This window comes from Micrasema longulum, unplaced genomic scaffold, assembly GCF_059751315.1.
Source record: "Micrasema longulum isolate JH-2025_06_02 unplaced genomic scaffold, ASM5975131v1 h1tg001738l, whole genome shotgun sequence".
Lineage (NCBI taxonomy): Eukaryota > Metazoa > Arthropoda > Insecta > Trichoptera > Brachycentridae > Micrasema > Micrasema longulum.
Window position 1 is genome coordinate 104,498 of NW_028278916.1, and position 105,527 is coordinate 210,024.

General features: G+C 31.7%; 3 protein-coding genes across 3 annotated transcripts; 2 read left to right on the forward strand and 1 right to left on the reverse strand.

The window, feature by feature from the left end:
- Positions 1–46,215: 46,215 nt before the first annotated feature.
- LOC148274154 (chitinase-3-like protein 1) lies at positions 46,216–50,685 on the reverse strand. Its single transcript, XM_088237545.1, has 8 exons — positions 50,586–50,685; positions 48,887–49,069; positions 48,673–48,773; positions 48,332–48,591; positions 47,940–48,252; positions 47,736–47,852; positions 47,515–47,658; positions 46,216–46,801 (listed from the first exon to the last, which is right to left on the reverse strand). The coding sequence occupies exons 1-8, from the start codon at positions 50,656–50,658 to the stop codon at positions 46,397–46,399; spliced, it is 1,596 nt and encodes a 531-aa protein (XP_088093671.1). The 5' UTR covers positions 50,659–50,685; the 3' UTR covers positions 46,216–46,396.
- A 5,763-nt stretch (positions 50,686–56,448) lies between these two features.
- On the forward strand, positions 56,449–75,983 carry LOC148274155 (chitinase-3-like protein 1). The gene is made up of 10 exons (XM_088237548.1): positions 56,449–56,729; positions 57,720–57,826; positions 60,690–60,768; positions 63,167–63,349; positions 64,416–64,516; positions 66,070–66,329; positions 68,259–68,385; positions 70,957–71,142; positions 73,135–73,251; positions 74,337–75,983. Exons 1-10 carry the CDS (start codon positions 56,663–56,665, stop codon positions 74,478–74,480), a joined length of 1,371 nt encoding a protein of 456 aa, XP_088093674.1. The 5' UTR covers positions 56,449–56,662; the 3' UTR covers positions 74,481–75,983.
- A 6,939-nt stretch (positions 75,984–82,922) lies between these two features.
- Positions 82,923–105,296, forward strand: LOC148274156 (chitinase-3-like protein 1). Its single transcript, XM_088237547.1, has 10 exons — positions 82,923–83,079; positions 84,911–85,017; positions 86,739–86,817; positions 89,925–90,107; positions 90,755–90,855; positions 94,849–95,108; positions 97,072–97,198; positions 100,758–100,943; positions 101,964–102,080; positions 103,637–105,296. Exons 1-10 carry the CDS (start codon positions 82,995–82,997, stop codon positions 103,781–103,783), a joined length of 1,392 nt encoding a protein of 463 aa, XP_088093673.1. The 5' UTR covers positions 82,923–82,994; the 3' UTR covers positions 103,784–105,296.
- The last annotated feature ends 231 nt before the right edge of the window (positions 105,297–105,527 follow it).

Genomic DNA, 105,527 nt, shown 5'->3' on the forward strand with positions numbered 1-105,527 from the left:
GTTATATTTTATTTAGATATGTTATGTTTCTTTTTTAATTTTTTTTTTTTGTAAAATAAGTTCACATTTTTTTTTAGTTTTAATTATTCTTTTATTTCATACAATGAACTGCTGTGATTATTTCTGTAAATTATTATTTTTTGTAAAAGGTTCTTTGAACCGTTGATGTATAAATAAATAAATTTAAAAAAATATTTTAACAGGGATGGAGAATACCTTAAATAAGGGCATGTGGAAGTCTAGGCATTAATTTCACGTGGTTCACCAGCTGTCTAAAAAAGTGCATTTTATTGACACCTAGTGACTTTTATTAATACTTTTTCGCTGCTGATAAACCACGTGAAAACACGAGACCGGGACACAACGCGTGGTTATTATAATCACGTGTTTACACGTCTCTAGGATACAAAGCACAAAAAAAGGAGTGAGAACCTGTATATGTGCGAACATTGCAATGTGGCTCTCCATAAAAGCCAATGTTGGCAATACTATCATATAAAAGTTACTTATTTAATTATTTCAAACAAATATGGGAAGTTTCAATTGATTAACTTAGTATTGTCATAATTATGACACTTTTAAGAAACCCTTCACAAAGCATGAAATTTCACAAAAATGGGCCGGGCACAGGGTAAATTCTATGTGTGTTCGGCCGGTACTCAAAGTGTTAATAACAACATCTATTTTAATATTGAAAATTGAAGCTAAACAAATTTAATTACATTGAAATTGAATTGAAAACATAATATTTCATTTCGCTTATATTCTTCAAAAATAAGATAAGATCTTGTGCTCTAAAAGGAGCTTACATTAAAACATATTTTAACAAAGTTTGGAGTATATCTAGCAAAAATTACATTAGTTCTAATCGTGTAGAGATTCTATTAAGTTTGACAACGAAGATCTATTTTTTGGATTTGAACCAATCAATGACAGTTTATCAAATAAAATAAAACAAAAAAGCCCTGTATTTACAGAATTTACATTTTTGTAGAATCCAATATTTAGTTTGACTCAAGATTCTCCACCTAAATAAATTTTGTTTAAATTTTGTTATTTTAATTGAATGTTGTTTTTCACAACATTTTGAGTAGGAATATATATATGTAATTCAGACACAAATGATGCCTCACAGTAGCTAAAATTTAATTATCAAATTCATTTACACTTTTCTTTGAGTTTTAAGTTGCGTCTTATAAACTAACAACCATGGATATTGAGCACATTTTTTTACGTTTTCATAGAAAAATTCTCATGTATGACGTGTATAAAATCAACGGATTTATTTCGATTAAAATTGAACTCATTTTGTTTGTCATATATGTTTTCATCAAAATTTATTTTTTGTGTTTATCCTATACAGCCCTTATATTATTTATTAGACACTATATACATATACAATATATATACATATGAGGACGGGCATATTGTCTTATGCAATTTCTTCCTGACTACCCAACCGTTCAGTTTAAGAAAATTATAAATACATGGACATATTGAATCTTACAATTTTATACAAAAATTGAAAACAAAAATTAGTGACAGTGACATTTCAATCTTGACTTAAATGTAAATAAAGAAGAGGCGTCTCTAACATTAGCGGGTAGATTATTCCACAATCGAGTGGCTACTACTGCAAAAGAGGAGGCAAGAAAATTAGAGCTATTACAGGGTATTAAAAGGGTTTTCTCGTTACTAGAACGAAAAGATAGTCCGTGTTGTGAAAGAAGTTAAATATATATATATAAATTATAACCTTATAGTTGTGGTTTAACCAGTCAATTAAAGGTCATGAACGATTAGAATTCCATGTCTCCCTTTTTTAACGTTTTTTATCTATGATGTGATGTAGGTCAATTTTTATTTAATTAAATTAAAGGCTTGTATTTAAAAGATATAAAAGTTTCATGCTGTCATACAAAAAAAATGTACAAAAAATTCTCTTTGAGAAAGACCTCTTTGACACTTCCACCTTTATGTAATGATTTTAGATACACAGATAAATAATTAAAGGATATTGAAAAAAAATTAGGGCAGATTAAATATTTAAACTTTTCGAAAAAAAACATTAATTCCCAGAAATGTTGCAAAAAATATTATTTTATGAAAACATTCTTTTTTATGGTACGATAATTTTATGTATCATTATTTTTAAAAAATACTTATTTTCACATTACATGTGTATATTATTATTTAATATTCAGGATTATCTTAATTGCTACAATATATAATTAGTGTTAACATAACTTGTGTCAGTTATTTTTTTTAATTAATAAAAGAGAACTAAAAGAAAACAAAATGGTACACGTTATTCGATATTCGAAATATTTTGCTCTACAAGAGAGTGTGTTTGTATTTACGTTACATATATTGTATTTTATTGCAAGCCTTCAAAATGGAATTGCAAGTAAAAAAAGAAAGCAAAAACATTTTCTTATTCAGCAGAAAATTTCATTTTGAATGACTTATAACTTTCTCCATTTTGTTTTACTTTTGGTCCCAATTTTCAAATTTTGAAAACAAATTATCTATGTGAACACATTATAAATAATTATTTGCAAAATAAGTAAACGTGATTGTTGTTGCCAAAAAGCATAACCAGCATATGACTCAGACCATTTTACTAATTACTTCAAATGAACGCAGTTATACAGAAAACAGCCAGCCATAAAAAAGTGAAACTGAAATAATAGCACTTTGGTGAAAAGGGTGAATAATCGAATTTACACAACAGTTGGAATGTTTTCGACTTTTGCCAAATGATAAACAATGAATACGTTTGTTTTTTGATGTTACGAACAAGAATTTAATTAAGTATTTGACCTGTCTTTACGATTTTTAAAATACCGTAACATTATTCTAGTGCTGTGGGTGTTTTCTGCAAATTGAGAAATGCCAATCTTGTGATCGCTAGTATTTTCAAAAGGTGATTATAACAGTTTTTTGAACGAAACAATCTGGCAGTTTTTAGCGGAACATAGAATAGACCTTACTGCATCCAATAACACCAAAATCTCATTATTTCAAAATTGTGGACTGCAAATTTAGGTACCCATATATTTTTTTATTATTTTTAATCAAAAAGTCTATAGTTTTTTTGTTATCCTGAAAATAAGAAATTTGTAGATATTTACTTTTGTAATGAAAACGACGATTTATGTTAAGGCTTACTTCTTGCCTAGGTCCTTTGATAATATTAGAAACAACCTTTGGAATTCAAATAATTAATCCCGAGTGGTCTCAGGAAACTAATGTAAAGTTCCTTGTCCACATCACGAAGGTCGCGAATGGAGCTTTAAGGACCGGACCTGTTTCAAAGTCCAGCCATGTCACTTCTAGAATTCCGGGCGAAATTATTGACATACCTACTAACAAAAGCTATGAGGATTCTTCGAGTTATTTTGAAATTATTGTTATTAAGTTAAGTCACACAAGGACACACTTAATGATGAGCAATAATTTTCGTCCTGGGCCGCGATTATAAAGGCTTACTTCATCGATACGTACATGGACGGTATACTTGACGTCTTTCCCTATCTATCTCGGAATGTTCTACCGATTTGTCATCTCGACGTCATATGATCGATTTCAACTAATAAATGACCCCAAAAATTAAGTCCGCATTTCGTACTAAATTAAAATTTAAAATAGTTCTCATTTATATTTTAAATAGGCTTCGATGATAAAAAATGGCTGCTTCAAAGCGTTTATAAACCCCAATAAATCCCATTCCAGTAAAAAATGCTCGCTTGAACATAATTTTAATATGACTTTTTAGAATTACCAAGACGGCATACTTAACTTTCGTCAGTTTATCTACTGAGCAATTTCAAAGTCGGTTCTTTTAACATCTTGATACGTACACTCACAGCAAGATAGTAAAACAGATGAAAAAAACATAAAACTTAATTTGTTTTTTTAAAGTGGCAAAATTTTAATGGCTAGTTGCTTATACATTAAAAGGACAGAATCTAGCCACACTTTCTGTGCATGAGCTAGTCCTTTGTTTTCAAATCTTACAATTATATCAGAATTTAATTCGACTTCAAAATTGACTTATTTCTCCCTCATATTTTAAACAGGGTTTTAAGAAAAAAACTGGCCACCTCAGAACGATTAAAAAATAAGTAATTAAAGTAAAATCTGCTCCGCGGAACAAATTTTTTGATAATTTTAATGAGTAGATGTGCGTATCGGGGGTATACCCGTCGAGACTCGTCGGTACATACCGATGTACTTACCTCAAAACTTGAAGGTAGGGGATCGATAGTGTACTTTCATAATCGTTGGGGAGAATTCAAATTTAACTACGACGTCATAATAAAGGTATATCGTTTTTGTGCGTCGATATGTGTACCGTGGCGTATGCTTCCCGTTATCGATATACCTATCCAAAACTTGAAATTGGGGGTCAATAGTGTATCTTTGTAATCGCTCGGAAGACTTTATCTTTAACTATATATATGGCAACCATCCGTCTTTGAAAGACAAAGATGATGTAAACTTTATTAGAAGACTGGGTAAAGCAGCTTTTCTGCTGACTGTATAGTTTTACATGGGACCAGCACAGTCGGCCACATTTCTCACACTTCCTGGTTGTGGGGGGGCTCCAGCAGGTAACTGCCTTCCTCGCAGTCTTTCAAGCCTCAGACTTTCTAGCCAGAAGTCATCGTGTGCCGTTTTTTTCTCCTTTATGGCTCCTCTCTACACATCTCTATCGCTGGCGAGATCTTCCCAATGATCAGCGTCAATGCAAAAAGTATTCGTGTCACGTTTACTGACATCTTTAAATCGCAATCGCTGACCACCGTGGGATCTTTTAGCATCACAAAGCACTCCATACATAATATCTTTCGGTATTTGGCCATCTTCCATTCGACTCACATGACCAAGCCAATGAGGGCGTCTTTCTTTTAAGATAGTCATCGCCAAAGACATCTGAGTACAGGTCAATATATCTGCATTTGTCACTTTGTTCTGCCACGTCACGCCAAGAATACGCCGCAAACATCGCAAATGAAAAACCTTTATTTTCCTTTCTTGGTGTCTGTAAGTTGGCCAGGTTTCGCCGCTGTATAGGAGCGCGCTGAGTACACAGTCTTGAAAACATTTTACTTTGGTAAATATGGTAAGTTTATCATTTATCCTAACTCTGTCTTGGAGCTTCCCAAATGTGATCTTCAACTATACCGTCATGATAAAGGTATGACATCCTTAGTTTCATTTTGTAATCACGGCTCAGGAAATGTAAAACGGCCATGTAGAAGTGTGAAAATGTATTTTTTCCTACTAGTTGGTGAAATAGTTAGGAGGAATCAAATATCTAGGATATTTACTTGTGGTTGCAGAGCGCTATTATGCCAGTTGGAGGTAACAGAAAAAATGACATTTTGATTTTTTTTTTACACCACAGCAAGCCTGGAGCCCCAAGGAACAGGACAATCCGGCTTGAGAAAAATCAAATAATATTTTTGTGTATCACTGGGAATTGAACCCAAAATCTTCCGTGCGTGAGTCAAGTGCCTTAGCCATTCACCACGAAGGCCACTGTTTTCATGTGTATTTTTTGCATTTTTAATAATGTAATTCAGAATCACTTGTCTTAAAATTAGCCTATGATACTTCTCTTAAAAGTAGCCTATGACACTCTTCTTAAAAATAGCCTATGATCCTTCTCTTAAAAGTAGCCAAAAGTAGCCTATGACACTTCTCTTAAAAGTAGCACATGACGCTTACCTTAAAATAGCCAATGGCACTTCTCTTAAAAGTAGCCTACGACGCTTATCTTTAAAGTAGCCTATGACACTTCTCTTAAAAGTAGTCTATGACACTTCTCTTAAAAGAAGCTAATGATAATTTACTCTTATCGTCCGTTTTTTTTTTGCATCCTCCAGTAGAATACACAAATCATGATGAAGAAGGTGTAAATCTTTAGAACATGTTTATGTATGATTTACGCCTGTCCAAAAGCGCTGCTTATTAAACTTCTACCCGGATATATTATCCTATCACGGGTAGATTATCCAGGGGTTAGTAACTAATGAAAAATAAACATACTGATTCATATATTTTTCAATCTTTGTCTTGGCGGATAAATAATAATCGTACAATTCTGAGTGAAATGTAACAAAAATCCAAGACGAATGTTTTTCGATTTAAAAGCTGCTTTTCAGTTGAAAATCCTTTAAAAATAAATCGAATAGAGAAAAGTCCGCCTCGTAGTATAGTAGTTGGCGCGTTTGCATACCATGTTTGTGGTTCCGGGTTCGATTTCTGACAGGGTCAACATCACATATTTGTTTATAAGGCAGTTGAACACTATTATTTCACTCAGTGATTGTAGGAAATGGATAAATGATAAGACAAACTTTTTTTATTTCTTTAATTTCAATTTCAATTTTATTTATTCATATATAAAAGTAAATATATTACATAATGGAATTTTTTAATTCATACACACATTTATAATTTTGAAAGAAGTAAAATTAGGTATTCATAAAAATAATACATATGTATACATAATATCCAGAGAAAAATCTGTTTAAAAAGTAAGAGGATCATGTAACTAAAAATTCCTACAGAGACGTGAAAAACGACAATGTCTAAAGTTATATTGTTCAACATAGAGATAGCACATCGACGAAATCAAGTTATTTTTTTAAAAAAATCAAAGAGACATAATTTTCAAAGCTTTCCTAATTAGAAATATTATTTACTTTATTTTACTGTCCTAACAGATAAAGAATACAGTTATGCATGTGAAATAGAAATAGAATTTTTAACGAAAGTTTTTGACTTGATTACTACTCTCAAGTAAAAATCATTAAAAAATAAATGAAATGAACATTAGTCTGTCTCATAGTGCAGTGGTTGACGTGTTCGTCAACCATGTTCAAGATCCTGGGATCGATCCCAAGCAGGGTCAACGTGAGATATTTATTTCACTGTCCATAGACCGACATCTGAAGCGTACGACCGATCACGGTAGCTTCGTATAATATGTTTTTAAAATACGCTGTATTTGTTATACTGATGCAGTGTCTTATGCACTACTTAGTACTATGAAAATTTCAACCCCGGTACCATTTTTTTTAATGAACTTTATTAAATCAAACCAATCAAAGCTTAAGGTTCGGGGTTCAAATTTTTTCTACCACAACTTCTGTTTTCCATTTTTCCAGCACAAGTTACATACAACTTTTAGAAAATAGTCAGAAAATTTAAATATTTCAATTAATAATAAGAACCCAAGTATTTTTTTTTTTTAAACAAAATTACAAACATTAATTGAATGTTACATCGATGCCGACTTTATATTCACCACCCCTGCCTCATATTGTATTATTACACCTCAGGGTGTTAAGGGTGGTAACGTTACTGCTGTGTTTCTAGCTGTTGTAAACCTTGAGCAAACAATGGTCTGCAGGATAAGTTACAGTCCAACACAAAACAAGGTATCTGCCATTTTAATATTATTTTTTTGTATTTTTTTCCCAATTCATTTATCAAATAATATTTTGAATTTGGCCAAATTTTTGTTGACTAGGACTGTATTTAACTCCCTAGGGAGCTGTCAATATTTATATATTACAACAGAGATGAAGAACATTTTAGAGAAGGTAATATAGAAGTCTAAGCATCTACAGGGCTTTTGACCTGTCATTGGCTGGTTTAAGTGGTATTTTTTTTTAATGTACATTATGTTATACATATTAAATGATGAGGAATGTGGAATCAGATTATGAGTTTGAAAAAAAAGAGGGAATAAGAAACCAAGGAAAGAAAAAGGGATAAAAATATGTTTTTAAATAATACAGTAAAAATTCAGGAAGTTCGGGATTCTGTGGATATTATAATAATGTTTCAGTCGTTTTTCGAAGGTGGCTAGAGCATTTGTAGTGGCATTTTGAAGATTCTAATTAAATAAAATAATATATGTAACGTAAAAGCAAATACATTTGGCGGCCTCCGTGGTGTAGTGGTCAAGACGCTTGACTCACACACGGAAGGTTCCGGGTTCGATTCCCGGTGAGAACACAAAAATTAAATGTGATTTCTCTCAAGCCTGGGTGTTCTGTGATGTAATTCACCACTGTAATTGGGCTTCCTGGCGTGTTGTGGTGCAAAAAAAAAAAAAAAATATATCACCTTTTTTTGAAAATTTTCTTTTGGATAGTGTATAATCCTAATCATTTTCTTTAACTTTAGGAGCTCATTTTTAAATTTGGAAAAAAACAGACACAACTAATGCTTACACCCAATATTTTTGTTATTTTTGTTTTGACGTTAATTGCTCAAATTGTTTTTACGGGGGTTTGTAAATTGGATATGTAATATTTATCTTCCAGATTTCCTTTATCCTTTTTGGTTTATTAAATTTTCTCCTACAGTGTGGCGGGAATGAATAAGGGATGCTGTAACTCATCCCTACTTTTAATTCAATTCACTCTACGCCATTTTAAATCCGAGGGTAAGTTTGCTGAGACTTTTTCAGATAATTACAGCTTTCGAAGATTTAATAAACATCTGAGTATCTGTGTCGGTTAAATGCAAAAAAGCTTTGTAAATGCCATAGGCATATTACTGTTAGTAAATTTCATAATATTTTCACGTTGACAGATACAAAAAACATATTTAAAAAATAAAATTTATTAATTTTAAAATGAATTAACGTGTCATTCTAAATTAGTTGCAAATAAAAGGGAAAACATATTAAGGTGTGAATATGCATATCTAGACATTGACGGGGCTTATTACTTGTCATTGTCTAGTTTAAATGGCCACTTTACACAATGTGTATCATTCATTATTTTGCCTATGTTTAAACATCCACATTTCCTCAACTCTTCCATCTGTTGACTTTTGTAAAAAAAATGAGCTAAAACCTTTACCATGTGAGTGATATTTGTCCGGCTGAACCAATTCACCTACTAGGCAATGCCTGAAAATAATTTTCCATTTTTAAACTTGTTTTTATACCAGTTAGTTAGAAGAATTGCGGAAATGTGGATGTTTAAACAAAGGCAGAATGATGAATGTTACACACTGTTTGATGTGGCCACTTAAACCAGCTAATGGCTGGTTATAAGCCCTGTAAATGCCTAGACTTCCAAATTCCCCACTCAAAAATGTTTTTCCTCTCTGTTGCAACAAATTTAGATCTTAAAAACTTCCTAGGGAGGAAATCCAGCCAGTCTGCAAACGTTTGGACATACTCAAAATATTATTGAACTTTTCATTCACTCATTCACTAGCTTTTTTTGCTGTATTCGAGTTAAGGCATAGTAAATTAAAAGGGAAAAAATAAGATACTTTTAAGTATCTTATTTAACCATTATTTATTTAATTAAATAGTGACGAACTATTATTTTATTTTTTGGCAACAATGACGAAAAACATATTGAGTAGGGAATATAAAAGTCTAGGCTTTTACCATTTATAGGGCTTATGACCTATCATAGGCTGGCTAACGAATTGAAATCTCAATAGCTCCCTGGGGAGGAAATCCAGCCTGTCTACATTTAGACATTCTCAAAACATCGTTGACCTACTGAAATTTGATATAACAGAAAGAGGAAAACACTTTTGAGCAGGTAATATAGGTATGTAAAAACTTAGGCACTTACATTGCTTACGACAAGTCATTTACTCATACTCAACACATTGTTGATTAAACTAACCGGCATAAGAAGTTTTAAAATTGAAAACTTGTTTTGAGGTATTACCTAGTGGGTGAAATAATTTTGCCAGATGAATCTCACTCATAAACAGCATAGGAAAGCGAGAAAAATGTCTTGATGGGGGAAGAATAATATTTATGAATATATAATATAATTCTGCTTTTATAAAAATAATGTTATAGTTGGACTCACTAAAGTAATGGCATCACTACATAGCCTCTTCTACAAAATTAAAGATTTTATATCAAGAAAGGAAAAAATTATGATGTACGAAGCCTATGTCAAAAGTAAATTGAGTTACATGATCGCCTTCTGGGGAACTGGTAACAAGACAGACATAACAAGAATACAAAGACAACAAAATAAAATTCTTAAACTAACATACAACCTACCCTACCTGACCCCTACGACTGAACTGTACAAAAAAACACACCAGTTTGACATAAACTACTTGACTAAAATTGAGACCTTAAAAATTGTGCACAAAATAACACTGGGAAACATACAAGACGACGACATAATATTAGTCAAAAATGCAGACATACATAAATATAACACCAGACAACAAAAACACTATCATATTGAAAAAGCAAAGACAAACACAGGACAATCAAAAATACTACATAATGGACTTAAACACTACAACGACCTACCTTACTACTTGAAAACTTTTAATGGAGACAAATTTAAAATCAATCTGAAAAAGCACATGATGACTGAACTAACTAGACTAGACGAGACATAAAATGACTACACAATATTAAATTTCTAATGTAACCCTAACGGGTTTTTTTAAAATTGTAAATAAATAAAATAAAAAAATATATAAAATATATATCAATAAAAGTTTCAGCTCTTTAACTTCACATAAGTTAAAAGGTTGAAGAGCTAAGGAAATAGGCAAAATGGTAAATGTTACACAGAGTGTAAAGTGGCCACCAACCAGCCAATGACAGGTTATAAGCCTTGTAAATGATAGATTTTCATATCACCTTCTCAAAAATGTCTTCCCCTTTCTGTTGTAACATCTTTAGATCTTTGTAACTCTCTAGAGAGATAATTTAACCTATCTTCAACATTTTGGCGATACTAAAAACATTGTTGGATAATACATCACATTAACATACCAAATATTTTAAAAATTAATGAAACATAAATAAAATTTATGTTTTTTCAAACATAATCCAATATACAAAACAAGAGAATCATAAAAATTAATATTAAATTAGACAAATAAATCATTATTCTAAAAGTAATAATAATATAACACATTATGTATAAAGCACCATGTAATGTAATTAATAAAGCAACAAAACAACTGTTTAACAAACAACAACAACAAAGTAACAGCTTGTACGGTATAAAATAACACCAAAATATATTTATTCTTTTACAATTTTTGTATTAATTTTTTTTGACTCTCAAAAGGCTGTGCTAAAAAATTCCTTTGGTAACTTTACTGTCACTTCATGTTACATTAAACAAAACACGAAATATTCATATGTAGGCATTTGAAAAAATGACGCATGCAAACATACTGTTAAATAAATCCATTTTCATATTTTCAAAATAAAAATAACCATATAATTTAAGCCTATAATAAGAAAATACATTAAGAATCATAATTTTTAGATCATTTAACTATCGTACGCTCCCACGCACTGCCAATAAATGACCGATTTAAAAAATAAGAAAAACACACACGACCGACGTATTCTTATGAAATCCTTTCTGAAATAATAAAATTTCTCATGACGGTTTCTTTTAATAGATACATTTCTACATACTTGTGTATACCATTTATTAAAAATAAACATAATTTAATCTTCCTTTTTCTGTTAATTCCATAGTGAATACAATATTTGAGATATAATAGTTAAGTTTCTCAACCGTAACTTATGTAGCTTAAACAACTGAAATAGTTTCAGGTGGTTCAGTGGCGTGCACGTGTTTTTAATAAGGCTTAGCAGTGGAAAAATAACCTACCAAAGAAATTAGTAATGTAAAAAAATAATACAAAAATTTCTGAATTCGTGCAGTCAATGTATTTACATCGACTATTTTATTGACGGAGTTATATGAAAAATGACTCTAGCCGCTTTTATCAATGTATTAATTACCACTGTCATTCCAATCTGTTTTTATGCTAGACAGCAAAATACGAAAGAAATAAAATTAAAAAATAAACGGTCTATATATTCACACTTGGTTAGCCAGTTAAAAGTTAAACTCTCCGCATATTTCCTTTGTTTTTCCTCGTTGTTTTAAGTTCAATTTTAACTGACACCTTTTTTACCAGATTACGCCCGTTCTGTGTTTTAAAATCAACCAAAAAACATTTTGTAGACATTGTACAACCTTCAAGATCACAATTTCTCAAATTTTTGGCATAATGTACATAGTACAATATTCTCGATCGTATAAAATAATTGATATGACATGTTACGTTTATAAATGTTTTTTTTATTTTTAATGCATAACATCTATTCTTCTCAACAGAAGCGAACCGTGAAATCTCGCAAGGGTCCAAAACGTAAAAAAATACTGAGTTTTGAGAATAGGTGTCTCAGAAGAATCTTGGGTGTGCGGTGGTTTGACTTTGTGAGGAATGAAGTAATGAGAGAATGCAGCTAACTCCAGTGAGAACTGTCATCAAGTGGAGGCGATACGGCTGGGCCATATACTGCGGATGCCTCCTGGGAGCCTTAACCACGCTTGTCTACTTTACATGGCTCTGCCTGTTTCAGGTTCTGCCTGTTTGTTGTCAGTTTATATCAGAGCAACCGGACACGAACCTGACTTAAGAAACTGGCAGCTGATAGACATGCATAGAGGCTCTTAGTGGACAACTATATTTTCTAAATGAGGAGCGGACATGGAAGGATGATGATTTTATTATTAATGGAAGAAACTAAAATATGACATATTAATGCCAGCCAGCCATTAAAAAACCAGCACGGCTGGTTTTTTTATTTTAATACAAAGCACTGCCTTACGATCACTACTACTGGTGCATTGTCAACTTAAGTAAAATGTTCGTAAACACATATTTGTTTATTTTTGGCTTCACCAGCCCGCTCCTGCGATCTAATTGACGTTGCGAATTGCACTTAATTAATGAATATCTCAGTAATTACTACGAAAACAACCCTTACTTTTTACAATTTTTTTAACACGTAAGATAAAAATTATATCACATATTTAGGTATATGCCAATTTAAAATTAAATGTTTTTTCTTTCACGATTGACAAAAATGACGAAATGCCGAGTACCCGAGACAATACATAAAACATTCATTTGGAAGAAAGAGGTGTGTCTTATTATAAACAAGACACAAGTGTATTTTTGATAAGATGAAATGAGACAATGGTTATCAGGCGATCATTTCCTAACCTCGGGTTACCACACTGTTACTTGAAAGAGTTTTATCACACAGGATGGTTAATATTAACAAAATATTATTTGAGTATGTGAAGAAGGCATCTGGACACCGCTGACAAATGGTGGTGCGGAATAAAAGAATTATGCTTTATTCTTTCATATTCAAGCTAGTATTCTCGTCTCCTCTCACTTCAATCTCACGATCCTTAAAGCAAAAAGATCGTCACTGACGAGATTTGAAACGGTGCGGCGGGAGCTAGCAAATATAAAAAAGGGGTAACTTTGGTTAAGGCTCTCCTGAAGCGTTGCAGCACATGTCCAATCCAGGTCTACCACTGCACCCTCTAAACACTTGTTGACTTCAATGAAATCAAACCACCTTATACCTAATAATCTCCTCAAGCGATCACTCTAAAAACTCAGAAGTTTGGTGTTTTGAGTTTTTGTAAGCTGCCATAATGCTCACATATGTAGAAGTACTGGCATTACACAAGAGTTAAATATTTTATTACTGTGTATTGTAATTTATCAATAATTTATATTGTTCTCCGAGTAAAATGTATTCTGATATTTTTTACATTTTATATCAAAATTATTTTTGTATTCTGAATGCATTTTACATTTTAAAAAATGTTTTTTTTTCATACATGAAATCATTTGTTGCATTATAACTTACTTATTTATTATTTAAATTATGTTTTTGTGATAGATAAGTAGGATAGGCATGGTTCATTTGCCGATTTAGAACGCGCGCCACTGCACTGGTAGCAACTTAACTAAGCTTATCCTGTTTCAGGGCCAAACAAACTTAAATAATACAATACAGTTCTTGTACAGAGAATATCCTTGAACAAGGAATATCTTCTAAAAGGTCCTAAATAACAATGAACCACATGATCACCCACGTTAACTTCTTACGTATAATGAATACTACGTTCCGTGTATGAAAGGGAACCTGAAACGCTGACAAATATATTTGACTTGAAGGTAAAAATCCTAAAACACGAAATGGAGTGGAGATAAGTCCACCTTAAGATGTCGCTAACTCAAAGCAATAGAAAGATACTCTGAAGAACATATTTTGGGATAATCGGACTTTGAGGTGTGCAAAGGGTATGATAGAATTCAATTATTTAAAGTAGATTATGAATACCATACTTTCACATAGGTTAACTATCATCTACTTTCAATTTTAAAACATTCATTTATTCCATTTATTAACACTTTGTATCCCGGAGCCGTGTAAACACGTGATTATATAACCACGCCTTGTGTCCCGGTACCGTATTTTCACGTGGTTTACCAGCGGTCTATTAAAGTGCATTTTATTGACATCTAGTGACTTTTATGAGTACTTTTTTGCTGTTTGTACACCACGTGAAAACACGGGACCGAGACACAACGCGTGGTTATTATAATCACGTGTTTACACGGCTCCGGGATGCAAAGCACATAAAGGAGTGAGACCCTGTATATGTGGGAACATTGCAATATGGCGCTCCATAAAGGCCAATGTTGGCAAACTATCATACAAATGTGACCTATCAGATTGTTTTAAATAAAAGTGAGAAGCTTTAATTTATTCAACCTAGTATTTTCATAATTATGACACTTTAAGAAACCCTTCACAAAGCATGAAATTTCACAAATATGGGCCGGGCACAGGGTAAATTCTATGTGTATTCGGTCGGTACTCCAGGTGTTAATATTTCGAGTTACAGGTGACGTACAATCATAAAATATTTTTTCATTTAATAGAATATATGTCCTTTTGCTTTTATAAAAGCCTGAACACGTTTTGGCATGGAATCAATTGAACGTAGTTATACAGAAAGCAGCCAGCCATAGCAGAAAAGTGAAACTGAGATAATAGCCATTCTGTGAAAAGAGTGAATTAAAAAAATATACACAATAGTTTGAATGTTTTTGACTTTAACAAACGATAAACAATGAATACATTAGTTTTTTTAACATATTACAAACAAGAATCTCATTGTGAATTTGACCAATTTAAAAGATGTTTAAAGTACCAAACGATTTTTCTAGTTTTGTGTGTGCTTTCTGCAAATTGAGAAATGCCGTTTTTGTGATCAACACCTTTTTCCGCAGGTAATTAATACAGTTTTTTATATGAAAGCGGTCTGGCTGTTTTTAGCAGAACATAGAATCGACCTTATTGCACTCAATAACATCAATATCTCATTTTTCTGAAATTGTGAACTGGCTGCTTTCTGCATAACTACGTTCAATTAAACTTCGACAATTTTATTGTTTTCTGTCATCTCGAAACCACACCTGCATAACAGCTTCCATCATCTTTATTTTGATGGTGAAGTCCAATTTTTGTATCTCATTTTGTGGGCGATTTGTAAATCGCCCACAAATTTTCAATAAAGTTAAGGTCAGGTGAATTTCTAGGCCAATTTTAAAGAGTTTTCTTTTTATCGTTGAAACACTTAACCTTCGCATCTATTTAACAATTTAAACTCATTCACTCATAATGAAAAAAATATGTACATTTTATGTGGAAAGAGAAGTACTTACTAATTCAAATCATATTCCAGTGTACGAAGAAGATGTATTTTCCCCGTGCATGTTATGCTTTCCTTAGCATATTATGCTTTAGTTCTAGAAGGTTTGTTCGTATCTCATGCATAAATATTTACCTACATAATTTCATTTTAATGATAGCAAAATTACTATTTTTGAGTGGTGAAAAATTAAAAATTAATGATGCTCTTAAATACAATATGGAATATCACATACTACGAATACCGATAAAAATATATGAGATGGACTTAGAAAACTTAATTGTATTTTCAAAATCAATATGGATATAGTGGAGAAATGCTTTCATAAGTAACTTTAAAATTAAAATGATTCAAAAACGTGTCTGCAAAAACGCGACATGTTTGGCCTTGATAATTGTAACGTCAAGGTTCGTGAAGGTGTTTTATTTCAATTTAAGCGGTCCCAAACAAAGTTCAGGATTTACGCTAATCGTTACGTATTAGGCGCGTAGCCAATCAATAGTCTGTTTTTGTGGGAATCCAAAATTATGTTTTTTTAAATACTTTTTATGCCACTAACTGGTAAAAAAAATATTTTTTTCGACTCGACAGTATTTCATAGACCTCCTTATAAATTTAAAATTCTGAATCAGTGTAACACAATTTTATTATTTTACAAGAACACAACTATAGTTTCGGGAGAGCACTCCTCCCATTGACGAAAAAAAAAAAAACCCCTGCTCTAAGCTTCACTGATTAATTTGTTTATTTTTTGTTTAGATTCTATGATATTGTGAACAATATTCTGTGTTTATTATATTAGTTTTATATCACCCGTCGAGGGGAGGAGTGCTTTCCCGAAACTAAAGTTGTGTTCTTGTAAAACAATAAAATTGTGTAACACTGATAACACCAAGAAGTGTTACGAAGTGAATGTCGATTCAATCAAAAATATTCAAAAATATACCATTAATAATTAGAAAATGAAACATGAACCGGTGTGCATCACACGAATATTTGGAAGGCGATATGCAAAAATTTGTCAAGCCACATTTTCGAAAAAAAATCATTAGTGTTAGAATCATGATCCAAAAGCGATAATTTTGGAAAATAGTTTGATGTGTTTAAACTCACAATGTTCTGAAGTGTTGACTAAAAACCACTCAACTGAACTAAAAATAATTTAGTACTGCTTGATGTTAAACGTATTATTTAGAATGACAACAACATTGCAAAAATGTGTTACCGCAAAATGTGTTACATTTACCATTCTGCCCATATTTTAACATCTATATTCCTTCAATTCTTTCATCTGTTGATGTTTGTGAAGTTAAAGAGCTTAAACCTTTATTTCAAAGAAAGCAGCTTTTGCGGTAACACATTTTTGCAATTTTGTTGTCTAATATTTTTAATTGAATCGGCATTCACTTCGTTACACTTCTTGTTGTTATCAGTGTTACACAATTTTATTATTTTACAAGAACACAACTTTAGTTTCGGGAGAACACTCTTCCCATCTACGGGTGATATAAAACTAATATAATAAACACAGAATATTGTTCACAATATCATAGAATCTAAACAAAAAATAAACAAATTAATCAGTGAAACTTAGAGCAGGGGGGTTTTTTTTTTTTCGTCAATGGGAGGAGTGCTCTCCCGAAACTATAGTTGTGTTCTTGTAAAAGAATAAAATTGTGTTACACTGATAACAAAGTTTTATTTTCATAATAATGTATATTTTTTAATTTACTTATATGCTTTAATTTTTATCATTATCGATATGCTTTCTAATTTATATTTATTTGAATTTTTTAAGAATCATTTTATGAAAAAAAACACATGTAAAAAAGAAGGTCCTGCTAAACAGGAATTTCCTAGCTAGTCAGGACCTGAAACAGAGCATTATATTTTAAAACTATGAAATAAATAAATATATTTCTCAGTCATTCCATCCTTCTTAAACATACTTCCCAGATATACAAATTCCTCTACCTGTCTCAATATAACCCCATTCACTTTGATTTCACATTTAGTCATACTTTCATTTCTTTCAAAAAACTTCGCATTTAAATTCTCCACTTGATTTACCTTTCCCTATTTTTTACCTGACGGTAGTCACGGAATAGACATTCTTCCAGGATTCTGATTCTACGTCCTCCAGGACCCGGAAACTCTATACGAAAAATAAATAAATAATCTAATAAAATAATACAAAACATAATGATATTCAAGTCACGGAAAAACCTGACGCCTTCTTTTAAGGAACTATTTCTGTTGAAGGGTTTTTGAACACCTATGTAAGTTGTATGTTTTGATATATCCTAGCTGATCAGTATTCGGGCCAGGATATCAATATCGTCCTGGAAATGCCGGCTAGTTTTTTTGATCATTTATCAAATATTATTGAATAGACCACGTCAATTTTATTTAACCGAGTTTTAAGATTTCATATAAATGTTTTGGGGGTTTTAACTACGCTGGATTATATTTTTATATTACAATCAAGTCCATGAAATACTTGAAGATCTATCAAGGGTAGGAATAATCGGCTTGCGTGCATGAGAAGATGTATGAATGTAGAGGATGCGAGGTCTATATGCAAGATATGGCGTTCTATCATCTCTGCCTACCCCTGCGGAAAAACATGGCGTTATGGTTTGTTTGTTGTTTTGATAAACTTGTCAGGAATCGAACATGACATCTCTTGCATGGTAGGCAAACGCGCTGATAATCGTCAAAGGTTCCGGTTCTTTTTCACACTTAGACCTGAATACCTCATTTTTTTGGACACAGAAAATTGATAATGTTTTGAATATATTATTTTCTACACTTAAACAATTAAAATAATTTGCGGTTGCTTAAAATGACAACTTAATTTTGTGACTAAATATACTGTGAGAATTAAATTTAATTCAACTGTTCGTAACTTAAAGTAACGAGACTGATTTTGCTTTGTGAATTAAAAGTCATTTATTTTTTTATGTGTCTAAATGCTAATATGTCAAATACAGAACACCCTCCAGAAAGAATGCCAAAATTGATTTTTGTATTATAACAGAGATAGAGAACATATAAAAAAATTACCACGAAAGATTAGTTATTTACATTACTTATGGGCCCGTTAATGGCTAGTTTTTTATCTTTTTCCCAGAATACATTTTGTTTTATTTATTTACCTATGCTTTATTAAGTTATAGTGAATGTTTCACAGTGTGCAAAGTGGCCACTTAAACCAGCCATTGATAGATCATAAGCCCTGTAAATGCCTAGACTTCCATATTCTCTTCTTTAAGGTATTCTCATTCCTTGTTGTAATTTCTTAATCTTAACGACTCCCGAGGGGATGAAATTCACTATTTTGTCTACAAACATTTGGACAAACTGAAATATTGTTAATATTTTAAGTCAAATTAAATTAAATAACTGTCAGTTTTGAAAACGAACGCCTAGATGTACAATTAATGTAGCTTGATTTTGCCCTTTTAGCACATGAGAGCATCTAGGCGCAAAAAATTGGCCACTGTAAAAAAAATATTAGGTTATTTTATTTTTTTCATCTGTTTTACGATATTTTTAAGTGTATGTATCGAGACGTTCAAGAAGACGGCTTTGTTACCACTGAGTAGATAAATATAGACGATCGTTTAGCATAACGTCTTAGTAGTTGTCAAAAGTCACATAAAAATCATGTACAAGCGAGTATTTTTTGCTTGTATTGGGATTTATTGGAGTCTATAACCCCTTTGAAGTTACTTCTTTTTATCACAGAAACCCTTTTAAAATACAAATGAGAACCATTTTAAATTTTGATTTATTTATTCATTGGTGGGATTCGATCATATATGATTTTAAGATGATAAGTTAGTAGAACGTACTGAGGTAGATAAAGATAATACAGAAGTTAAGTATACCGTCTCGGTATAAAGATAGCGCTTATAATCGCGGCCCCTAACATGAAGTACTTATTCTGAAATGTTTTTTTTTTCCTGGACTGTATTTCATACACCCTTTTTATTTTTTTCAAAAAGGTGATATTTTCCTGACGTATAGGTATTGTCAAAAGTGCGTTGAGTCGGCTGGTGGAGATTTGGAAGAAACGCAGTATAACAATTAACACCAAAAAAAGACTGCTGAAAGCCTCGGTTTTCTCAGTGTTCTGAAAATAAAAAAATCGAAGCTTTCGAAATGTGGTGTTGGCGGCGAATGCTGTGGATTTTGTGGACGGCCAGACGTACGAATACATCTATACTCCAGGAACTGGACAAAGGAGAGAGACTAACATTCAGGTATGAGAAAATAATCCTGCAGTTCTTTGGGCATATTTCCAGGGGGAACTCTAATAATTTGGAGAAAACTATTCTCCTGGGAAGTGTCAAAGAAACAAGGTCACGTGGACGTCAACCGACAAGACGGAGCGGCACCGTCACTGAATTATCAGAATTATCACTGACGAATGCCTATAGAAGAGCACAAGACCGTTCCAGATGGAGGGAGACTGTTTACCGACGAGCCATGCCTGGAGTCAGGCATAATCACCATCCTCAGACATGAGGCCCGGATTGAAGAGAGAGATTTCCTTAATAGGGGCTTTTGTCTCATCACTGTGGTATGGTCGTGGAAAACCATATACGGAAATCCAGAAAGTGCCTCTCGTTGACCTCATGTTTTGTATGTCCACACCTGTTCTACAGTAATTCTACACATTCTAAATATATGCATTTTTTCAAATCGTATTAAGTCTTAAGAATTTCTTGCCATCCCAAAATAATTTCAATGAAAATGCTTTACCCGGCGTGTTAGCTAGTATTTAAGAATTTTACATATCGAGTATCATGCCAAATGAATTAGTCGCTTGAACTTTTTGATTTAATATATTCCTTGTAAAATTAAAGCATTGTTTGTTAACAATACTATAAACAAATTTAGTAAATATTACTTTTAAACGAGCGTTTTTAGTAAGTGCTAAATAAAGTATTTTTTTATTGACAATTTAAGTATTTTTGATACCTTAATTAATATCTTTGAAAAATCAGCATTTTAAGTAAGTCCAAAGGTTTGTAGATAAAGCGAAATTTCACTCCCCGATAAGTTATCAAAGTTTAAATTTATTGCGACAGATACGAAAAACATTTGTGAGAACGCAATATGGAATTCCAGACATTTACAATGTAACATTTATCAATCTACCGATGTTTGATCTAGCCAATAGTAGATAAAACCTTCTCAAAAATATTTTCCCTCTCTGTTGCAATAAACTTCGAGCTCATGTATTTATTTTTTCTTTTCAGTTTGTCAAATAATCGAAAAATGATCAATCACGTGGAGTCGGTTTTTCTCAAAATAATTGGAATAAGCTTCAAACCGAATAAAACACATTTCGGTATCACTATCAGACTAATCGTTATTGTCCTGGGAATAACGTTTTCGCTATCTTGCTGTTGTTTGAAACTGGGTGATGAAAAACCTTTAAAACGCGTCGTTTTAAATATAATTGTCAGCAATCAAATGACATTAGTTTTAATAAAAATACTAACAATTGCTTTTTTTTCCAAACGCGTCGTAAAAACAGCTTTGTATATTTCTGAAGACATGAAAAAGCACGTTGAAGGAGATTCTAAAAACACTTTTGTAATAAACCAAGGCATCATAAAATCAAAACGATTGACCAATTTCATTTTCATTGGGTTAATTTTATCACTTTCTGGTCATAGTGTTTTTCCTCTATTTTTCCAAACTGAATTTACATTACCTTTTGAAGAAATTGGAATAATTTTTTCAAGCACACCTGAATTGAATTTTTGGATCAATTATATTTTCCAATTGTTCATCCAACTGACTTCGATATTTTCTCTTACTGGGTTTGACGGCTTGTTTCTGCTGTTTTCCTTACAAATTATATCACATTTGGATGCGCTGGTTAATAATATCAAAAAGTTAAATGAGAATAATGACGCCAATGTTGTTTTTGATATTCGTGTCAAACAGAAGTCTCCTAAAGAGTGTAAAGAATTATATGATGCGCTTATTAAGATTCATCAATATCACGTCATGGTTATAAAGTAAGTACTGATCAATTTATTAAAAGTATTATTTTGGCATTAAGTTTTCTATAATTCACACAAAACAGTTGTTCGCTCTGTTGAACAATATTTAATTTTAAATACCGATTTAAATAAATATACGTTTATTTATTTTATTTTAAATCTTAAAGTAGGGCACATGTGTTCTCTAATAATAAGCCGGATTCCACACTAAAGGTCCGGCTGTTGCAAAAGCCCGATCGTCAAATTTGGAGCTCTGTGGCCCAATAACAAATAACTATCGACGTGATAACAATTTCTCACCATGGTTGTTTACCGTATTCACGATCACAGTGGAACATCCGTGAACACCTAATATAATTTGTCAAAATATTTACGTTTTGCGTTATAATCCTGCTGCGCAATCACGTATTTGAATTTCACTGGTGTAAATATGGAAAATATTCCGAAACTGCTATTTATTGTATTTAACCGGCGGTTGGTAAGCCAAATGTCAAGAAAAGCAATCGGCATAGTAATTGTAATTTAATTTTCACTTTTTTGTCACATCTAATAAGACACTCCATACCATTTTCCAAACGCAATGTATTGTATTATTTTTTATAGTAAACACCAATTTTTTGCCAGTGAACTGTATTTATTTACGAGGAAAACAAAAAACAAACCGACACGTGTGTTGACTGCGTCTGCGACTGCGATAAAGTTATGAATAAGTAAGCATGTTCATTATTAGTTATTATGAAAAGTAAACTTTGTTATCAGTGTTACACAATTCTCTTCTTTTACAAGAACACAACTATAGTTTCGGGAGAGCACTCCTCCCATCGACGGGTGATATAAAACTTCTCTTGTAAAATAATAAAATTGTGTAACACTGATAACAAAGTTTTATTTTCATAATAATTTATAACGAAGTGTTACGAAGTGAATGCAGATTCAATAAAAAATATTATATTCATTATTGTTCATTGTGATCGCTCAAATGCTCAGCATGTTTTTAAGCACGTCGATAGTTATTTGTGATTGAGCTACCGGTTGCGTAAATGAGGTTGTATCAACTTCCTTCCGAATTCAATATCATTGCAACGCTTTTAGAGTATCTTTCTAATTTGTTTTACTGCAATATTCCTCGATTCAATTTTAATATAGATATTTATTTTTTAGATCCTTAAAACAAGCCGAAGAAATATTCTCTTTTCCTCTTTTGATGCAGTACTTTCTCGGAATGATTACAATTTGCACCTCGCTCTTCAGTGCTGTGAGGGTAAAACATACATTTTTGTGAATCTAACTAATATAATAACCACCCAGAGATGGACAAACCGTTGCATTAAAATAAACATATAAATAAAAGTTAACATATTACAACAGAGATGAAGAACATTTAATAGAAGGTAATATAGATGTCTAGGCAACGAAAGGGCTTATTTATTTATTATATATACGGCCTAAGCCAATTACAACAGTTACATGAAGAAACATAAATGCAAGAAACTGAACAAAAATAACATAAAACGATTTAGCAAAGAAACAAGGCCAAAAAAACGATTGTATACAATATATTCAAAAAAACGAAAGACCAAAAACTTTGAGCTAAACCATGCCAATCCAACTTCATCCCACACTGTTTAGTCGCGAAGAGATCTACGAAAAGCCGGAAGATCTATCCCAAAGAATTCCAAGTCGGGTGATAAATTGACTTATCTACACATTCTGGACATTGAGGCATAAAAACCAAAGTTGCTCTTAGAATATTTTATAAATAGCAGATTTTGACTTCTGGTGACACGGTTGGGAACATGAAAATAAATTGATTGCAACAGAGATGAGACATCACTTTATTAAGACATTAAGAAACTATATTTCTACCTTCTCTTAAATGTTATTCATCTCTGTTGTAATATGTTAATATAAACAGCTCCCCAGGGTGTTGAATCCAGTCTTTGTCTACAAAAATTTGGACAAACTCGAAATATTGTTGATGAATTCACATGGTCCATGAAGAAGTATAGAAATTGAAAAAAATACATTTTCAGGCGTTGCTTTGTATGTAGGTGAAAAAATTCAATTAGATGTTTCAGCTCTTTAACTTCACAAACATCAACAAATGAAAGAATTAAAGAAATATAGATGTCCAAATATGAGCAGAATGGTGAATGTTACACAGTGTGTAAAGTGGCCACTTAAACCAGCCATTGACAGGTCATAAGCTCTGTAGATACCTAGACTTCTAAATTACCTTCTCTTAAATGATCTTCATCTCTGTGGTTAAACCAGTCATTTCTATACCTTTCTTACGGGCACGACTCTTCTCCGACAGTTATGCAGAGTAAGACCAAAGAACTCCAGGATAACTTAATGCTTCAAAACTCTGCAGAGAAACGCATCCAGAACCGAAGAATATACCTTCAGCCTTAGAACGAAAAGAGCTGACTCCAACAGCCTACCTAGGCAATGAATTGCCAGTGCCAGGGAGGAAGTCTAGTATTTAAGACAATTCTGTAACAAGAGACTTTTCCACATAGGATAGTATTTATTTCATTTTCGGACAAGAAATTACATCTGGTTTTATGTATTTTTTAGGATTCTGAACTGTTCATGGTATTTCTAGCAATGACCGCTGTTGTGGAAATATTCCTCTTTTGCTGGTGTGGGGAACTCATAAAACAAAAGGTATTTAACTAATAGTATACCGGCCAGATCTCTAAAGATGGGGTTCACTTGCCAAAGGTCATGCTGTTTTGGATTTTGAACTTGTTGTACGACCACTTTTTTTATTTTTTTTATTTGAAATTTTTTATTAACCCTTGCGAATTATTACATTCATTTTACCATGATAATATTTTATTTTTTTTATACTCTGTTGTTGATATTTTTAACGCCTTTGAAAAGTTTGTGTGAGTCTTTTGTTTGGTTTTGTCTGGTAGTTTACTGTATAATTTCGGTCCCTGATTTATAAGTCTCGATTGTCCTTGTCTTGTTTTGGAATTTTGAATGTGGTATTGTTCTGATATTCTTGTATAATGTCCATGTAATTACATTTATTTTCCAGTTTTAGTTCTTATCAGTAAAAAATATCAGTGGCCAACTTATGAATAAATTTTAAAGGTTTTAGTTGAAAAAGTTCATTCACATTTAATTGTTTATTTTTTTTTTTTAAGTTCTTTAGCTGGTGTTTGTGTCCCTCTGAGTTTTTTGTTTTTCATCATTCCCTTTCCGCACCTAATGGTGCATTGATCACTTAATAGTAAACTAATCACAGTTTATCCTGATCATTTTTGTTGCATGAAGGTAAGATGATCAGTCTTACGCTTCAGGTGCCAAACGCCTTTTTAAATAATCAAATATTTCATGTCGGCCATGTCGGGAATAAACCCGAAACCTCTCGCATGGTAGGCAAACGCGCTGACCACAACACCACGAGGCCGACAAATTAGTTTTTTGATTTTTCAATTTGACAAAATTTAATATTTCAGTTCTTTAAAAACTATTCCTAATATTTTTTGTACAAAACACAATTTTATGAAATTTAATCTTTCAGCATGTTTTTTAAGCCCTATGCGCATTTAAATATATAGCTTCAAAGCTCAATGTTTTTTTCCTAATCAAATTGGTCACAAAAACTCAGTTTATCTTAAGAGGAGATGAATAATAATAATACTGATGAAACGTTGAGATACATATTTACCTCGTCCATTGAATCCATTATACCTTACGGAGTGCGTGTCTGGTGTCTCACTTTCCAGTCTTATCTGGATAAAATTTATGATATTCAGGTGAGACTGTTGAGGGAGATTGTACCGGATAGCATGATCCGTGAGGCGAAACATATGGGTGAACTTGTATATTTTAAATTCTGTAATGTCCTGCCGGTAAAACAACTTTGTGACTACTAATTGATTGTAAATCACTTTGTTGATCCGGATTATACAAAAAGGGTTTCCCATACTCACAACACTAGATAAAAAACTAAAGGCTCACGGTTTGTTCCCCGAATTAAAAATTACTTCGGAGAGCGAACATTAAATCGCGTTGTTCCAAGATTGTTCAATGATCTCCCTTAAACCATCATTAACATGGAAAATCTTCAAATGAAAAAAAAATCTGAAGAAATATCTTCTAGATACTTTATAGTGCCTGTTATTATTATTATTATAATTATAGATAACTTATATAGCGCCATTTTCGTAACAAAAACCTCAAGGGCGCTTTACATAGTGATTTTTTTAAATTTGTAATTTAATTAAAATAATTTATTTGGTTGTCACATACTACGGATTTATTCAAATGATTTAGAGAACAAGTGGGTTTTAAGTTTTTTCCGAAACGTCACTTCACTTTCATAGCCTCGCACCTCTGCTGGGAGAGCATTCCATGCTATAGGGCCTGCGACCGAAAATGCGCGTTCACTAAATTTAGTGCGCTGTTTGCGTAGAGGTAAAATAACTTTTCCTCTCGCCGTAGACGTAGCGGATCTAAGCGTTAGACGCCTGTCAGCTAGTTCATCTGGAATGCATAGTTTCCTTAGATATTCCGGAGCAGAGTTGTGCAGTGACTTATACATATGCCAACAAAGTTTGTATTCGACCCTCTGTGGAAAACGTAGCCAGTGTAGTTCCCGAAGTAGTGGAGTGATATGACTGAACTTAGAGATTCCGAAAATAAGTCTCGCTGCGGCATTCAATATAGATTATAAGCGAGTCATTTTGTTCATTGGTAGACCTGCATAGATACCATTACAATAATCGACTCTAGACACTACAAACGCGTTTATTAATTGACGGGCGGCATCAACCGGCAAATTTTTGCGTATGCATTTAATTTGTCTCAGCTGGTAGAAGCTGTTAATAAATAAATTTGTAAAATATAAATAAAATAAATGCAATATAAACCCGTAATAAAAAAATGAAAAATGTGTCCCACCGAAAAGTCTTTAGACTTAGTGGATAACAAATTTATATATGTATTTTTAAATTATTAAATAAACGCTGCTTTGCAACACTGAAACTGAATGACACTGTGTATTTGTTATAGTTTACCCAAACTTAAAAAAAGAGCTTTAAAGCTCTGTAATTTAGTAAGTATAGGGTCTAGAAAAACAAGTCTAATGAGTCGCCCTTGAGGTATTTTATTACTAAAATGGCGCTATATAAGTTATCCATAATAATAATAATAATTAGTTATAGCACGCACGAGTAAAGAATTGTACAGCAAAACTCTAAAAAAGTTACACAAAAGTGATCGTCTTGATGCACACAGGCTTCCCAAATTTAAAAAAAATAGGAGATATGATCTTAAGTTAAATCAAGATATCTTAAATCCAAAACAGCATCATCTTATATTTTTCATCAAAAATTATATTTTTCTTATGTTCTTATGTTCGTAGTTTACTAGAATTTTCTTCACCTGTCTGGTCTCCTTATTATAAAATTCATTCCTGCAAAATTGAAAGAATTCAAAAAATGTTCATAAAAAACTTAAACCGTAGATTACATCTCAATTTTCCAGATTATCGCCAAGCGTGCGTTTTTCATAATATCCAAACTCTCGCTGATAGACGAACCACAGCTGATATAGTGTTACTCACCAACATAATATCTGATAAAATAGATTCCCCCGAATTGGTTAACCGCATTCATCTTAAGGTACCACAGAGACAAACGCGTTATACACAACTTTTCCACATACCTAAATGCAGAACAAATTCGTCAAAAAACGCTACGATTAACCGTATTATGGATACGTATAACAGGAAATTTAACGAAATAGATATATTTACCAAAAATATTAAATTTATCAAAACTGCCATAGGTAATAAATTGTCTTTGTCCGCATCCTCCTCTCCGTTGCTCTCTATCCCTGAACATATATAAGTTTTATAGTGAGAAGATCTTTTAATATAATTATGTATCCCCGTACTGCGGGCCAACTGTTTGTGACACCTGATTTTTATAATCCGAATCATTTCTATTAAACTTATATGTTATTCTTATTTATATATTATGTAGGTGCATATAATATGCATTTGTGTGTTCGTTTTGAATCAACGTTCGCGTATTGTCAATCCTTATTTTATTGTTGTCATTATTTCGTATTTACTGCATTTTGTGATTACCTACTGTATTGTATAGGACTCGTCCCACATTATTCATTCGATGTGTATCAGTTAAATTTAAAAAATAAAATGCTTTTTTTTTCTTCAGAATACGGTTTTGAAATTTAACATACTTAAAAAAAAAAAAAAAACAATTTATATCATTTCGTCATTTGAATTTTAACAAAAAGGTTTCTAACTTTTTACTAAGCTCTTTATTGTACCATTTTTAATACACTTTACAAGTTTTAAGCAAATATATTATTTTCATACTTACGCACCCATACAAACGCACCCTCTCCCTCTTTCATTCCCACACGCACATGTATCCTCTCCCTCATTCATTCACGCATACACACATTCACATACACATGAATACAAACGTCACACAAATACAATTACTAAACTTCTTTTCTTATATATTATGTGTCATTATATTTACAGTGGATTTTTTTAATTGGCTTTAGTATTTTTAAGATTTTTCTAATTATTTTGTTTATGTAATAGCTGTAAAAATCCCAAATAAAATGAAATAAAATAAAATAAAATAAAAATTTTTTGCGTGGTAAAATGTACTTGTCTACTGGACCAAAACGAAAAATGTAATTTTAACGCTTTGTATCCCGGAGCCGTATAAACACGTGATTATATAACCACGCGTTGTGTCCCGGTCCCGTGTTTTCACGTAATTTACCAGCTGTTAACTATGTGGTCAAACATTTAGCTAAATTATAAAACTATACATAATATTAATTTAAAACATAAATGATTTTAATTTAAATTCTTTCATTTACATAATTATATAAAATCATGATTTACAACCCCTGCTTGCACTTGTATATAACATAGAAATGTCTCCCACCAGTCTGACGATGTCGGTCACGACAAAACCCAGACACTGGTAAAAAAATTATAAAATTATTATAAATAAAAGTGGAATAAAACTATAAAATATTTTCATTATTAAAATTTAGCTAAATGTTATTAAATATTTGTATATAACCACTTACCGACTTTTCTATGTCTACCGGTTTCGAGACCTACCCGTCTCTTTGTCCGGACACCAATCGAACCTACTATACACCTTGTTGCACTGTCGTGGTCGCCCTAAACCTATTAAGTTCACCCTCTCCCTCCATCCCCTCAATTTTTTGGAACTATTTCTCAAACAACATAGAATTCTATCATAATTTAACCAGTGCATGTTTGTCCTAATCAGTGCACGTGCTTTATTAATGTCAATTATTTTTTTTATATATTTCATAAATATTTTTAAATATTACTCAAAGATCTTTTTTTTTATTCCAGAGTGATATGCTTTTTTGTTCTCTGTACAATTTTCCCTGGGAACTTTGTACTAAACCTGTTTGCGACACCGTAAAAATGATTCAATGTGGGTCCCAAAAACAAATTTCAGTTTCTGCGGGATTTATTGAACTGAACCACAAAAATTTCTTGGAGGTATGTAAAATCAATTCAATTTTTATTTATTTATTATTTATTTATTAACGGACATTGTCCATGTATACAATTTATAAGGTTTAAATATTACAATAAAAGAGTAGTTTAAAACATTTAAAGAAAAAAGAAAGAAGCATTGACAAACATAAGGGACATCGAGACAAGATCTGGACTATTTATTTAGTGCTCGTTTAAATCGTTGTAAACTTAAACCAAAAAAGTCCAGATCCTGTCTTGAGTTAACAATACGACAAAGGCGGGTCATTGGAGAATTTAGGCCATAGTTTGTTCTATGCTGATCGATGAACAGTACTTCATTGTTTCTCAATCTACGAGTCGGAATATTGAATTTTACTTGTCCCAGTAATGATGGAACATCGATTATACCATTTAGTATGCCGAACATATATATGGAGTCAATATTAGTTCTACGTTTTTGTAGACTAGAAATATTTAACATAGACTCTATTTCAGCATAAGAATAATTATCTCTCTCTAGTCCGAGCATCCACGCTATTTTTCGAAGCAAGCGATGTTGGACTGATTCAATGTGATGTATGCGATTGACATAGAATGGAGACCAGACCACTGAGGCATATTCAAGAAGAGGGCGAACAGTTGAGCAATAAAGAGTTTTGATTGTACGGACATTAGTAAAATCAGAGGATATTCTGTAAATGAAGCCAAGTAATTTCAGTGATTTATTTACTGTATTATCTATATGCTCATTGTATGTCAGTTTATAGTCCAAAACAACTCCTAAATCTCTGATGGACTTGATTACATCAATTTTGGAGTTTTATGTTAATTTATGTCTTTACACTTGCGAACATTTATGCAATTACAATATTTTGAGTTTGCATATAAAAAAAACTGGATTTCTCCCCGAGTGAGTTTTTAAGATTTACAAATTACAACAGATATTGATCTGTTCTTTAGAACATTTAAGGAAAAGAAATATGGAAGTTGAGGCGTTTACATAGCTTATGAATTGTCATTGGCTGAATTAAGTGGTCACTTTACGCACTGTGTAACATTTACAATTTTAATCATTTGTAACTTTTGCTTCACCAAATGGAAGAATGAGAAAGTTTGATGATACGGAAAATTGGACATATAAATTATTTTTTTACACGCAGTGAAAAAGTTAGGGTCATTTTATTGTACCACAAATTTTCTCTAGAATTCATGAAAAAAATTATTTCAATAAAAATGGACTACATTAATTCATGTTATATTTTTTTCTAAATCAACCAATCATTGTGTGTTGTAAAAGATTTCTGTTTACGGGAAGGCCAACTCACCAATCAGAAAAACTCATCGAAAAAAACTAGTGAAATAGAAAAATTACAAAACTTTTAAAATCGTACTGACGATAATATGAAACATAAAAAAAATAATTTTCGGCTTAATTTGAAAGTCTTCTAACAAATAAAAAAAAAAAAAAACCACTGAACTTTCTTTTTGGAGAAATATGGATGTTCAAAGATAGGCAAAATAATGAATGTTACACGGTGTGTTTTAGCATTAAATAGAGAAGAGTTTAAGAATTAAGAGCTGCTCTTTTCATCTTCTCATGATCACGTCGGGGTCACCATTTAAAGAATTGTAAATGTTGCCCACCACAGTGTAAAATGACTACTTAAACTTACCAATTGCTTTCTCTCAAATGTTCTGCATCTTTGTTGTAATTTTTTAATCTGTGCAGTTGCTTTTTTCAATAAATAAAACGTAAAACTGTACAATTTTGATATTTTCTAATTTTGTTTTGTCTATTTCAGATTATTAAAATGGCTTATTCTTTCTATACACTACTACAGAACATTGAAAAAAAATAGTTTCCCTTAAAAAACTGTTACGAATGAATCAGTCTTAAGATATCTCCATAATGCCTTGGATATTTAGGTACTTCGAACTGTTAAATATTTGAAATGAATTCACTCCCTTAAAACATTGTTTACTACTGCCTTAGTTAGGAGTAACTTAATTAAGAATATAACTCAACAATATGAACCTTTTTACTATGCCTTTGTAACGAAGTTATAAAAAGTTCAAATAAATTTCTCTGATTCATTCACTTTAAACCTTAATTTCCCGTTTAACAAATTGACTTTAAAATTTGACTGAACCTTTTAAACTTGCCACCCCTTCCTAAGCAAAGAATTTTAAATAAAACCATCATTTTTTTTCTTTCATCTCTAACTCATATAGTGTCCATGCGGCTCGACAGTGAAATCATCTCCCATCCCCCACCAAAGATTTTATTACAGTATCTCTGTATAAATCACGTCTAAAGAAACATCTCTTTGCTCTTCCTTAACCTATCCGGACCGAAGGGGGGGATTTGAATCCCCCATAGACCGATTTGGTCAATTTCACTTTATGTACATAAGCATTCAGCAAACTAACAAAAATGAATTAAATACACGAATGAGTAAAATATGTGTACGCGATAACATGAATAAATTATTGCACGGTCATAAAAACTTGCAACGTTTTTTTCTCCTAATGCCATATACAAGTAGGCGCTGGGGTCTTTTGGTACCCCCGTTTGGATCATGTGTCGTTTTTAGATGCTTAGTGAGGGAAAGGTTAATCTCTTTTCCTATCCTGTTTCCTATTTTATCCTTTTTTTCATTGAGTAATGGTATTGATTTAAAATAATTTATACACAAATACATTTATTTCAACTTTTATATATCTTAAGCTTTTTTTTAATATTTTTTATTTAATATGTTTTGTAACTTGAATTTTAAAAATATTTTTTTTATTTCTTTAGTTAGTTGGAAGAAATTGCCATTTCGCAACAAGCCCGCCAACGTACAATACAATTAACATTATGTACAAATAGTTAAATAAACAAACAAAAAAAATATCAGAAAAAACTAGCCACCTCAAAACGATTAGAAATTTTAATAAATCATCGTTAAAGCAAAAATTTCTTATTGGACGACACTTTGTCACTTTGAATGCGCACATATATGTACTGTGGGGTATTTGAGCCTTCGGTACATATCGATGTACCTACCCCAAAACTTGAAGATGAAAGATCGGTAGCGTATCTTCGTGGTCGTATACCGTGAAGGTATGACTTCCGTATCTTCCGATTGTGATTGTCCTGGGCCACGATTGCCATGGGAAGTTAAGGAAATCATTTGGAACTAATCTCTATCTTGGGCCATTCTGATAAGATTTGCTGCATCAGGTATTCCAAACCACTAACCAAGATTTCTGACCCATGATGTTATTTAGGTCCGATACCCCGTCTATTATATATCTTCCCTTTTTCTGCGTTGTTCTTGTCAGCGATTTGTCATGAGTAATTTGGTTGTTTTGGCTGTATGTTTTTTGCATACAGGAAATGTAAAATTTAATATCTGCAATGTTCTTAAGATAATAAGGAGGTCATATGAGAGAGGGCATTTATTTCCGTATGACTTCTACATCTATCGACGAAAATTCAATTATATATATTTGATATTTATTTATTTATTTATACATCAACGGTTCAAAGAACCTTTTACCAAAAAATAATAAATTACAGAAATATTTACAGCAGTACACAATAATCATGTAGTACATAGTATGAAATAATAGAATAATTAAAACTAAACAATTTAGTAAACATATAATATAAAAAGTTAAAAAGAAACATAACGTTTCTAAATAAAAATAGCAATAACAGTAAAGTTGCGAATAACTAGATAATAATAATAAAAAAATTAATACAACATTAGTACTTAAAAAATAAAAATTTTTTGAGCGATAAAACAAAAGTAAAAAAAGTTAAATTACCAAATAATAATACCTCTATTTAGTAAAATCATCATCTTAACATATTACAACAGAGATGAAGAACATTTAAGAGAAGGTAATATAGAAGTCTAGGCATCTACAGGGCTTATGACCTGTCAATGGCTGGTTTAAGTGGCCACTTTACACACTGTGTAACATTCACTATTCTGCCTATATTTGAACATCTATATTCCTTCAATTATTTCATCTATTGATGTTTGTGAAGTTAAAGAGCTGAAACCTTTTTTTATGCGGGTGAGATTCATCTAATTGAGTTATTTCACCTACATACTAGGCAACGCCTGAAAATATTATTTTTTCAATTTCTATACTTCTTCATGGACCAGGTAATTTATCAACAATATTTTGAGTTTGTCCAAATTTTTGTAGATAAGATGAAAGAATCGAAGGAATATAGATGTTCAAATATAGGCAAAATAGTGAATGTTACACAGTGTGTAAAGTGGCCACTTAAACCAGCCATTGACAGGTCATAAGCCCTGTAGATGCCTAGACTTCTATATTACCTTCTCTTAAATGTTCTTCATCTCTGTTGTAATATGTTAACATAAACATCTCCCCAGGGAGTTGAATCCAGTCCTTGTCTACAAAAATTTGGACAAACTCAAAATATTGTTGAAAATCATCATCATCAGTTGGTTGGAAGAAGTTACCATTTGGCAATAAATCCACCAATGTAGAATTTAAAATTATGTCTATACGTTAAATAAAGAAATAAAAAATCACGTAGGTATTCCAGGAAACAAAGTTAAATTTAATAATATATTTAAAAATAAATCCATTATTTTTCTAAAAAATAACGATTGGGAATTCGCTTTAATTCATGAACAGAATTTGTATTTAACATATCGAATATTTGTTCTAATTCATTTCCACACCTATGTATCCTGGGTATAGGATATTTAATATTTCAAAGTTGGTCCGCGAATTTTTGCAAAAAAATAATTCCTTACTTCTCGAGCACCTATTAGGTATTCGAGTTTGAATTAGTTCAAGCAGTATAAATACATGTATAAAATTACATATATACATGTATAAAACTTCTATAGGAAAATGAACATAAATTAATGCAATAATTGTCCATTTAAACATGATGGGAAATGGCGACCGGCAGCAATTATTTCTACCCTAGGATTACTGGGAGGTCTTCGATAATTAAATCCAATTATTTATCAGCAATTACTAGGCTAGGGTGCACATAAAACTCCTTTAAAATAGTACACGACGTAACATAATTAACAGCGCCATAACAGGGTAGTTAAATTATTATAATAATTATAGGTATGCGAAATACAACCGTTAATTTAAATAACTGTTGTAGGGTAATTATTAATTTCTACTTTTTTTAATTTATTGTTAACGTTATTGATAGGATATCCTTATTTTTTATCAATTTACTATCGCATTTTACAATTTTACATTATTTAAGGAGATCTGTCAACTTATAAAATACAAAACTTATAATATAAGAAATTCCACACTGATTTGAGTATACTGAACCATTTATCTTATTTTTACAAGTATAAAAACCAAAATTTCGTGACAATTGATTCGCCTTATCGTGTCTTTTTTAAACGAATGTGAAGATTAAATGTCCTTATATAGTTAAATAATTTAGGGTATTTAAGTAAAAAATAAAACATAATCATATGAACTATAGCATGTACATTTATCATAATTGAGGGAAAAACCAATAGTTAAGGGCAAGGCTAAGTGTTTCGTCGGTAATTGGGAATTTATGTATTTAAATTTGAATATCGAAAAAAAATTAAAACAAAATAAGTATTTATTGACAAACATGTACGTTTTGCGAAATAATTAATGAAGCTTTATAGTTCCATATCTTTAGATAATTGTTGGGGAAAATATATCAATAATATTATAATAATCTAGTCTTCACATTCGTTTGAAAATGGTCTAACAAGGCGAAACAATTGTCACGAAATTTTTGTTTTTATATTTGATAAATAAAATAAAGTGTTCAATTGGTGTGATTACCAGTTGACCTGACATACCCCTCTTAGGCCAGGAAGGGTTAAACGAAAACATGTATTTTTGTTTTATGGTTAAATTTGCCTTGCACAATCTTGCCTTTTTGCCCGATCAAAAAGAATCATTTTATATATTACCCAAAATCATTTTATATTCAATTGCTTGTTGAAAGATGCCGCGACATGAACGTAGATGTGTATGCATGTTTCATAGACTATGCCAAAGCTTTTGACAAAGTACGTCATAAAGAACTTCTAGAAATTTTAAAAATAAACAACTTAGATTCTCGATATATAAGGATAATTGGTAACCTATACTGGCATCAAAAAGCTGCAGTGAAAGTGGATGATGAATTGACATCGGATATAGACATATGTCGAGGAGTCCGGCAAGGATGCATTCTGTCTCCTCTCTTTTTTAATATGTACTCGGAAGCCATTTTAAGAAATGCACTAAATGAACTAACAAACGGCATTAGCATAAATGGACAAATTATAAACAATATCCGATACGCGGATGATACTGTCCTTCTAGCAGATAGTATGGAAAGCCTGCAACTATTATTGGACAAAGTTTACACGGCAAGTTTGAATAAAGGGCTAGAGATGAATATTTCCAAGACTAAATGTATGGTTATTCGGAAAAAGCCACAAACTTTTCCAATTACTTTAAAACTTGGAGCGCAGTTTATTGAGCAAGTTCATCAATATAAATATTTAGGATGCTGGCTGAATGATAAATGGGATCACTCGCAAGAGATCAAAGTCAGAATAGAGGTGGCGCGAGACTGCTTTTTCAGGATGCGTGACCTTCTTTGCAGTAGAGACTTTAATTTAGACCTCCGAATGCGCATTACTCGATGTTACGTCTTCTCGGTACTTTTTTACGGCGTCGAAACGTGGACACTCGACCAAAACACTTCAAAAAAGATCGAAGCCTTTGAAATGTGGTGCTACAGGAGGATATTTAAAATATCCTTGGTGGATAGAGTCCGAAACGATGATGTTCTCCTACGGATGGAAAAAGATAAAGAGGTACTGAAGACTATAAAGAAAAGAAAACTTGAGTACTTTGGGCATGTGATGAGAGGTGAAAAATATAAAATTTTACAAGTCATTCTACAGGGAAAGATTGAAGGGAGACGCAGTGCAGGTAGAAGGCGCATCTCTTGGCTTAAAAACTTGCGCGACTGGTTCCATTGCAGCACTCAGTCCTTGTTCAGGGCAGCTGCCAATAAAGTAAGAATCGCAATGATGATTTCCAACCTCCATCGGGGAGAGGAACCATAAGAAGAAGATATATTACCATTATTTAGCCGTTTATAACAACTACTGTTATTTAAATAATTGTTTGTCTTTGTAAATTGAGGCCAAAAATTTAAATAAAGTAAAGTGAATCTTTTGGTTCACCGCGTAATGTTCGCTTTAATAATTAAAATCCTTTTTAAATTCAAGCGGCATCGGCAAGCAGAAGTCGAAAAATTCTCCGTCCTGGTTAGCATATCAATTAGTTCGGTTAAGTATTTTCAGGTCCTTTTTTCATTAGCAGGATGCTGCATTCAAACGCTAATCACAGCCTTATAAAATATCTAGGAATGCAGATGAAGTTGTCAGAGAGAAAAAATACTTGAAAATCATTAAAAACTTCTTGAAAAGGGAATATAAAACCTATGCATTCACTGATTTAAGTAATGATTCAATAATGTTTTGAGTATGTTCAAATGCTTACAGACTGGCTGGATTTCCTCCCCAAGGAGTTTTTCAGATTTCAGTTTGTTGCAAAAGGTAGGAAAAACATTTTTGAGAAGGGAATATGGAAGTCTAGGCATTTACATGGCTTATTGTATGCACCTACATAATATATAAATAAGAATTATCGGCATGTTTTCCAATTTATATTTATGATTTATTTCTTAATTACTAATGCTTTATTTTATAATTTATGCTTTAATTGTTATTATTATCAGTATGTTTTCAAATTAACATTGATGTTTCATTTTCTAATAAACAATGGTATGTTTCCTAGTTTATTCCATTTTTAAGATTCAATTTTTATTATTACCTGCATGTTTTCTAATTTATATTTATTTTGATTTTTTTTAATGTTATTTTTATTATTTCAATTTATCAAGCATCATTTAATGAAAAAAAAAACATAGTTGTTAAAACCGAAGTTTTTTTATTTTATTTTATCATAATGAATAACCACAAAGTTAGTGCTTCAAATCTAAACTTTACATGTAAGAAGGTTTGAACACAGGAATTTCCTAGCTAGTCGGGACCTGAAACAAAAAACTGTACATTTCAAAACTGTGAAATAGATAAATAAATAAATTTATAAATAAATGATTAATTAACAAATAAAAAACATATCCAAAAATCACTTCACAACTTCTTCATTGTCCTTTTGTAGAATGGAAGTAGGTTAAACCACAAACTAGCAAAAAAGCCATCATTCTGCAAACATTAATCTTCCAGTTATTGTAATCTGAAATTCTTAACTTTCCTTTTGACTTTTGTATTAAGGGTCATCTCTTTGACAATTATTTCGGATTTCCGGTCCGTTAATGTGAAGAATATCTTTAGAAACCGGTTAAACGGATCGTATTTGTGCGCATTACTGCTACCGGAAACCGGAAGTCGCCATTTTAGAACATGGCGGCCATTTTAATGCGAATCACTCTAACGAATAAAATACGCAGTAAGGAATACAATTGACTGCATAAAATCGTGTAAATTTAAAATAACATGAAGTACTATTTTTACTTCGAAAATAACCATTATTTGTTAATAAGATGGACTAAAATAGTGACTATAGATTTTTTAATTTATAATTAGTCATCCTTTTCATGGCTAAACGTATAAGCAGACAAACACGTCGATGTAGCTATGTATATGCATATTTTTGAAGTGATAATCTTTTGCACTCTTCCAATACGTACTTGTACGTCCTTGTTTCTCCAATTTTTTCTTCTAGATAATTGTTTAAATCCTCCAATTCCAAAAATATATTTATATCATTTATTTTCATATATTTTTTATCAAAAATGAACTTAATTGGTCAATGATTTGTTAAATAATTATTTAATTATATGACTTATTAAACTATGCACATAAATCTACCGCGAAAAATTGCTAAACAGTTTTTTAAAATTTATTTTATCAAAATAAGTTTTTCCATTTTTCATCATTTCTTATACAAAAACATGTTACAATTTTACGTTCGACGTGTCTACCTCTCTAATGGGGTAAGATGCTCGTGTTTGTTTTACAATTACACACTTTTAAAAAAATATTTGGAAAAAAAATATATGAAAATTTATCACTTTATCACTTCTTCACGATATCACTTCTTCACAATATTTTAAATAATCCCACTTCGCCTGTTTATCTGAGAGAGCTCATCCAACCTCTTTCACAACACGGACTATCTCTTCGTTCTAATAACGAGAAAACCCTTTTAATACCATACCAATACACAGTAGTAGCCGCTCGATTGTGGAATAATCTACCCAATAATGTTAGAGACGCCCCTTCTTTATTTACATTTAAGTCAAGATTGAAATGTCACTATCTAAATATTTGAATTGTTCCTTTATCCTTCTTCTTTCCTTCTCATCCCCTATCCTCTCTTCGTAGTATAGTGTTAATTTTTTTTAAATATATTTATTTTTGTTAATCTTTGCTTTTATTTTTTTTTATAAAATTGTAAGATTCAATATGTAGGTAGGAAGAAATTGCCTTAAGGCAATATGCCGTCCCTTATATGTTTAAATATTGTATATGTATATTTAGTATCAAATAATAATAATAATATACGGTAAGATCTTTGTGTTGTGGGTATTTTCTGCAAATTGAGAAATTGAATTTTTGTGATCAACACTATTTTCAAAAGGTGATTATTTTAGTTTTTTTTTATGAAAGTGGCCTGGCTTTTGTTAGCAGAACATAGAAATTATTTTACTGCACCTGATAACACCAATATCTCTTTTTTTATTGTGGACTGGCTGCTTTCTTTATAACTACGTTCAATTGAAGTACAACTTAAATGTCATTTTATACCTAAGAAATATTATCTCTAAACCAGGGGCAAACCGTGTATGGAAGCGATTATGCACAGCTTACCATTATATTTGACAAACCATAATAATGTTTTATTGTAACTTTATTTACAGAAAAACAAATAAATAATTACCATTTATTTTAAATCATTTCCACCGTTCGTATTTTTATCCTAATATAAATATAAATTTTAATAAAGCGCGCCAAGAAAATATAAATTTTAATAAAGCAAGCCAAGAAACTAGCCGATTATTCCAGCTTATTTTTTCATACAAACAAATATACTACATTTTGAATGTATTTAATCCAGTGCGGGTTTTTTTTTTTATATTAAACTTGCAGATTACACAAATTATTGAAAGATTCTTGATTTGGAAAATAATATTTCAAAAATTATTTCTTAAGGACTATTTTTCTTTGTATGGTGATTTTGACATAAGACCATAATGCGTCATTTTGCAGGACATTTAGCACTCCACGCGGCCGTTTTTAGCACTAGTAATTACCAGAACAATGCGGCAAGTTGACATTTCCATTGAATACCTAATATCGACTGAATTCAGAGTGGTATTTTTTATCTATTTTTTAATGAATTATATATTAAGTTATATATTAAAGTATAATAAATATATCACAAAGTTACACCGTTTGAGTTAATTTCATGGATGAGAGTTGTTGTATCACACAGAACCACAGAAAAATACCAATTTATCGTATATATTACTTACGTTATATTATGTACCTCCCATGTAGGTACAAATATATGATATTTTTTTATAGCTTACCTGTAAATAAAATCATCATTCGCCACTGCTCTCAACGCAGGATGATTTGTTTGTGAAATTCAATTTAATTCGTGATTTTATCCCATTTTTTAAATACAGAGCTTTTTAAATTTTCTTGTGAATATCTCGAAACAATGATGGACAAGATGAACTTTGGAAATGGGCGACTCCAATATTTGTAACACGAAGGTATTTATTGAGACAACAGGCTAGTAATAATTTAATTCTGTGGGAATAATAAAAGTTGTTCGATCATTTTTTCAAAGAAAAATGCCGACAAAGTCAAGTCCACGTAAAATCCAACAAAATCCAATCCAGTTCTTCTCTTTGGATGTCTACGTGATTCCTACATTTTCACGTAACGCTACGTGATATTAAGGCGTCGATCTTAAGTTTTTTTTGACTCTCGAAGGCTTGTTCTGAAAAGCTTGTGTAAAACGGAAATTCCTATTGTGGAACCACCTTCCTTAGTGTCGAATACATTTACAAAAAATTGTCGTCTAAAAATATTTGTCATAATCATTTTGTACCATGGATTAGAGCGCGAACAAAGGTCACCGATGTGTTCCATAGGGCTGCCAACCAGAAATGGATCTGGGCTGGTGTCGGCAGGCCTCAGACAAGGTAGTCTGATGATATAAGACGAGTTGCAGGAAGTGGTTGGCTCAGGATAGGGAAATATGGAGACTAAAAGGGAAGGCCTATGTTCACCATTGGACAAGAGACGGCTTATGATGATGAACATAAATATCATCATCATTTCCCTTTTCACACCTAATGATACATAGGGCACTGCATTTGTACAATAATGCCACGTATTTAAATCATTTTGTTGCCATTCAGGCAACAGCAAAATATTAAAAGTAAACAAAGAGAACAGTTAAAGTATTTATTTATTCATTTTTTTGTTCCATTATAAACGAAAATTGATAATTAAAATAATGTGACCTCACTGCGGTTATCCGTGTCAAGGACACTTAACAATTACTTTTAAAAAATATTTTTACATGTGAGATTAAACAAAGAAAACTTGATAAACAGAGATAATAAACAAAATGTTCAGACATTTTTAACACTACGTATTTAAATAAGTGCGAAGGTTTTCACGGTCACTGTTATCAAAATGTTAATTTTTTGGGTGATACTGTGTGTGTAGGATTTGTTTCGACGTTTTGGCTACCATTGTAGGAGCCATCTTCAGGGTGAACTGAGTGTTTTTTTCATTTCTATTCATTTTTGTAGTATGTAGTGCTGGAAACCACGTTGAGTTTAATTTAAGCCCGTCATCTTTGTTTATGTTATTTGAGTGTCTGTATATTTCAATTGCCGGTGTCTATAAAGTGTTCCGCTATTGCAGATTTGTCAGGGTGCCCAAGTTTACACGCTCTTTTGTGTTCGTCAATCCTTTTCTTTGCTATGCGCCCTATTTATCTTATGTACACTTTATCACATCCTTGGCAACTTAGTTTATAAACAGCTTCCATTTCCAAGGGATTCTATTCTTTTGGGCTCAATAAATGTTTCTATATTTTTCCTACAGTCCCAAACGTTGTTCTAATATTATGTTTCTTCAGCACTTTAGCTATCCTATCAGTAACATTCTGTACATATGGTAGGTATGCAGATCCGCCAACGACAGGTTATAAGCCTTCCATAATCTTTTCTCAAAAATGTTTTCCTTCTGTCACAATAAATTTCAAAATCAAACTTAAGTTTTTTTCTAAATCTAAAAAAAAAATTTAGAGATACTACAATTAGCAAACAAACGCTTTGTTTACGAACCATCATCTCTGGATAAAGTTAAAGAGAAGAAAGACAAATGATATACAAATTCGAAATATCCAGTAAACGGTTTCATCGCTTTCGCGACATCTTCGAGACTGGTATCGTTATTAAGGAGTTCAATGTATTTATACAAAACAGAGGTAAGGATAGAGAATTCAAAATTATATGAAAGTAAATTAAATCAAATTATTTTTATCTTAAGGATCATTCACAATTTTTTTCAGGTTAACTTATGAGTTGAGATAATGCTATTTCAATGAGTTAAGTTTAGTAAGTTTAACGTGTATTATAAATATCCTCAATAAAAATACCAGTCTTGAAGATGTCGCAAAAGCAATGAAACCGGTCACTGGATTTTCCAAATTTGTAGATTCTGTATCATTTGTCTTTTATTTCTATAATAAATACCAATGAACTTCCATCAAGAATTTTCACTTTCAAAATTAAATGTTTTAAGTAGAATAAAAAATAAAGAAATCAGATTTATAGCACTACTAGAAAACGGCACTTGTCTCTAGAATAAGACCCCAGAAATACCTGTCTTGTTTCGACTTGCCAATTCCAAAATCCCTCGAGAGAAATGCTTAAAAAATAAAACACGTATTACGAAAATGTCACACGGTTTTTTTTCCTAATTGTCGCATTTTATAGTCCCTATCGTTGTGTTAAGGTAAACAATATTTTTATACTTGTTACTTTATATTTGAAATGTTTTTTTTTTCTACACAGTTTTTTTTTTTTTAAGTAAAACACACTACTTTTCATGTTTATTTTAAAAAAAACATAAGAAATATTAAGAAATGATCCAGCTCGATATACCATTTGTTAAAATGTGGACTGTGTGTATAATTTGCCAAAATAAAAACGCCATCTTTCCATTTAAAACTCGTGAAGTTTATTGTATGACTTATAACTTTACAACATTTACTTGATGATTTTAATAATTATTGTCGTATAAATATAATAAAATGGCGGTGAACTTCGCCGGAGTCAATATTAAATCAAGGAACTTTACACCGATTAAGAAGTTTGACAAGAGCGCCATTTGCGCTTCTATTTATGCCACTTTAATGTACTCCGAAAATAAGCGCGTATTCGGTGTTACCAATACAACAAAAATAATAAAACACAAATAATCAGTTCTTAAATATTATTATCGAAATCCGATCAAATGATTTAAATAATAAATGTAGTGATTTTTTATGAAAAATCGCATTACGATTATATACTTCTATATAATCGTAAAGATGTAGGCTTCAAAATACTTTACAATGGAAGGAAGAGAGAGAATTATACAAAATATTTTACAATGGAACAGACAGAGAATTATTCAAAATACTGTATAGTGGAAGAGAGAGAGAGAATTATTCAAAATATTTTACAATAGAACAGAGAGAGAATTATTCAAAATACTTTATAATGGAAGAGAGAGAGAGAATTATTCAAAATATTTTACAATTGAACAGATAGAAAATTATTCAAAATACTTTACAATGGAACAGACAGAGAATTATTCAAAATACTGTATAGTGAAAGAGAGAGAGATAATTATTCAAAATATTTTACAATGGAACAGAAGGAAAATTATTCAAAATACTTTATAATAGAAGAGAGAGAGAGAATTATTCAAAATATTTTACAGTGGAACAGAGAGAGAATTATTCAAAATACTTTATAATGAAAGAGAAAGAGAGAATTATTTAAAATATTTTACAATAGGACAGAGAGAGAATTATTCAAAATACTTTACAATGGAAGAGAGAGAGAAAATTATTCAAAATATTTTACAGTGAAATAGAGAGAGAATTATCCAAAATACTTTACAATGGAAAAGAGAGAGAAAATGATTCTTCATATTTTACAAAGGAACAGAGAGAGAATTATCCAAAATACTTTATAATGGAAGAGAGAGACTTATTTAAAATATTTAATCAAGAACAACACAGATAGATAACATTTTTGGGGCGAAAATCTACCATTTGTATGATTTACGAACTATCACTGGCCGATATTATGTATCTTTTTTGGGTGATACCGTGTATGTTGGATTTGATCCAACATACACGGTATCACCCAAAAAAGATACATAATATTGATAACAGTGACCGTGAAAACCTTCGCACCTATTTATCACTGGCCGGTTTATAAAAAAGAAAAAAAAAATATTTTTTTTTAAAACTACGTAACATTCATTCTACGTAACAGTAACTCTTTTTTCTGTTGAAAATAATTTAAGTAAGGTATAAAACCGATCAAGGACTACTCATAATTTATTGTTGATAGTTAATTTTAGAAATATGTTATTTATATTCGTATATTTATAGCCACAACGCCGCGCGCCGTATAGCTGCAAGATGTAGCTGTAAAACGAAATATTCATGTAATAAATTTATGGTAAATATATGCAGAAAGAAATGACTTTTTATCAATTTCTTCAGTAGTTTGACGTTATCTATGATTAATTTCATAGTTTGAAATCATTTTGAATTGATTCATGCTAAGGTGTCATTATTTTGCGCAGAACCCCCGTATTTTCTCAATATTGGATTGAGTTATCAAAATAAAATATAAAATTGTAAACTCTCTTTTTAATACCAAAAATACTTGAATTAATTAATTTTAGAGTACCTGCTGTCAACACTAGGAGTACTTTATTATTTCATTGCTCCAGTATTTCTTCCAACCAACAAAACAATTCATTGATACCGAGACTGCATAGGTTAGGTAACACTTATGGAACGGCTGAAGACATTCTGTCCAATTCTTTACTATCTTATAAGTCCACATTAACCAGTTTATTAGTAGCTGCTCGTCAAACTATTATTGACAATTTAATTCCATAAATTAAAAAAAATACTTACTTATTTTATTGTTATCAAAAACGTTTTTCACTTTGTGGTATGACATTTTACACTTATTTGTTTATAAATTTGTTTAAACCACTTAATTTTATTTTTTTAAATTACATAAACACTCTGCTTTCCATTATATGATACATCGGTTTACTTCAATACCACTAAATAAAAATAATTTTGACTTAGAATTAAATATTATAAAGAGTATTGCTTTCAATAATGGCTATGAACTAAATTTAATTGACAATATTTTGGATAAAAAACTTAAATTAAACTATAGGAAAAAATACTTATACAGTTCCCAAAATATTTCCAATAAAAATGAGAACTGGCGTAAAATTTTGTACATTATTTAATTTTCTAATAATATAGAACAAATCTTACCTAACAATATTAGGCCAGCTTTTTATACTAATAATAACATAGGTAAAATATTAACAAATTGTAAAGATAAGGATGATAAATTAAATCATTCGGAATTTATAAATTGAATTGTTTAAATTAATAATAGTAATAATAATCTTTCAGAATTCGCAAATCATCTTATATCCGAAAACCATGAATTTAATCAAGAAACGTGTGTAGAAATTTTGCATGTCAATAAAAATGGTTTTCGTTTAGATAATTTAAAACGATTAGAAATTAGTAAAGCCATTAATCAAAAACTTCAAATAATAAATAATCAATTAAATTTAACTTTGAGTCCTCTTTTAAAACTATTCCCGTTATGATTTATTTTATCTTCTTTCTCTCTCTTTCTTCCAGCTTTCTGTCTCTTTCATACAATATTTTACTATATTAATAGCAACGCGTGTAATTATAAGTTAGTTAAATTCCTGACGATGAGGTAGTAACCCCGAAACCGGTCGAAGTGTAATTAAAAAAAAATAATTAAGTGGTTTATACAAATTTATAAACAAATTAGTGTAAATACTTACTTGTTTATTTTTATTACCTTATACTTGATTTTTTTATTTTTTACTGTAATATCAAATTGCATTGTTGTATTGGCAAATACGCATTTCATTAATACATATTTTAATTTCATATTTTTTTGTGATAATATATGCTTGCTTGTTTATTAATTTAACTTAAAAATTGTCTTTCTTGCTTACCGTAACACTTTATTTTTTATTTGCCATACAGAATTTATTTCATAAGCTTATATCTTTGCATTTTTATTTTATATACTTACTGTTTTTTCTTGCATACCTTTGTCATTATTGTTTTTTTTTTTTTTTTACTTTGTAAAACTTTTTATTATATCCTTTTTAACTAATTTCACATATTTTTTCTGTATATTCTGTGTTTATTTTATTTATTTATTTAAATATTAAAGTAGGGCACACATATCATACATATTGTTATGTGTGTTCTAATAATAACATTGAAAATATATTTAATTTATAAATTGTTTATCACATATGTCTTGACCATTATTTTAAATTTTGATATGTTTTTTTCTTCATAAATATTTTTTTCCATTTTGTAATACTTTTTAATTGCTTTAAATAAAATTGAATTTTGTGACTTTGCCTTTTTCCTAAATGGAAGTCTAATTTTGTTCTTTTCTCTAGTATTGTGATCGTGTTCATGCTGGTTCCGATCAATTTTTTTCCAAAATGAGAGTATTATTTAGTATGTTGGCATGTATTTCATTTTTATTTTTCGTGCCTTTTGGGCGTTAATGAACAAAATAAATAAATAAATAAATAACAAAATTAAAGAGTAAATAAAAAACATTTTCCATTTTGAAATTTTTATTTTGGAACCACATATTTCAACAACTACTGCACTTAAAAATACGAAAGATTCTACGTAGATGACGTGCAAAACCATGAATTTTTTTTTTTAAATACAGCTAAGGACGGTTTTTTCATTCGTTGAATCCCAACAATCTCATACTTTTGTACTCCTGCTCTTTTTGACTTTTAGCAAGTCACATTATCAGGGAAGTTGCATACATTCTGAGTGGTATCGAAGACAAGATTTCCGCTACATGTGAACTTGCTGTATTTGTATACACCCCTATGAAAGGTACAAAGGTAGAAGACCTTGCAATTACTGGGGTCCCTAATGTATCCTTCTCCTGTGCATGGAGAGGAATTAGGAGCGGCAGTTGGAGCAGAAGTTGGAGCGGCAGTTGGGGCGGCAGTTGGGGCGGCGGTTGGGGCGGCGGTTGGGGCGGCTGTTGGGGCGGCGGTTGGGGCGGCGGTTGGGGCGGCGGTTGGAGCGGCGGTTGGAGCGGCGGTTGGGGCGACGGTTGGAGCGGCAGTTGGAGCGGCAGTTGGAGCGGCAGTTGGAGCGGCAGTTGGAGCAGAAGTCGTCGTACTTGGCTAAAATACATAAAAATATTGGTCGATTTATTCAATCAGTATAGAAAAAGTGAGCAGTCTATTTTATCTTTCAGGACCTTACTAATTTTCTTTGTCACTTTTTTTTTTATTTTTATTAATAACTAATTAAAATACAATATTACAAATAAATACAATTTTTTACAATAATCAAATACATATATTTACATTAACGTTTCCCATTACGTAAAAGAAATAAACAATTCTTCTGTACATAATGGGGAGTGACGTCTTACAAAAGATTATTTTACTTTAATCAATAATATTTTTTAAATAACATAAATAAATTACAAAAAAGATATTAACAATGTTTTCAAACAGTAACTATATTACTGTTGTAGGTGTACATCATTTTAGAAAAGGGAATATAAAAGTCTAGGCATTTACATGTTTGAACATCCATATATTTTCAGTTCTTTAACTGGTCATAGACATTGTAAATACCTTCACTTCCATAAATCCTTCTCTAAAATGTTCTCTATCAATTTTCTATATCTGTTGATTTTTTATTCACTCAAACATTAATGTTTCATAAAACGTCCTCTTTTGGTGCCAGTCAATGATCATTATCAAAATATCACCGTAAATTAAAGGAACTACTGAGTTTTGAATTCACGATCAATCTCTTCACAAGTCAAGTTTTACTCAATTACATTTTTTATTATTTTTGTATTACATCTTATAGGAATACTTACGCCAGTGCTCACTCCATTTTTGACGCCAAGGCTCAATAAAGTCAGAAGGGGGAACTTTCCATTACCACAGTCTCCCCTGTAGTCATCAGTGTCCACACTCCAGACCATGGCACCTCCCAAGTTTTTGTTCAAGATGTAGTTGATCTACAATGTAATGAATATTATTGTCTTAGAAAACCTAATGCTTTAATTGATTTTTATAAAAGTAATGAAGTGCTTACCTTAACTTGCACGGATCGCAAGTTGTCGTAGCTGACCCATTGATTTCCCTTAACGAGGTATGGAACTTGAGCTTCTTCATCATACTTAACCACGGATGTGGATTCCATTTTGCAAATCTACAAACGTAACAAAAATAAACCCATGAAAACCGGAAGCATTAATATCGTGAGGTAAAAAATACAAATTTGCAATTGTGAATTTACCTCACTGTATCCGAGGATACCCTGTTCTCCAGTGGTTGGACCGGCCCATCCAGGGGAGACCATGGCACAACGAGGGGCAGTGCAAGCAGTAGAGGCCAAAGTGAAGGATCTTCCATACAAACCAACTCCCATGACCAGCTTATCAGGAGACGCTCCGTACTTCAACCACGCCTTGATACTGTCATCAATGTTGAGTCCTTCGTTTTCGGTTCCTACTTCAGCGGCAGCTCCAAACAGAGGAGCGTTGTGTCCAGTTACTTTCTCCCAAGCTCCGTGGAAGTCATAAGTCATCACGTTGATGAAGTCCAAGTTTCTAAATAAAATTATATTTTATAACACCACATTTTGAACAAAAAACACACTGCAAAAATTACAATATGAATGTATCTTACGTCGATAGAGCCTTGACATCGTAAGACTGAACCATGGAAAATTCAGCAGCAGCGACGGCAGCTGTGAGGAGGAATCCATATTTGTCAAACTCAGCCCTCAAGGTCTTGATGAGTTCAGTGTAGGCTTCCTTGTCAGCAGATGCACCTCCTCTCTGTCCGGGGTATTCCCAATCCAGATCCAAACCATCGAATCCGTACTTCTTCAAGAAGGCAACAGCATTAAGTGCGAAGGTGTTGCGCTGTGTAGCGGATCCAAAGGCCTGTGAATAAATTTGATGAAAATGTTAAAACCAATATTTCGTTCATATTTAAACGATTTTAAGTATATTAAAATATTATACCTGTGAGTACTTAATCGATCCTTCGTTCCAGCCTCCGATGGCTACCAAAACCTTAAGGGATGGATTTTTGCTCTTCAGATTTACAAACCTCGCAAAAGCACCTGAAAATTGGAAATAGGATTGTTTAAGTTTCAATATATTATTATACATTGCCAAAAAATACTAAGCTCCTTTTTTTAATGAGACCATATCATTGAAATGTGTTTTTAAGTACCTTTTCCATAGTCTTCATAGAGATCATTCCAAGGATCAAGAATTCTTATTCCAGGGGCATCACTAAGTCCTACGAATCCGTAGTTTAGATGGGTACATAGAGTTGGGTCAATATCTTCTACGTCGAACTTTCCACCATTTTGTCTGTAGACGGACCAGCTACCAAAGTAGCATACCATACGATCTAAAAAAAAGACAGGGTACTTAGATTGTGGTAAGTAAAATGCCCAGATTAGTTATGTATACTAGTTTATTAGTAAGAATGACTCTTTTACTCCAGGAAAGAGTATCGTAAAATGGCTCTGCCAGGATATGTGAGTATGTAGATATTGTAGCTTTGTTGTTGTTGCCAATCAACATACCTACACCTCTTACATTTTTTTTTTAAACTCAAAATTATTTTGAGATCTCTTAGGATTAAAATAAGATGAAACATTTAGTAGAAGATAAAAACAATTTTAAAATAATGTAAATATCGAATTAAATAAATAAATATTTTAAAGGATTCATATTACATGAAAATCAAAAAGTACTGTTTCATATTTTTTTATTAATAAAATAAATATTTTCTTTCTTATAATTTACCCAAATATTTCATTTTGACGGCCATTTTCAACGAGTTGTAAATAACTTACAATTGGAGAATGGGAATCAAATTGGGGCAGGGTAGTATTTGAACCACGAACCTTTGAGCCGTGAGTCCGAGACACTAGCCAAGGGGCTACAACCCGATTAAAAAATAATTTTACTAAAGGCTTTGTTTTATTTATTTGAAAAAACTACAGTAAATTTAAAAACAATACATTCTGTGATATGGTGTATGAGTCCAATTAATTTTTTTTACGACTATATAATACTTTTTGTAAACATACTAATGAACAGATGAAAAAATAAAAACATGTTCGAGTAAATAATAATATTTAAAGAATATCACACGAGATAATTTAATAAAATAAAAATGATTTTGTTCCCAAAGCGTTAGGAGGGATAAAAAGAATAAGAAAAGATTCCGTTAAATTAGGAAAAAGGGGGGATTCTGTTGAAGAAATTACCCTTAAAATGGCTTATAAAGAATAGAGACAGGAGAATAACGTGATATTAATACATATTAATTAAAGTAGTTCTAATATTTAAAAAAAAAACAAGTTTTAATTTAAATATATCAAAGGAGAATTTTTTTGTTATATTCCCTGCAGCTACGGTTAATAAAGGAATTATAAGCGAAGTTATTGGATGGTACAGAATTGTAAAAAAGTCAAACTCCAGTTAATCTGGTAGGGCAGTTTATATACCATTTAATTATTTAATTACCATTTACCAGCTTTGACAAGTGCAAAAGGTTTGTTCTATATGAACAATACCCAACACTAAATATGTATATCCGACATATGGGAATGACTATGGATATTTATTAATTTACTCAATATATTTTTACTTTTAACAATAATGGAATTTCCAACGGTTAATATGATTTTTTTTCTCTCAAAACGCTAACAGTTATTTTGTTTTATGAAAATTAGTATTAAATAAATTTACTTTAAGGTATTGTAAATTGTTCGTGATTATGCTTATTTTTAAAATGTATTTTTCTTAAGTGTATTTTTGTAATTATATATCTTTGTAAATAATATGTGTATGGAAAAAAAAACAAATAAAAAAAATTAAATAAATAAAGTAAAATTTTAAAAAAATCAACTTACTTGCTGCAGAAACCTCTGAAGCAAAAATGCTCAAGAGTGCGAAGCACACGGTTAATCCTATTATTTTGGCCATACTATGGTATGATGTTCACTATTGACCAAAAAAATAGATATGATGTTTGAGAGATTTGTTCATGTATTTATACTAAAACCTAGGGTTGTAAAATGAGCAATCATGATTAGTTTTATTGCAGATTACCGAAAATGAACTATATTGCTCTTTAGATAAAAAGGGCCTGGTAATGTCAATTAGTGTTGAAGCGTAATAGGGAGGCGCGAATCATCAACATTATACAATCTAGTAGCATTTTCTACGTGTCATATAAACGCTATTAATTTTTTGTGAGTTTTGTTTAGATAAGCTTAGAATTATTTTTTTACCTGATCATTCAAAACGTATTCATTGGTTTCAACATTTATTATCTTTAGTCTGTAATCTAATAAAAAATAAGAAGATTGTACGATTTATGCATTTTAAAACATAGTTTTTTTCAAAACTGCGCAATATTTTTTTAATAAACCTGTCCGAGATAAAAAGTTTCGTTTTTAACGGTTAAAATTTCTGTTAAAAAAGATACTTACAAACTTTTTGTAAGTAAAATGTAATTACTTTTCGACCGGCAGATTAAGGCTCTTAAAGTTTAGACCAAACTTTAGTTCATTGATTCTCATAAAAAGACTAACATCAAACTAAAATTTGATACAGAAATTTAAAAATTATAAATTTTTTAATAGAATTTTGGTGCAAAAACTAACTAACATACATTTTGTGGGATATTTTTTTAATTCTACGTGAAATTATGCTTTCAAAAATAGCGTTTAAAAAATAAAACAGTTAAATATTTTACCATTTTTTATAGAATAAGATATGTGTTTTTAATTGTTTTTTAAAATATTTTTTTTTTAGATAATAGTATAAAAAATAACTTTGATAATGTTTATAGCGCCGCTTTTGTAAGGAATCACTACAAGGCCGCAAGAGTAGTACATGTTTAATTTCTACGCTACGTTTTTAGGAAAATATTCATATATATATGCCATCAAACGGTGTTATATGTTATAAAACATGAAATCGAGAAATCTTCTCGAATGAATTAAATTTAATAAATCATCACGCCATAATTAATTCACAGTGAAAGCCATTCGAAGCGTTCTGAATTATATGGATTACAAGTAATTCTAAGATAATGCACTATATACCAAAAGGCTTAATCGTGGCATTTTTATGCCTTTTTTATGATATGCACTTAAAAAGTCAATTGCTAAAAAATGACAGCGAAATTATTTTAGAATAATTTATGGAATATTTCCTAGTTTTACAAAAGTATTTTAATTTTAATTAAAAGAAAAAAAATATTCGGAAAACATTTAATTTTCGTAAATCATAAGTATGTTTAAATGTTTTAAGAAAAGGCTGAGTTTTAGGGAGTTATAAAGATTGAAATCAATTGAGAGGAAAAACACTTAAGAAAAGGTACATGTAAGTCTAGGCATTCACAGGGCATATGACATGTTGTTAGCTGATTTACTTGGCTACCTTATCATTTTTTTATTTACTTAACTTTTCGTACATAATGTTATAGGTACATTGGCGGGCTTATTGCCAAATGGCAATTTCTTCTAACCGACCAATAAAATTTTTATAATTCAATTTACAAAACATTTTCAATATAAAATAAAGGTTAAAAGCTACAGATATATAAAAATAGTAATAAACGTATTGGTTTATAAATTACCTTAAATCAATACTATCATTTAATTGGAAAAAGGAAAAAAGAGGAAAGGAGGAGAGATTCAGGAAGAAAAAGGAGATGTTTCTTCAGACGTGATTTAAACAGAGAAACTGTAGTAACATCTTTGATGGTGGATGGAAGATGATTTCACAGTCGAACCGCATGGACACTATATGAGTTAGAGAAGAAAGAGGAATTGTGGATGGGTATTAAGTAAAATTGTACTGTAAAATTCACCATTCCGACTATGTTTAAACATCGACATTTTCTCAACTCTTCCCTCTCTGCTGTAAAAATGTCCAATCTTGATAACTCTCAAAGAAGTGGAATCCAGCCTGTTTACAAATATTTGTTCGTATTTAAAATATTGTTGATTTAATTCACTGGTATTTACTATGTATTTTTATTGTTATTTATTGTGGCTTGACACGGGCATAGCCTAAAAAGCCTTAATAAGTTCATAAAAAATTAATTTTGTAATTTTGAATGAATAAATAAATAAATAACTAAATTACAGTCGGCATATTTGAAGTCAAAAAGGAAAGAAAGATAAAGAAATGAGTTATATATAAGCAATGAGAAAATGATTTTTTATCAATTTTTATATCTGCATTTTCATTTATTGGGGTAATTAAGAAATATTTTAATCCTAGACTCAAAAGATCGTATAAACAACAGATACAGTAAATTATTTTTTTGAATATCTTGTCATAAAATGATCGTGTTATCAAATTACAATCATGGATACGTACTTCTGTATCTTACTTCTGAAGAAGCAATACTTTACAAAGGCTGCTCATTAAAATTATATATTGGAATGTGAAATTATTCTCAGTTGTCTCTGAGTACTCGTGTGTGGACTTCAGGTTTTTTTTTTCTACACCATAAAATGATTAGACACTGGGTTTAAAAATCACTATTGCGAAAACCCATGTACGGTGTAATAATTCTTGCCTTGATGCCCAAAATCACCTGACTCTTTCAGACTAATACCCGTATGCAGAGACAAAACTTAAGGTGAGGAAAGTACATTCTAATTTCAAATGCAGAGAATAACCCGAAGGTGAAAACAATTGAATATACTCTCCACACTTTAAGGTTTGTCTCTGCATACGGGTATAAGTAATCGAAAGGGTCGAGAGTTTCAAATACCTGGGAGTATATTTACGGAAAATGATAGCTTCAAAAAGAACTGGGAGTGTAACTAGGCGCTGCATTCAATAAATATATAAGTAGATTTAGATTGATTTATTTATGATGAAATGCATCGTTTTTTACTTTACATATTACATATTTTATTTGTATGAAATATTCCCAATCAGCAAAAGTGCCGGTATGAGGGGATATAATATATGATGACACAAAATTGTAAATTCAATATAGGATTGCCCTGAACTATTATCTCTCATCAACTTCAGGGTGCCTGGAAGAATGACTAGACAGGTGCCACCGTTTTGTAGCAACAATTCACGGACAGTGTATACTTGTAATGCCGTATTAAACAGACTTCATGAACTCGGCAATAGTTATTCCCACGTATCTGATATATTTAGTGTAGGGTAATGTTCCTATAGAAAAAACTTTTTGAACTTTTTCAAAGATGTTGAATGGTAATTATATTTATTCATTCGTGCATTTCATAATATATACAGTTTTTTGTTCACTTTTTCCAGCTGTATGAAACAGTACTTATGATTTTCTTGTTGTATTACTGTAGAATGTTTTATTATTTAAACTTTCTACTGAATATGTTGTATAATTTTTAGGTTAATTTTTTTTTCATAAATCTTGGGTATAAGGAAATTTATGTTTTTTTTTTTTTAATTTAGAAAAATATTAAGCCAAATATGTTAGTATTATAAATTTTTGTAAAAGGCAGATTTGAAGTTTGTGTTAATAAAATAAAATAGTTTAAATAAAAAGTTGATAAAATAACATTACAAATCACTCGTTACACGGGCTGTAAGAACAGTTTTATTTAGGTGATTTTTAAGCACGTATATTTTTTGTATATTTTTTAGGTCATTAGAAAGTCAATTGTAGAAATTTTTTGCTGTATACACAAAGCGGGTTCTTTTGCCGTTAGTCCTAGGTTGTTCGCAAGTTAAATTATTTGACGCTCTTGTATTTATTTTATGTATATTGTAGTTAAAATAAAATTTAATGTTAATCTTTATTTTGTTCTTTTTCATCTTAAATATCATATTTACCTTTTCTGTGTAAATTTATTCATCTAAATTGGGCATTTTTGTTATTTTATATAAATCTGTGATTCTAGTATACTTATTGAAATTAAATGTTACTATAAGTGCTTCATACAAAGTGTAGAAGTACAAAAGCATTGTATATCATTAATTTTGTACTTTTATCAAAGAATTCTGTTCTTCTCATTATTCCAATAATTGGGCCCAGTTTTTTTTTTAAACTGCTTTGATATTCAACAGTATGAAGTCTGTCAGGAGATCAGATATATACTCACTGAATACCAAATCTCACCTATATAACGCCTGCATAACATTTTCAATATTTTGAGTTTGTCCGAATTTCTGCAGACAAGGACTGGATTCAACTCCCCGGGGAGCTGTTTATATTAACATATTACAACAGAGATGAAGAACATTTAAGAGAAGGTAATATAGAAGTCTAGGCGTCTACAGGGCTTATGACCTGCCAATGGCTGGTGTAAGTGGCCACTTTACACACTGTGTAACATTCACCATTCTGCCCATATTTGAACATCTATATTCCTTAAATTCTTTCATCTGTTGATGTTTGTGAAGTAAAAGAGCTGAAACCTTTATTTATGCGGGTAAAATTCATCTAATTGAATTATTTTACCTGCATACTAGGTTACACCATTGATAGCCATTGACAGGTCATAAGCTATTTAGATGCCTAGACTTCTATGTTACCTTCTCTCAAATGTTTTTCATCTCTGTTGTAATATGTTACCATCTATTTTCTTCTACGGTTGCGAATCGTGTCAATTCACTGGGGCCCAGAACAGCAAAATTCAGAGTTTCCAGAATATATGTCTCAGAAGAATCTTGAGTGAGCGGTGGTTTGATTTTGTAAGGAATGAAACGGGGACGCAGCAAATTCCGGTGACAACTGTCATCAAGATTGGCTTGGCCATGTACTATGGATGCCTCCTGTGAGCCTTAACGGCGCTCGCTTGCCTACTTTACAAGGCATCAGGTTCTCGACATCCCTGGTGTCCACTGCTGACCGTTCGTCGGCAGCTCGTGTCAGAACTACGGGACGCGCACCTGACTTGGGAGGATACACAGGAGATGGCAGCCGACAGAGATGCCTGGAGGTTCTTTGTGAACTCTATATGCTCCAATTAGGGAGTGGACATGAAATTATGATAATAATGATTGATGATTTATTTTCACTGGAAATACTTTTAAACAACTCGCTGGCAAAGTTTTTGCCTGTAAAATATTTATTTAATTATTTATTCCGTCGCAAAATTCTGAGTGCAAATTTTACTCAAAATGACGTCCAATTATGCAACTTTTTTGTTTTTAATGACAAAGAAATTATAAACTTATATATTTATTTAATTAATTTAGTAAGTACTCACAATATAAAATTGCTATTAAGAAATGGATGGTGGAGGTGGGTTGCGCACGGATCAATGAGTGGATCAAGCCAAATGGGTAAAAAATTGTGTACTGTTTGTGAAATTTGGTCTACAAGTCTATCTAAATTTGTTTTTTTTTTTTGTGATTATTTTAGTTTGAATTGCTTATTACGTTTAAGATGATAATTAGGTTAATTAAATTAATTACGTTTTTACTTGTTAATATGTTAAATAACTTATTTAAGGCATGTTTTACTTATTGTAAAATGTTTCCCTCCACACGCGACACCTTGGTGAGGTAACATTATTCTGTATAAAAAAAATATATATTTATAAAAGTTTTTAAAAAAACATTATGGGATCAAGTGATTATAGACAAAGGGAATTTATTAAATATTTTCCAAATTTTATTTTTTTTACTAATTTTTTTTAAAATTATAAATTTATTTATTGAACTTGATTCGTATGTTTTTTATTTGTATTTTTAGTGTTCAAATATTAATTTAATTGATAATAGTAGATAACCTATGAATTCAATTATAAAACCTGCGAAGATTTTTGTTTTGTCTCACATGGAGACAATATAATATTAATACTTGTATTTCGAGTTTGTGAAACAAAAAAACATATTTAACCTTTCCATTAGTTCTGTATTACCGTATACAATCGTATTTACATACAAAATAATATACCAAAGGTTCACGGACTTAAAACAGGTTACATGGAGTCAATATCTTTGGACAAGTGCTGTAGAGATGTTCTCTCAATTGACGTTTGTTATATTTCTATCGGTATTTAGTGTTGTTTTTACTATAAATGAAGGTAAATTATATTTTTGTTTACATTTAACTTTATACAATTCCATCATAAAATGTCATCCACTCTCCATATGTTCTATAATAAATATTCAGTATTATTGTTTATTTTGACAACGAACTGGTGAAAATTTCTTTCAAATAAGCACTTTAGCGTTATTCTTCCAATGAATTTCATTCAATTTTAATATTAACATATTTATTTTATTTATTAGTGTGTACACAGCACAAATGCCTTTTGTAAACATAAACATAAATACATTTTACATAGCAGTGTTCTATTACAAAATTATGAAACGATAAAATAACAATATATTTATTTATATACGGCATTTCTGCCATCTACATATATGTGGTATAAAGAGAGCTATAAAAATATATCAGAATGACGGTGATAACATACATACATACATGACAGTGATAACATACACATGTACGATATACGTATATGGAAAATAATGAAAACAGCAGCAATGTTATGCATTTATTCCCGAAGCAATTTCATACAGTGGTCTCTACCCCTCGATGCAATCCAATTATGGATCTTCATCTTAAATATAGACGTTGTTTTGGAGAACTTAATATGTTCATCCAAGACGTTGAACACTCTTGGAGCTCAATATGAAAAGTGTCTCCGAGCAAACATCGTACGCGTTCTCGGTATTAAGAAGTTTAGGTTACGCGAGAACCTCGGACGGGCATTCTGTTGGGACCTCCTTCCGTAGTCGCCTGACCAGAAAATTGTCAATACATTCTTGATATAGATTTGACGAATATCAAGAACTTTACGAAATTTTACTGTTGCTTTTTCAATAATAAATTATCATTTTAAATGATGATGTTTTTTTTGTGTATTTTCTGATTTATTGATTAAAACTTTTGAGAACTAAAAAACAGAAAAAAATACAGATGGTCCCTTCTGCCATCGGACTACCGAAATTTTTTCCCTCTTTGTTAGAACAAATTGAAATATATATTTTACTTGATACGTTTTCAGGAGATACCTGTACATTAAAAGATAGTAATGAAAGCGGAGTATGTACACATATTAGGGATTGTCCAAACGTGTATGCAGAATTGAAAAGCGGCATACTACCAAAAAACGTAAGTAATAAACATTTTTGACTTTTTGCGATACAGAACAAAGTTTATTTATTATTGATGTAATAACTTATATTTCCATCTAAGTTATTAATTTTAAAAATACTTGGTACACTTCCACTTATTTATTTTGACCAATTAGCGCTTTCACCCTCTAACGAGCATCTTCAGACTGGTAAATATTATACAGAGTAAGGGTAATTTATATAAAACTAAATATTATCTTAAGTTTAGGTACATTTAAAAATAAGTTGAAAAAGATACAATACGCAATATTGCAATGGAACAGAGTGAGAAAAATTATTGAAACATGTGTTGGCGGCGGTATACTTTAAGAAAATATTATATTAAATGAAATATATTTATTGTTTTGTTACAATGTACTCGGTCGAGCTAAGGGGGCTAATAAGGGTGCTTTTTTAAATTCTATCTGCTGATTTTTTAAAATTCTATGGCTATTATTTTTTATCCTATTTATTTCTAAAATTTCTAATCTATCTAACTTTTGACATGAAAACATATTTCTTTTGGTCTTTTAAATTTTTGATTAGAATGTCTCTCGTTGTGTTTACTTTACTTGTAGTTGATATTGTCAATTATCTTTTTACGCCATGCACCATTGTAGATTCAAATAGGATTTTACTATCCGAACGGGCAGAGTTTTTAAATTCCCAATACTTTTAGAATCTTGTTCACCTTGTTGGTTCGGTGATATGGAGTCCACAAGAAGCAATACATACCTGCATGATGTTATTTAATGTATTTATTTAGATAGTTCTAGAAAAAAACTTAAACAACCCCTTGTAACTTACATTACGAGGCACACCAGGAAAGTAAGAATACTCAATTTTGTATTAAAAAAAAATTACAGTACATTATTTGTGTACATATTACTTTTTTTCCACGTTGTCGCCGTTCCGTTCTATGGAGGTACAACCTCCATTCTATGGAGGTTGTAAGTCGTGGCACAAGCTTTTTGATGCTCTCCTAAGATAACTCTTCCGCCATCTCCTTCGTCCACTTCAAGACCTCTTGTTTTACTTCTTCATCGGTTAGAATTGATGCCGATAAGAAGAGCAGCAAGCAGTTAAACATGATAACTTTGGATATCGACATCTTTCACAGCAGTGAAACTGTGTTTAAGAGGCAAATACTCTTGCTATTGAAGGGTAATATGCCTTCGTAATATCGGGCCACAGCTCAAATATTCCAATTGAATGCCTCAAATATTTGTTGTATTTGTTAGTTAAATATTTTCATATAAATTATTAAATAAAACTACAAATAAATTCCATAAACAATGACAATAAATAAAATAAATCCAGCCCATATAATTTTAATCAACAACAGTAAAATTAAATTAGATTGGCTTAATAAACAGGAACACGTGGTATACTTTGTGAAAGGAGCTACAAAAGGTTATCTAGTAATATTAAAAACAACATTGTTACTCGTATGTACGGTGTCTCAAAACTTTAGTTGGTATTTTTTTTAAATAACTTTACTTACAACCGTGAATAAATTTATAAAATCAATGTTGTCTGCACTAATACCCTTATCTGTAAATTTTTAAAAAGTGAAATTAATAGTGATGCTTAATAATTTTTGTAAATATGTATTTTAACTTTTGCAAATTGAAAGATACAATAATTTGTAAATGTATCTACTAAATCTTATATTATACCACATAAATGCATTACTACTATTATTTTCTCGAATTTCTTTATTTAATTTTTCCTATCAAAATTAAGTACAAAATTTAATTTTGAAATAAATTAAAATTGTAGATTTACGATCTTAACTTTGCTTCAATGCGTGTCATTCAATAACTTTTCTGTATTATATTTTTTGACATGTGTGCATTTTAATTATATATTTTGTATATTAATGTGTCATAATATTTATAAATGTATCAATTTTAGTATAAAAAAGTCTCGACTTGATACGGATATTTTTAACAAGTTGGGACATAAAAATTAATAATTGTGTTATAATAAAAATGTGTATTATATTAGCAAACATTAGTCCTGAGCTTACTTCTTCCTTCTTCCACTCCTTGACAATGCGGATGTATGTTATCCAGATGCTAACTCTGAATCACTTGATTAGTTATAACGATTGCAGAATGTTTGTTAACGTTATATCTTTGATTTTCGCAAAATCGACCACATAACCGAATATCGCGCGCAACTACACTGACTCAGTATCAGGCATAGAAGAAACATTCACGTTCTATAACTTCTTTACAATATTTTTAATAATCTTGCTTCGCCTGTTTATCTGAGAGAGCTCTTCCAACCTCTTTCATAACACGGACTATCTCTTTGTTCTAGTAAAGAGAGAACTCTTAAAAGAGTATTAAAATACCCTTTCATTGCTCTAATTTTCTTGCCTCCTCTTTCACAGTAGTAGCTGCTCGATTGTGGAATAATCTACCCAGTAATTTTAGAGATGCCCTTTCTTTATTTACATTTAAGTCAAGATTGAAATGTTCCTATCTAACTATTCAAGTTGTTCCTTTATCCCTTTTCTTTCCTTCCCATCTCCTCTCCTCTCTTCATAGTATAGTGTTAATTTTTCTTATTTTGTTAATCTTTTTTTTAATTTTTGTATAAAATTGTAAGATTCAATATGTCCATGTATTTATAATTTTCTCAAACTGAACGGTTTGGGTAGGTAGGAAGAAATTGCCTTAAGGCAATATGCCCGCCCTCATATGTATATAAATTGTATATGTATATAAATTGTATATGTATATAAAGTGTAAAATGAATCAAATAAATCAAGATTATACAAAAAATTAATACAGTAAAAATATGCTGACCTGTTTAAATTTATCCTCAATTAATTTATCTACATTTTCCAGATTTGCAAATTCCTGGGAACTATTGCTGTAGTCTGCTGTACAAACCCATCTCCTCAACCGCCACCACAATTCAAAAGTAGTAAGTTGCAATTGATTATTTATTAATTTTTTATTTTATTTTTTATTTTTCTTTCTGTTGACGCCCATGGTGCTTTTACATTATACATACTATATAATAAGAAAAAGTTATCTATTATCCACAATTAAAATATTAGGGGATTTATGATATAAATGAAAACATGAAATTAGAGAAAATCATAAATTGCCGCAATGAAAAAGAAGATTATAAAACATATTAAGTACGATATATGATTTATCAGATAAATTCTTTCATCCTCAAATAACTGTTAAAAGTATGAATTTTCAATCAATTTCATTTTAGTTAGTGATTTTGACTTGGTGGCTGCTCTTAGGTTAAAATCCTGAAACGGGAAATTGAGTGGGAATAGGTCAGACTTTTAGAGTAACGGTTTGGCCGTTCACATACAGTTTTTAGTAAATATTAGTATTTAACCATTTACGGACTTTTTATGTCCACCGGTTTTGAGACGTACCCGACTCTTCATCGGGACACTCACTACACCAACATGTATGTTCTAAAATACACTTTCCTTTTGCTTTCGTATTTCCGAAAAAATACGTAAATTAATGCAGAGTTAAAGGGGATGCAAACACCACCATGTCTGAATATGCACTAGAATTAAGTTAATAATATTTAGCGATATATTGCAGAATGTGTGGGTGAGAGGTCAAAAAGGGGACAGGGTAAAAGTGGTTAAATGTTACATAATTGGTTCATTTTTTACTAAAAGTGGGCTATATTGAAAGGGTATTTTATTAATTGGGAAAACATTTTTTAAAAAAGATTTTTTTAAAGGGTATTTTATAATTTGGGAATACATTTTTAAAAAAAGATTTTTTTAATGTTATCACCTCCATCTTGTTTAATTTAAGTCATTTTTTACTATTTGATTGTTCCTCTGTCCTTATTAAAATCGTGATTTGAATTTATGTAATGATTGGCAAAACTCTGGTTTAATACTAATATTCAATTTAACGGGTTAAATGCTAATATTAATTTATAAACATTAATTAACTAACATTAATTAAAATGTTTGACTACAAAGTTAATGCTTTGAACTGTATAAGATCTATAATTTAAAAACCTGAATTATTTTAGAAAATTCAAGCGGTTTATTAATGAAAATCTTGTACAATTCTGTTGCTCAAAGTATTGTCCATCGAAAGTAACAACGTTTCTCCGTCCTCCTAGCAGCATGTGGATGCCATCCCAAAAAAACGGTCATCTTTTGAATCAAAGAACGAATCGAGTCAATAGTTGATGCCTTGGACTGAAATGTAGCGCATCGACTGAAACAAATGGAAGTCAGAAGGCACCAAGTCTGGACTATATGGTGGGTGGGGCAGAACTTCCCATCCCCAATTTTAAAATAGTTTTCAACTGGTGGAGCAACAAGTGGCTGAGCGTTGTCATTTTGCAAAATCAATGTCTCGTGACTGGTCTTTCATTCTGGCCGTTGTATCTTCAATGCTCTCTTTAAACGAATCAGTTGTTGTTGGTACAGCTCTTTTGTAATGGTTTCATCCGGTTTAAGAAGTTTATAATACACAACTCCTTTCTGGTCTTCATTTTTAAACATTTGCGTCGTCCAGGCTGCTCTTTGTCTTTTATGTCGAATTGCCACTTTTAAAGCGTTGAAACCGCTCAAAACACTGTAATTTTGCAAGAGAATGTTTGCCATAAAATTCCACGAACAAACGATGATTTTCGGTTGCAGTTTTTTTTGCAAAAAAATGACTCAGCAAAACTTCCCGCAAATGCTGTTTTTTTTGCCAATTTTCCACAGTTGAAAAAAATATGATGCGCACAAGCAAATCAAAAACCGCTAACTGATTTTGACAGCTTGACAAAGAGCTTTAAAATGACATGTATGTCAATGATTTTCTACAATGCATACACAAGTGTTGACATCTAGTGTCAAATTCCGGTTTTTAAGTTATAGACCTAATATTTTATTGAACTGATCGAGTTTCGCTTCATTTAATTTTCTGATTCATTAATCTATGCACCACTGATGATGATGACGATGATGATGATGACGACGATGATGATGATGATGATGATGATGATGACGATGATGATGATGATGACGATGATGATGATGACGACGATGATGATGATGATGATGATGACGATGATGATGATGATGATGATGATGATGATGATGATGATGACGATGATGATGATGCTGATGATGATGATGATGATGATGATGATGATGATGATGATGATGATGATGATGATGATGCTGATGATGATGATGATGATGATTATGAGAATGGCGATGATGATGATGATGATGATGATGATGATGATGATGATGATGATGATGATGATGATGATGATGATAATGACGATGATTTTCTACTCTCGAATTGAACTTGTGTGTTTCCAGGTCGCATAGTTTGCTATTTCAGCAGTTGGGCAGTGTACAGGGCCGAAGGTGGAACATTCGATGTAGAAGATATTGACCCAACTCTATGCACCCACTTGGTGTATGCCTACGCTGGACTCAGTGACGAAGCGGGGATAAGAGTGGTTGACGAATGGAACTCGCTAAGTGATAATTATGGAAAAGGTGAGAAGCGTGGCATGTAGTAAGCAATTGATAAGACTCATTAGTTAAAGCAAAAGTAAAAACGATAGCGATGATCATCTTTATTAAATTCTTAAAACTCTGTGCTACAAAATTCCTTTACACGCAGTGATGTAACATCGAGTTGTCTCAAGCAAAAAACAGAATATTTTTAAGGTCAGATATTTGAAGAAAAAAAATATATAGACATACGGTTAAATGTACATTATTTTCCATTATTCATAAAAAATATAATACGATTTACGCCTGTCATGGCAAAATAAACTAAAAATCATAAATAGCTGATCACATAACTAGCGTACACTTCTGTTTACTACCAATAACCGAATGTTAAACGAATTTCTCTTTCTGTTTTATTCTCTTTCGATCAAACACCGGCCACAGTACAGCATCTCTGTCTTCTTTGCCATAAGTTCTAATCTCGTACTCGTATGAAAAAGTATATTTAAATATAGCATATTTATTCAACTTGTTGGTATACGAAAATTTGCGAAAATATTACCGTATAAAAGGTGTATAAAAATATCCATATATATAAGTCTGAAGGGTGTGAATGTTTTACTCAAATCTTTCATCAGGGGTGGGATTTTTTTGGGCTGTCGATCTTAAATTGTTTCACAAGTGCATACAAATGGCTTCTCTGGTATAATATGAAGTCAGACTATAAAAATTAAACGTTATTATGTGAAAAAGGCATTTATTGTTTTTAAGCAAGTGAGAAATACGAGAAAAACACTTAAAATTTGTTAGTCATAAGCACGTGTATTCAAAGACTTTGCAACTGGTGACTGTAATCTGAGATGTTTGTTTGCTGTCGCGTAATATTAATGTATAACGGAAAGTTTCAAAAACACTTGTACTAATTCCAACGGACTTCAGCATAGTATAGTATATCAAGTCTCGCAACTTATGTAGACTCGTGTTACACTACAGCCACGCAAGAGTAAAGAGATTATGAAATGCACTGCAATTGGTGTTCAAATGTTGTGTTTTAAGCATCATTAATTTTTCCGCAACTTAATTAAATTAAATTTTATTTTATTTTCAGATGCTTATGGTAGATTTGTAGAGCTAAAGAAAAGGGCGCCGTGGGTGAAGCTGATGATAGCTGTCGGATCATATGAAGAAGGATCTGTTAAATTCTCTAAGGTACTCGTGTGGCTTAATAGTTATCCAGAAAACCATATAAAAAATAGATTCCAACTCCATTTCTCATTTTACGTAAAATACTAATTTATTTTTTTCCACGAATTTATTTTTAGAGGTTACTGAAAGTCCTGTTGATATTATAATATTAAGGACATGTTGGTAAAGCATGTAAAACGTAAGAAGCATGGTCAGAAAAACAAGATAACATAAAAACAAAAAACATAAAACTCGAATAATAATGTATTGTTTGTACTCAAACACAGTTTTTATTCGATATTAATAATATATTTCTCAACAATATTTTGAGTTTGTCCAAATTTTTGTAGACAAGTACTGAATTCAACTCCCTAGGGAGCTGTTTATATTAACATATTACAACAGAGATGAAGAACATTAAAGAGAAGGTAATATAGAAGTCCAGGCATCTACAGGGCTTATGACCTGTCAATGGCTGGTTTAAGTGGCCACTTTACACACTGTGTAACATTCACCATTCTGCCTATTTGAACATCTATATTCCTTCAATTCTTTCATCTGTTGATGTTTGTAAAGTTAAAGAGCTGAAACCTTTATTTATGCGGGTGAGATTCATCTGATTGAATTATTTCACCTACATACTAGGCAACGCCTGAAAATATTATTTTTTCAATTTCTATACTTCTTCATGTACCAGGTAATTTAAATTATTAGTCATAAGCCCTGTAGATGCCTAGACTTCTATATTACCTTTTCTTAAATGTTCTTCATCTATGTTGTAATATGTTAATTAAAACAGCAGTCCTACCCAGCGGCAAAATCTATCTTTGTGATCATTGATAATCATACATTTTTCTCAGCAACTTTTGAATTAGTTAGTAAAATTTCTACATTTTATAAAATAAACCGGATCCCAATATTTTTTTATTTGTAAAATCAACCATAGTCATTATTTCAAGATGTTACATTAATCCGGTATTTAACAAATATAAGGGGTAAGCATAAAACAGTGGTGGAAAATTGGTATCTTGTGTTTTTCCTAAAATATCTGCAATAAAATTTATCATCGATTTATACAAACGACCAATATTTTCTGCGTGTTTTCTACTTATTTGCCTAAAATTACGAGCGATTACATTTATAATTATTGCATCGCAATTTTATATAAAACCAATAAAAAAGATTGGACGGTTCGAAGATTTGACAGTTTTTTTACTTGTTAAAAATCCCGGTAATTTCCAAGAGAAAACTGTAATTTTTTCTACTTATTTTGTGCCCATAAATTAAGTCCAGGGTCTACTACCTGTAGCCAACTGCAGTATTCCTGAGTCCTGGCGCGTTTTGTCCGTCTTTAGTTTAGAAATAAATTGCTTACACCAAAGTCCAGCAGAGGAATTTCAGAAATAGAAAACCTCATGTTACTTGGAATCGATAAACGTATACAACGTATGAATATCCTACAATTTAAAATATTTTAGCTATGATACCAAAATCATTTTTTAAATAATTCCATTGTCTTCGAGTCTGTTGATTTTTTACGGTGTATCATTTACAAACAAGTGTATTTTTTATTACAGACATTTAGAAATGAAACTCTCCGAGGAATCTTCGTAAAAAATACGGTTGACTTCATCAAGTTACATGGATTTGATGGAATCGACTTAGACTGGGAGTATCCTGCAGAAAGAGGAGGAGCAGTCATAGACCGAAAATCATATGTGCATATTCTTAAAGCACTAAGAGAAGAATTCGACAAACACGGATATCTGCTGTCCATCGTCGTCTCTCCTTTGAATTACTACATTAAACAATCATACAACCTCACAGCAATGTCGCAGTAAGAGCAAACAAACCATACTAATTTAATTATTAAAAGTTGGAGCCAGCTAGAAAGCAGAAAAATTGTTAATAAGAACTATCCTTAAACAGCCTTGCAGATATCAAACTGATTTTCTATTGAAAGTAATATTTACTGATGGAGTGGTGGTCGCTTAGACGCGCACTCATCATTACGAGACTTCAATACTGTTCTGATTTCTTGACAAATAATAGTTGGAACTACTTTGGCAAACAGACAATACAATAGACATAATACTTGGCATAGAAGATCGTAGAAAAATAAATGAGGTTCTTTTTTTGTTTAAAATTTTTAATTCAGAGCTCGATTGTTGTGAACTCCTGAATCTTATTAACTTCGAAATACTGAATCGAGTTACTAGAAGTACTGAGTTGTTTGCAACTACATACGTTTATTAGCTACACGACACTCTCTTCAGACAACATATTTACTTGTGATATAAACATTTTTTATTTTTATTTTTATATTATTGAAATAAACGGCACTTAGTGCCTTTTACATATTAGTTACAAATACAATTAAATATACATACATGTAAGCATAAGTAATACAGAACATTTTTTTGTTTTTTATTAATTAACAAATTAAGAAAGTCTAAAAAAGATAAACTATATAAAATAATAAAATATTACCAGTTATAGAATTATCGATAAAAAAAAGATAATTTTGTTTTAGAAATACTTTGAACCAGTTTAAAAAACTAAGAAAACAATTTCAAATAAAATAAAAAAATATATGTTTTACTGTTTAAAACTAATACTTAGGTAAATAGTATATATTTATGTATTAAAATGAATAATAATGTAAAAAAAATGATGAAGGGAAATATTTTGTACTTATAAATACAACAATTATTCATTAATATGAAAATAAAACTTTGTTATTAGTGTTACACAATTTTTATTATTTTACAAGAACACTACTACAGTTTCGGGAGAGCACTCCTTCCATCGACGAATGATATAAAACTAATATAGTAAGCACAGAATATTGTTCGCAATGTCATAGAATTCAAACAAAAATAAACAAATTAATCAGTGAAACTTAGAGCAGGGGGTTTTTTTCCCCTTATCTAAGGTGTTAGCATATATATTGATAGTCATCTAAAATACAGATATGAAAACATGATCAATGAGGGAAAGGACGATAAGTAGAATTTATTTCTCAAAATTAAGCACATAAGTGGAAGATACAATAATTAAGTCTTAGTTCTTGTAAAAGAATAAAAATTGTGTAAAACTAATAACAAAGTTTTATTTTCATAATAATTTATAATGAAGTGTTACGAAGTAAATGCCGATGAAATTAACAAGACAACAATTATTCATTTTGAAACGTTCTTTCATGCATTTTTTTTACGTACCACATTATTTTTTATTTAAATAACCTACTAGTTTCGGCAACACATCGCCTTTTTCAAGGTTAATTACAAACTAATATAAAATGTATATATTAACATTATTGCTCCACAATTTTTTTGTTAATGTTATATTGTTGTTCTTTTATTGTATGTTTTATAACACAAATAATTTCATCATCATCTTTTCCTTTCCGCACCTAATGGTGCATAGCGCACTGCATTGGTACACCAATTGCAGCGTATCTTAAACATTTTTTGTTACATGAAGGAAAGATGATCAGTCTTACGCTGGTCCAGGACTATGAAATATTGCAGCGTGAAAACACTATTTTAAATTAATATTTCATATCAATCATGTCGGGAATCGAACGTATTTTTTTAGTTATTTCTAGCTGGACTTTTAAATAACTTCGAGCAGTGGAAAACGTATTTAAAAGTTTTTTTTTTCATCGGTTTATTTTGAAAATCGAGTATTCCAATTGTATAATCCATTTTTTTATATTATTAAAACACCATACATATTATCTTGTATTTTTTTCTCTGCATAGGTATGTGGACTTTATCAACTTAAAAGCCATTGATTACCATGGAGCATGGGATAATAAAACTGGACATTGCACTCCTCTGTACCGAGCTGCTGCAGAAAAAGGAACTACAAAAGAAACCTTTAATATCGTAAGTGAATATCAAATAAACTTATTTCCGAAACTCAACTTCTAAAATTAAATAAATTTAAAATAAAAAATAGCTATTTATAGTGGACTAGCGGACCCGACAGACGTTGTCCTACCCAAATGGTGGTTTGCCTGATATTAGCTTGGAAAAAGACTTTTCATTGAAAAGTAGGTACCTAGGTAGTTTTATGTGATTAAACTCTAAAACTGAAATTTATTGATATAAAAAAACATTTCATTTAAATAGGTACCTAGGTACTTGTTTATGGTTGAATTCCAAAACATAAAATAAATATTTTTTCGAATATGGCATTCTTTTTGCAAACGTCAAACTCCGGTCTTTTCACCTACAGAGGGGTATACTTATGTAGGGATACGATTTTTAAAAATGTATTGAATTTAATATTATTTAAATATTACCAAAAATCCAGTTAAAAGAAATAAATGGGTAGAAATTATAAGGAATTTAAGGAAATAATCTGATTGAGATATACAAAAAACCAATCTTGTTTGTAAACATTAAAAAACATTTTTTTCATACGCAAAAACAACATAATTCAATTTTTTTTAAATGCATTCTCCTCGAATGTAACCCTGGTAGATTGATGAATAAGACATGTTTGCTCCTTACTTATTTTTTACATATTAGATTGAATATTTTAATATCTACGAACACACACAGCGCAAAGATCTATATTTTTCTAAAAACTGCTCGTAAATCGGTTAAGCCGTTTGGGAGAAGTTTAGTGACATTACACATACAGAGGAATTATATAAATAAAGATATGCGATTGATTTAATAAATACTCTTTTAAATAGAAAATTAAAGAAAAAATCAGTCAAACAATTTTTATATCCTGTCAACAGTTATTTTATTAATAATAATAATGATAATAAATAAAAAAGATTTTTTTATGCAAATACTTTATCCACAATTGTATCCAAATTTTTACTAAATAATATCAAACCGCTTTTTTATGGTACTAACAATATTGGTAAATAATAAAAACTAAAATAGTTCATTAAATAATTTGGGTGTTTACCAATTGAAATGCAATTCTTGTCCTTCGGTTAACGTTGGAAGAACATAAAAAAAATTTGATATTTGTGTTAAAAAACATATGAGGTGTCTTCACAATAACATTTTCTCCGAATTCGCAAATCACCTAATCAATTTTAATCATGACTTAAATTAAAATACAGGAGTTTAAATCTTATTTACTATAATCAAGGGTTAAAAGAAAATAATATGGAAATATTTTACATTAGGAAAGCTTTAAAAATAATGTTCCTTTGATCAATAATCAAACAACCTTTCAATATAGTCCGTTATCCGATGTCCTACTGTAATGGTCACCCTGAACCTATTAAGCTCACCCCACTACTTTTTCTCAAACAACATATAATATTTTCGTAATTTAATTAGTGCACATTTGTCCTAATCAGTGCATGTGTTTCTTAAAATGCATGTCATGTTGGTTTTATATATTTGTGCAACAACTATGGTGAAGGTGTAGAGTGGATTTTGCATGTTGGTTTAATTGGTGTCCTGACGAAGAGACGGGTAAGTTTCGAAACCGGTAGACATAGAAAAGTCGGTAAGCGGTTAGATACAAATATTTAAAAATATTTAGTAAACTCTCACACTAAGTCGCTAATGAAATAAACGAGTATCAAAAATTATTTATAATTGGGATTATATAACTTTAGTAAATTTTGAACATTGATTAGCTTACTTAACAGCAGATTAAAATGCTTGCAATGACCTTTTTTTAAAAAAGTTGATTGTCTTTCAGCTTCTCGTCTCTTCGTCGGGACACTCACTACACTAAGATTCAAATACTAAAATACACTCTCACTTTTTATTATTGTATTTCGGTATGTCTTTTAGTATTTTTATGTTGGTGTAGTGAGTGTCATGACAAAAAAACGGGTACCTCTCGAAACCGGTAAATAAAAAGTCGGTTAGTGGTTAAATACTAATATTAACTGACATTAATGACTCATTTTAATAAAATAAATACAAAACAACTTTGTTTTTAAACACTTATTTTTTATTTTGTCTGCCGACCGGTTTCAATGCTACACAAGCTTCTTCGTCAAGGTTTAATGAACTAATACATTCTATCTTATTTTATTTTAACAGTGAATGCTACATATTACATCGAACATATGGCGCTAATAAGTCAAATCTTTATTTCATTTTGTTCTTCTAAAGATGGAAAGTGTAAAGTGAGATGGGTTACAATCTTAAAAATTAGACAGGAGTGGAATAAGGGAAATATTGTTTATTGGTTTTTTGTACTTATTATAGATCGGTTTTTAAATTTCCAAGATTTCCATGTTTTTACAAACTAAGTTTGTTTAAATTTAGTTAAACATTGAAGCCGGACAGACGTCGCATCGCTAAAGGTATTTTTGATAAATCTATCTACGAAAAACGTGTTTTTGTACATCATACAAAATACTAAAATGCGTAATACGTATTTTGCCCAATCAAATCGATACATGTTTAAACTGGTATCAGAGCGCCATTGAAGATGATATTTTAAAATGCTTTTTATGTTTTTAGGACGACAACATCAAAGCTTGGTTAGAAAATGGAGCTATCGCTAGCAAGCTCATTCTTGCAATCAGCACATTCGGAAGATCATATACCTTGGCTTCCTCAGAATGTACTCTACCTCACTGTCCCATCAAGGCATATGGAACACCAGGAACCGCTTCAAATGTGGCAGGATTTTTAGGTTATAATGAGGTAAAATATATTTTTTACACATTTATTCCTAAGTCTTTTTATTTTATTTTATTTTATTTGGGAAATCAATAGTTCTACATACATATTTATAGTAAACAAACAGATATAGTGTATAAACTCAGAACTACTAACAGATTTCCTCAAAGTATACAAAGTAAGTAAAGAAAATATATTACATATTAAATAAATACATATAAGTTTATACATATAAAAATGTTATTTTCATATACTCGTCAATATTTTTCAATAATCAAAGTTTTTTTTTTTAAGAAACAGAAAGTTATTGTCAATTGGACGGGATTAAGACAAGGATGCTTGAAGAGAGGATAAGGAGGTTAAGGGCGATGCACATATTTATTATTATAATGTCAACCAAGTTACAAAATGCATTTTTAGTGTAAATTTTAAATCTGACAGAGTGACGTCTGTGTAGTCTATGTCTTTAAATGTTGTATTGTACACTGAAAAAGTCCTCCTAAAAAAAGCATTTTTGACATACGATGTTTTACTTAATGGAACATGAAACAGGTGGTACCGTCTACAAATCCTGGCACATGTATTGTTATTAAACTAAGTAGTTCTGCACAGTCAACTATTCCTGTCATAATTTTGTGAAGCAGTAGTTGTTCCGCACACTCTCTGCGGTATTGTAGAGAAGTGATTCAATGGTAGGTGGAGGCAGTGAGAGTTGATAATAAGAAATACTGGTTTTGTATTTTAGGTACTTTTACTATAAATTTGTTTTGAATATTGTCTATTCTTGTTATATATATGGCATACTGGGGATTCTATATCTGAGATGCGTATTCCAAATAGCTTCTGACAAACGTATAATATAATGAGATTGGGGCCTTTGGATTATCAAAGTGTTAATTAATCGAATTATGAAACCTAACATGTTCAATGTTTTGGAGGTAATTTTATTGATATGTGATTCAAAAAGTAGTTTTGAGTCTAAAACAATCCCAGATCTTTAATTTTGTGCTTTCTCATTAGTACACTATAATTGTATTATTGACCTTGCCAATAATGATCAAGGTTTATATATTATCACAAGTCGATTTTGTTTCACGGCTATCTTTATCTGAGTAGTACTGGAAAAGAAGGGGAACTTAGAGGAGAATTTAAGGCAGTAGAACTTCTCCACGTTTGCTAAATGAAGAAAAAACCACAGAAAACCCATTCAGGGAGAAGCCGGATAGTTGGTAGACATCAGTAAGCCTTTCCTTTTACTTGAAGGGGTCACTGCATTTTGTGTCCTGTTATCATTTATTATCCTTATTACTTGTACTATTCTAGTCACGAAAGATACGTCCGCTTTTGATGTCATTGTGACTTATTACGGAATGCACTTGGCTTACAAAGTCACCTATGCTTTTGCATCGGGCCTCCAGGTTACGTCTTTCAACGCTGAAAAGGGGAATTGTCCCGTCAACAATTAGGGAACATCTTTAGGCATTTTATCATCACATGGACAGCTGTTAATTTCGGGATGTTTTGAATGAATAAATAGCTCATCAACCAATAGTCCGTGAGGATTTATGCGAGTTCATAAAAATTATCACGTTCTGATGTTTTATTCAAATAAAGTTACATCCAAAGTTGCAGAGTCATTTACCATTTTTTTCTTTGAGCAAAACTGAGAGGAAACTCATTATAATCGGGAGCTATATTTTTACACGTAGCCTTTGTTAGCTATAATTCCACTTTGCCCTCTTACCGATCCAATGAAATCTATATGTTTTGTAATGTAGTTCGTAATTTATGAACTTCGGACTGGATGTTCATTACAATAGTGTACACAGTGGCTAGATAGCTAGGAAACTAAAAACAGACGTAAAAAACTCCACTAAAATTAGTTTTAATTTGGAAAATCAGTTATATGTATAAATTTTCTACCATCAGAACCTTTCGGACACTTTTTGACGCTGGAAAGGGACCTCTTAGCCATCAACGAAATGGACAGTTATTGATTTAATTTTTATTTTCTAGATTTGTGCAATGGAAACACAATCAGTACTATCTTTTGACGAAGAAGCCCATGTACCATATCTCGTGAAAGGCGATCAGTGGGTTACTTATGATAATCCCAGGTCAATACAAGACAAGGTATGAAAAATATTGTTTATTCATTTTATGCTGTCTTGAGATCATTTAAATAATTGAAAACGATATTATAATTTTGAAAACCTTAACTTAAAATATATTGATTAAATTTGAATGATCGTTGATTTATTTTCAATTTAAAAAATACACAAGTTTTAGACAGTCAATAAATTGAATTAACTTTGAGTACAACTCGTTTATTTCAAATTCTATTAAATGAATCATCATTTACTTTGTAAAAGTTCATTCATTCATTCTTTTGGACAAAGGGATTTTGAGTATTATGCAATTAAAATCTATAACCTACTTCCAATGTCTATTAAAACAATTAAATACAAGAAAACGTTTAAAAAGGCTTTAAAAAAATGGTTGGTGGAACTGGGTAGAAGCAAAATGGATTGTCTCATTGGCCCAAACCAATATTGAATCAACTGCTCCACAAATGTATAGTTTATGATATGTTTCTATTACTTTATTGTGCGTTTTATTATATAAATAATATGGGTGTACATAAATTAAATATAAACTCAAATACGTTGTGTTTAAAACTGTGTGAACATTTTGTTTTTCATCTTTGTTTATTCTCAAATGTAAAAACATTTTTTTTTAAAGAATATTGTTAAGTAAGTGTCCTCGACACGGGTAACCCCGGTGAGGTCACATTGTTTTTATTATCGATATTTGTTTATAATGGAATTTTTTTAAAATAAAATGATAATAATTGTAAAATCATTTACTTAGTCCCTGGACTTAAACCTGAAGCGTTAGACTGATCATCTGGCAATTGTATAATTTATGTGATAAAGGGGATCGAGATACGCTACAACCAATTATTAGAAGTGGTAAAAAATAAAACAGTCATTTTCCCGAAACAGCTAAAACAATTTTGCAAAAATAAATTTAACTTTTACAGTAAAGAAAAACTAGTCAGGAAGGATACTTTTAATAAACAAATTAAAAGTGCGAGAAGGGAATATTTCCTTTTTTTATTACAAAATTTTCTAGCACAACAAAAATTGCCTGTTCCTTCCAAGTGTAAAAAACTACTGCAGTACTTTTTTTACTAACTCGTCTTTTTTTGTTTCCAGATCAACTACATTACACAAAACAAGTTGGGAGGTGCCCTGGTATTGACTGTTGATACTGATGATTTTAGTGGTGATTGCGGAAAGGGAAAATTTCCTCTTCTAAGTCATGTAAATAACGCGTTGAAAAACGCACCAAGCGCCTAATATTTTCAAAAAAAAAACTTTTTACATATTAACTATCAAAAAGCTGTGCTACAAAATTCCTTTGGGCGCGGTGCTGTCATATAGTGTTACGTCAAGCCAATGTCGGAATATTCTGAAATTCAAAAATTAAAAAAAAAAATGCCTTTTTATAATTCCTTAATTTTTTTCCAAAATTTACAAAAATGACCTGTTACTCACATAGCAAAATAAACTAAAGGTCATAAATACGCCAGTTATTTAACAAGCGTGCTCTACCGCTCACTGCCAATAAACCGACTGAATCTCTTTCAAACAAACACTGGCTACAGAACAGCGTCTCTGTCTTCTTTGCTATAAACTATATCTTTGTGCTCTTTCAGATTTAGTATTGCATGGCGTCACTTTCATTAGTAAAACTATTATTTCTTTCATCCATCAGCTATGCGAATTGCGCCTTGCTATCTGGAATAAATATTCTTTGAATTAAAATTATGTTTTTACAAATTTTATTTTTTAAATCCAGGGTGAAAAGGTTCATTCGGCGATTACAAAAATACAACTTCATCGTTTAAAAAAAATAGAGAGATATGTCAATTGTTGTATCTTATGTACACTCGTTTTACACCACAGCCACACAAGAGTTAACCAATTACAAAAGAGGTGGAAAGAATTTTACAAAAGAAAAAATCAAATTCTAGGCATATATATGGCTTATGAATTATCATTGGTTGGTCTAAAATACCATTTTAGACACTATGTAACATTCGCCATTTTGCCTATGCTTGACCATCCATTTTTGTATATTTTTTCATGTGTTGATTTAAGTAAAGTTAAACAGCTGAATTTTTTTTAGTACTGAAAAGATTCATCTGATTGAATTATTTCACTTACTAGGCAATTGTATAATTCCTTGGTTTGAAGTCGGTTTGAATTTAGTTCCATCATTTGGTCGCCAAGTAAAACCACGTATTCCTTAATGATAGAGAGGGTGCAGAAAAAATTCTGCGTTATCTGTGTCTCAGGAAGTATGGATTTTACCCGTGGCTTTTCCCGACTGACTTCTTACTAGGAATGCTGGGCTACCAATCATTGTTGGGGAGAAGGGATATTCATTTGGGAGTTCACTTTTTTCAACTCATTGGTGGCTGCATACACAATTCCGATATTTTGAATGAATTTGGTCTATTCTTCACTGATAATTATATTCGACAAAGGCAACACAGGTTGTTCTACCTACCAGGATGCAGAACCAACCTGCCAATGGTTATGCCGGTAGGTAGAGCAACCGTGTTATTTAATCGTATCGCCTCGGATGTCGATATATTTCATGACAGAGGGATTTCTCTTAGGAAGGTAATTTCCAAATTGCAATATGTATGTCAATTTTACATGACTTTTTTTTCTCTTTTTATTTACTAATTCTGATACGTATATTTTGTAATGTGTTGAGAATTATTGGATACTCTGTAATGTTTTCAATGTAACTAAAAATAAATAAATAAAATTAAATGAAATGCCTGAAAACAATTTCTTATTTTTTATACTTCTTGGACCAGTTTGATTATTTACAACATTTTATTTGTTTATTTATTTATTTGACGGACTTATGCAGTCCATTCTAACGATGGTAAGTACAATTGCTTTTAATAAATACAGGCACTAATAAAATAAAATTCAAGGTTATAAAATTAAAGATAGGACAAAAAAAATCATTACTACCTCAAGACAAGATCCGGTCAATCTTAGTGAATTTTCAAATCTATAAAGACTTACATCAAAAAAGTCCAGATCTTGTCTCGAGTTTACAATACGACACAATCGGGACATTGGTGCATGCAAGCCATAGTTTGTGCTGTGTTGATCGAGGAACAGCACATTATTATTTCGCAACCGGCAGATTGGAACATTGAATTCCACTTGTTCCAGTAACGATGGTACGTCAATTAAGCCATTCAGCAAATCAAACGTAAATATGGAGTCAATGTTATTTCTACGTTTTTGTCGACTTGAGATTTTCAACATTGACTTCATTTCTCCGTAAGTGTAGTCTCCCCTCTCGAGGCCAATCATCCATGCTACTTTTCTTAGCAAACGATATTGCACCGATTAAATACGATATAAAACATATTAAAGTACAATTCTTAAGCTTCAAAATCATATGTTTATTTTCCAACAGAGTCATTGTTAAGCCTAACACATTTCTCCCAACGCGCAACGTGTAATGAGTTTTTTTATTCTCTCACTGAAAAATCCTTACGACATTTCTCGAATCCAGGACTTTTGTAAGCTGCCTTGATCTCGTCACCCGAGGTGTAATGACTACCCTCGAGGTCTCTCTTGAGTAAAGGAAAAAAATCGGAATGCGCAAGATCAGGGGACTAAGGAGGATGTGAAATCGGTTCAAACTAAGGTTGCACAGAGCCTCTTCAGTTGCGCGCAAGGTGTGTGGACGAACGTTGCCATGTTGCAAGGTTATTGGCGTCAGACTACCTCTAACACTATGCAAAAGCGGTATGCAAAGCGTTCTTCCGTGAATCCACATCTCGAATTCCTCCAACCGGTTCATAGTCCCGGTTTCTAAGCCATACAACAGAAGAGACCAAACACAAGACTACACTATTCTATACATACGTTTTAAATTCAATTTATCATTACAGAATATTGTTCTCATGTTGTTAAATGTACTACGGGCCATTTCGATCCTCTATTTTACCTCCACATCTGCGTCTACGGACTTTAAAATGATACAACCCAGTAGTTCAATCACAAATGACTATCGACGTGCTAATAAGCGACGTGATAACAAGTTCTCACCATGGTTGTTTATCGTATTCGCGATCACAATGGAACATCCGCGAGATCGGGATTATTATGGCTTTTAATATTGTCACACTTCAACCTGATGCTTGACAACACCTAATGTTAAAAGTAAAAAATATTTACGTTTCGCTACGCATAATCCTGCTGCGTAATCACATATTTGAATTTCCCCGGTGTAAATATGGAAAATACTCCAGAACTGTAAAATAATTTGATTTTATACATTTTTTTTTGTTTGCTCATAATTTATAATGCTTTTTATTGTTTAAATTATGTATTGACAATTCTTATTTAGCCGGCGGTCGGCAAGCGAAATGTCAAGAAAAGCAGACGCCATAGTAATTATAATTAAGTTTTTACTTTTTTGTATTAGATACTCCTTACTATTTTGCAAATGCAAATTGTAATATTGTTTATAGTAAACGCCGATTTTTCTCCAGTGAACTGTATTTATTTACGAGGAAAACAAAAAACAAACCGACACGAGCGTTGACGTAGAGATTATGACTGCGATAACTTAAGTATGATCATTATTGGTCATTGTGATCGTTCAAATGCTTGGCATGTTTTTAAACACGTCAATAATCATTTGTGATTGTGCCGCAGGAATTTAAATTGGTCCACCATCTCCATCAGCTCATTTCCTAGCCTTAAAGTAATGCTGGGGTAGTCTGTTCTAGCCAATGCCATCCACTTGCTCTTTTTTTTCGTGATATTTAAATATACGAGTATAAATGAATTTGTATTGTATTTAAAATAAAAAGGTGACATAAAAATACCAATAGACTAAAGATTCTTTCAAAATGTACAAAACTGGTTATCTTCAATAACTCTACGCGCACAAATAATGTAAATATAATACTAACACTCTCGTGCACGAATTATAAACTACATATTTAATATTTTTTTGAAAGGTACTTTCTAAAATAAAATTCTTAGAAAATTTTTAAAATATATGATTTTTTAAATTACCTGTATTACAAAATGATTAAATTTATATTCCTCATATGAGGCTTGAATTGATCAAGAAGTACAATTTTTATAACTTACAGCCCAACAATTATATTTTTAACAAATTACAACAGGGATGGAGAATACCTTAAATAAGGGAATATGGAAGTCTAGGCATTTACAGGGCTTATGACCTGTCATTGGCTGGTTTAAGTGGCCAGTTTAGACTAGACTTCCATATTCCCTTATTTAAGGTATTCTCCATCCCTGTTGTAATTTGTTAAACTTAATGACTCCCGGGGGGGTGAAATCCAGTCTTTTGTCTACGAAGATTTGGATAAACTCAAATATTGTAATGAAACCAACTGGTCCATGAAGAAGTTAAAAAATTGAAAAATGGTTTTCAGGCGTTGCCTAGTATGTGAAATAATTCAGTCAGATGAATCTCTTCGCAACAATTAAAGTTTCAGCTCTTTAACTTCACTAAAATCAACAAATGGAAGAATTGAAGAAATATGGTTGTTCAAACATGGTTGTTCAAACATGGGCAAAATGGTGAATGTTACACAGTGTGTAAAGTGGCCACTTAAACCAGCCAATGACTGGTCATAAGCCTTGTAAATGCCTGGACTTCCATATTCCCTTATTTAAGGTATTCTCCATCCCTGTTGTAATTTGTTAATCTTAATGACTCCCGAGGGGGTGAAATCAGTCTTTTGTCTACGAACATTTGGACAAACTCAAATATTGTAATTATATTTTTGTTATAATTTTACACTGATAATAGCACATAATACAAGATAAATCAATTTCCTTACAGTTTTAAAGGTCAAAATTCAATAATTTATTGCTTGTTGCGCAGATGATAAATACACATCTACTAAAAAACATCATAAACGTTTGCAATTAAATTTTGATTCGACATGGGTTAGTGTTTTCATCTGGTGGTGAGTTTTTGAATATGACTAGAGCTAAGAATAAAATTAAATATGTTTAAAAAAACATTGCGATTGCGAAATGGCATCTAGTCAAAAATGACTGATTTTAGGGCCCCATTTGAGGTCTTCGTGCACGAGGGGGTTAAAATAAATGAAACAGGGTGTTTAGAAATGTGTTGTTTGTTTTATCGCTTTAAATAAATTATTTTAATCTAAAACGATTTTTTTTTTAATTTATAAATAATTCGTTCATTTCATAATTGGAAGGTTAGAATGATGATCAAAAAAATACAATATTATCCTCTCTCCTCTCTCCTCTCTCCTCTCTCCTCTCTCCTCTCTCCTCTCTCCTCTCTCCTCTCTCCTCTCTCCTCTCTCCTCTCTCCTCTCTCCTCTCTCCTCTCTCCTCTCTCCTCTCTCCTCTCTCCTCTCTCCTCTCTCCTCTCTCCTCTCTCCTCTCTCCTCTCTCCTCTCTCCTCTCTCCTCTCTCCTCTCTCCTCTCTCCTCTCTCCTCTCTCCTCTCTCCTCTCTCCTCTCTCCTCATATATCAGGGTATTAAATGCAACTTAGAAATCTCCACCAAAAACGGAAAATTAGTTATTGATGCCAAAATAAACTATGCATAAAAATCTACCTACCTAAATGAAAAAAATCATAAACGTCTCTAAATCGTCTTGCAAACACGAATTTCAATTATACTTGTCACCGCAAACTTACCATTCTCCACTAAGTTGATAAAGCATAATTAGAAATCTCACAAATCTTTTTTCATTTTTTTATTTTTTTCGCAAATATCTCCGTTACTCTTTCAATGGAGATATCTAAGTTTACTTCTAATACCCTCATCTCTCAACGACATGTGGCTCCAACAAAATAGCGCTAGGTGCCATGCAGCGCGTGCAACAATGGATCTTCTGCACGACAAATTCGACGGCATGGTTATCTCGAGTTTCGGTGACGTCGACTGGCCACCGATATCGTGTGATTTAACGCCATTAGACTTTTCCTTGTGAGGTTACGTTAAATCACTGGTCTCATTGTTTGACGCCTTAAAAATGTCTTCAAACAATCCCTTCAATTATACCAAGCCCGATTTATTCGGTCGAATCATCGAAAATTGGAGCTCTAGGATACGCGCCGTTCAACAAAGCCGCAGCGGCCGTTTGACTGATATCATATTCCATTCACGACCCTGATTTATGGGAGCGAAGTATGGACTTGGAAAAACAAGGATGAAAGTAGGCTAAATACTGTCGAAATGCGATATCTCAGGCGAATATGTGGTAAAACTATCTACGATAGCTGCACAAATGTTGAGATCCGTACATTATGTAAGGCTGAGACAAGCATTATCGACAAAATCAAGAAAAGAGCTATGCGTTGGTTTGAACATGTAGAACGAATGGACAGCGGAGGAGTGGCTAAGAATATTTACAATGCAAATGTTGATGGATGCAGAAATAGACGAAGACCGAGAAAGACATGGCATGACCAAATCCAACAAATACCTGAAGATGGACATGTCAAAAGTCGGAATAATCGGCGCGCGTGCATGAGAAGATGTATGAATGTAGAGGAAGCGAGATCTGTATGCCAAGATAGAGTGTTGTGGCGTTCTTTCCTCTCTGCCTACCCTTACGGGGAAACGGCGTGATGGTTTGTTGTTGTTGTTGTTGTTGTTGTTATATTCCATTCATAATGTAATAAAATACTCTTTGGAATAAAAAATTTAATGATATCTAATACATAACTTGTTTTTACTTGAATTTAGAGTTCGAGCGCCCTTTATTTTTTTATTTTTTTACTAAGGATTTTTACATACATATTTTCCATACAATTTACAAATATAAAAATACAATAAAAATGAAAAAAATACACACATAAAAAACAAATGAAAATATTAGAAACTAAAATGATGTTCATTTTTTTTTTAATAATTGGTTCTTGAATTGGAGAGAGTGAATTCTTGGGAACAGAAAATTGATGCGCCAATAAAACTTAGATATATTAATATATCTAAGTAAATCTACTCAAATGAAAGGCATAACCCCTACAATACATCACATACAAATAATATAATCACTAGATCCTCAACACAAAGACAACTTAAACAAATGCATACTAATACCACTTTCAGACAAAGGTATTTTGAGTATTATTCAATTAAAATCTATAACCTACTTCCACTATCTATTAAAACAATTAGTAACGAGAAAATGTTTGAAAAGGCTATAAAAAAATGGATAGTGGAGCTAGGTAGAAGTAAAATGGATTGTCTCATTCGCCCAAACCAATATTGAATCAACCGCTCCACAAGTGTATAGCTTATGTTAGGTTTTTGTTATTTTTATTGTGCGTTTTGTAATATAAATAATATAGATATACATTTATACCTAGTTTTTAAAACTGTCTGAATATTTTGTTTGTTATCTCTGTTTATTAAGTTAGTCTTCTTTGTTTGTTCTCAAATGTAAAAACATTTCAAAAAAGTATATTGTTAAGTGTCCTCGGCACGGGTAATCCCAGTGAGGTAACATTTTTTTTTATTATTGTTTATAGTTTGTAAGTGTAAAATATGAATAAATAAATAAATATGTTGCCTCATTGGCCTACTAGGTAGATTAAAATAGATACATTTAACCAAATCAGGAACATCAAAAAGATTATTAATAATTTTATACAAAAAACCAGATCAAATATTATTTTTGTATCATTAATTTTAAGTAAATTTAATGAATACTCGTATAAGAGAAGGTTATAGTTTATAGTCTCTTGCGGTAAATGCAATTTAAAATTTATGAACCGGAGACATTTATGCTGGGTCTTTTATGACCATGGGTAGCATAGAGAGGTGACCAAATTGATGAATTGTATTTTAATTAACACCTAACCGTAATAATGTATTTATAATTTTCTCAAACTGAATGGTTTGGGTAGGTAGGAAGAAATTGCCTTAAGGCAATATGCCCGCTCTTATATGTATATTTATTGTATATGTATATAAAGTGTCTAATAAATAAAAATAAATAACCAATGAACACTATAATTTATTGATTTAAAATCTTTTACTGACCTCAATACAAATCCAAGCATTTTCATACCCTTCTTTGATATATAATCGAAATGACTTGGTTACGCCACATTTACTATATGTGTACACACATGTATACATAGCACATTTACTAGGATGAGGCGATTAAATTTATTTGCTACCTACTGGGCCCTGGTTAAGATGTTGCAATTGCTTACCATGGGTACTAATATTGTCTCGGCCCCATAATACCAACTGAATTGCCATCGTGTGTGCATGTGCTATTGATATTCTAACCGCAATCGTGAATAACTTATTTTTGCGATCGATAATCCATTTAATTCACTGCGTCGTAAGTATTTTTATTGAATTTCTTTTTTATATTTTTGTATGAAAACATTTTTCCACAATACCCATATTTATTTTCAAAATACAATTAATTATTCTAAATCCCCTTCATATATTTTTATCGGTATTCGTAGTATGTGATATTTCCTTATTTGGCCTCCTGGCCTGTTGGGGTGCAAAAAAAAAAAAAAAATAAACAGCACGTACAGAATATAGCACATCGATGCACACACTAAAACAATTGTTCAAAATAAAGATAACAATTCAAATTAATTAAATGAATTATTCTGAATATATAATTAAAAAGAACAGAATCCCTCAATTTCTTCAGCAATACCGTGTACGTATTAATGTCTTATCAATATTATTTTTATTTTTTCTTGATCGCCACAACCTCGTTCTTTCCGGTCATTTCTCTTCCAATCTATCTGGCTGTAGCTTGAAGAGATGGCCATGGCGTGTTGTGTCACTTCGCTGTGTTTTATTATTTTAGTTTCGTTGTTGTGTACTTTTGTTTCCGCACTTGACGAAGGTAAGAGAAACAGGTTTTAGGCCCCGCTCATCGGCAATAGAGTGCGAATCACGCGAGTGAATGTTAATACGGTTTATGTTTCATGGCTGTAGTAGGTACACATAATATGTATATTTATTATTATGTACCATCAGTAGTGAAAAGTGTAACTGCTGGCTCATTCTGTCACAATTTTGTTTTTTTATTTTTACGGTAAAAAAAAAACATGCTCAATTTTTCAAAAAGTTTTTCAAATGTTTTTATTGTTATTGTTGAGAACTTCTAAGCTCCTAACATTGCACATTTTTTATTATACCTTGGGCATTCACTACACATTGCAACAATATCAACAAATTGAGTATTTATGATTTTTGCTATTTTTAATTTACCGTGTTATCTTTCATTTTTACCTGAGTATGTAGAGTATAATAAATCGACAACAACAGCAACAACAAACTATCGCGCAGTTTCCCCGTAGGGGTAGGCAGAGAAGACAGAACGCCATATCACTATTTTGCATACATACCACGCTTCGTCTACAACCATACTTCTTCTCATGCACGCACGCCAATTATTCCTACTTTTGACATGTCCATCTTCAAGTATTTGAAGGACTTGATCGTGCCATGTCTTTCTCGGTCTTCCCCGTTTTCTCTATCCATCAACGTTCGCATCGTAGATCCTTTTAGCCGTTCTTTCGCTGTCCATTCGATCTACATGTCCAAACCAACGCAGCGCCCCTTTTTTGATTCTGTCCATAATGCATGTCTCTGCCTTACACAGTTCACGGATCTCGACATTTGTGCACCTATCATACATCGTTTACCACACATTCGCCTAAGGGATCACATTTCGACAGCATTTACATTTATACCGGGTTGTGGTCCTGCGGTAGTATTGTGAATTCACGGACCAAAGTTCCCAGGTTCAAATCCCACTCTACCATGACTCGATTTCCATTTTTCCAGCACAAGGTATTTACGACTTTTAGGGAATGGTCTTAAAATTTAAATATTTGAGTAATAAGATAAGATTAATTAAATAAACAGAACTCACGTATTTCTCTTTTCTTTTAAAAAAAATAATTAACCTAATTTTAATACTTATAATACTCACATATTTGGCTTAATATTTATTTTCTTTTCTTTTTTAACCATAAATTTCTTTATACCCAAGATTTATTTTAAAAAATCAAACCTTAAAATTTTACAAGACTTATATTTAAAAAAATAACCTAAAAATTACACAGCATATTCAGTAGAAAGTTTAAATAATAACACATTCTTCAGTAATACAACAAGAAAATCATAAGTACTGTTTCATACAGCTGGGCAAAGTGAACAAAAAACTGTATATATTATGAAATGCATTAATAAATAAAACCATTCACCATCTACGAAAAGTTCAAAAGGTTTATTTTATAGGAACAATACCCTACACTAAATATATCAGATACGTGGGAATTTTATCAATTAATTAATTAATTTTATCATCATTTTTCCAATTCCATACGTCGCTCCCATACTTTAGGTTGGCACTAGAACTCCATTTTGAACTGCTAGTTTAGCCTCCTGCGATAAACACTAATACTAAAACAGAGATATATTTTTTTTTTTTAAAGGAATTAAGACGTTTAGGCATTTACAGGACTTATAACTTGAGGTCCCAGGTTCGATTCTTGGCAGGGGCGATAAGATATATTTCTTCTAAAAGTGGTTCATTGTCCTAGACTGGCATTTGACTGAAACCTTACATTCGATGAGACGAAAATGTACCGGATACGCTGCAATCCAGTACCCTGTACACTACTGAGCCGAATGATGATGTAATATAAAATGTGTGATTTTTTTAGGAGATGACTGTTTTTTTCAAGACACTAAAGAAAACGGAGTCTGTACCCAAATACGGGATTGTCCTCCTGTGTACATGGATTTAAAAAGAGGAATCGTACCAAAAAAAGTAAGTAAGTTTTATCAACACATTGCAACAGAGATGATGAACATTTTAGATATGAAAATACAGAATTCTAAGCATCCACAAGGTTTAAGACCTGTCATTGGCTGGTTCAAGTGGCTACTTTACACATCTGTAACATTTACCATTCTGCCTATATTTAAACATCTGTATTCCTTTGATTCTTCCATCTATTGAAGTTAAAGAGCTAAAACCTTTATTGTTGCGGGTGACCCACTATACACCTTCACCATTGTTATTGCACAAAAATATAAAACCATTAATACATGCATTTTAATAAGCACATGCACTGATTAGGACAAACATGCACTGGTTAAATTATGAAAGTATTCTATGTTGTTTGAGAAATAGTTGAAAAAAGTAGAGAAGATGGAGGGAGGGGGTGAGTTTAATTGGTTAAGGGTGACCATGACAGTGCAACAAGGTGTATAGTGGGTTTAATTTGTGTCCTGACGAAGAGACGGGTAGGTCTCGAAACCGGTAGACATAGAAAAGTCGGTAAGTGGTTATATACAAATATTTATTAACATTTAGTTAAATGTTTGACCACACAGTTAATGCTTTAAATATTAATAATACACTTCTAATATATTATATTTACAATATTTAAGTTTGTCCAAATGTTCGTAGACAAAAGACTGGATTTCACCCCCTCGGGAGTCATTAAGATTAACAAATTACAACAGGGATGGAGAATACCTTAAATAAGGGCATATTGAAGTCTAGGCATTTACAGGGTTTATGACCCGTCATTGGCTGGTTTAAGTGGCCATTGTGTAAAGTGGCCACTTAAACCAGCCAATGACGGGTCATAAGCCCTGTAAATACTTAGACTTCCATATTCCCTTATTTAAGGTATTCTCCATCCCTGTTGTAATTTGTTAATATTATATTTGTTTAACATACTCATTTAGTTGGACATAGAAAATAAGTACTACTGACATTACAAAAATAACCAATGAACCAAAAATGTATATGTTTATAAATATTTGGCCGGCCTCGTGGTTTAGTGAACAGCGCGTTAGACTGCCATTCAAGGGGTCTCGGGTTCGATTCCCGACATTGTTGACATGAAATATTTATTTGAAAAGGTGTTTTTACAGTATTTATTAATATTTTATGATGTTATAAAGTGACGATTAACGAATTATTTGCAAAAGCTACTTACGCTAATGATTAATATTTTTTTATTTATTTATTTAAAAAAAATATATATTTGCGTTGTTTTACTTACCCAAATATTTAATTTTAATGAGTTGTAAATAACTCACTATTAGAAAACGGGAATCAAGTTGGGGTTTTTCCCCACTCTAGTGGGATTCGAACCACTGACTTTTGATCTGTGAGTCCGAGACTCTAGCCATGAGACCACAATCCGATATGAACATTGAGATGTAATATCTAAATTTATTGAAAAGTTGTAATAGTAAGAATATTAACCACTTCAAATAAGATTTCTTCAAAAAGTTATTTTAGAAATAAATTGGTCAATTTGAATAATCTGATCTGGTGTTTATTTATTTTATATTTTTTATATCTTTTTTATGCTGACTTATTTTTCTTATTCTTTTTTTACCCATATCTTATATTGTTTTTTAGTTTTTTAATTTTTGTATATCTAAACTAACTCATTATTTTGTTTTTTTTTATATTGTAGAAGGCACTTGTGCCGTATAATTTAATTTTTTTTTTTTTTCAATTTACAGATATGCAAATTTATAGGAACAGTTGCCGTGGTTTGCTGTACAGATCCCTCTCCTCAGCCACCGCCACTACTCAGAAACAGCAAGTATACATTTTATTACTTTAAATGACTGTCGACACTTTTTTGATACTGTCGACCATGATGTCTTATTAAATAAGCTGTATGAGATCGGTTTCTCGGATGGTATGTTAAAATTAATGGCGAGCTACCTCCAAAACAGAAACCAATACGTCTCCTACGGTCTATTCGCGTCAGAGTTTTTCCATACTTTCTCGGGTGTCCCGCAAGGCTCTAACCTGGGTCCATTGTTGTTCTCAATTTTCATTAATAATATTAAAAATGTAATTTTGAACTCGCGTTTTCTGTTGTTTGCGGATGACTTAAAACTGTTTTTAAAGGTGACAACTTCTGACGATTTTCGTCTTCTCCAAGCGGATATATCTAATATATCTGAATGGGGAAGGCGAAACAAACTTGGGTTTAATGTTTCCAAGTGTTCGGTCACGTCCTTCACTAGGGCCCAAAAAACTCTTTTTTTTCGCTACAAAATGAATGACCAGAATCTGATACGAACATCGAATGTTAAGGATCTGGGCGTTAGATTTGTAAGCACTCTGACATTTCATGAACACATAGAGACAATCAGTGGTGATGCATTGAAGATGTTAGGATTTGTTCTGCGTACTGCCAGGGTTTTCGAAAATACCCGCGTACTGAGAACTCTTTACAACTCCTTGGTGCGAAGTAGACTCGAGAGTGGCTCGATGATTTGGGGGCCACATGAACTGAAGTACTCTCTTATGATAGAGAAAATCCAAAAGAAGTTTCTGAGATATCTCTACATGAGAGAGTGCGGGTATTATCCTTGGCTCTACCCGACCGAGTTTCTCCAGGGTATGCTTGGCTACAACAGTTTAGAGACTAGAAGGAATGTGTATTTGACCACACATTTTTATCGATTGTTGCGCGGTATGATCGATAATTCTGAAATTATGATGAGCATTGGTTTGTATGTTCCTGATAATTACCTAAGACAGCGTCAGCATAGATTGTTTCATATTCCGATATTCAGGACCAACCTGCCTATGGTTATGCCTGTTGGAAGAGCTACCGCTATGTTGAACAACATCGCTCTGGATATTGATCTGTTCCATGTATCCGAAGGGGTTTTCCGGAGCAGGATTCTTCGACTCCTTTGACATGAGTCTCTTTCGTGTATTTTTTTTCCTTTTTTATAATATGTACGTATTGAATATATTTTTGTAATGTATATGTTATATTTAAAATAAATAAATTGAATTGAATTAAATTGAATTAAACAGTCCATCTTTCTTGTTCTCCTTCGTTTCCTCAATGCTGAGGATCATGATCTATGGAGGGACCCATGGCAAGCACAAAACTTTGCCGATGTTTGAACATCCATATTCCCTTCTTTAAGGTATTCTCCATCCCTGTTGTAATTTGTAAATCTTAATGACTCCCGAGGGGGTGAAAACCAGTCTTTTGGACAAACTCAAATATTGTACATTGTACTGTTAGGATTTTAGGACTGGACTTAGTTTTAGAAAATGATATATATTTCAGTACCTGAAATATGTTTACTTAAATAGGGAATTATTTACTAGTAATTTAAATCGGATTAGCAGTAGATGCGATAGTGTACTATCAGTTCCAGGATGCAGAACTAAGTTCGCGCATAGGCACTCCTTACATGTTAGTCCAAGATCCTTTTATCTTCTACCTAAAGAATAACAAAACATTTCATCACTGATACCATTGAAAGTAGGTTTGAGGTCTTGGATTAGCATGGAAGGATTAGATAAACACATTTAAAAAAATATATATATATAAAGAAATACTGCAAATAAATCTTGTTTTTTGTTCTGTCAGCAAATGTTAATATTGTTTGTTTTTGTTTTTTTTCTCTTCATGGTTATGTCATACCATATTTATATGCTAAAAACTTTTAAATCGTTAAAAAAGGAATGGCCCACGCTCAGACGCTGAAGTCTTTGTGGGCATTTTTTCCTAATAATGTTATAGCTTAATTTTAAGATGTATTTTTAAAAGTGTATTTTTGTAAAAAAATATTATATGAAATATACACATTTAAATGTATGTATGGAAAAATAAACAAATAATCAAAAAAAAAGGAAACGAGGTATATTGCATAACTTTGTAACCTTGTGAAGAAAAACTTTTCACCACGGTGAAGAATAAAACGAATATCAAAATAATGTTGGAAAAAAAAATTTTCATGAGATAATTTTAGTTATTTCATATATATTTTATTCTTAAGTTTGTATATATTTCATATCAACTAATACTTACACTTATTTGTAAGACTATTTACTTATTTTCATATCTAGGTTATAACAATAAACAGCTTTAACATCTTTTTATGAAATTAGTAAGTTTTCATTCATTCTTCATACTTTCTGACTTCCCATCGTTAAATTTTATATTTTATCCACTAAGCTATTTTGACATTCAGTTTTTTTAAGTGGCCTTATCCTACTCCTCTTTGAAATTATCAAATAATGTTTGTATACTTTATATTATAAATACATTATATAATGGTAATATTTTTATTTTCATCTAATTCAAATCTTTTCTCATACTTTAAATTGATTGATTTATTTACATACATATGTAAGTTTATTGTACATTATTTGAGACATAAGTCCCAACTCCATGGGACTAAAAGTCCAGTGTTGAGATGGGACGAGCAATTAGTTGACCCAGGCACATGAGTATATCACCACAAATGTAGGATCAGAAACATTTTTTTTTTAAACATATACACATATATATGGCACATCAATATGGTAAACAGTAAACTCAAACATTCGGAAAATCATCAAGGAGTTTCCTACTCAAATCCCTCCCACTAAGGAAAATCCAGTCCTTAACTACTTTTTTGACAATAGTTTTTGTCCTTTAGAGCTTAATACTATCTTCCAAAATATTGAACACTCTTGGTGCAATAAATGAGAGATTCCTCTGAGTAAAAGTCGTACGGGTTTTGGGTATGACAGAATTCATGCCTTGGGAAAACCTCGTACGGACATTATGCGGAGACCTCTCCTTATTATTATGTTTACTTTTCATCAAAATAACTCTCAATAACAATATTTGTAAAAACATAGATTATTCCCTTTATTTTATTTTTTTGCGCTCATTGTAGATCGGGTCGTTTGTTACTTTAGCAGTTGGTCAGTGTACAGACCAGCTGGAGGAACATTTGATGTAGAAGATATTGACCCAACTCTGTGCACGCATCTGGTATATGCTTTTGCAGGAATTACTGAAGAAGCTGGTATAAAAGTCATCAATCCGTGGAATGCTCTAAGTGATAATTATGGAAAAGGTATTATAATTAATTTTCCAAGTAGCATAGATATTAAAAATTTAAACATGTTTTATTTATATTCATAGTCTTTCAAAAACGTTCATATTTTATATGATAATTTGTGTTGTAATTTTAGATTTTAGTGTAGAGTTCATAGTCCATAATCGATGACACACACGTGCTAAAACGTTACACCTGGAATAGTGTCATGATCAAAGAAATCAATGTCATAATTTTTTGTAGAATCTAATATCACATTTAATGCAACCCTATCAGTATTGGACAGGAAATCGGGATCATCGTTCTGCAGCACATTCTAATCGTCCCTACCATGAAGAAATGAACTACAAAGGAACTTCGCCTCTAAAGAGACTACAGTCAGTCAGCCCAACAAGTTCTTTTCAGTCAGTCAGTCCAGCTCAACGAAGTCACACAGTTTCAGCATGTAGTTCAAGTGCAGTCTTTGCTATCTCCCTTCATCGCCGCTACGCTCGCGCTACACAATCAAGTGCTGTATCTTATTTGCCACGTAATAAACAGCAACCTCATGTCTTTTTTGTCAATCTCTAATTGGGGTTGGAACTTCAACCGACATTCGATAACTAATACTCCTACCTTTGTGTTTGGCTAGTCATAGATTTGTGAATATTTAATAATTGTTTCAGATGCATATAAAAGATTTATTAACTTAAAAAAAAGAGCACCGTGGGTTAAAATTCTCATTGCTATTGGAGGCTGGGAAGAAGGATCAGAAAATTTTTCAAATGTAAGAAATATTTTTTTTCATAAAAAAGGTTTTTTATTGAATTTGTATTGTATGCCAAGAATTTGGTTTAAAATAAAATAAATTTCTATTTTCTTTATTCCTGTGGCAACTTATGGTGATTAAATACTGTATTGGTACACTAATTGAATAGTTACACTATGGAATGGAATACAGCACAAAATATCCGGCTTTAAGGTGATTCTAAATGAAAATATGAAACTAATTATTAATAGATGGCGTTTTTATCATTTTTTATTGAAAAATGCAATTTATACGTTTATTTTCAATGGAAATTTTACAAAACTTGGTTTGCGCATATTTTACACAATATTGATTGTAACAAATACCATAACAATATAATTTAGGCCCTTTTTACAAAATGGTGTACAAAAAAATAACTTGTCTTATTTTTTGTAAAAATAAGATAAGTTTTTTTTATAATAAAAATGGTATTTTTCAATCGCGCAATCTAGGAATAATTATAGTCCTTAAAATATAGCTTTATTAAAATGACAGCTGTCAAACTAATGCCACTAGTGATGAGAAATTACTGATCACTGATCAAATCGATGTTATCAGTCTTTCCACGCAAACAAGAACCTCTGTTTCCGAAAATTGATATAAAAACGCAAAAACAAGCCAATTATAGTGTGTTTAAGACAATTATTCACCAAAAAATAAAACATTTATACTTTTTTTCATTTGCACATAAATTATTTTTTTATTCGATCAATTTACATTGATCAATTTGTCCCATCTCTAACATTTTTGCAAAATTATGTAACTTTGTAAGAACGTCGTTAATAATTAGGTTTATTTTATTGTTTTTTGTTATAAGGCTGATTTAATACATTTATGGTGATTTATATGTCAAATACTGTGTTAAAAAATAAATTCGTGTGTCAATATAAATCACTTCTTGCACATTACTACAAAGTTATGTCGCCACTTTTGCTGACAACTGTCATTTTAATCAATCTATGTTTTAAGGACTATAGTTTCATATTTTCGTCTTTCTCCGTCTTTATCCTACTCCTCTTTGAAATTATCAAATAATGTTTGTATACTTTATATTATAAATACATTATATAATGGTAATATTTTTATTTTCATCTAATTCAAATCTTTTCTCATACTTTAAATTGATTGATTTATTTACATACATATGTAAGTTTATTGTACATTATTTGAGACATAAGTCCCAACTCCATGGGACTAAAAGTCCTGTGTTGAGATGGGACAAGCAATTATATGACACAGACACATGAATATCACCACAAATATAGGATTAGAAACATACAAAATAATTATAAAAAGTATAGAAAAAACATATATATGACACGTCAATATGGTAAACAGTAAACTCAAGCATTCGGAAAATCATTAAGGAGTTTCCTACTCAAATCCCTCCCAATAAGGAAAATCCATTCTTTAAATTCTATCTTGAAAATAATTTTTGTCCTTGAGAGCTTAATACGTTCTTCCAAAATATTGAACACTCTCGGTGCGATAAATGAGAGATGTCTCTAGGCAAAAATCGTGCGGGTTTTGGGTATGACATCATTCGTGCTCTGGAAAAACCTTGTACAGACCTCTCCTTATTGTTTGGCCAGAAGTGTGTAAGTGCTTCGTTTAGGTACAGTTGTCTCATATCCAGCACCTTCATGTATTGGAACAGCTGTTTTGCAGGTATGTTGGAGTTCGTAGAGTATTGGTAGGAATATATACACTAACGGCAGTGAATCTTAATACACTTTTTACTAGAAAAGCAAGATGATCAGCCTTACACTTCAGGAGCCAGTTCTGGAATTTTGAAATCTCGTAGAATGAAATATTTGTTACCAACTATTTTGGAAATAAGTTCAGTGCAGAAATATAGCGTTTTTAGTCAAAAACTGTGCCTTCACTTTTACATTTTTTGTACACTTGTAATACATAAACATAAATAAAATTTAAAATGTGCCAATAACATAAATTTGTTGGCTTACAAAATTTAACGATGTAAAATTGCAAAGAAATATTTGCAGAAACTTCACAAGGTACAAAAAAATATTTTCCACATCCGCTCCTAAGTGGAGCATGTGGACATCACCAGTTGCCTCCGAGAGAGACCCTATCGCCAGCAAGCACTCCCGCTTCTTCCCATGTCAATCCAGCGCCCCTTAATTCCGTCGAATAAAGTCTAAAGATCGTCATTGACGGCCTTCCAGGACGGCGTGATCCCGCAGGTTTAAAGAAGAGGCAATTAGGGTTTAGGTTCTCCTGAGGCATGCGCAGCATGTGTCCAAGCCAGGTCCACCGCCACACATCCTCAAGGCGGTCGTAAAAGGCTGAGGAGGTGATGTTTTCGTAATCGTGGTGTTTAAAAAGTCTGGATGATTGGTCCCGCGCTTTCGCGGCCTAGGCTGCAAGGGCCTTAGGGTCGGCTCGACCCGGTTTTTGTGTTGGGATTTTCCTCCCCTTAGCCAAGTGGAGATTGGTGGTCAACGGCAGGCTAGGTGGCAGCGGATACACCGACGCCAATAAGGTGTATCTATGAAATAATGGTCAAGGCATATGTGATAAACAATTTATAAATTAAATATATTTTCAATGTTATTATTAGAACACACATAACAATATGTATGATATGTGTGCCCTACTTTAAGATTTAAATAAATAAATAAATACTGCACAAATACTCCATCCTGCAAATCCTACTGTCGGCCTCCTCGTGACAGCCACCGGGCAATGCAGCATTAACTGTAGCAAACGGCAGGGGATGAAAGCGAGTCTTCGACAAAAATATATGTTCTGATTTAAAATTAATAAATTAAATACAAAAACTAAAAAAAGCAAAAATAAGTAGGAGATATTAATCACAATACTTCTGTTACGTATCAAACTAAAATCATCCGTATTCTTAGAATAAGCAACTGATCAAATAATAAAGGAACTTCGTTTTTCACGCAACCCTAAGAAAACCCCATAATCTCCCGTAGGGAGCAGTATGAGGTACATGCCTAATATTACATTTATGCGAGCAGTTTTAAATTACTTCGGTATTTTGCGTGTGTATTACATGATCATTTAAATACAGTACATGATTGCTGAGCAAAACACCTGTAAATTGTATAAACAGGTTGAATTTGATCAGAAAAGTCTCACTGTTCATCTATCCGGGACAATTACATTATGCTGTGGTTTAAGAGAACACATATTCGAAGTGACCTACGGTCTCATCTGATGCCCCAATGTTGTCTGTGGTACGCTGCGCAGTTGTGCTACTTTTCTGAACCCTGTTGCCTTAAAACTCCGTACTTAGCCTATTTTACTATTTCGTCACCTCTTGCATATTTTTATTATTAATCAGTACCATATAAATAGGTACCTATAACAAATAGGGTCATGACTTTATTAATCAAATGAGTAACTTGTACGAGGCATGATAGGGTATCCGTGTTCCCGTTCACGAATTTATTTTTGTACAAAACAAAAAATATATTACATTGATTTTCACTAAAAAGTACGCGACAGTATTTGGTGTAATGCCTACCTTTCTTTTTTTACTCACGGAAAATAAGGGTACACACGGGGTAACAGAGTTTTTGGAGGAAAAAACTCAGTTCACTCTCACCTCATTACTTTCGCACTGTGCGCTAAATACTGATCTAAAATGGACCGCCTGTGTAATATACAGCTAATTTCTCTAGTAATATGTATTTTTGGATTTCTTGTTATGCCCCACGTCCCCATTATACGCCCTCTTCCTCCAACTAAATAAAATCTATAACGTCTTTCATGTCAGTAAAACGCTACCGGATGATTCTCACTGAGAATAAAACTCGAAGACCTAGTTCTAAAACATTTAACTGTGAATGAGTATTCGAATCACTGAGGTTATATTTGGCTTTAAACGTTTTCAAACAGTGGCCCAGAGGGCTTATAAAAGTTGACTGAAGAGCCACTGCTATTTTTATTATTATTTAAGTTTAATGTTTTCATTTATTCCAGGCTTTCAAGAATGCAACTGGACGTCAAACCTTCGTAAGAAATGTTGTTAATTTTATAAAATTGCACGGTTTTGACGGAATTGATCTAGATTGGGAATATCCAGCCGAAAGGGGTGGAAAAGATATAGACAAATTGTCCTATATACAGATTCTTCAGGAACTGAGAGAAAAATTTGACAAACATGGATACTTACTATCCATTATTGTATCCCCTCTGGAAATCTATCTTCAGAAATCCTATAAAGTGGATGAGATAACTAGGTACGTGCATATTACTTATATATATATATATAAATATTATTTTGCTTTGGCAAGACGAGACTACAGGACTCTTGAATAATCTTATAAAAATATTTTAATTCATTAGCAACAAAATAATTATTGACAATTATTCATACAATGTATTAATTTGGCAGTTTTATAATGTTTACAAACACAATACCCGGCAATATAATATATGTCGTACGTCGGCATTTAGAAAGAGACTTTCGGCTTTAATTAGCTTTGTAGAGCTTCGTCTTTGTCACACACGTGTCACGTGTAATGTCCGCCGGTGGTTGCTAAGCGTTCTTAAAGACGGTTGATACAACTTTAATTTAATTATTAATAAAATAATCTACCAGACATAGAATTAAGAATAGTCCAGAAACCGCATACGCACATCAAACAAAAGGCGATTAAACTACTCATAAATGAGTGGGTTTACGTTTTGACCCATTAGTTTCTTTGTAGACGTCGCTGAGTACGCAACTCCTGATTTGAATTTAATTATGCAGTGTTGTGTCCTTTTAAAGTGTAGAAATACTGCAAGGATCTTAAAGAAACAGGATGCAATCACATTTCATGTGTAATTAGCAAATAAATGTGTATGTAACAAATGCATTACTTAAAAATTGAATTATTTTTCCATCTGTCAGTTTGGGGAAAAAACAAAATGAACATTTCGTTAGTGTTGCTAGGGTAGTAAATTTTGTTACCCTACTTTGCTCATCTAATGAGAGAACAAATGAAAATTGGCTCTCGGATTAAACAACTCTTTCGTAGACATTTGACCAACATTATCTTTAAAACATCAAATATTATTCAACATGATATAAAAATATCAGTTTTATGTAAAATAAAATTTTTTTTATACTTTAAGTCTTCTTAAATTAATTCAATTGCTCTTTTTAAATGACCCTTCACTTATCTACTCTATTGTGTCAATCAATATTTCCACGTGCACATTAAAATTTTAGAGAAATTAACAGATTGCTTTTTTTTACCTTACATTTTTTCCCATCGTGCAACATTACGCGGCGGCATCACGAATGCGCGCGGTGAAAGTGAGGCATAGTGGGGGAGTTATTGGACACAGTCCGATGTATTTAAATATGATGCTACGTTCCTTCTGGACTATTCTTAATTCTATGCTACCAGACTTAAATAAAAACTATCAAACTAAAAATAAAATGAACTATCAGAGATTTTAATAATTAAATAACTGTAAGCATTTTTATGACTGATAACTTATGAGATGTCAAACGTTAGAAAAGAAGTGATCGTTTATTTTTGTTCGATTTACAAATTAATACGGTATTTTTTGATTTACAAATTGTTAGGAACAAAAAAAACTTAATTAGAGGGTAATAATGGAGAGTTACGAAAAACACCTCACAATTAAATGCGGTGGGTACATTAATAATCAACCAATTTTGGAAATCTCAAATAATCAATTATTTTAAAAAATCCCCGTTAAAGCAAATAAAATCTTTTCAATTTCAATTGATTCAATACGCATGTGTTCATCGTACCATACGACATTTTTTGGGCATCCAGATGTTTACTAACTGAGATGGATGTGTTCTCATCATCACTATGGCTGCATCGTCTGCGTGGCATGTGGTATCTCCCTTAGTAGATTCACCACTTTCTCCATTCTTAAAAGCGTTTTAATATTATTATTCTGCTTGTGTAAGAAATGGTTTTTGGAATTTTTATTGTTGTGTTATATTTTGTTATAAAGATGCTAAACTTGCTTTGTTTCTTTGTTTCTTTGTTTCTTTGTTGTTCTCAATATGTGTTTTTTTTATGTCCCGAATTGAATTGTTGTAACTCCTGGGAATGTAATTCAATGTATTATACTTGTAAAATACTTTAAAAATAATAAAAAATAAAATAGTGCATTTAAAATATATATAAATTTGTTAGTGTTCATTAAATATTTTGATTTTTTAATATTCAGATACGTGGATTTTATTAATTTGAAATCATATGATTACAACGGAGCTTGGGAAAACAAGACTGGACATAATGCACCCCTGTTTAAAACAAATGCAGAAAAAGGAACTGTCAAAGAGACTTTTAATATTGTAAGTACAAACAAACAAACCATCACGCCGTTTCCTCGTAAGGGTAGGCAGAGATGATAGAACGCCATATCACTCTGTATTTGCATACAGATATAGCTTCCTCTACAATATCTTATCATGCACGCGCGCCGATTATTCCGACTATCGACATGTCCATCATCAAATATTTGTTGGATCTAGTCATGCCATATCTTCTAAGGTCTTCCTATATTTCTGCGTCCATCAATTTTCGCATGTCAATAGTGCTTATCTCAGCCTTACATAATGTACGGATCTCGATATTTGTGCATCTATCGTTCATAGTTTTACCGCCCATTCGCCTGAAAGATCGCATTTCAACAGCATTCAGCCTACTTTCATCTCTGTTTTTCATAGTCCATACTTCGCTCCCATACATCAGGTTCGACACCAGGACTCCATTGTGAACTGCTAATTTTGCCTCTTGCAACAAACATTTGTTGGCCGAGGTTTTTAGGAACAATAGATAGACAATTGACATGGAAAATTCATATCAGCAATTTTATTAGCAACGAGGCGACATTATCGAGTCCTTTTTTAAAAACCAAAAATTTTGTTCCAAAAACGGAAAAAATTCTAATGTATGAAGCCTATGTAAAAACTAAAATATGTTAAATGCAACTATTATGGGGAACAGGAAATCAAAATGACATAAACAGACTACAAAATAAAATATTTAAGTTGGGAAATGACCTTACCTATCTAACAGCGACTAGAGAACTTTTTAAACAAACTAAACAATTAAATATAACTGAACTCTTTCAACTAGAATCATTTAAAAGTATTCATAAATTAGCCACTGATTTAATTGTAGACAAATAAATAAAACTTGTAAAAAAATGTAATAAACATGGACATAATACGAGAATATCAGAAAAATCTAATATACAACTTTTTAAAACAAGACAAGGACAGTCGAGGCTAATAAACCAGGGACTGAAATTATACAATAAACTACCAGACAAAACTAAACAAAAGACTCAGACAAACTTCTCAAAAGATGTAAAAAACATTATTTTGAACAACATAGTATGAATAAAAAATGTATATACTATTTTTGTAAAATGCAGGTAATAATCCGTAAAGGTTAATAAATAAATTTTCAAAAAAAAAAAGTATAGATAAAATTAAAAAGTATAGATAAAGTAATAAGTAAATATGGAAAATCCAAAAGAAGTTTCTGAAATATCTCTACACGAGAGAGTGCGGGTAATATCCTTGGCTCTACCCGACCGAGATTCTCCAGGGTATGCATGGCTACAACAATTTTGGCTTCAACAGACTAGAAGAAATGTGTATTTGACTACACATTTTTATCGATTGTTGCGCGGTATGGTCGACAATCCTGATATTATGATAAGCATTGGTTTGTATGTTCCTGATAATTACCTAAGACAGCGTCAACATAGATTGTTTCATATTCCGATATACAGGACCAACCTGCAGCTCAATTACAAACAACTATCGACGTGCTAATAAGCGGCGTGATAACTATTTCTCACCATGGTTGTTTATCATATTCGCGATCACAATGGAACATCCGTGAACACCTAATATTAAATGTCAAAATATTTCAGTTTCGCGACGTATAATCCTGCTGCTCAATCACATATTTGAATTTCGCCGGTGGAAATACGGAAAATATTCCAAAACTTCTATTTTTATTTATTTATTCATTATTTATCATGCTATTTATTGCATTTAGCCAGCAGTTGGTAAGCCGAATGTCCAGAAAAGCAGACGCCATAGTTATTGTAATTTAATTTTCACTTTTTTGTATCAGATACTCCTTTTTTTGCAAATGTAATAAATTGTATTATTTTCTAAGATAAACGCCATTTTTTGCGAATGATCTGTATTTGTTTACGAGGAAAACAAAAAACAAACCGACACGAGCGTTGACTTAGAGATTACACACGCGTTGACTTATGACTGCGATAACTTAAGCATGTTCATTATTGTTCATTTTGATTGCTCAGATTCGTAGCATGTTTTTAAGCACGTCGATATATACCAAAAATGTATTATATGCTCCCATTTATTATATAAAAAAAATCAAAAAAACTTATCTGGCTCAAGAGAAAGACGTCTGCTGAGAATATGGCTTTTAGAACGTGGTTTTTTATATTGATTTCTTTTGGGTTTTTTTTCTTTTTTTATTTTGATAATAAGAATTTTTATATGTTTATGATTATGTTTGTACAGGATGTTCAATAAACCCTGTCACATCCGAAACCACGATGATCAGTATGAGTGAGATGACATATTGGCACATTAAAATATTATTTTAGAACGAATAAAAAAGCAAATGGTTGTTTACTTCTGCAGGGGAGAAACGAGGAGGGGGGAGGGGGAGACTGATACTGCGCCGCGCTCCCCTCGCTTCCCCTACAGAAGTAAGCAACCATTTGTTCTTTCAAATATTTTATTTTTAAAAAAAATCTTTGTTCTAAATATATTTTTATTTTTGCTAATATGTCTTCTTGCCTATACTGGTCATCGTAGTTTCGGATGTGACAGGGTTTAAAAAACACCCTGTATATAAGGACTTAACTATAATTACCTGCTGACGAACTGCATTTTATGCAGTTCAGTAGGATTTGATAATTTATATGTTAATTTTTGTATGCTCTTGGCAAATAAATAAATAAAAAATAAAAATAATTTTAAAAAAAGTTATTTGTGATTGAGCTACAGAATGCGCGTAGAATCAAGCTTGCACTGTGTCCAAAAATTGTCAAATGCCTCCCCCTGCACGACATTCCACATTTGCTTATGCGTGAAGTGGCCGCGTAATGTTGCAAAATTGCGAACGTACATCATAACACAAATATAAGATAATTTTGTGTTATATTATATTTTAACACAAAAAATATTTTTTATTTATTTCAACAGAGAGGGAAAACATTTTTGAAAAGGGAATACGGAAGTCAAGGCATTTACAAGGCTTATGACCTGTCATTGGCTGGTTTAAGGGGCCACTTTACACACTGCGCAACATTCACCATTCTGCCTATGTTTGAATATCCTAATTTCCTCAACTCTTCCATCTGTTGACTTTTGTTTAGTAAAAGAGCTGAAACCTTTATCATGTGGGTGAGATTCATCCGGCTGAACGAATTCACCCACTAGGCAACGCCTGAAAACAATTTCCCAATTTTTATACTTTTTCTTTTACAAGGTAGTTAATTCAAATAAATTTAAATATGAATAACTCCCTAGGAAGGAAATCCAGCCAGTCTGCAAGCATTTGCACATACTCAAACATTGTTGAAAAATATTTTACTGACTGGACTATAAAACAAACAGGTTCTTTTATTAAGCAAACGTAAAAAATATTTATTGAGTAATCATTTAGTAATCAAGTAAAATTAAACTGTTACTGCTAATCTTATAAAAAATACAAAATGCCCATCTTTACTCCCTGGGGGGCTATTAAAATCAGAATTATTTGGCTCTCAAAAACGTTTTCCCTCTCTGTTGCAATAAATTTCATTAAGTCATACTGAACTAATGTTTAATTTTGATTTTTATGCTTCAGGACAGCAATGTCAAAGCTTGGCTTAGCAGAGGAGCGGTGGCTAGTAAGTTAGTTATAGCGATTGCTACTTTTGGAAGAACATTTACTCTAGCATCATCAGAATGCACCGAGTCTGGTTGTGGGATCAAGGGTCAAGGAAACAGTGGGAATTTTACCAAAGTAGCTGGATTTTTGGGGTACAATGAAGTAAGTTTTTTAACTGATTTTTTACGTTTTTGCACTTAAGTTATAAAGAGTTTTTTTTATTTATTCATACAGTTAAAAAAAGTAGTATCTACCTATTTAATAGCTGGCGTATATTAAAATATTGACAATATTTTGAGTTTGCCCAAGTTTTTGTAGACAAAGACTGTATTCAACTCCCGGGGGAGCTGTTAATATTAACTTATTACAACAGAGATGAAGAACATTTTAGAGAAGGTAATAACGAAGTCTAGTCTTATGACCTATGGCTTATTGGCTGGTTTAAGTGGCTACTTTACACACTCTGTAACATTCACTATTCTGCCCATATTTGAACATCTAAATTCTTCAAATTCGTTCATCTGTTGATGTTTGTTAAGTTAAAGAGCTGAAACCTTTATTTATGCGGGTGAGATTCATCTGATTGAATTGTTTCACCTACATACTAGGCAATGCCTGAAATTTTTTTTTTATTAATTTCTATACTTCTTCATAGACCAGGTGAATTTGTCAACGATATTTTGAGTTTGTCCAAATTTTTGTAGACAAGGACTTGATTCAACTCCCTGGGAAGCTGTTAGTATTAACATATTACAACAGAGATGAAGAACATTTTAGAGAATTTAATACAGAATTCTAGGGCTTATGACCTGTCATCAACAGATGAAGTAATTGAAGGAATGTAGATGTTCAAATATGGCAGAATGGTGATTGTTACACAGTGTGTAAAGTGGCCACTTAAACCAGCCAGTGACAGGTCATAAGCCTAGACTTCCATATTACCTTCTCTGAAATGTTCTTCATCTCTGTTGTAATATGTTAATATGAACAGCTCTCTGGGGAGTTGAATCCAGTTTTTATCTACCAAAATTTTGACAAACTCAAAATATAATCAATACATTATAGATAAAACCGCATTCTCTATTTTCTTTCATTATTTCATATTACATTCGTCGTGGGATCATTTTCCTAAAAGTATCCAAAATCATTCAAATTATTTACCATTTTTTTTGTTCTTTCAAGATTTGTTCAATGGAAGCTCAATCCATTGTGAAATTTGACGAAGAAGCCCGGGTACCGTATATTATTAACGGTGATCAGTGGGTCTCATATGATAACCTCAAATCAGTGCAAGATAAGGTAATGCTGCAAATTATGTTTATTGTTAGAGAAACCATCAATTCAATCAAATCACCAATCGTACCTCAGATTATGACTTAGAGAGAGTTGAAATCCATTATATCATTATTTTTCAGACAGATGCGGTGCCGGCCCGTTTTCCGTATCTGTCGCGCACGCGAATAATGCATGCCAATTTTTTGTACGATTTCTTTCAGTATTATCTTTCATCTGCTTATTCGGGGCGCATTGCTGTCTTCATAATTTTACCCCGTCACGGCGAGTCTAGTCAGATTCTGCTAAGATTCTTTCAAATTACTTGCGATATGTGTTGACCCTTTTTACTACTTTCCACGCAGGTGTCAATTCCAACCCGATATCTAAACGAAATGTTTATTTTCGGAGACAAAACTTGAATGGTGAATTGTCTTAAAATGTAACATTTTAATTTCAAATCGAGTCGCCAACTCGAACAGAGTGACACATGAATTTACTTTGACAATATAATAGTATGTTATTTTCACGGATTATGTATTAATTCTCATTGAAATATTAAGTTTATTTCAACATAATATATTTATTTATTGTTATTTATTTAACTTTTTGTACATTTGCGGGCTTATTGACAAATGGCAATTTCTTCCAACCAACCAATAAAAGAAAAGTTTTATTTTTATGATTCAAGTTACATATAAAGATTCTTTTTTTTTTTTTTTTTTTTTTTTTTTTTTTTTTTTTTTTTTTTTTTGAAAAAAGAAATATTTGCGTTCTTATGATTTACCCAAATATTTAATTTTGAGGGCCATTTTCAACGAGTTGTAAATAACTCACTATTAGAAAATGGATTTAATGATTGTAAGGCTGATTTCAATAGACCAGGAGAACAGATTCATTTGAGACACAAACAGCCGCATCATTTTATAGTCGTCAACAGCTAATTGATCTTATTGAATTTTTTTATCAAATCACTACTCAATTTTAATCGCTTGGTAACCCAACTTTATTTAGATATTTAATATGTTAATTTGTTTTATTTGTGTGGTCTTAGAAGCATTTTGAGTGACAAATTATTTATTGCTTTCACACCAGAATATTTCATAGTCCCTAGACCTGGTACCTGAAGCGTCAGACTGATCAACTTACTTTCATGTAACAAAAATGATCAGGTTACGCTACGATTGGTGTACCAATGCAGTGCCCTATGCACTATTACGTGCGGAAAGGGAATGATGATGATGATTTTTTTAAACAAAAAATAAATTGTGAGGCCTAAAGGGGCGATAATTCAAGGTGCCCGGGATCCTAAACAACCTAGGTCCGAGGGCCGATAAATCGAGGCCCACAGGGGTAATAATATAACGCCTGAAGGGCTGAATTTCGTAGCATGTAACAGTCAGCGATAGCCGATTGTTGCCTGCTAGTGAAAATAATTTCAACGTAATAATTTATTTTGTTTTTTAAGGAGATTACTTTAAAAAATTTAGACCAGTTTCTCATTTTTGATCCACAGTTATTTTTGATAAACGAAAGTTTTGGTTTTTTTTGTGTTTTGTGAAAAGATTTGTTTATCATTTCAGGTTGACTACATTACTGACAACAATCTAGGAGGAGCTTGGATTTGGTCTGTCGACACAGATGATTTCAATGGAAATTGCGGAAAAAATAAATTTCCTCTTCTGAACACTGTGAACGCTAGATTGAAAAAAACTGCAAAATTTACATAAAGAAATAGCATGAAATACAAACACGTACTCAAAAATAGCCACATTTAACCGAAAATTAACTTAAACGTCTTATTATATTATATTAATACATCAGGTTTCGCAAAGTTAAAATATTTATTTTGAATGTAACTAATATCTCAAATATTTTTTTGAATTATGTTTTCAATAAAAAAAGTATTTTTATTGATTTAATTGTTTATTGCACAGCAATAAAAACAAAGGAATTTACTGGGCCCTGATTACAATGGTAGGTTAACAGTGTCTTCAATCGTCTATAAAATACTATCGTGTGAAAATTATTTGAATTGAAATTTGAAGTATCTTCATCAATATCCAATATCACCATTTAAATGTTTAAGTTTAAGTACTGTGTTATTTACTGTAAATACCTACTTAACATTTACGTTTATTTTACTTATCCTTAAAATCTGAGCTTCACTAGAAATTTGGTATCAAAGACGCCACTGACTTGAATCCCATCTTAATCTGGAAATAAAATTTTATAAGGAAATCACTAATATGAATTCTTTATTTTTTAGAATATTTCACTTCCGATAGGACTGTAGTTGATGGTTTCAAGTAAATCCTTTGCAAACATGTTTTTTGTATGCAACTGTTTGAAAATTTGAGATTGTCTGCAAATAATAGTATCAGAGCATTGAATTCTTCTTTTTTGATGGCGCTACAGCCCAAATCGAACCTAGGTCTACTTCAACTTCTGCCTCCAACTCCGCCTGCCCTCAGCAGCCATTTTTTTCAATTTGCAACTTGTAGAAGCTGTGCTGCATCTTTTTTACTTTATCCTCCCACCTCAATCTAGGTCTTCCAATCCTTCTTTTACTTCCTGGATGTCCAGTTATGACTCTCTTAGTTACTCACGTATCAGGCATTCTTTGTACATATTCAGCGTATCTTATCTTGAGCAGCATTAACCATAGCATCATGAAGAAAAGTTGTTATCTCATTAATCATTAGCAAAAATAGTACTGATTCTAAATGGGAACCTTGAGGTACCCCACTTGTGGCCTTAAAAACAAACTATAGAGAATTAATAACTTTAACATCAAGCAATCTTTTATTTAGGTAACTGTTTAACCATGCCAAAATTTTCCATGCAAATTCCAATTGCTGCAGTTTATGGCAAACCTTACTAAAATCAGTACACACCGAGTCAATTTCCATCTTTATACTTAATGTTTTACTAATATAGTTCTCATACAAAATAATATTAATCAGTTTTAAGTTATTAGTATGTTTTGTGGCGGGCAACACCAACAGCCGTGAGATTAGCAGGTCCGAGCCCTGCTTTGGCCCGCAACGCGTAGTCCGCTGCAACCTCAGCCTGAACGAAACTACTAAACACCGCACATCAAAAGTACACATATCCCATCTAAACAGTTTATATTGCCGAGCCACCAGCTCTCCGCCAGTGCTTGCTAATGTAAATTCCTTCTGTGCGAAATAATAGGATGTAACTCGAGTCTAACTACTTAATAAATAACTCCAATTGTAATCCATCTTCTCATTTGACCTTAAATCAACTCACGCACACCCATTTCATAAATGATCCTACTACTAACACCACATGAAATATGTCGAGTACTTTCGATATGCGGTGTTTAGTAGCCTCGTCCAGGCTGACGTTGCAGTGGACTACGCGTTGCGGCCCAAAGCAGGGTTCGGACCTGCCAACCTCACGGCTGTCAGTATTGCCCGCCACAGTATAATTATCACCTCACTTTCT

Bases quoted from the DNA above. Each gene is read 5' to 3' on its own strand.
- LOC148274154 (XM_088237545.1), bottom strand. From the start codon at position 50,658: ATGGCCAAAATAATAGGATTAACCGTGTGCTTCGCACTCTTGAGCATT. The intron at 48,774-48,886 runs GTACTTAAAAAC...TCCAATTTTCAG, and splicing joins CTATGAAGACTATGGAAAAG to GTGCTTTTGCGAGGTTTGTA. The intron at 47,659-47,735 runs GTAAGCACTTCA...ATTACATTGTAG, and splicing joins TGCGATCCGTGCAAGTTAAG to ATCAACTACATCTTGAACAA.
- LOC148274155 (XM_088237548.1), top strand. From the start codon at position 56,663: ATGTTCTCTCAATTGACGTTTGTTATATTTCTATCGGTATTTAGTGTT. The intron at 60,769-63,166 runs GTAAGTTGCAAT...GTGTGTTTCCAG, and splicing joins GCCACCACAATTCAAAAGTA to GTCGCATAGTTTGCTATTTC. The intron at 71,143-73,134 runs GTAAAATATATT...TTTATTTTCTAG, and splicing joins GATTTTTAGGTTATAATGAG to ATTTGTGCAATGGAAACACA.
- LOC148274156 (XM_088237547.1), top strand. From the start codon at position 82,995: ATGGCCATGGCGTGTTGTGTCACTTCGCTGTGTTTTATTATTTTAGTT. The intron at 85,018-86,738 runs GTAAGTAAGTTT...TTCAATTTACAG, and splicing joins GAGGAATCGTACCAAAAAAA to ATATGCAAATTTATAGGAAC. The intron at 90,856-94,848 runs GTAAGAAATATT...CATTTATTCCAG, and splicing joins GATCAGAAAATTTTTCAAAT to GCTTTCAAGAATGCAACTGG.